Source organism: Hordeum vulgare, chromosome 1H (assembly GCF_904849725.1).
Source record: "Hordeum vulgare subsp. vulgare chromosome 1H, MorexV3_pseudomolecules_assembly, whole genome shotgun sequence".
Lineage (NCBI taxonomy): Eukaryota > Viridiplantae > Streptophyta > Magnoliopsida > Poales > Poaceae > Hordeum > Hordeum vulgare.
The window spans coordinates 140,872,182-141,016,360 of NC_058518.1; positions in this window are offsets into that span (position 1 = coordinate 140,872,182).

The window sequence follows — 144,179 nt, forward strand, 5'->3', positions numbered from 1 at the left end:
ATAATTATAAATTGAAAATAATAATAAAAATAATAAATTGTAGCAAGAAAATAGTAGCATTTGTAAATATATATTTGGAGAAACCCTGGGGCCATAGGTTTCTCTAATGGCATCCCTCACAAAGATAAAGCATACGGTGGGTAAACAAATTAACGTTGGGCAATTAATAGAAAAGCACATAGTTATGCAATATGTGTTCATGTCAATGACCATTTCATATTGGAATCACGTCCGTAAGCAAGTAGACCCTGCCTGCATCTACTATTGTTACTCCACCCATCGACCGCTATCTAGCATGCATCTAGAGTATTAAGTATAACAGAGTGATGCTTGGAGAACATTGACATGTTGTAGACAAAGTAGATTCGGTCAATATGAATAACCCCCCCCCCCCCCCCCCCCCCGTTTTAGCCTTAGTGGCAGAAATACAAAGAAGTGTCTTGTCCCCTACTATGTCACTGGGATATAGAGCACCGCTAGATTGAACCCACTACAACCCAATCCTCCCACTGAAGAATATCAAACTAGTTGGCCAAACTATTTCGATAGATAGGAGAGAATTACAAAGGTATCATATAATTATGCATATGTAAAGAAATGCCAGCAAGGAATTCAATATATTATCATGAACAATCTGAATAGAAACCCACAATTCATTGGATCCCAACAAATGCACCACACAAAGTGATTATATCAAATTGATCAAAGTCAAGATGTGATGATCATTGTATTAAAGAAAAAGAGAGAGAGAGAGAGATATATAGAGAGAGATAACCATGTAGGTACTAACTATGAATCAATAGGTCAGTGGTGAACTACTCACACATCACCATGGGAGCGGCAAGGATGATGTAGAGGCCCTCCATGATCGATACCCCGACAGGGCACCGAAACATGGCTCGATATGGGCACATAGTGGAACAAAAGCTTGCGGCGATGGAAAAAGTGTTTCGGAATCTCCTTAGGGTTTTTGGGATTTATTAGAATTTATAGGCCATAGAGGGACGTCGGGGGACACCCGAGGGGGCTACCACAAATTAGGGCCCCGCCACCCCCTGGGCCTGCCCTATTGTGTGCTCCCTCCCTATTGAAGCATCATATCTCCTCCCAAAGCTTCCAGGTCTTCCTTTGGTCCATAAAAAATCCTCAAAAAGTTTCATGGCAATTGGACTTTGTTTGGTACTGTAAGCCTGAAAATCAAAAAACACGCAGAAAACAACAACTGGTACTTGACACTACGTTAATAGGTTAGTGCTCGAAAATAATATTAATAGGTAGATAAATACCAAAAAAGTATCCTAGAGTGTTAATGTTATAGCATGGAACAATCAAAAATTGTAGATGTGTTGGAGACGTATCACTCTCCCGCCTTTGTGCAGCGGTGTAACGCCTCTTTCCCCTCAATAATCTCTACTTAAACATGGTGCTTAATGCTATATATTATTAACCAATGATGTGTGGATATCCTATGATGTTGGACTAGATTTTTTTTGTCCTATGGGTTGATTGATGATCATGATTGGTTTGAGTTGTATGTTTTATTTTAGTGACATAAACTTCTTCCTATCATAGAAATTGATTCATATGGGATTGAAGGGGGGGGGTCAATATATGCTAATGCTATGGTCGGGTTTTACCTTAATGAACGTTAGTAGTTGTGGATGCTTGTTAATAGTTCCATTCATAAGTGCATAGAATTCCAAGTAAGGAATGACATGCTCACAGTGGCCTCTCCCTCATATAAAACGGCAATAATGATTACCAGCATAGTTATCGATTTCCTAGGGACAAATCTTTCTCTTGTGTTACAAAATGCTTTATACTAAACAACTAACTTAATGAATCTTTATACGGCCACTAACTTTTATTTACTTGTTCCTTATTTTCTTGCAAAACTATCTATTACACCTACTAAGTACTTCTACTTTTCTTCTCACAAAATAGTTTCATACTTGTTCTAGTTAAAGTAATCGTTAGCATTTGTAAAGTTGTATCGGTGGCCGATAGTACTTGAGAGAATATCAATTCTACCTTTAGCTCCTCGTTGTGTTCGACACTATTACTTATCAAAAAAGGCTACAAACGGTCCCCTACACTTGTGAGTTATCAAGACGTTTCTCTGGCGCCGTCGCTGGGGAGCAATAGCGTGGGGTTGACATTCTTGTGTGTCCTTGTTTTCTTTATCACTAAATAATTTTATTTTATTTTGTTCTAAGTTTTTTTATATCTTTAGTTATGGATATGGAACACAAAACACCAAAAACATTAGTTGTACTTGCTGCTTATGGAGATGGGGAACCTCCTAAGACCCTCGATGTTGGTTATGTGAAAAACATTAAATGCTACTTTGATAATCCTGAGAAATATCCATTCAACTTGATAATGGGAGACATCCATTCAACTTGATAATGGGAGACATGTTGGATCAACATGAGTACTTACAGATTATTTCTTGTCACAAAAAGGGAAATACTTATGGGGTCAAATTAAAATGTTGCATTGGTATACTTGTGGATCTAAGACAAAGTCTCCACACGTTCCCATTCAATGTGAATTTAATGATAAAGAAACCTTGGCTTCTTATGCTAACACTATATATGATATGATATGGAACAAATAGAATAATTTGTTGCTTTTAAGATTGCTGATGAAATTGAATGTTTTTTTGAAAAGTGTGATAACTATGATGATGCTCTTTACAAACCTGAAAATTATGTTATAATTAAATATTGCTATGATAATTATGAATACAATGCATGTATTGATAAATTTATTGAGGAAGTATCATCTACTAAGAAGAGATGAATATTTTGCATGAATCTATGGAAGAAGAAATTGTTGAAACTGTTAGCTCATTAGATGAAAAAGATGAGAAGAAGAGGGAAGAACAAAAGGACGATGAGTGGATTGATCACCGTGTCCACCTTCTAATGAGAGTAACTCTTCAAGTCATACATTTTTTAAATTTCCCTTCGTTCTTACCAAAGGATGAATGCTATGATGATTACTATGATCCCTTGGATTCGTTTGAAATATCACTTTTTGATGAACTTTATGAGTGCTATGCTTCTGGCCATGAAGCTAATATGAACTAAGCTTATGGCGATGAACTTGCTATAGTTCCTTATGTTAAATACGAAATTGTTTCTATTGCACCCATGCATGATAGTCCTATTATCCTTTTGAATTGTCCTAACTACGGTATATCGGAGAAGTTCACACTTATTATGGATTATATTGATGGGTTGCATTTTACCGTTCCACATGATGGTTTTGATGAATATAATATGCATGTGCTTGTTTCTCCTACTTGTTATTATTATGAGATAAGAACCAAATCTTCACCTCCCTATGTTTCAAATATGATAAATTTGCAAAAAACTACTTATTCTATTTATTGTTCTTCTATGACATGCCAATGCATAGGATGAGAGTTAGACTTTGTTGTTGCATGATATATGTTGCTTTGTGCTCACTATAAATTACAAACCACTATTAATTAAAATTAGCTTTGATATACCTTGTGATCCGGGTGGATCAAATACTTGAGGACTGTATGCCTAGTTTAATGTCTTTAATGGAAGTGCTGCAAGGGAGACAACCCGGAAATTTTAGAGAGTCAATTTATTTGGTTATGTGAATTTAAAGTAAATAAAAACAAAAAAATAAAGTTAGGAATTCAAAACTTTTTCAAAAAGAAAAGTGGAAGTGAGACACATGAGCAATGTGGAAGTGGGGGCTAGCCTTGAACTTTATTCATTTCCATGGAAACCTTGTGAATCTTGATTACACACATTTTTTATTAAAAATAATTTTCCCCTTGTACAAATACATTGTATTATAATAATAATGTGCTAAGATTTACTGTTAGGTTGTTTAAATTGCTCGTTTGATATGTGTTGTGAAAAAACAAAAAAAAAGGGTGAAGTGTTTTATTTTTTATATTTTACTCGTACGCCAAAAAATTCAGAAAATTTTACACAGTTGTCGATTCAAAATCCGGCATATCTCGTTGTAGGGGTCCTAAGCTAGTCGTCTTGGAGCGATTGTAACACGGACACATGATTTTACCTAGGTTCGGGCTCTCTTGAAGAGATAATACCTTACGTCCTCCTCTTTATTGTATTGATATGGGGATCCAACATAGTACAATTATCAACCACGATATTGTTAATGAATGTGAGATTGTTTATTGACTAGCATGGCCTCGATTTATATAATTTATTAGAGGCGTATGGTTTGGAGGTGTCCTTTTCTTGTGCGGCAAGTCATGTGGAATCTCCCTTGTATGCATCATGGGCTGCCCAAAGTGGCCCATTAGTGAACTGCCATGTGGATCCTCGGCCCGACACACATGGTAGGGAGACGATGTGGTGAGTACCCCCTAGTCCAGGACACTGTCAACAGCCCCTTGAACCGGTCTTCAACTAGGTGACGCTCCTCGGTTCTTCCGAATAATTATTCATCTTCGGTCATCAGTATTGAAAGTTGGTTTAATAAATCTTCTCATATCCGATCTTGAGGATCGCCAGGGTGTATCCGAAGAGGTCACACCTCTGGTATGCGAGGAGTTCACACGTGGGGTGTCTGAGGAGCCCATTTAAGACCTTAGCACTTATCAATGCCTTGTTATTTTTAATACCACACCTCGGGTTTAAAGTGTTCCTCATGCGGCGGTGTACTCTTGCATTCGAGCCGCCGAACTGCATCCAAGTTGTCTATTTTTGCAACCAAGCTCCAACGCTGGTTGGTATCTGAGGTTTCATATATTACCTCGGTCTTTAAAAATTTGTAGGAGTTCAGACAAGTTTAATGTCGGAAAGATCCTCTATGGAACGAGCCACTCTGGTCCGTAATTCTTCCAAGGAGGTGCATCACCTAGGTCTTGGGTTGAGTTTTTGCGAAACTTATTTCTCATTGGTGCAATCCATTTAATGTCGAGATGTACAGCTAGTTGCCCTCGATCCAATGGTGAGGTCGGAACACCACATGAGGGGATTGATGTACCCCTTCAATGACTTTTAATTGAGAAGAGAAAACCCCAATATAAATGTTGGGTACTCTAATGAATCTAAGTATCCAAGTACTTTACGTCATTAATGCTTGGATCTCCATTGTACAAACTTTGTTGACCGACCATCGGCTTCAACCTCCTTGGCTAGTAGTCGGGAAGTGTTTTCCTACTTTACAAAGCATTTGCGAGGGCAAAGCTTTACGGAAAACAAGGCAATCTGGTCATACGGTTTCATAAACAAAGCTACACGAAGAGATATGTCACCTTACTATTTAGCATAAGAAAAATCTTTCGGGAAAAAAATAATTCATTTATAAGTTCTTTTTCCCAGGCTATCATGTTGATCCTGATCATGAAGCATTACCACTGATCATGTGCGAGGAAAATACTGAGGATTTAGTTTGCGAAAGCTCCCAAACTTTGTGGTCTTCAATGAACCTACATTTTCACTTCAGTGATTGTCGACCAATTATATTCCAGTAATAATCACATAGGTGCTCCCTTTACCACCTAGCCGAACAATCGAGGGCGTAGGGGGTAAGCACAGGAGGTAGGCAACCTAGCTTGACCAAAATCGTAAGTAAAATTGATGCATATTTCTCGCTTTATAACTATGATTACGGAATGCAACACTCATATATTGAATAGAAACGATGATGATATATTGGGATCTCCAGGAGTCCCAATGTAACCATGTCGAGATGCCTCAAGGAGCCCATGGTATGGTATATTTTGACTCTGTTACGACTGTTTATAATCTGAAACTGACCCATCATCGGCTTCCACCCCTTTGTAGATGCTATGGAGGGTGTTTCCGTACTGACTAGACAACCCTTAGCCGACATATCGATGCCCAGAGGGGGTGGTGGTAGTGGAAACGACTCAATCAGATATTTAGGCTTTATATATTTCACTTAGTCATAGGAGCTTAATTTTGGGACAACTTAATATCCTCCGACATATGCGACTCCTCGGATCATTCGAGGTGGAAGCATCCACCACTTGGCCTTTTCAATAAAGAGGGGCCCTTCGTTTTACTCAAATAACCTCGATGGGCTATATTTAATTTGGCTTAACACCGCCTATGGTTTGCTGGCATGTTTACACTTGTTGCGACATGCAACTTTTAACTTTCTCCAACTGAGGCACTTACCTAGTTAAATCAAAAGTGACAATCACGGTGGTTCTTCATTTGTCCCTTAGTCGAACAAAGAGGAAACGTAAGGGGTAAGCATAGGATTCGGGCAATCCATCTATTGACCAAAGACACAACTTGAAATCAATGCATATAAGTGCGACATATCGAGGGCGTTTTGCCGAGGACTTCATGGAGTACTTTGGATTTTGGTGGGTTCGGCTCTAGTCGCAGCCTACCATTAATATTGTTGATGCTTTTATGGCATCTAGTGTGGTATTGTGGGTTATGTTCAGAAAAAAAACAAAAAACTTATGTAAAAAATCTATGTCTAAACAGAATCAAGTTTTTGGTGCCTATCGTAAGTTGGTCTTAAAATTAATTATTGCTTCCCTCATTCTTTATCATGACACATCCAATCTCTAGACCTCAAGCGGGTCAGCCTCCGACTTCAACCTCCCTTCCCGAAGGCAAAGCGCTTCTCACGCTAGTTTAGCAAAGTAAAATTATGCGTCTCTAGAGATGAACCAGGCTGTTTGGCTATTTGAACACACGCTCGAGTCGAAAAAGGATTAGCAGAAAAAGACTTTGTAAGGACTATGAAGAAAATACATAAAATGGCACATAAAATTTTATGGGACCTAGTTAACTTGGTAAAAAATAGTGTTTTTAAGAAAACAAAAATAAAAAAGATTTTTGTTGTTTAAGACATATATGACGGTTGATTGAACCAAAAAAAAATTAGGAAACTCAAAAAGTTTGAGCATGAAAGTGACTTAGGTGGTTAATGTGATCGGGTTGTTGATGTTGTTCGGATTTGTTAGAGTACGAAGAAGTAGTCCTCGTCCTAGCCGAGGTTCCAGCCCCCATGTCTGAGCTGACTCGGCGAGGAGCTTGGCTCGACAAAGTGGTGATGCAACACCGTCTATGTGGTGGGGCAGAGCCCATGTTCTAGACGACGTGACGTTGAAGCCCCCACGCCATTCGACGTACCGAAGTATGTCGGCGATGTGGACGTCGTCTTAAAGAAGCGACCGCACGGTGATGCCAACGCAGGGCAGCGCGCCAAGGAGACAACAGAAGTTGATCGGCGGAGGTGACCGCATGATGCGGTCAAAGTCGATTACCTACATACATACAAGAGTGCAAGCAAGAAATAAAAGTAACAATTGAAAAATGCACAATTAATCTATGTGAAGTGAATAATTTGGTAATTATGGCGTTGAGGTTGATTCGATAAAGTTCCAATGCGTAAGTCGAAGTTTTCATGGTGAAGTTCTGGCATGGAGATGTTGACGCAAGTCAGTTGGCCGAGGCGACGACATGACACAATCACCATTGATTTTTTCTGTCCGCCAAGCAATGGACAAGAAGTCAGCCATCGAGAAAACGCCGTGTACAAGCCTGACCAGAATATTTGCGAAAGAATAATGTAGTACAAACCAACAAACAAATTATGTGTGTAATAATATTACATTCTAAATATAGTCGGGAAAATATAACCTATTAGACGATGACAAATGTAGCATACGGAAGAAAAAAAGATGAATTTACTTGTACTGATCTCGTAACAAGAATTAGATCGCTTTGATTTTTGATGAGGAACACCAATACGTGAGTGATACGTCAATGGTGCATCATAATTTCCTATTGTTATGTTTGTTATTCTTGGTCATCATTGCACTTTATGATACAATTCTTATGCCTTTTCTCTTTGAATTTACAAGGTACATCACAAAGAAGGAAATTGCAAGGAACTAGAATTCTGGACCAGAAAACCAACAAAAAGGTTGAAAAATCACTGGACTCAAATGACCAAAAACTTCACGGAGAAGATTTTTGGAATATATAAGTATTATTGGGCCCAAAATACACCACAGGGGGCCACCTGCTGGCCACAAGCCAACAAGGAGCGTCGTGATAGCTTGTGGCGCCCATGCAGGTGCCCTGTCCCCTATTCTTCTGTAAGGTGTGTTTTGACCTAGAAAAAAATCAAGGAGATACTTTCAGGACGAAACGCCGCCATCTCGAGGTGGAAACTTGGGCACAGGCCCTTTTGCTCTCTATAGAGAGATTGTGCCGGGAAAATTTGTCTCTGGGAGGGGGAGATTGAAGCAATTGACATCACCAACGCTTCCTCCTTCATGGGAAGACCAAACTTCATGAAAATAATCACCAGCACCATCTCATCACTAACCCTATTTCATCTCGTGTATTCAATATTTGTCTCAAAACCTCAATTGGTACCTGTGGGTTACTAGTACTGTTGATTACATCTTGTAGTTGACGCTAGTTGGTTGGTTTGGTGGAAGAATTTATGTTAAGATCCTTAATCATCATTATTACACCTCTGATCTTGAACATGTTTATGATGTATGAGTATTTACTTTTGATCCCGAGGACATGGGAGAAGTCTTGTTATAAGTAACCATGTAAAGTTGGTATCCTTTGATATTTTGATGATATGTCTTTTGTTCCTTCACTTAGTGGTGTCATGTGAATGTCGACTACATGGCACTTCACCAAATTATGGGCCTAAGGGGATGTGATGACCCACAAGTATAGGGGATCAATCGTAGTCCTTTCGATAAGTAAGAGTGTCGAACCCAACGAGGAGCAGAAGGCTCTGATAAACGGTTTTCAGCAAGGTAATAACTGCAAGCACTGAAAGTAGCGGTAACAAGTGATGGTGTAGTGAGGTGAATCATAGCAAGCGAAAAGTAACGAGTAACAAGTAGTAGCAATGGTGCAGCAAGTGGCCCAATCCCTTTTGTACAAGGGACAAGCCTGAACAAATTCTTATAGGAGGAAAAATGCTCCCGAGGACAGACGAGAATTTCTATCATGCTTGTTTCATCATGTTCATATGATTCACCTTCGTTACTTTGATAGTTTGATATGTGGGTGGACCGACGCTTGGGTACTGCCCTTACTTGGACAAGCATCCCACTTATGATTAACCCCTCTCGCAAGCATCCGCAACTACGAAAGAAGAATTAAGACAACGTCTAACCATAACATTAAACTAGTGGATCCAAATCAGCCCCTTACGAAGCAACACATAGACTCGGGTTTAAGCTTCTGTCACTCCAGCAACCCATCATCTACTTACTACTCCCCAATGCCTTCCTCTAGGCCCAAATATGGTGCAGTGTTATGTAGTCGATGTTCACATAACACCACTAGAGGAAAAACAACATACAACATATCAAAATACCGAACGGATATCAAATTCACATGACTATTATTAACATGACTTATCCCATGTCCTCAGGAACAAAAGTAACTACTCACAAAGCGTAATCATAATCATGATCAGAGGTGTAATGAATAGCATCAAGGATCTGAACATAAACTCTTCCACCAAGTAATCCAACTAGCATCAACTACAAAGAGTAATCAACACTACTAGTAACCTTACAAGTACCAATCGGAGTCGTGAGAAGGAGATTGGTTACAAGAGATGAACTAGGGATTGGAGAGGAGATGGTGCTGATGAAGATGTTGATGAAGATGCCTCCCCTTCGACGAGAGGAGTGTTGGTGATGACGATGGCGACGATTTCCCCCTTCGAGAGGGAAGTTTCCCCGGCAGGAACGTCTTGCCGGAGCTCTAGATTGGATCTACTCAAGTTTCGCCTCGTGGTGGCAGCGAAACCACGAAAAAGCTCCCGATTGATTTTTTTCTGGATTGAAACCCTTCATATATCAAAAGAGGGGGGCCAATGGGCCGTCAGGGAGCCCACAAGCTTGTAATCCGCCACCAGGGGGTGGCGGTGGCAGGGCTTGTGGCTCCCTGGTAGCCCCCCTCTCGTACTTCTTTAGCCCAGTACTTTTACAAAATCCCAAAAAATTCCACGTAACTATTTAGGGCATTTGGAGATGTGCAGAATAGTGGACTAAGATTTGCTCCTTTTCCAGTCCAGAATTCCAGGTGCCTGAATTCTCCCTCTTCAAATAAACCTTGCAAAATAAGAGAGAAAAGGCATAAATATGGTACCTCAAAGTAATATAACAGCCCATAAAGCAATAAATAACAACATGAAAGCATGATGCAAAATGGACGTATCAACTCCCCCAAGCTTAGACCTTGCTTGTCCTCAAGCGAAAACCAAGTTCCATAAAGATGTCGACATGTTGAGGGACAAAGGTGTCGATAAAACATAATACGGACATGAGGGCATCATGATCACACATAGAACAGCAATACATCATAAAGATTCTTATGGGGAAGTAACAATTCCTTCACAAAGCAAAGCATGAAGCAAAAAATTTACCGAGAAGTAACCAACAACAGTCCAAAGTCATTGAGGCAATTGCAATTTATCATAACATCAGAAAGAGTCAAGTAAGAGCTTGTAAGGCAAATCCACATACTCAATCATCTCTTTTGTTTTCCACAATTGTTACAACTCACGTGGTAATCATGGTGTCAAAGTTTCAGCCAGACACAGAGGAAGATAGGGTCTTATAGTTTTGCCTCCCAACTATTTACCTCAAGGGTAAAGTCAACAATAATAAAGCAAAAGTACTGAACTCCAAGTTGATATATGAATATAGATCTTTCCCAAGCATGTGACAGTAGCCAAGACAAAGGCAAAACTAGGGAATTGGTGAAGATCACCATGACTCTTACAAGGGCAAAAAGTAAAGGTACAAGATAGGCCCTCCGCAGAGCGAAGCAGAGGTTGTCATGCGCTTTTGAGGTTTGAATGTGTGTCCTCTTAGTGCGGAGGAACGTCACTTTATATTGCCTCCTGTGATAAAGAACTTTATTATGCAGTCTGTCGCTTTTATATCCTCCTCATCACAGGTTCGTACAAATCTTATTTTCCACACACTAATAGATCATACATATTAGAGAGCAATTTTTATTGCTTGCACCGATGACAACTTACTTGAAGGATCTTATTCAATCCATAGGTAGGTATTGTGGACTCTCATGGAAAAACTGGGTTGAAGGTTTATGGATGCACAAGTAGTATCTCTACTTGGTGCGGGAGTTTTGGCTAATATGAGGTGGAAGCAATCGTCACATGCTAAGGGATCTCTAATCATATAACATTGTTTGGAACCAAGCAAACACAATTCATTATGTTGTCTTCCTTGTCCAACATCTACTCCTAACCATGTAATAGTTTGGTGAGTGCTCACAATTGTAAAAAGTGTCTAAGATGATATATTTATTTGTGAACCTCTCTTTCCTTATTACTTCTTATTAATTGCAATAATGACTGAGGTCTATGTTGATTTATTCTCAACAAGTTTCAATCATCATACGTGTCATATGTGAAATTATCACTTTCCATAAGATCGTCTCATGATCTTTCATGCTATCGTTCTTTTCATACTTTTGATCATGGCATAAAGCAAAGCCCTTGACTAAGATACTCTTTATTATATGGCTCGTAAGCTCGAATACACCGGGGGAGAGACAAAAGCAAAAGACTCAAACTAAATACTAAAGACTTATTCCTCTAAGAGAAGAAATAAAAACTGAAAAGGAAAGAACTCAAACAAAGGTAAAAGCAAAAGATATAAAGGTGATACGATACCAGGGCAACTCCCCCAAGCTTGGCAGAAGCCAAGGGGATTGCCCATACCAATGCTTAGTTGTCTTCCTTTGGTGGTGACGGTGGTGGAGTTGTTGAAGTAGTCTGATCCTCCGTCTTCCAAGGCATAGGTGCTCCATCATGGCAGGATGAACAAGTCGCTGGAATACTCAAATCTGCAGCCAACCTTATTGATTTAAATCTGTACTCATACTCACAGTTTTGGTTCTGCAGGTCATAGATCTGGCCCTGAAGTTGGTCAACCCTGTCATAGAGCGTGGAGAGGTGTTTCCCAATCTCAATGGCATCCATCTTGTGATTGCTGGTGTACTCCGTGATCATCATGTGGTTGGCGTTGAGTCCATGCTCCACCATCCCTTGGCACTTGAAGACTTGTTGCTCCATTGCTTCGAGCTTCGTATCCATGCTTCCGGTCTTCTTAGGCCCCTCAACATCACGGATGTGCAACATCCCCTCGCTCATCTTGATAGATTGGGGTCGTTTCAGCACTTCCGTGAGGTAGCGATTGATGATCTTCTCGAAGATCTTGTCCTTAGGAGCGACTGGGGAAGTCATGATGATCTAGATCTGCCACAGAAACAGGCTCGAAACGAAAACAGAGGAAAACTGCGCGATACAGAGATCAAAACCCTCGGGCGAATATATATTGATTTTTTCTGGACCAGAAGGAGTGCTCCGCAAGAAAACGGAGTCCGGGAGGCACACGAGGTGCCCACAAGCCCTCCCTCCGCCACCAGGGGGTAGGTGGTGGTTTCCAAGCTTGTGGCCGCCTCGTGTGCTCTCCGGACTGCTTTTCATTTTTCTAATTTTCCAAAAATTCCAAAACTGAGGAAATTTCCTATTGGAAAAGCATCGGAGTCCAATTTCTTACAGAAACAGATACCTCTTCGTTTTCAGGATCTAAAATAGGCTAATAAACATCCCTTATGTACTCCTCTGGAGTTATGACATTGATGATATTGGTCTCAACATTTATGGGAGTACCGGAGATGTAATGCTTGATTCTTTGCCCATTTACCACTCTAGGAAAATTTCCTTCCGTGTTATTGACTTTGATGGCACCGGAACGATATACTTCCTCGATAACGTAAGGACCTTCCCATTTAGAGAGAATCTTGCATGCGAAGAATCTTAAACGAGAATTGCATAGCAGGACATAATCACCTACATTGAACTCTCGTTTCTGTATTCATTTATCGTGCCATCTCTTAACCTTTTCCTTGAAAAACTTGGCATTCTCATATGCCTGGGCCGTCCATTCATCTAAAGAGCTGATATCAAACAACCGCTTCTCACCGACAAGTTTGAAATCAAAATTGAGCTCTATGATTGCCCAATAAGCTTTGTGTTCCAGTTCAAGAGGTAAATGACAGGCCTTACCGTAAACCATTTTATACGGCGACATGCCCATGGGATTCTTATAAGCAGTCCTATAAGCCCATAGTGCATCGTCAAGTTTGCTAGACCAATTCTTTAGAGATCTATTGACGATATTTTGTAGGATCAATTTGATCTCCCTATTACTCAACTCTACTTGACCACTAGACTGAGGATGATAAGGAGATGCAACCCTATGGTTGACATCATACTTAGTGAGCATCTTGCAGAAAACACCATGAATGAAGTGTTAACCGCCATCAGTCATCAAATATCTAGGGACTCCAAAGCTTGGGAAAATGACTTCTTTAAGCATCTTAATAGAGGTGTGGTGATCAACATTTTTAGTGGGAATAGCCTCTACCCACTTAGTGACGTAATCCACAGCAACTAAGATGTGAGTATACCCATTGGAACTCGGGAAGGGTCCCATATAATCAAAGCCCCCGACATCAAATGGTTCAATGACAAGTGAATAATTCATAGGCATTTCCTGACCCTTACTGATGTTCCCTACTCTTTGGCATTCGTCACAAGACAAGACAAACTTACGGACATCCCTGAAGAGAGTGGGCCAATAGAAACCTGATTGCAATACCTTATGGGCAGTTCTATCTCCAGCGTGGTGTCCTCCGCAGGCTTCGGAATGATACTTCTGCAAGATCTGTCCCTGTTCATGTTCAGGCACACAACGTCTAATAACACCATCTACTCCTTCCTTATAAAGGTGAGGATCATCCCAAAAGTGGTGTCTCAAATAAAAGAACATTTTCTTCTTTTGCTGATAGGTGAAACTGGGTGGTATGTATTTGGCTACAATATAATTTGCGTAATCGGCATACCACAGTGCACTATGTGAAGTGCGGATGACATTCAATTGTTCATCAGGAAAGCTGTCATCAAGAGGTAGTGGGTCATCATCGACATTCTCTAGCCTAGACAAGTTATCTGCTACAGGGTTATCAGCACTCTTTCGGTCAACGACATGCAAATCAAATTCCTGTAGCAGGAGAACCAATCTGATCAGCCTAGACTTAGCGTCCTTCTTCTCCATAAGGTACTTAATAGCAGCATGATCAGAGTGAATAGTGACTTTGGTGTCAACTATAGAAGATATGAACTTTTCACATGCAAACACGACTGCTAAAAAATCCTTCTCCGTAGTGGCATAGTTTCTTTGGGGACTGTCTAGAGTTTTACTAGCGTAGTGAATAACATACAACTTCTTGTCAACTCTTTGTGCTAGAACAACACCAACAACTTAATCACTAGCATCGCACATCATTTCAAAGGGCAAGTTCTAGTCAGGTGGTTGAACAATAGTTGCGGTTATCAAAGCCTTCTTGAGTATTTGGAAAGCTTCCTCACAATCCTCATCGAAAACAAAAGGAACATCCTTCTGCAAGAGGTTGGTAAGAGACGTAGAAATCTAAGAAAAGTATTTAATGAACCTTCTATAGAAATCAGCATGACCTAGGAAACTTCGTATACCTATGATATCTGTGGGGCAAGGCATTTTCTCAATGGCATCAACCTTAGCGTTATCAACTTCAATGCCTCTTTCAGAAATTTTGTGTCCTAAGACGATACCTTCGTTAACCATAAAGTGGCACTTCTCCCAATTCAAGACGAGGTTGGTATCTTCGCATCTGTGTAAGACTCGATCAAGGTTGCTGAGGCAATCATCAAAGGAAGACCCATAAACAGAGAAGTCATCCATGAAAACCTCGACAATCTTTTCACAAAAGTCAGAGAATATAGCCATCATACATCTTTGAAAGGTGGAAGGTGCATTGCATAAGCCAAAAGGCATACGTCTAGAAGCAAAGGTACCGAAGGGGTAGGTGAAAGTGGTTTTCTCCTGATCAGATTGTGCAATAGGTATTTGCGAGAAACCTGAATAACCGTCTAGAAAGCAGAAGTGTGTGTGTTTTGATAGCCTTTCTAGCATTTGGTTGATAAACGACAAAGGATAATGATCTTTCCTTGTTGCCTTGTTCAGTTTCCGGAAGTCTATCACCATCCTATAGCCAGTAATAATCCTTTGTGGTATTAGTTCATCCTTATCATTAGGAACGATGGTGATACATCCCTTCTTATGTACGCAATGTACTGGACTTACCCAATCACTATGAGCAACATCATAAATGATTCCTGCTTCCAGAAGCTTTAATATTTCTTTTCTAACGACCTCTTTCATCTTAGGATTTAATCTCCTTTGATGATCAGCAACTGGTTTAGAATCAGGATCGGTTTTAATCTTGTGCTGACATAGAGTGGGACTAATACCCTTAAGATCATCAAGAGTATATCCAATAGCAGCACAGTGCTTCCTCAGAGCTTTTAGTAACTTCTTCTCTTCGTGCTCTGAGAGGAGAGCAGTAATAATAACGGGATATATCTACTTCTCATCAAGATAGGCATACTTAAGAGTATCAGGCAACTGTTTAAGCTCGAACACAGGATCTCCCTTTGGTGGGGGAGGATCCCCAAGCAGTTCAACATGCAGATTATTCTAGAGAATAGGATATTGTTCTAAGACAATTTTATCTATCTCATCTCTCTCCTCCATATGCATATCATTTTCATGCTCAAGCAGATATTGCTCTAAAGGATCCGTAGGAGGTACGGCAATAGAGGCAAGAGCAACGATTTCATCCCTACCAGACGACTCTTTTTCATGGGGTTGTCTTCCAAACTTGGAGAAGTTAAATTCATGAGACACACCCTCGAAACTAACTGTGATAGTCCGCTTAATGCAATCTATGTGAGCATTGGCAGTGTTGAGAAAGGGTCTACCAAATATAATGGGACAAAAGCTATCTTGTGCAGTACCAAGGACGAGGAAATCAGTAGGATACTTCTTCTTACCACACAAGACTTCTACGTCTCTCACAATTCCCAGAGGGCAGATAGTGTCTCTATTAGCTAGCGTAATAGTGACATCAATGGGTTCTAGCTCAGCAGGTGCAATCTCACCTTTGATTTCATCATATAGAGAATGGGGTATTGCACAAACACTAGCTCCCATATCACATAAACCATGGTAACAGTGATCTCCTATCTTGACAGAAACAATGGGCAGGCCAACTACTGGTCCGTGTTTGTCTTTCGATTGAGGTTTAGCAATTCTAGCGGAGTCCTCACAGAATTTGATAACATGCCCGTCTACGTCTTCGGCTAAGAGATCTTTGATAATAGCAACACTAGGTTCAACTCTAATCTCCTCAGGGGGTGCAAGTGGTCTAATGTAACCCCTACGTATCATAGTTGGAGCTTTAGAATAATCCTTTATCCTAGCAGGGTATGGTGGTTTCTCAGTGTAAGCACAATGAACAAGAGGATCACTAAAAGCAACGACTTTCTCCTCAACTAGATTGGTTTTGGCTATGTTGGTTTCTACAGGAGGTTGATATTTAAACCACTTCTCTTTGGGAACATCAACATGAGCAGCAAAAGATTCACATAGAGAAGCTACTATCTCCGAGTCAAGTCCATACTTAGCGCTAATATCTCTAGAAGTGTTTGTCTCAACAAAAGATTTAACGCAATCAAACTGGAAATTCATACCTGACTCCTTACCTTCCTCCAGCTCCAAATCTTCAGAGTTACGTTTGATTCTCTCCAATAAATTCCACTCGTGGTCAATATCCTTCTTCATAAAAGAACCGGTACAAGAAGTGTCAAGCATGGTACGATCTTCATGAGAAAGCCGAGCATAAAAGTTTGAGTGATAATTTCTCTCGAGAGCTCATGATTGGGGCATGAATATAGAATTGATTTAAGCCTCCCCCAAGCTTGAGCTATGCTTTCCCTGTCACGAGGCCAAAAGTTATAAATAAAGTTCCGATCATGATGTACTAAATGCATAGGATAAAACTTTTGATGAAATTCCAATTTCAACCGATTGTAGCCCCATGATCCAGTATCATCACATAGCCTATACCATGTCAATGCCTTGTCCTTTAAAGATAAAGGTAAAACTTTCTTCTTTACCTCATCCTCAGGCAAACCTGCAAGCTTAAATAAACCACAAACTTCAGCTACATAGATCAGATGCAAGTCTGGATGTGAAGATCCATCTCGTGTGAAAGGATTAGCCAGTAGTTTCTCACGCATACCCGAAGGAATTTCATAAAAGATATTTTCAGTAGGTACCTCAGGTCGAGGAAAAACTCCTCGTGCTTCCGTTCGTGGTGAAGATACCCCGAACAAACTCCTCAAAGGAATAGTTTCCATAGTGACAAGTGACAATAAATTTCAGCACAGTATATAAATGTTTCCTTACCAATTTCCACTTACCAAAGGCGCTTCACTCCCCGGCAACGGCGCCAGAAAAGAGTCTTGATGACCCACAAGTATAGGGGTTCAATCGTAGTCCTTTCCATAAGTAAGAGTGTCAAACCCAACGAGGAGTAGAAGGCTCTGATAAACGGTTTTCAGCAAGGTAATAACTGCAAGCACTGAAAGTAGCGGTAACAAGTGATGGTGTAGTGAGGAGCAGAAGGCTCTGAGAAACGGTTTTCAGCAAAGTAATAACTGCAAGCACTAAAAGTAACAAGTAGTAGCAATGGTGCAGCAAGTGGCCCAATCCCTTTTGTAGCAAGGTACAAGCCTGAACAAAGTCTTATAGGAGGAAAAACGCTCCCGAGGACACACGGGAATTTCTGTCATGCTAGTTTCATCATGTTCACATGATTCACGTTCGTTACTTTGATAGTCTGATATGTGAATGGACCGGCGCTTGGGTACTGCCCTTACTTGGAAAAGCATCCCACTTATGATTAACCCCTCTCGCAAGCATCCGCAACTACGAAAGAAGAATTAAGACAACGTCTAACCATAGCATTAAACTAGTGGATCCAAATCAGCCCCTTACGAAGCAACGCATAGACTGGGGTATAAGCTTCTGTCACTCCAGCAACCCATCATCTACTTACTACTCCCCAATGGCTTCCTCTAGGCCCAAATATGGTGAAGTGTTATGTAGTCGACGTTCACATAACACCACTAGAGGAAAAACAACATACAACATATCAAAATACCGAACGGATATCAAATTCACATGACTATTATTAACATGACTTATCCCATGTCCTCAGGAACAAAAGTAACTACTCACAACGCATAATCATAATCATGATCAGAGGTCTAATGAATAGCATCAAGGATCTGAACATAAACTCTTCCACCAAGTAATCCAACTAGCATCAACTACAAAGAGTAATCAACACTACTAGTAACCTTACAAGTACCAATCGGAGTCGTGAGACGGAGATTGGTTATAAGAGATGAACTAGGGATTGGAGAGGAGATGGTGCTGATGAAGATGTTGATGAAGATGCCTCCCCTACGACGAGAGGAGTGTTGGTGATGACGATGGCGACGATTTCCCCCTCCGAGAGGGAAGTTTCCCCGGCAGGATCGTACTGCCGGAGCTCTAGATTCGATCTGCTCAAGTTCCGCCTCATGGCGGCGGCGAAACCACGAAAAAGCTCCCGATTGATTTTTCTGGATCAAAACCCTTCATATAGCAAAAGAGGGGGGCCAGTGGGCCGTCAGGGAGCCCACAAGCTTCCCATCCGCCACCAGGGGGTGGCGGTGGCACGGCTTGTAGCGCCCTGGTAGCCCCCCTCTCGTACTTCTTTAGCCCAGTATTTTTTATAAAATCCCAAAAAATTCCACGTAACTTTTTAGGGCATTTGGAGATGTGCAGAATAGTGGACTAAGATTTGCTCCTTTTCCAGTCCAGAATTCCAGGTGCCCGAATTCTCCCTCTTCAAATAAACCTTGCAAAATAAGAGAGAAAAGGCATAAATATGGTACCTCAAAGTAATATGACAGCCCATAAAGCAATAAATATCAACATGAAAGCATGCTGCAAAATGGACGTATCAACTCCCCCAAGCTTAGACCTCGCTTGTCCTCAAGCGGAAACCAAGTTCCATAAACATGTCCACATGTTGAGGGACGAAGGTGTCGATAAAACATAATACGGACATGAGGGCATCATGATCACACATAGAACAGCAATACATAATAAAGATTCTTATGGGGAAGTAACAATTCCTTCACAAAGCAAAGCATGATACAAAAACCTTACCGAGAAGTAACCAACAACAGTGCAAAGTCATTGAGGCAATTGCAATTTATCACAACATCAGAAAGAGTCGAGTAAGAGCTTGTAAGGCAAATCCACATACTCAGCCATCTCTTTTGTTTTCCACAATTGTTACAACTCACGTGGTACTCATGGTGTCAAAATGTTAGCTAGACACACAGGAAGATAGAGGCTTATAGTTTTGCTTCCCAACTATTTACCTCAAGGGTAAAGTGAACAATAATAAAACATAAGTACTCAACTCCAAGTTGATATATGAATATAGATCTTTACCAAGCATGTGACGGTAGCCATGACAAAGGCAAAAATAGGGAATTGGTGAAGATCACCATGACTCTTACAAGGGCAAAAAGTAAAGGTACAAGATAGGCCCTTCGCAGAGGGAAGCAGAGGTTGTCATCCGATTTTGAGGTTTGAATGTGTGTCCTCTTAGTGCGGAGGAACGTCACTTTATATTGCCTCCTGTGATAAAGAATTTTATTATGCAGTCTGTCGCTTTTATGTCTTCCTCATCACAGGTTCGTACAAAGCTTATTTTCCACACACTAATAGATCATACATATTAGAGAGCAATTTTTATTGCTTGCACCGATGACAACTTACTTGAAGGATCTTATTCAATCCATAGGTAGGTATGGTGGACTATCATGGCAAAACTGGGTTGAAGGTTTATGGATGCACAATTAGTATCTCTACTTGGTGCGGGAGTTTTGGCTAATATGAGGTGGAAGCAATCGTCACATGCTAAGGGATCTCTAATCATATAACATTGTTTGGAACCAAGCAAACACAATTCATTATGTTGTCTTCCTTCTCCAACATCTACTCCTAAGCATGTAATAGTTTGTTGAGTGCTCACAATTGTAAAAAGTGTCTAAGATGATATATTTATATGTGAACCTCTCTTTCCTTATTACTTCTTATTAATTGCAACAATGACTGAGGTCTATGTTGATTTATTCTCAACAAGTTTCAATCATCATACGTGTCATATGTGAAGTGGTTTGCTTGTTCAAGTAAGAACAGTACATTAGCACCGGTCCACCCGCATATCATATTATCAAGGTAACGAACATGAATGAACTCAACATGATGAACATTACCAGATAGAAATTCCCATGTGTCCCCGTGGGCACTTGCTTTATATAACAGTACTTTCAGGCATGTCCTTTCCTATAAAAAGGATTGGGCTATCTTGCTACACATTTTCTACTATTGTTACTTGACACTTTTTATGAATTATCTTGATACAAAAATATGTATCATTCTTACTCACAGCACTTGCCCAGAATACCTTGCTGAAACTGCTTATCGTTTCCTTTTGCTCCTCGTTGGGTTCAACACTCTTACTTATGGAAAGGACTAAGATTGATCCCCTATACTTGTGGGTCATTAAGACTCTTTTATGGCACTGTTTCTGGGGAGTGAAGGGCCTTTCGTAAGTACAATTTCTTAAGGAAATTTTTTTGGTACGTGCTGGAATTTACTCTTGCTTGCTACTATGGATAATCATCCTTCGAACGGAAGTGGCAAAATCCGCTCCTCAACCTACTGAACTTTCTTAAAATATTTATCATGATATCCATTCGGGTGTGTTAGAGAAAATTTTACTCACAACACTTGCTACAAAACTGTCTATCACTCTTACTCACAACACCTGCACACAATACATTACTGAAACTGCTTATCATTTCCTTATGCTCCTCCTGATTACGTAGGAGAAGATAAACTCATCCTGATTACCACTTCATATATGTAGATGAGATTTGTGTATTATTTAAGCATGCATGTTTATCCAAGGACAAGGTCAATAAAACGTTTTACCCTTTATCTTTGGAGGGAAAAAGAATGATGTGGTATAGGCTATTGGATGATATTGGTTCACGGGACTCGAATCGCTTGAAGATGGAATTTCATCACATATTTCATCCTATGCATCTAGTTCATCGTAATCAGAACTATATATATAATTTCTAGTGTCGTGAAGGAGAAATCATCGCTCAAGCTTGGGGGAAGCTTAAATCTATGATGCACACTTGCCCCAACCATGAGCTCTCATGATTATACCAAACTTTTATGCTTGGCTTTCTCATGATGATCAATTAATACTCGATTCTTCTTCTACTGTCTCCTACATGAACAGAACTATTGAATTAAAATGGATTATTCTCGAAGGAATTAATCGCAACTCTAAAGATTGGGAGCTAGACAAAGGTAAAGAGTGAGGTATAAAGCTTGCGTTTGATTGTGCTAAATCTTTTATGGAAACCGATACTTTTCGTAAGTTTAGCAATAAATATGGGCTTGACTCTGAGATAGTAGCTTATTTCTATGTAGCATTTTCTACTCATGTTGATCTCCCTAAGGGGAAGTGGTTTAAATTTCATACACCCATTGAAGAATGATTAGAGGAACCCATTAAGATTAAAGAGGAAATAATTGTTAGCCATGTTGATCCAACTGTTCCTACTGGTTACATTGAGAAACCACATTTTCCCGTTGGAATTAAGAAACATGCTAAAGATTCAATTGTGGTTAATAAAATTAATATTATGACACCTAAACCTTCTAAGAAAATAAAAGTAGAACCTAATATTGATATGGTTAAAGATCCTAGTTCATAATATTGATGGTCATGTCATTTACGTCTTTGATGAAGCTGTTAGAATTGCAAAACCTGTTAGAAAGAAGCAGGATGAGCTAGATAAAAATAAAAAATTTGTTGGCATGCCTATTGTTTTTGTTAAGATTGGAGATCATTGTTATCATGGCTTGTGTGACATGGGTGCTAGTGTTAATCCTATACCTTTTACCTTGAATCAAGAAATTATGAATGACATAGTACCTATAGATGTCAGAACCGACCGATCTCGAGTAGGTGGTCCAAACTGTGGATCTAGGGTCGATGGGTAACAAGAGACAATGGGGACAACATTTTGCCCAGGTTCAGGCCCTCTTGATGAAGGTAAAACCGTATGTCTTGCTATTCCTGTTATTGATGAGAGAGTACAGAGTACAAAGTTGATCTACTGCGAGATCGATGATGTGGCCTAAACCCTAATCGTAATGAGTTTTATGTATCCTACAAGATATGACCACCTAGTTTATATAGATGCCTGGGGTGTCAAGTTTTACACAAGGTTAGTAACAACATAGAAGGAACATGCCGATTACTAGAGCTCCTTGGCTTACATGTCAAGTCTTCGGAAGAGTCCATCTTGAATCCAACACGTTGGTCAATGGTCGGTCGGGCTAGAGAGTCCGGCCCATGAGGGCACATAGGCGGCTAGGACTCCCTAATCGTGCACTCCCTCATTAACCCCGAACTAGCCTCCAATGTCATAGTTTTGGTCCACTGTTTTCTTGTTTCTTTGGTGTTCCGCTTGCGAGGCGAGTTCCGCATTGTATCCGGTTGACCCCCTCTTCCGCATTATTTCTCCATCTGTGATTGACTAAACGGCATAGGGCCCACAAAGACTAGATATTTTCCTTTCAAAAATTTAACCAGAACCTCGCTTCATCTGCGCCAACAGTAAATGGGTGATTCCTTCCCTAAATAAAAGGAATCACATGCCCTATAACAAACACGTACCCCCAGCAGCGCTCCCCATCCCTTCCAACACGCCGAGAAGAATACCAGAGACGCGAAGTCATGGCGACCGCCGCTACCTCCTCCTCGCGCCCTCATGTCTCTCTCCCTGGAGATTGGGACACCTGCTCTGTCACATACCTTTGTCTACACGAGCTCGAGGTGTAGGGGTATTTGCCCGACTCAGATCTAACTCCCTCCCGTCTAGGGTTAACCTCCTCCAATGGCAAGGCTTTTGCGGAGAGGTTACCTACACCCAACACAACACAGAGGGTATGATTTGTTCCCTACCAATTACGAGGCCTAGGTTTCCCTATCCACCCCTTTATGCAAGGACTATTGGAATACTATGAAATCCAGCGTCACCATCTCACCCTTGTATCTATACTCCATATTGCGGGATTCGTCGCTCTTTGTGATATGTTCTTAGGTTGTGAAGCCCATTTTGAACTGTGGAAGAAGTTCTTCCGCCTCGTCCCCCGAACAGAGGGAGGGACTATTTATGAAGTTGGGGGAGCCAAAGAATGGCGCATAGCCGGGGTTGGGTATCAGGTAGGTACCCCAAAGGAAACTCCCGAAGAGTGGACCTCTTAATGGTTTTATATTGAAGACCTACCTTTGTTTGACCCCGTTCGACGGGGTCTGCCCAAATTTTTAACCGCCCCGCCTAGCAAGCGGTTTAATTGGCGCCCAGGAATCTCATATAAAGAAGATGACTCAGAGGTGAGGTAGCTGGTCACCAAGATAAAGTTGCTGACACACTACCAGCTTACCATGATCGATGTTATGGCGGAAGCCATAAGGCGATGTGTCCAACCTCTCCAACACAGATCCCATCCTCTCTGGCAATTCAATGGATCAAGTGACGCCACCTAATACAAGTGGGAGGGCTCAGCAGATCTGGTGTATTAGCTGTCGTGCTAGCTGATCTTTATAAGTGCGAGAAGGAAGGCTTCATCACTCACAACATCAAGGATGGTTATTCGAACCATACTCATCTCGAATGGGTGAGTTCAGTTCAGCTCCCTTAATTCGGATCTCCATGTTCTCTCTAGGTTGGCTATGTTTTTGAAATTTTATTCTTAAAAACAAGACCGGAGGCATGTGGTAGAAAAGATCAGCTGCCCTCCTCCCCAGCCAGAGAACTATGCCAAGGACGACGACCTCGGATTCCATGATGATCCGGACACGCCAATAATTTTCGCACATGGGTTCTTTTATCAAACAAGGAGAAAATAAGAACGCATCTTCGTGAAAAGGTCGTTGAGTTGTCCCAACGACCCCTCCTGTTACAATAGGACGTCACTCCACACGCTGAACACCCATCGTTATAGGGTTCGCTGATTCTACGCTGAATACTAGTCGGTCTTCCAAACACAGAGCTCCAACGGGGACTGCTCCCACCGCTCCCTGCTCCCAAGAGGTATCATTTTAATAATTATTACTATTTTAATAAATGATAGGTATTTACACCTGTCACTATATTTGATAGGACCCGACCACGGCCACCCCCTTCGACGATGGTGGAAAATGCAGAAATCCCTCGTGTAGGTCTAACCGCTAAGGAGTATGACGATATTTCAATTACAAACTCTGAAGTGGAGAGTGTAATGAACCATCATCGAAGGAAATAATCTATATGACATCCTTATTTTACTGAACAAGAGTTTAATACCTTGAGTTCAGTCGATGCGCACCTCGGACCTGCCCGAGCAGGACTCTAAGGAGTAGCCAGCCATATGTCAGCAACCCTTAATGTACGTATTCGGATTTTTGTTGTTTTTGCATATAATTTCCCACCTACCAGCCCCCGGTTCTTGATTGGAAAACATGATCGATCCGAGGATCTAACCGTACCTATCGACACACTTTGTAGGCTACAAGGGACAAAAACAAAGAACTATCCTAGGAGATCGGGTCTTACAGATCAGAACTCGAAGCTGTGAAAGCTGAGGTAGAACTTGTGAAAAGTTTCACCACACAAGCACATGGTAAGAGGTTTTCTCTTGACCGTATATGCATAGTTGTCCTACTATTCGTTCATTTAAAATGAAACGGCCAAACAATTGCAAGGATATGCCGAATCTCAAAACGAGGCCAACTACAAATCCTTTTCTTGAAGTGTAAACGAGAATAAGAAGCTTGAGGCACACAATCAAGAATATATAAACATATTGAAAGTTTAAATGCTCAACCGGCACAAACCACCGACGAAAACAAGAAAATCAAAGGTGGAATGTTCGATAAGTAACATGCCGAATTGTGTGAATATATTCATAGGACTTTTGAAATCTGATCAATAACCCCATTCCTTTCGCACATCACCCTTGACGGGGCGTTCTAAAGAAGAATTTGGCTCGTTTAGCGGCTATCTTTTAAAGGAATTGTCACAGAGCTATGAGTGTTGCCACAAGGCGGTTAGAAGCATGCTAGAGGCCTTATGGACGGCCGAGACACCCCCGGAAAGGATGCCGGAACTGGCCGAGCGCCATAAAGGGGCTCAGAACCAATTTGAGTTCTGAAGACTTCATTCTACCAAGAGGGTGCTCAAAAAGCGTGGGCGATGGTGAAGACAAGGTTAACAACGCTCAATCCCGAAGAACTGGTGCGAGTCAGGCCAGCTAGGCCCAACGATAAAGAGGTGCCACTTCACCTGGTTTATGACCAAGTGATTCCTGCCACATGTTTGTCGCAGCAAGATTGCCATCTAGGTGCAATAATAGATAACTTAGATAAGTAGCATAACACATGATTGGATGCGACTGAGTTTTTGTAATTCTCCATCCGATGTGTAAATACTATCTTAACCGACCATCCGGCTGTGTCTTCCCGGGTAATCATGGCGAAGTGTTCCGTACTGTATAACCTGTAAGAGCAAAAAACAGTTCAAGGAAATGTCACATCCTTAGCTACCATCTGATGATTAGCAAGAATGTGCTCATGTTTTATTCTTGCATTAAAAATGAAAATAGAAATCAAAGATAAACCCTAGCACTTCCATATTCAACCCAGTTCAAAACTTGTGATAAATCAATGAATCCAAAATGGCCTTCATAAAAGTCCATCATTTTTGATAAATATTGGAAACAATAATTTAGGGCTGGATTTCTTTTTAAAAATACATTTCGCACTTTATTTAAACCACAAAAGCCACTGAAATAAACCAAATATGTGATTTCAAATATTTCAGAATTTCATAAAGTGTTGAATCTTTTATTTGGGCTTGGAAATATTCGAAATAACACCCAGAGTTTATTCACTATTTATAGGAATAGTTTGGAGCCAAAATAAAATCAAACAAATGTCAGAAATGATTTAACAGAAATTAGAAGAGAAAGAAAAGGAAAAGTCTTACCTGTCGCTCACCTTGGCCCAACCCAGCTTCTCCCTGTCGTCTTTCCCGCGCCAGTCGGCAGCAGGAGGTGGCCGCCACTTCCTCCGGCGCGGTCACGCACCTGGGTGCCTGCCTGGCCGCTCCATCGTGCTGGCCGCGAGGGGATAACCCTCTTGAGCCCATTCCAGGCGCTTCGCCCTCCCCATTCGCTCTCCTGCTCCCCTCTCTCCCGGCCGCCATTAGAGCCAAGCTCAAGCTCGAGCTAGTCGTCGCCTCCGGCCATCGCAAGCCTCCCCGAGCACAAGATCGTCTCCGCCTGGTCGAGTACGTCGTCCACACCAACGGAATCAAGCTCCCGAGCCTTGCATCGCCCCAATGCCGTCGTCTTCTTCCTCGGATCGCCGATGTTCGCCGTCGTTGTTCTCCCTCTCCAGGCCATCCCTGAGCCTGCTCTCGACGCCTCTACAACCCCCCCTGAGCTCAGGGTGCTTTTCCTCGTCTTTTCCCCCTCAATCCCGAGCTCTAGGCCTCGATTTCACCGGAGCCCGACGAGATCCGCCGCGGGATCTCATCGCCGGTGACGCTCCGATCGGTTGGTCATTTCAAGGCCACCATCGGCTCGAGTTCGTCGAGTAGTGCGCCTTGTTTCGATGACCTCGACGTTGCCCGAGCTCCGGCAGCCATCGAGCTCATCGCCGGCGTCGACTCCAGCCGTTTCAACCCCCAGGACTTGCAAAAATGAGCTCGCGGGCAAAGGTTCGTTCCTCTGGTGCCTTCCGTCGCTTGTTTGGTTGCCGGAGGAGCATTTTCGATGCCCTCCGCTGTCCCTGGAGCCACCGGCGGCTCATCGCCGGTGGGTTTGACCCCGAGCGCCGGTGGGTTGACTCCCCAGAGTCACTGACAAGCGGGGCCAGCCCCTAGTTAACTAAAATTAACCTAATCAGAATTAAAGAAAACATTAAATAGTAATCAGTCACTAACATGTGGGCCAATCACTGCTAATTAGCTATTTAATTTATATTTTTACTAAAAACTAACCAGAGTCACTGACCAGTGGGTCCCACTGGTCAGGTTTGACTTTCAACGGCCAGATTGACCTAGTGATGTCATGCTGATGCAGTAATACTATTTCTATTTTAAAAAAATTCCAAAATAAGTTCAAAACTTTGAAAATGTATAGAAAATTAAATATAACTCCAAACCTGACAAATAATATATGTAAATTGATCAGAAAAATCCAATGAACACAATGGTGCTACTTTCATGCATGACAAACAAAGTTCTGAAACGGCATCAGGTCAAATAAATTAAAGGAATTTAATAAATGTCCCATTTTAAATAGTATTTGAATTTGAATTCAAATCAGATTCATACTAAGGTTTTGATAGCCACACTAGCTCATGCTACATTTCATTTCATGCCATGATCATGCATCATATTGTTGCATATGAATGTTACTGATTGTCGTTATTATTTCGGTAAGCTCTGCCCTTCCGGATACATGTGAATATCCGACTGACGATTTTAATCCTTCAGCTGAGAAACAAGGCAAGCACCCTTTTGATCATCCCGATATAATCCCATGTTTCTGGTCCTGCTCCCACTTATTGCATTAGGACAAAATATTTCAAATGCTTTACTTCGGTAGCTGAACCTATTCCTTTGCATGACCTGTCATTGTCACAGTAAATAGCCAAACCTTGCAACCTAGCATACCTGGTAGTTGCTTGAGCTATGATGTGTCTTATCCTGATGTGCTTGCTATGCCCAGAGTTGTGTCACGTCTGTTTCATCTGGGAGATGAACAAGAATGGATGCATGTGTTCTAGTGACAAGAAATAAGTGTGGAACCTGATTTGGTAAAGGTACCGATGAAAGGCTATGTAGGAGTACATGGCTAGTTGTTTCATCGGAACCGTCCTTAGGAACTGATTTCCGTGTATGTAATCCAAATCTAGATACTACCACACATTGGGATACTTAATTGACCCTCTCACTTATTATTTGCCTAGTACTCGGTCCAGGAGTTGCAAGTAGTTTCTGGTGTTTATAGTCATGATGTAGGCCGTGCGTAGTGCTGACCTTAGAGGTGGTCTATGATGCGGTAGGCAGTGGCATGGTGTACCAACTGGCACCCGGATGGTGGGCTTGGGAACCCTGCGCACATCGTTTGGGGCCGTGGCGGAAACCTCGGCCGGACTTCCGTGCGGGTTCACTCTCAAATAGGCGATAAACCTGGACTAGGTATTAGCGTGGTTAACGGTCGTGGCCGACTCCCTCGCTGGGCTTCCACTTGAAGGTTGCCGAAGTGCATGACGTGCACATGGCGATAAGTGGCGAGAGCGTGTGTGAATAAGTACACCCCTGCAGGGTAATTATAGTTTAGTCTACCCAAGGGTCAAAGCTGGCTTGTTGCATGAAACCCCACAAACCCCTTATTGATACATGTGCATGAATAGATAGATCTGTTCTAAAGTCTTGCTCAGTACTTTTGTACTCATGTTTGTTTAATAAATGTTGTAGAGGATACCCACGAGCCAACAGGTGGGTTCTATCTAGACCTCGATGATGACGAGTAGGTGGTGTCCCAGCTACGACCTGGCCCCTTTCAGAAGTGATCTGTAGATAGTCAGGCTTTATGCCTTTTTCTTTCAACTCTGTGTACTCAGACAGCTTTAATGCTTCCGCATGGTTTGTATGACTCTGCTTGTATGAGTTGAGTGTCGGGTCATGTGACCCCTACCTGTATGAACATATTATGCAAGACTCTTCCGAGTCTTCTAAATAAATGTTGTGTTGTTGTATGGTTATGTTGTGATGCCATTGTTGTATCTATGCATATCGAGTATGTCATGCGTACTTGTGATGCACTGTGATATGTATGGGATTCGACACCTAGTCGTATGCCCTTAGTAGCTCTCCATACATAGAAATGCCCCTTTGTGTTTCCACCGAGCCTTGGTAGTTCGCTACTGCTCCGGACACATTGGTTGACCGGCATGTATCCTTCTTAGTTGTTGTGTCTGTCCCTACGGGGAAATGTCACGCGGTGTAATGGAGTCCTTGTAGCTTGCTACGACTCGTCTACACCGCTGATGACCGACAACTGCTTTGCTGGGTTATGTATGCCTGTCTCTGTACATTTGAGCCACTTGAGTTTATGACTAGTTATGTCAACCCGGGTTCTTTGACTTTGGGATGCTAGCGACACAACTGCATACGTGAGTCAAAAGGCGCAAACGGTCCCGGCTAAGGTAAGGTGGCAGCCGTGGGGTTAACCGTGCGTGAGACCGCAAAGGGATGTGATGTGTTACACGCTGGATTCTTATGTCTTACGATCGGGGTCCCGACAGCGTTGGTATCAAAGCCTGACTGATGATAACCCACAAGTATATGGGATCGCAACAGATTTCGAGGGTAGAGTATTCAACCCAAATTTGTTGATTCGACACAAGGGGGAGCTAAAGAATATTCTTGAGTATTAGCAGTTGAGTTGTCAATTCAACCACACTTGAAAGGCTTAGTATCTGCATCAAAGTTTCAGTAGCAAAGTAGTGTGATAGCAAAGGTGGCAACGGTAACAGTAGTAGTAGTGACAGTAGTAGAGGTAACAGTAGCAGAAGTGACAACAGTAGCGGTAAAGTAGCATAGCCAGGACCAGTAGGAAAAGACTCGTAGGCATTGGATCGATGATGGATAATTATTTGGGATGAGATTCATCATGTAACAGTTATAACATGGGGTGATTAGTAACTAGCTCCAGTTCGTCAATGTAATGTAGGCATGTATTCCGTATATAGTCATACGTGCTTATGGAAAAGAACTTGCATGACATCTATTGTCCATCCCTCCCATGGCAGCGGGGTCCTAATGGAAACTAAGGGATATTAAGGTCTCTTTTTAATAGAGAACTGGAACAAAGCATTAGCACTTAGTGAATACATGAACTCCTCATACTATGGTCATCTCCGGGAGTGGTTCCGGCTATTGTCACTCCGGGGTTGTCGGGTCATAACACATAGTAGGTGACTACAACTTGCAAGATAGGATCAAGAACACACATATATTGATGAAAACATAATAGGTTCAGATCTGAAATCATGGCACTCAGGCCCTAGTGACAAGCATTAAGCATAGCAAACTAGTAGCAACATCACTCTCAGAACATAGTGGATACTAGGGATTAAAACTAACTCGATTACATGATAGATCTCATCCAACCCATCACCGTCCAGCAAGCCTACGATGACATTACTCATGAACGATGAAGAGCATCATGGAATTGGCGATGAGGGAAGGTTGGTGATGACGACGGCAACGATTTCCCCTCTCCGGAGCCCAGAACGGACTCCAGATCTGCCCTCCAGAGGAAGAACAGGTGGTGGCGGCGGCTCCATATCATAAAACGCGATGAACTCTTCTCTCTTAATTTTTTCTGGCCGAGAGAGACTATATAGAGCCGGAGTTGGAGGCGGCGGAGCCACGAGGGCCTCACAAGCCTACCAGGCGCGGCCAGGGGGTGCGCCTCCTAGGCTTGTGGGCTCCTGGCTCCGTCCCTCCAGGTAATTCTTTCGCCAATATTTTTTATATATTCCACAAAAAATCCTCGTAAATTTCCAGGTCATTCCGAGAACTTTTATTTCTGCACAAAAACACCACCATGGCAATTCTGCTGAAAACAGCGTCATTCCGGGTTAGTTCCATTCAAATCATGCAAATTAGAGTACAAAACAAGGGCAAAAGAGTTTGGAAAAGTAGATACGATGGAGACGTATCAACTGACTGTAGGATTACCAAGCCAAACAGGTCGAAGTTGGGTCTAGAAATACTTTAGTTATATATAAGGGCACTGTTTGTGGAAGGGAAGGTAAGGTGATGACCCAAAAGTATAGCGGATCAATCGTAGTCCTTTCGGTAAGTAAGAGTGTCGAACCCAATGAGGAGCAGAAGGCTCTGATAAACGGTTTTCAGCAAGGTAATCACTGCAAGCACTGAAAGTAGCGGTAACAAGTGATGGTGTAGTGAGGTGAAACGTAGCAAGTGAAAAGTAACAAGTAACAATTAGTAGCAACGGTGTAGCAAAGTTGCCCAATCCCTTTTGTAGCAAGGGACACGCGTGAACAAAATCTAATAGGAAGTAAAGCGCTCGCGAGGACACACGGGAATTTCTGTCCTGCTAGTTTCATCATGTTCATATGATTCGCGTTCGTTACTTTGATAGTTTGATATGTGGGTGGACCGGCGCTTGGGTACTGCCATTACTTGGACAAGCATCCCACTTATGATTAACCCCTCTCGCAACCATCCGCAACTACGAAAGAAGAATTAAGACAACGTCTAACCATAGCATTAAAGTAGTGGATCCAAATCAGCCCCTTACGAAGCAACACATAGACTGGGGTTTAAGCTTCTGTCACTCTAGCAACCCATCATCTACTTACTACTCCTCAGTGCCTTCCTCTAGGCCCAAATATGGTGAAGTGTTATGTAGTCGACGTTCACATAACACCACTAGAGGAAAAGACAACATAAAACATATCAGAATACCGAACGAATACCAAATTCACATGACTATTATTAGCATGACTTATCCCATGTCCTCAGGAACAAAAGTAACTACTCACAAAGCATAATCATAATCATGATCATAGGTGTAATGAGTAGCATCAAGGATCTGAACATAAACTCTTCCACCAAGTAATCCAACTAGCATCAACTACAAAGAGTAATCAACACTACTAGCAACCTTACAAGTACCAATCGGAGTCGCGAGACGGAGATTGGTTACAAGAGATGAACTAGGGTTTGGAGAGGAGATGGTGCTGATGAAGATGTTGATGGAGATGACTCCCCTCCGATGAGTGGAGTGTTGGTGATGATGATGGCGATGATTTCCCCCTTCGGGAGGGAAGTTTCACCGGCAGGATCGTCCTGCCGGAGCTCTAGATTGGTTCTGCTCAAGTTCCGCCTCTTGGCGGCGGAGAATCCACGAAAAAGCTCCACCCTGATCTTTTTCTGGACGAAACCCTTCATATAGCAAAAGAGGGGGGCCAGTGGGCCACCAGGGTGCCCACAAGCCCTGTTGTCGCGGCCAGGGGGGTAGGCCGCGACCACCAGGCTTGTGGGCCCCTGGCAGCTCCCCTCTGGCACTTCTTTCGCCCAATTTTTTTATATATTCCCAACAAATTCCACGTTGATTTTCAGGACATTAGGAGTTGCGCATAATAGAGGACTCAGACTTGCTCCTTTTCCAGTCCAAAATTCCAGCTGCCGGTATTCTCCCTCTTCAAATAAACCTTGCAAAATAAGAGAGAAAAGGCATAAGTATGGTACCACAAAGTATAATAACAGTCCATAAAGCGATAAATGTCAACATGAAAGCATGATGCAAAATGGACGTATCAACTCCCCCAAGCTTAGACATCGCTTGTCCTCAAGCGAAAACCAAGATCCATAGACATGTCCACATGTTTAGGGTTGAAGGTGTCGATAAAACATAATACGGACATGAGGACATCTTGATCAGACATAGAACAAAAATACATCATAAAGATTCTTATGGGAAAGTAACAATTCCTTCACAAAGCAAAGCATGAAACAAAAACCTTACCGAGAAGTAGCCAACAACAGTCCATAGTCATTGAAGCAATTGCAATTTATCATATTATTAGAAAGAGTCAAATAAGAGCTTGTAAAGCAAATACACATGCTCAATCATCTCTTTTGTTTTCCACAATTGCTACAACTCACGTGGTACTCATGAGATCAAAGTTTCAGTTGGACATAGAGAAAGATAGGGGCTTATAGTTTTGCCTTCCAACCATTTACCTCAAGGGTAAAGTCAACAATAATAGTTCATGAATACTTACCTCCAAGTTGACATATGAATATAGATCTTTCCCAAGCATATGACGTTAGCCAAGATAAAGGCGAGATAAGGAATTGGTGAAGATCATCATGACTCTTTCAAGGGCAAAAAGTAAAGGTACAAGATTGGCCCTTCGCAGAGGGAAGCAGAGGTTGTCATGCGCTTTTGAGGTTTGGATGCGTGTCCTCTTAGTGCGGAGAACGTCACTTTATATTGCCCCTGTGATAAAGAACTTTATTATGCAGTATGTCGCTTTTATGACTTCCTCATCACAGGTTCGTATAAAGCTTATTTTCCACACACTAATAGATCATACATATTAGAGAGCAATTTTTATTGCTTGCACCGATGGCAACTTACTTGAGGGATCTTATTCAATCCATAGGTAGGTATGGTGGAAACTCATGGCAAAACTGGGTTGAAGGTTTATGGATGCACAAGTAGAATCTCTACTTGGTGCGGGAGTTTTGGCTAATATGAGGTGGAAGCAATCGTCACATGCTAAGGGATCTCTAATCATATAACATTGTTTGGAACCAGGCAACCACAATTCATTATGTTGTCTTCCTTGTCCAACATCTACTTCTAAGCATGTAATAGTTTGGTGAGTGCTCACAATTGTAAAAGGTGTCTAAGATGATATATTTATATGTGAACCTCTCTTTCCTTATTACTTCTTATTAATTGTAACAATGACTAGGGTCTATGTTGGTCTATTCTCGACAAGTTTCAATCATCGTACTTGTTATATGTGAAGCTATCACTTTCCATAAGATCATCTCCTGATCTTTCATGCTATCGTTCTTTTCATACTGTTGATGACGGCACCAAGCAAAGCCTTTGACTAAGATACTCTTTATTATATAGCTCGCAAGCTCGAATACATCGGGGGAGACACAAGGCAAAAGACTCAAACTAAACACTAAAGACTTATTCCACTAAGAGAAGAAATAAGAACTGAAAAGGAAAGAACTAAAACAAAGGTAAAAGCAAAAGATATAAAGGTGATACGATACCAGGGCAACTCCCCCAAGCTTGGCAAAAGCCAAGGGTGTTGCCCATACCAATGCTTAGTTGTCTTCCTTTGGTGGTGATGGTGGTGGCGTTGTTTAAGCAGTCTTGAGCTTGTCTAATTTCCACTTGAGCATAAAGTTCTGCTCCCTCAGATCGTCATTTTCCTCCTCAAGCTTCAACACTCTATGGCAAAGTTCGTGCTTATTCTCCTGCAAAGAAACGAGAAGGGATAAACAAGGTCTTAGGCTTCTTCCTTTGTCAGGGAGGCTTGACTTCTTGAACTCCACATGAGTGCGTCCAGGTTGAGGTAGAGGAGCCTCCTCTCCATCGGAACATGTTTGTTCCTTTCCCTTGGGATCATAGTCCTCTTCCTCGTCAGTGGTCCAGCCATATGGTTCCAAGTCCCCATAGGCCTTGGGGTTAGCAAGGTAATCAGCCACATAGCTCTCCCCCTCTGAATCCTGAGAAGACATCTAACCTAGATCTGCGGCAAAAAACTGGCTTGCAACGAAAACAGAGGAAAACTGCGCGATACGGAGATCAAAACACTCGAGCGTATATATAATGATTTTTTCTGGACCACAAGGAGTGCTCTGCAAGAAAACGGAGTCCGGTAGGCCCACGAGGTGCCCACAAGCCCTGTTGCCGCGGCCAGGGGGGAGGCCGCGGCAACCAAGCTTGTGGCTGCCTCGTGCGCTCTCCGGACTACTTTTTTTTCTATTTTTCCATAAATTCCAAAACGGAGAAAATTTCCTACTAGAAAAGTTTTGGAGTCCAATTACTTACCGAAACACATACCTCTTTGTTTTCAGGGTCTAAAACAGGCTGATAAACATCCCTTATGTATTACTCTGGAGTTATGATATAGATGATATTGGTCTCAACATTTATGGGAGTACCAGAGATATAATGCTTGATTCTTTCCCCATTTACCACTCTACGAAAATTACCTTCCGTGTTATTGATTTTGATGGCACCGGAACGATATACTTCCTCGACAACGTAGGGACCTTCCCATTTAGAGAGAAGCTTGCCTGCGAAGGATCTTAAGCGAGAATTGTATAGCAGGACATAATCACCTACATTGAACTCTCGTTTTTGTATTCTTTTATCGTGACATCTCTTAACCTTTTCCTTGAACAACTTGGCATTCTCATATGCCTGGGCCCTCCATTCATCTAATGAGCTGATATCAAACAACTACTTCTCACCGGCAAGTTTGAAATCGAAGTTGAGCTCTTTGATTGCCCAATAAGCTTTGTGTTCCAGCTCAAGAGGTAAATGACATGCCTTACCGTAAACCATTTTATACGGCGACATGCCCATGGGATTGTTATAAGCAGTCCTATAAGCCCATAGTGCATCGTCAAGTTTGCTAGACCAATTCTTTCGAGATCTATTGACAGTCTTTTGTAAGATCAATTTGATCTCCCTATTACTCAACTCCACTTGACCACTAGACTGAGGATGATAAGGAGATGCAACTCTATGGTTGACATCATACTTAGTGAGCATCTTGCGGAAAACACCATGAATGAAGTGTGAACCGCCATTAGTCATCAGATATCTATGGACTCCAAATCTTGGGAAAATTACTTCTTTAAGCATCTTAATAGAGGTGTCGTGATCAGCATTTCTAGTGGTGATAGCTTCTACCCACTTAGTGATGTAATCCACAACAACTAAGATATGAGTATACCTATTGGAACTCAGAAAAGGTCCCATATAATCAAAGCCCCATACATCAAATGGTTCAATGACAAGTGAATAGTTCATAGGCATTTCCTGACGTTTACTGGTGTTCCCTATTCTTTGGCATTCGTCACAAGATAAGACAAACTTACGGGCATCCTTGAAGAGAGTGGGCCAGTAGAAACCTGATTGCAATACCTTATGAGCAGTTCTATCTCCAGCATGGTGTCCTCCGTAGGCTTCAGAATGACACTTCTGCAGGATCTGTCCCTGTGCATGTTCACGCACACAACGTGTAATAACACCATCTACTCCTTCCTTATAAAGGTGAGGGTCATCCCAAAAGTAGTGTCTCAAATCAAAGAAGAATTTCTTCTTTTGTTGGTAGGTGAAACTAGGTGGTATGTATTTGGCTACGACATAGTTTGCGTAATCAGCATACCACAGTGCACTATGTGAAGTGCGGTTGACATTCAATTGCTCATCAGGAAAGTTGTCATCAATAGGTCGTTGGTCATCAAGGACATTCTCTAGCCTAGACAAGTTATCTGCTACAGGGTTATCAGCACCCTTTCGGTCAACAACGTGCAAATCAAATTCCTGTAGCAGGAGAACCCATCTGATTAGCCTATGCTTAGCGTCCTTATTCTCCATAAGGTACTTAATAGCAGCATGATCAGAGTAAATAGTGACTTTGGAGTCAACTATATAAGATCTGAACTTTTCACATGCAAACACGACTGCTAAAAACTCCTTCTCCATAGTAGCATAGTTTCTCTGGGCACTGTCTATACTTTTACTAGCGTAGTGAATAACATTCAACTTCTTGTCAACTCTTTGTCCTAGAACAACACCAACGGCGTAATCACTAGCGTCGCACATGATTTCATAGGGCAAGTGCCAATCAGGTGGTTGAATAATAGGTGCGGTTATCAAGGCCTTCTTAAGTATTTCAAAAGCTTCCTCACAATCCTCATCAAAAACAAAAGGAACATCCTTCTGCAAGAGGTTGGTAAGAGGCCTAGAAATCTTAGAGAAGTCTTTAATGAACCTTCTGTAGAAACCAACATGACCTAGGAATCTTCGTATACCTCTGATATCTGTGGGGCAAGGCATTTTCTCAATTGCATCAACCTTAGCCTTATCAACTTCACTGCCTTTCTGAGAGATTTTGTGTCCTAAGACGATGCCTTCATTAACCATGAAGTGGCACTTCTCCGAGTTCAAGACGAGGTTTGTATCTTTGCATCTTTGTAAGACTCGATCAAGGTTGCTGAGGCAATCGTCAAAGGAAGAACCGTAATCGGAGAAATCATCCATGAAAACCTCAACAATCTTTTCAAAAAAGTCAAAGAATATTGCCATCATACATCTTTGAAAGGTGGCAGGTGCATTGCATAAGCCAAAAGGCATACGTCTATAAGCAAAGGTACCGAAGGGGCAGGTGAAAGTGGTTTTCTCCTGATCAGATTGTGTAACAGGTATTTGCGAGAAACCTGAATAACCGTCTAGAAAGAAGAAGTGTGTGTGTTTATATAGCCTTTCTAGCATTTGGTCGATAAACGACAAAGGATAATGGTCTTTCCTTGTTGCCTTGTTCAGTTTCCGGAAGTCTATCACCATCCTATAGCCAGTAATAATCCTTTGTGGGATTAGTTCATTCTTATCATTAGGAACGACGGTGATACCTCCCTTCTTAGGTACGCAATGTACTGGACTTAGCCAATCACTATGAGCAACAGGATAAATGATTCCTGCTTCCAGAAGCTTTAATATTTCTTTTCTCACGACCTCTTTCATCCTCGGATTTAATCTCCGTTGATGATCAGCAACTGGCTTAGAATCAGGATCGGTTTTTATCTTGTGCTGACATAGAGTGAGACTAATACCTTTATGATCATCAAGAGTATATCCAATAGCAGCACAGTGCTTCCTCAAAGTTTTTAATAACTTCTTCTCTTCGTGATTCAAGAGGTGAGCACTAATAATAACAGGGTATATCTCCTTCTCATCAAGATAGCCATACTTAAGAGTATCTGGTAACTGTTTTAGCTCGAACACAGGATCACCCTTTGGTGGGGGAGGATCCCCAAGCAGTGCAACACGCAGATTATTCTTGAGAATAGGATATTGTTCTAAAACAATTTTATCTATCTCATCTCCTTCAGCCATATGCATACATTTCCATGCTCAAGAAGATATTGCTCTAAAGGATCCGTAGGAGGTACAACAATAGAGGCAAGAGCAATGATTTCATCCCTACCAGATGACTCTTTTTCATGAGGTTGTCTTCCAAACTTGGAGAAGTTAAATTCATGAGACACACCCTCGAAACAAAAGTGACAGTCTGTTTAACGCAATCAATGTGAGCATTGAAAATGTTGAAAAAGGGTCTACCAAATATGATGGGACAAAAGCTATCTTGTGTAGTAGCAAGGAGAAGGAAATCAGTAGGATACTTCATCTTACCACACAGGAATTCTACGTCTCTCACAATTCCCACAGGGCAGATAGTGTCTCTATTAGCTAGCGTAATAGTGACATCAATGGGTTCTAACTCGGTAGGTGCAATTTCATCTTTGATTTCATCATATAGGGACCGGGATATTGCACTAACACTAGCACCCATATCACATAAACCATGATAACAGTGATCTCCTATCTTGACAGAAACAACGGGCAGGCCAACTACAGGTCCGTATTTGTCTTTCGCGTGAGGTTTAGCAATTCTAGCGGAGTCCTCACAGAATTTGATAACATGCCCGTCTATGTCTTCGGCTAAGAGATCTTTGATAATAGCAAAACTAGGTTCAACTCAAAATTCCTCAGGGGGTGCAAGTGGTCTAATGTAACCCCTACGTATCACAGTTGGAGATTTAGAATAATCCTTTTTCCTAGCAGGGTAAGGTGGTTTCTCAGCGTAGGCACATGGAACAATAGGATCACTAAAGGCAATGACTTTCTCTTCAACTAGATTGGGTTTAACTATGTTGACTTCTACAGGAGGATGATACTTAAACCACTTCTCTTTGGGAAGATCAATATGAGCAGAAGATTCACATAGAGAAGCTACTATCTCAGAGTCAAGTCCATACTTAGCGCTAAAATCTCTAGAAGTGTTTGTTTCAAAAAAAAGATTTAACGCAATCAAACTGAAAATTCATACCTGACTCCTTACCTTCTTCAAGCTCCCAATCTTCAGAGTTACGTGTGATTCTTTCCAATAAATTCCACTTGTGGTCAATATACTTCTTCATAAAAGAACCGGTACAAGAAGTGTCAAGCATGGTACGATCTTCATGAGAAAGCCGAGCATAAAATTTTTGAGTGATAATTTCTCTCGAGGGCTCATGATTGGGGCATGAATATACCATTGATTTAAGCCTCCCCCAAGCTTGAGCCATGCTTTCCCTGTGACGAGGCCAAAATTTATAAATATAAATCCGATCACGATGTACTAAATGCATAGGATAAAACTTTTGATGAAATTCCAATTTCAACCTATTGTAGTCCCATGATCCAGTATCATCACATAGCCTATACCATGTCAACGCCTTATCCCTCAAAGATAAAGGAAAGACTTTCTTCTTTACCTCGTCCTCGGGAAAACCTGCAAGCTTAAATAAACCACAAGCTTAGATGCAAGTCTGGATGTGATGATCCATCTCCTGTAAAAGGATTAGCGAGCAGTTTCTCAAGCATACCCGAAGGAATTTCATAAAAGCTATTTTCAGTAGGTACCTCAGGTTGAGGAGAAACTCCTCGTGCTTCCGTTCATGGTGAAGATACCCCGAACAAATTCCTCAAAGGAACAATTTCCATAGTGACAAGTGACAATAAATTTCAGCACACTATATAAATGTTTCCTTACCAAATTCCACTTACCAAAGGCGCTTCCCTCCCCGGAAACGGCGCCAGAAAAGAGTCTTGATGACCCACAAATATAGGGGATCAATCTTAGTCCTTTTGATAAGTAGGAGTGTCAAACCCAATGAGGAGCGGAAGGCTCTGATAAACGGTTTTCAGCAAGGTAATAACTGCAAGCACTGAAAGTAGTAGTAACAAGTGATGGTGTAGTGAGGTGAAACGTAGCAGGTGAAAAGTAACAAGTAACAAGTAGTAGAAACGGTGCAACAAAGTGGCCCAATCCCTTATGTAGCAAGGGACAAGCCTAAACAAAGTCTTATAGGAAGTAAAGCGCTCCCGAGGACACACGGGAATTTCTGTCATGCTAGTTTCATCATGTTCATATGATTCGAGTTCGTTACTTTGATAGTTTGATATGTGGGTGGACCGGCGCTTGGGTACTGCCCTTACTTGGATAAGCATCCCACTTATGATTAACCCCTCTCACAAGCATCCGCAACTATGAAAGATAAATTAAGACAACGTATAACCATAGAATTAAACTAGTGGACCCAAATCAGCCCGTTACGAAGCAACGCATTGACTGGGGTTTAAGCTTCTGTCACTCTAGCAACCCATCATCTACTTACTACTCCCCAATGCCTTCCTATAGGCCCAAATATGGTGAAGTGTTATGTAGTCGACGTTCACATAACACCACTAGAGGAAAAGACAACATACAACATATCAGAATACCGAACGAACACCAAATTCACATGACTATTATTAGCATGACTTATCCCATGTCCTCAGGAACAAAAGTAACTACTCACAAAACATAATCATAATCATGATCAGAGGTGTAATGAGTAGCATCAAGGATCTGAACATAAACTCTTCCACCAAGTAATATAACTAGCATCAACTACGAAGAGTAATCAACACTACTAGCAACCTTACAAGTACCAATCGGAGTCGCGAGATGGAGATTGGTTACAAGAGATGAACTAGGGTTTGCAGAGGAGATGGTGCTGATGAACATGTTCATGGAGATGACTCCCCTCCGACGAGAGAAGTGTTCGTGATGACGATGGCGAAGATTTCCCCCTCCGGGAGGGAAGTTTCCCCGGCAAGATCGTCCTGCCGGAGCTCTAGATTGGTTCTGCTCAACTTCCGCCTCGTGGCGGCGGAGAATCCATGAAAAAGCTCCACCCTGATTTTTTTTCCAGATGAAACCCATCATAGAGCAAAAGAGGGGGGCCAGTGGGCCACCAGGGTGCCCACAAGCCCTGTTGCCGCGACCAGGGGGGTAGGCCGCAACCACCAGGCTTGTGGGCCCTTGGCAGCTCCCCTCTGGCACTTCTTTCGCCCAATATTTCTTATATATTCCCAAAAAAATTCCACGTTGGTTTTCAGGGCATTTGGAGTTGCGCACCATAGAGGACTCAGAATTGCTCCTTTTCCAGTCCAGAATTCCAGCTGCTTGTATTCTCCATCTTCAAATAAACCTTGCAAAATAAGAGATAAAAGGCATAAGTATGGTACCACAAGGTATAATAACAGTCCATAAAGCGATAAATATCAACATGAAAGCATGATGCAAAATGGACATATCATAAGGCTCTTGCTTCTCTTCTCAAGTCATTCTATTCTGGTCATCCTCATCTTTTCTACGGGGATTAAGAACTACGTTACTTATCTATCTCTCGGGATCGCGTGTTACTATTCGGTAGATTGTAGGGAAACGGTTCGAGAGTTACTCCAAGTTTTATTTTGTTTCAAAGACAAGAAAATAAGTATTTGCTGACCATGGAATTGAACTTGATAGTTGAGTGGTTATGATATCCTATATTTTGTGGGTTGTCCCGAAATTGTTTTTGAGCATTGACAGCCGTTATGCTGCCTAATTTTATCTCTAGAGCTCTAATGCCTTTTGCATTACTCTCTATTTCAGATGCCTGGCCGTCGTTCTAATTGGGTGGTCCATCTCACTAGGTGAATTGATGTGCCGGGTCACACGGCCATGCTGGTCAGGATGATGTCAGTAGCCGGTTACCGCTGGTACCCAGAGTATATAGTGGAGGAGCAGTACCGGGATTTCAACCAGAGTCAGTACCTATGCACTGTTAGGGTATTCCCCGATTACCCTGGAGCCGAGGAGCCGATCCATTGGTATTATGGATTGGGGGTTACTGTTGACATGGCAGTACAAGATGTTGACTATTCAATGTTGATCATCATGAGAGCCAGACATGCACTGCTGCAGAATTCAGAGTTCTGTTATGTACCCGCTTCTTAGCCAGGAGAAGAAGGATATCTTAGTGGGGTCTACTTTGATTCCTCTTTGGAGGATCCGCTGTTGCAGTCTACCACTGAGATGTTAGAGAATAGAGACAGAGATGCTTGTGCCCTTCGTATGGAGCTCTATGTTACTCGTGCCCGTTTGTGGACAGCCTTGACCCAGCTGGCACCTGTAGTTCAGACAGGGTATGAAGATATGGGGATGTTGAACCCCGTTAGGACTCATCTTCTAGCTCATGTTGACTGGCCTGCTATAGGAGGTGTCACCCCTCTTCGGGGACCTCTACTACCACCAGTCAGGGAACCAAGGCCACACCCATGTCCTTACGGTTCCCGGGGGTCTCAGGCTCGAGTATTTACTCATTTGCAGGTTCAGCTCCCAGGCCATGGAGGCAACCTTTATGAGATGTTTTATGCGGATGCTTGAACCGCGAGTGGAAGAGTAGTATGGTAGTAGTTGTACTTCCACGGTCCTCTGTGTCTTGTGGAGTATGACTATGTCGTGAGATGAGTTCCGGATGCATAGATAAATAATATATAGGAAGCTTGGAAAGCCTCTGATGAGTAGTATCATCTTTTTAGTAGTTTGCCCTTCAGTTTGAGGTTGTACCGAACTATGTAATGGTGTGTATGAACCATGGTGTGTATATAGCAGTTTGCTTGTTACCATGTTGTTCGGATGTTCATTTCCGCATTCCATATGTTCAGTGCATTCTTAATCCATAGTTAGTATTGATGTTGATCTAGTCTAAGTTGTGAGTTTGTTTGCGAGGATGGTGTTTACCAGGCAGAACCGTGCCCCTGGCCATGAGCAGGGAGAAGGTAGTCAGGCAGCACAGGAGGAACTGCCCCACCCACCTTCTCTAGCGGAAGTTATGCTCGAGGCGGAAAGAAACAAGCGAGAGACCAACCGTCTGCTAGAACGTATTGAGAAAAATACGGCTTATCAACCACGAAATGATGCAGTGTCCCTCAATGACTCTGTGAAGCTGAATCCCCCGAAGTTCCATCACTCCATCGATCCTCTCGACGCTGATGACTGGTTGTGCAGTATATCGCGCGAGATACGCTCTGCCAATGTTTCTCAGGCTAACAAGGTGACTTTCGCTGCGTATTTTCTGGAAGGCCCCGCCAATCTGTGGTGGGAGAATTTTGAAGCTATGCGTCCTGCCGGACCAGCAACCAGATGGGAAGATTTTAGTGCAGCTTTTCGTCTGCACCACATTCCAAAGAGTGTGATGGACCGTGATACGTCTCCAACGTATCTATAATTTTTGATGGTTCCATGCTATTACCTTGTCATCTTTGGATGTTTTGTATGCATGAATATGCTATTTTATATTTTTTTCGGGACTAACCTATTAACTCAGTGCCAAGTGCCAGTTCCTATTTTTTCCGTTTTTTTGACCTTTTTCACAGGAGAATATTGAACGGAGTCCAAACGGAATAAAACCCGCGGAATGATTTTTTCCATAACAGAAGACACGCAGGAGACTTGAGAACAAAGGCAGGGGACCTTGAAGGAGGTCACAAGCCACCCAGGCCCGGCATAGGGGTGGGCCTAGCAGGCTTGTGGGCCCCCTGTGGCTCCCCTGCCCTGGTTCTTCCGCCTATAAATCCCCTAAAAATCTGAAAACACGGGAGAGAGCCACGAAAATACTTTTCCGCCGCTGCAAGCTTCTGTCTCCGCAAGATCCCATCTAGGGCATGTTCTGGTGCCCTGCCGGAGGGGCGATTCGGACACGGACGGCTTCTCCATCAACACCATTGCCTCTCCGTTGATGCGTGAGTAGTTCACCGTAGACCTTCGGGTCCATAGCTAGTAGCTATATTGCTTCTTCTCTCTCTTGGATCTTTAATACAAAGTTCTCCATGATCTTCATGGAGATCTATCCGATGTAATCTTCTTTTGCAGTGTGTTTGTCGAGAGCCGATGAATTGTGGATTTATGATCAGATTATCTATAAATCTTATTTAAGTCTCCTCTGATCTCTTATATGCATGATTTCATATCCTTGTAATTCTCTCGAGTTGTGGATTTCGTTTGGCCAACTTGATCTATAATTCTTGCAATGGGAGAAGTGCTTGGTTTTGGGTTCATACCGTGCGGTGACCTCACCCAGTGACAGAAGGGGTGGCGAGGCACATATCGTGTTGTTGCCATCAAGGGTAAAAAGATGGGGTTTATATCTATTGCATGAATTTATCCCTCTACATCATGTCATCTTGCTTAATGCGTTACTCCGTTTGTTATGAACTTAATACACTAGATGCATGCTCGATAGCGGTCGATGTGTGGAGTAATAGTAGTAGATGCAGAAAGTATCGGTCTACTTGTCTCGGACGTGATGCCTATATGTATGATCATTGCCTTAGATATCGTCATGACTTGCGCGGTTCTATCAATTGCTCGACAGTAATTCGTTCACCCACCGTAATATTTGCTATCATGAGAGAAGCCTCTAGTGAACACTATGGCCCCCCGGGTCTACTTCACATTATATTTTCAGCCTTACACTTTTACTTTGTTGCACTTTCCGCCTTAAAATCTCACCTTGCAATCAATCGTGAAGGGATTGACAACCCCTTTGTCGAGTTAGTGCAAGTTTGCTGTTTTTGCACAGGTACTTTGGAGACTTGCCTTGATACTCCTACTGGATTGGTACCTTGTTTCTCAAACTGAGGGAAATACTTACTGCTGTTGTGCTGCATCACCCTTTCCTCTTCAAGGTAAAAACCAACGCAAGCTCAAGAGGTAGCAAGAAGAATTTCTGGCGCCGTTCTCGGGGAAGATCAAGTCAAGAATAGTCTCCCGTCAACGTGCCAATTTCGGGCGCCGTTGCCGGGGAGTATCAAGTCAAGAATAGTCTTCCACCAACGTGTCAATTTCTGGCACCGAGGACTATTCTAAGTGAAGCTTATCCAAGTAACTGTCACAAACTCATCTCTTGCATTTACCTTTTTTTGCCTCTCGTTTTCCTCTCCCCCACTTCTGAAAAACAAAAATTACAAAAATATTTGCCTTTTTCATTCGCCCTTTTCTTTCGCTTGCTTTCTGCTTGCTTGTGTGGGATAGTCTACCTGTCCTCATGGCTAGACCTACCGCTTCGAGCGATACTCCCGAGAGAGAAGTTCTCAATTTCAAACAAAATGAGGGAGAAAACTTAAAGGATGCTTGGTATAGGATTTGCAATTCTCGGAGTAGATCTACTCGTAAGCAATCTACTACTGTCCTACTTCGCAACTTTTATGTGGATATTTCCCCTTGGAATAGGTATGTTCTTGACACCATCGTAGGCGGAAATTTCTTGGGTAGCCATACCGTTGATTCCTACGGTGCTTTAATAAATTTTTTAGGCTCACCCCCACTCATGGTTAATGGAACTACCTTAACTTTGGAACATGTGATGCGTAGGCCGGATATCATTGAAAATAAAGTTGCTACGATTGAACTCATTGAAAATTTGGATAAAAATATCCACAATCAAATCACTCAGTACGGATCCAAGGTGGGTATGACTTTGAAAAATTTAAAGGAGAGGTAACCCACCGTTAATGAAAAACTAGGTCATGATTCCGCTAGGATTGGCAAACTAGAGGATGTTATAACCCACTTGGGTTCCGCTTTTGTCGTTGTGCAGAATACTCCAAATTTTCCCACAATAAGGCCACCAAGTCTGTTTTTGTTCCTAAAAATAGTGGTGAATCATCTAGTAAGAGAGATGAAGATCTTAAGATGATGAGTGTTCACCCTACTTATGGTTTGAGCACCAAAGACGACGATACGTGATTCTATCGCCTTATGCCTAGCTAAGGGCGTTAAACAATAGCGCTTGTTGGGAGGCAACCCAATAAATTTATCTTTGCTTTTTGCTTTTTGTTTTGTTGTGTCTACACCATCATAATTCTGTTATGATTGTGTTTTTTGTCTTTCTTTTTGTGTTTGTGCCAAGTAAAACCTTTATGACTAGTTTGGTGATGGTTGATTGATCTTGCTGAAAAAGACATAAACTTTTGCTCACGAAATTATTTTTAGTTTTTATCCAGAAAGAGCTTTTGAGTTTATTATTTCTGTTGATGGTTGATATGCCAATTGCCCAAATTTTCGAAAATTTTCAGAATTTTTGAGATAACAAAAGTATACGAACTATACAGATTGCTACAGACTGGTCTGTTTTTGACAGATTCTTTTTTCGTTGTGTTGATTGCTTATTTTGATGAAACTATGGATAGTATAGGGGGGGGGGTACTAGCCATGGAAAAGTGAGAGTAAAGTAATCTAAAACCAATATAAATAGAAATCAAGTTTGCTACTGTACCTGAAGAGTTGGTAGTTTGTTTTCTTATGCTAATGATATCACGAGTTTCTGTTTAAGTTTTGTGTTGTGAAGTTTTCAAGTTTTGGGTGATGTTCTCATGGACAATGGGATAAAGAGTGGAAAGAGCTCATGATTGGGGATGGCTAAAGCATCCCAATCCAAATTAAAGGACACCAAAAAGCCTAAGCTTGGGGATGCCCCGGGAAGGCATGCCCTCTTTCGTCTTCAATCCATCGGTAACGTTACTTGGAGCTATATTTTTATTCACCACATGATATGTGTTTTTCTTGGAGTGTCATGTATTATAGGAGTCTTTTCATTTTTTGTTGTGCCACAATCATCCTTTCTGCACACCTTTTTGAGAGAGACGTGCACTCATCGTGATTTTGCTAGAATACTCCTTGAGCTTCGCATATATCTTTTGAGTTAGGCAATTTAGCTCGCATGTGATTCACTTATATCTGTTGAGCTAGATAACTTTGCTCTAGTGCTTCACTTAGATATTTTTAGAGCACGGCGGTGTCATATTTTGGAGAAATAAGAACTCTCGATCTTCACTTATATGTTTTTGAGAGTGCTCTCTTTGAGTAGCTTGGTAATTGGCTTGTGCTATGAAAGTAGTCCTAAAGATGATAGGCATCCAAAGAGGATATAATAAAAACTTTCATATTCATGTGCATTGATTAGTGAAGAGATGTTTGATTCATCTCAATTAGTTTTGCGACATGGATATGGTAATATTAGAGTTACGTTAGTAGGGTGTTGTGAATCTAGAAATACTTGTGTTGAAGTTAGCGATTCCCGTAGCATGCACGTCTGGTGAACCGCTATGTTAGGAAGTCTGAGCATAATTGATCTATTGATTGTCATCCTTTGTGTTGTGGTCGGGATCTCGTGATGGTTAACACCTACCAACCCTTCCCCTAGGAGTACGCGTTTAGCCCTTTGTTTCGATTACTAATAAAAACTTTTGCAATAAGTATATGAGTTCTACATGACTAATGTGAGTCCATGGTATAGATGCACTTTCACCTTCCACCATTGCTAGCCTCTCTAGTGCCGCGCAACTTTTGCCGATGCACAAACCAACCATATACCTTCCTCAAAACAGCCACCATACCGACCTATTATGGCATTTTCATAGCCATTCTGAGATATATTGCCATGCAACTCCCACCGTTTCGTCTCATGAGATGTGCCGTCACTTTCATATTGCCATTGCATGATCTTAAGATAGCTAGCGAGATGTTTCAATGTCATACACTAAGCTAGATCGTTGCACATCCCGGTACCCTGCCGGAGGCATTTCCCATGAAGTCATCATTGTTTTAAGTATTGAGTTGTGAGTAAATAAAAGTGTGATGATCATAATTATTAGAGCATTGTCCCATGTGAGGGAAAAAAAGAGGCCAAAGATTCCCACACAAAAAAATATGGAAAGAGGCCAAAGAGCCCAAAGAAAAAAAATGAGAGAAAAAGAGAGAAGGGACAATGCTACTATCTTTTTCCACACTTGTGCTTCGAAATGGCACCATGTTCTTCATGATAGAGAGTCTCTTGATTTGACACTTCCATATACTATTGGGAATCTTCATTATATAACTTGGTTTGTATATTCCAATGATGGGCTTTCTCAAAATTGCCCTAGGTCTTCGCGAGCAAGCAAGATTGGATGCACACTCACTAGTTCTTCTTTTGAGCTTTCACATACTTATAGCTCTTGTGCATCCGTTGCCTAGTAATCCCTACTCATTCACATTGATATCTATTGACAGGCATCTCCATAGCCCTTTGATACGCCGAGTCGATGTGAACATCTCCTCCTTTTTGCCTCACAACCTCCACCACACTCTATTCCACCTACAGTGCTATATCCATGGCTCACGCTTATGTATTGCGTGAGAGTTGAAAAAGTTTGAGAAAGTAAGAGTGCGAAAATAATTACTTGGCCAATACCGGGGTTGTGCATGACTTAAATTCTTTGTGTGGGGATGATGGAGCATAGCCAGACTATATGATTTTGTAGGGACAACTTTCTTTGGCCTTGTTATTTCGAAAGTTCATGATTACCTTGCTAGTCTGCTTGAAGTATTATTGTTTTCATGTCAATAGCAAACTATTGTTTTGAATCTCACGACTCTGAACATTCATGCCACAAGAAAGAAGTTACCAAAGGACAAATAAGCTAGGTGGCATTCCACATCAAAAATTCAGTCTTTATCACTTCCCTACTCGAGGACGAGAAGGGACTAACCTATTAACTCAGTGCCAAGTGCTAGTTCCTGTTTTTTCCGTGTTTTTGAGCTTTTTCAGAGGAGAATATTGAACGGAGTCCAAACGGAATAAAACCTCCGGAATGATTTTTTCCATAACAGAAGACACGCAAGAGACTTGAGAACTAAGGCAGGGGACCTCGGAGGAGGTCACAAGCCACCCAGGCCCGGCCTAGGGGGGCGAGCCTAGCAGGCTTATGGGCCCCCTGTGGCTCCCCTGCCCTAGTTCTTCCACCTATAAATCCTGTAATAATCTGAAACCACGGGAGAGAGCCACGAAAATACTTTTCCGCTGCCGCAAGCTTCTGTCTCCGCAAGATCCCATCTGGGGCACGTTCTCGTGCCCTGCCGGAGGGGGGATTCGAACACGGAGGGCTTCTCCATCAACACCATTGCCTCCCCAATGATGCGTGAGTAGTTCACCATAGACCTTTGGGTCCATAGCTAGTAGCTAGATGGCTTCTTCTCTCTCTTGGATCTTCAATACAAAGTTCTCCATGATCTCCATGGAGATCTATCAGATGTAATCTTCTTTTGCGGTGTGTTTGTCGAGATCCGATGAATTGTGGATTTATGATCAGATTATATATGAATCTTATTTGGGTCTCCTCTGATCTCTTATGTGCATGATTTCATATCCTTGTAATTCTCTTCGAGTTGTGGGTTTCGTTTGGCCAACTTGATATATAATTCTTGCAATGGGAGAAGTGCTTGGTTTTCGGTTCATACCATGCGGTGACCTCACCCAGTGACAGAAGGGGTAGAGAGGCACGTATCATGTTGTTGCCATCAAGGGCAAAAAGGTGCGGTTTATATCTATTGCATGAATTTATCCCTCTACATCATGTCATCTTGCTTAAGGCGTTACTCCATTTGTTATGAACTTAATACATTAGATGCATGCTGGATAGCGGTCGATGTTTGGAGTAATAGTAGTAGATGCAGAAAGTATCGGTCTACTTGTCTCGGACGTGATGCCTATATGTATGATAATTGCCTTAGATATCGTCATGACTTTGCGCGGTTCTATCAATTGCTCGACAGTAATTCGTTCACCCAGCGTAATATTTGCTATCATGAGAGAAGCCTCTAGTGAACACTATGGCCCCCGGGTCTACTTCACATTATATTTTCAGCCTTACACTTTTACTTTGTTGCACTTTCCGCCTTCATATCTCACCTTGCAATCAATCGTGAAGGGATTGACAACCCCTTTGTAGCGTTGGGTGCAAGTTTGCTGTTTTTGCGCAGGTACTTTGGAGACTTGCCTTGATACTCCTACTCGATTGATACCTTGGTTCTCAAACTGAGGGAAATACTTACTGCTGCTGTGTTGCATCACCCTTTCCTCTTCAAGGGAAAAATTAATGCAAGCTCAAGAGGTAGCAGACCGTAAGAGAGAGGAATTATGTGCTTTCAACCAGGGAAAGTTGACCGTGGATGCTTATAGCCACGAGTTCGGTAATCTCGCTTGCTACGCAACTGAAGATGTGTCAACTGATGCCAAGAAGCAAGCAAGATTCCGCAAGGGTCTAAGCCCCGAACTTCGTTGTGACATGCGCCTTCATGAGTGTACAAGGTTTCAAGCTCTTATCAACAAGGCGATCAGTGCTGAGACTAGTCATACCGACTATGAAGCCACGAAGAAGCACTCTAGCGACTCTCGCTCCTCATCGGTCCCGCGTTTCCGAAACGCAGGTTGTAGATCCCGAATAGCTCTCTGTCGCCAAGATATACCCCGAGGCCATCCTATGTGGCGCCTCAGGCGAACCAGACCAACCCTCCAGCAAAGACCTATGGTGGTCCAGCTAGCAATGCTGCACCACGTGCCAATCAGGTGATCTGTTACAAGTGTGGAGAACCAGGGCACTATTCATGAGAGTGTCCTCAGAATATAGCTGCCAAGCAACCTGGGAAGTCCGTTGGGCAAGGCAAGTTGGGCAAGGCCTATTATGTGAAGCCAACTCCTGCGCATGGCCGCGTGAATTATGTTTCAGCACAAGAAGCTGCAGAGGATCCCGGTGTCATTTTGGGTACGCTCCTTGTCAAACATCACCCAGCGTCTATTCTTTTTGACAATCGTTCATCTCATTCCTTCATTTCTGAAAGTTATGCGCAGTTGCATAACATGTCCTTTTGTGATATGCCAATCCCATTAGTTGTCCAAACCCCTGGTAGTAAATGGCAAACTTCTAGGATAACTTATGACAATGAAATCCTAGTAGACAGGCTAGTTTTCCTAGCGTCATTAATAGCTCTTAAATCCTCAGATATCAATATCATCTTGGGTATGGACTGGATGTCAGCTCATTACGCCAAGATTGATACCCATACTAGAAATTTTCAACTTATCCATCCCTCAGGTGAGATAGTTAATGTCTCCACTCGAGTTGCCAAATGCCAACTCTATTCCCTCAATGCTAGTCCTCTCCCAGAATTTGAAGACATTCCGGTAATCTGTGACTTTCCAGATGTTTTTTCAGAAGAACTTCCAGGAATTCCACCTGACAGGGAGGTAGAGTTTGTGACAGATCTTGTTCCAGGAACTGTCCCAATAGCCAGAAGACTCCATAAGATGGCACCCTTGGAGCTAGCCGAACTTAAGAAACAACTAGATGAGGCCTTGAATAAAGGTTTCATTTGTTCTAGCTCTTCCCCTTGGGCTTGTCCCGTCCTCTTCGTCAAGAAGAAAGATGGAACTAGGGATGGGCATAAAAACCGAGAACTGAAGCCGAAAAAAACGAGACCGAAGCCAAAATAACCCAGAACCGAAGCTTCAATTGTTTGTTCGGTTAGCAAATGGCAAAAACCGAAATTAGTTTTGTGAATTCGGTCACTAGAGTTTGCTGACCAAATCTCCCGAATGAACCGAAGTATTTTACTACTCTATATAATATTAATTAAAGCCCATCCAGCTAGGACGATTCGCCCATCAAACAAGTAGTGAACATCAGTTTTTCTTAGCCTTTTATTTTCATCACAACCACAAACATACGTAGGATTTGTTAAAAGAAAAAGAATAAACATGCCTTACACCTTCTCGTGGATATACTCGAGGCGTCCTCGATAGCGACGTCTCCTTGCTCTTTCCCACCACATGTTGTCACCCATCAGCTTTTTTAGTTGCATAGTTACACCTGCTGCCTACCTGCTGCCTCTCTAAACCTATCTTGCACAGTTACACCTCTCTGCAATCAAGTTTAGCGAGCAGCGGACCATTCAAAAAAAATTGGCGAGCGGCCGTGATTCTACACTGAAGTGTATCGGTCCTACTCGGTCAAGCCGAGCACCGGACCGAATATCTGGAGCACCGAATCATCGGTTATCACTTTTTAAGTTAACCGATCGGGTAGCATATTCTCAAAACCGAAATTAAAAATAACACGAAGTATCGAACCAAACTCTTCCGGGTAACCGAATGCCCAGGCCTGGATGGAATGGACCGAATGGTTCTACATTATCGACCAGTTAACCTGGTCACCATAAAGAACAAGTATCCGCTCCCCAAGATCAACGATCTGTATGATCAGCTCACTGGATCCTCAATCTTCCCCAAAATGGATTTGAGGTTGGTCTACCATCAAATCAAGATCAAGAACGGGGACATTCCAAAAACGGCCTTTGTCATTCGTTATGGCCAATACGAGTACACCGTCATGTCCTTCGGTTTAACCAATGCCCCAGCCACCTTCACTCGCTTGATGAATTCAATCTTCATGGAGTATTTGGATAAATTCGTCGTGGTATACCTCGATGATATTCTCATCTACTCGAAGAACGAACAAGAACATGCCGAGCATCTAAGGCTGGTATTGATGAAACTTCGAGAGCATCGCCTTTATGCCAAGTTTTCAAAATGTGAATTTTGGTTACCAGAAGTGACCTATCTAGGCCGCGTAATCTCTGGTAAGGGTATTGCTGTGAATCCCGAGAGAGTTCAAGCTGTCCTTGATTGGACTCAACCTGAATCGGTTAAGCAAGTTAGGAGTTTTCTTGGTCTAGCGAGCTATTGTCGTCGCTTTGTCGAGAACTTCTCCAAGGTTGCAAAGCCTCTAACTGAACTCCTCAAGAAGGATAAAAAGTTCGAGTGGACACCATAGTCTAAGCATAGCTTTCAGGAACTGAAAAGACGCCTTACTTCCGCACCTGTGTTGCTGCCACCAGATTTCTCTGAGGACTTTGTTATCTATTGCGACGCCTCGTGACAACGATTAGGTTGCATTCTCGTACAGGATAGTCATGTGATTGCATACGCATCTTGATAGTTTCGTCCACATGAGGATAATTATCCCACACATGATCTTAAGCTTGCAGCTGTAGTCCATGCACTAAAAACCTGGCGACATTACCTTCTTGGTAATCATTGTGAAATATTCACTAATCACCAAAGTCTGAAATATATATTCACCCAGCCGGATTTGAATCTCACGCAAAGACGGTGGGTTGAGTTGATCACAAATTACGACTTAGGGATAACTTACACCCCGGGGAAGGCCAATGTTATGGCTGATGCACTAAGTCGTAAGTCTTGTTGTAACAATTTGATGTTACAACAAGGTCAACCACGTATCTATGAGGAATTTTGGAAGTTAAACCTCCACATTGTTCCTCAAGGATTCCTTTCTACCCTGGTGACGAAACCTACTATTGGGGATCAAATCATAGTTGTGCAGAAATATGATAAGGGTATATCCCGGATCAAGGAGAATATTGCTAGCAGAAACACTAGGGATTTCTCTACTAATGAGGAAGGTGTCGTGTTCTTTCAGAACCGCTTAGTAGTTCCTAAGAGAAAACATCTGCAGACAGTTGATCCTTAAGGAGGCTCATGATTCTCCTCTCACCATTCATATTGGTAGTACTAAGATGTATCAGGACCTATGCCAGAGGTTCTGGTGGACTAGGACGAAGAGAGAAATTGCTGAGTTCATTGCTAACTGCAACATTTGTCGATGACTTAAAGTAGAACATCAAAGGCCTGCTGGCACCATTCAACCTTTAGCTATTCCTGAATGGAAATGGGATAAGGTTAGTATGGATTTCATCACTGGATTTCCCAGGACCAAGAAAGGAAATATTGCTATCTTTGTGGTCATTGACCGTCTTTCCAAAGTAGGTCATTTTCTTCCAGTTCGTGAGAGTATAATAGCTAGCCAACTAGCAGAGTTATATATATATATATATTGAATAGTGTCTTTTCATGGTGTCCCTCTGGAGATTAAATCAGATCGTGGAAGTATTTTTACTTCTCGTTTCTGGGAAAGTTTTCAGAATGCCATGGGGACTCACCTATCTTTTAGCACTGCTTTCCATCCTCAATCAAGTGGTCAAGTAGAAAGAGTGAATCAAATCCTAGAGGATATGCTTCGAGATTGTGTTATATCATTCGGTATGAATTGGGAGAAGTGCCTTCCATTCCCTGAATTTGCTTACAACAATAGTTATCAATCAAGCTTGGGCAAAGCCCCTTTTGAAATTCTTATGGAGGAAGGATGTCGAACACCTCTTAATTCGTCAGAAACAGGAGAGAGACAACTCTTTGGTCAGGATATGATCTAGGAAGCACAAGAGCAAGTTCGCATTATTTGTGAAAATTTAAAAACATCCCAATCTCATCAAAAGAGCCAATATGATCGTCATCATAAGGCTATGACCTTTGAAGTTGACGAGAAGGCTTACCTTCGGGTGAGACCTTTGAAGGGTACCCATCTCTTCGGTATCAAAGGCAAATTGGCTCCTCGTTACATTGGTCCTTTTCTCATTCTTGCCAAACGAGGAGAAGTTGCCTACCAGTTGGAACTTCCTCCGCATCTTTCCAAGGTTCATGATGTTTTCCACGTCTCGCAATTCAGGAGTTGCTTCTCGGATCTTGTCCGTGGAGTGGACCACGAAACGCTTGATCTCCAAGATAACCTTTCATGCCGAGAATACCCTATTCGTATTCTTGATCAAGCTGAGCGTACCACTTGACGTCGAAACCTCAAGTTTCTTAAAGTTCAATGGTCAAATCATTCTGAAAAAGAGGCAACATGGGAAAGAGAGGATCGTCTCCGATTTGAGTATCCCGCGCTATTCTCGACGACTTCCAAATCTTGGGACAAGATTCTTTTGAGTGGGGGTGAGTTGTCACATCCCTAGCTACCATTTGATGATTAGCAAGAATGTGCTCATGTTTTATTCTTGCATTAAAAATGAAAATAGAAATCAAAGATAAACCATAGCACTTCCATATTGAACCCAATTCAAAACTTGTGATAAATCAATGAACCCAAAATGGGGTTCATAAAAGTCCACCATTTTTGATAAATATTGAAAACAATAATTCAGGGCTGGATTTCTTTTTAAAAATACATTTGGCATTTTATTTAAACCACAAAAGCGAGTGAAATCAACCAAATATGTGATTTCAAATATTTCAGAATTTCATAAACCGTTGAATCTTTTATTTGGGCTTGGAAATATTCCAAATAACACCCTAGAGTTTATTCACTATTTATAGGAATAGTTTGGAGCCAAAACAAAATGAAACAAATGTTAGAAATGAGTTAACAGAAATCAGAAAAGAAAGAAAAGGAAAAAAGACTTACTTGCTGCTCACCTTGGCCCAGCCCAGCTTCTCCATGTCGTCTTCCCCGCGCCAGTCGGTAGCAGGAGGTGGCCGCCTCGTCCGGCGCGGCCACGCACCTGGGTGCCTGCATGTCACATCCCTGACACCTTAAGCAAGTTAGCTTTGTGTTCATGTTTTCTTTGCATTGCATCTAGGAAATTTTCAACAAAAATAAAGTAAGTGGTGAAGGAAAACTCAAAACCCTAGCCACTTCTCAAATTAAAGGAAAATTCCAAACTAGTTAAAATCAATGAACCCAAAATGGCCTCAAGAAAAGTTCAATCTTTCTGATAATTCATGGAAGTAAATAAGCAATGAAGAAAACCAGTTTCTTGATACTTTAAGCATTTTAAATAAATGCAAAAAGCTACTAGTTTCAAGTTTAAAATTTGAAATCAGAAACTTTAAGCTTTCAAAAATGTTGAAAACTTTAGGAATGGTTGGAAATATTCCAACAAATATTCTGGGGTGTTCAACATAGTTTTTACAAACTATTTGGGAGCTGAAATAAATAGTAAATCAATGAAATAGCAAAACAGAAACAAAACAGAAAAAAAAGAGAGAAAAGAACTACCTGACGCTCACCTTAGCCCGGCCCAGTAGTGCTGCCGTCTTCCTCCTCGCCAGTAGGAGCAGGAGGTGGCCGCCGCGCCGCCGCGCGCCTCCACGCAGCTCCCTGCGTGCCTGGCCGCCGCTTCGCGCTGGCAAGCACGGGGATAACCTCCCCGAGCTCGTAGCTGTCCATTCCAGTGCTCATTCTTCCCCCTCTCCTCTCGGTTCTCCCGATCCCCTCTACCGCCATTGACAGGAGCTCGAGCTCGAGTTGCCCGTGCCCCTAGCCATAGGATCATCATTCTGAGTGCGCCGTTAGCTCCGCCTCGACGAACTGGTCCTCCCTGCAGAAGCCGAAACCTCCCCGATCCCTGCAACGCCCACGGCATCGTCGTCTTCAACCTTCGGCGCCGGCGAGCTCTGCTCGATTCGTCGCCCTCAGTGCTTCCCCGAGCCGTCTAAGCCCTCCTCTGCACTCCTCGTGAACTTGCGCATCTTTCCCCTAAGATCTCCCCGTCGATCCCCTCCTCTAGGCCTAGTTCCATCGGAGCCCGACGAGGACCGCCGCTGCAGCTCGTCGCTGGTAGCCCTCCGGTGAAGGGTTGGTCCGTCTAAGGCCCCCAGCAGCCTCAGGACATCACATAGATGCTTTAGGAGCCCAGCCCCGCGCGTTTTGACCCTATTATCGATGGCTTCGACGATGGCCGAACTTGGTCACCGCCAAGCTTGTTGCCGGCGTTGATTCCGGCCACCCCAGCCCCTGGGGTTTGTCCCATCGAGCGCGCCGTCGAGTGGCCGTTCTCCCCGTGGTCTCTGCCGTGAGTTTGGTCGTCGGAGGCGGATTTCCGATGCCCTCCACCATACTGGTGGTCGCCGGCGGCTCCCCGCCGGCGAGGGCGACCTCGCCGTCGGTGGATCTCAGCTGGCCTGAGCCACTGACGTGTGGGGCCAGCCTTTGGATAATCTGGAATAATAAAAATAAAATCAAATGATCTAATAAGTCACTAACATGTGGGTCCAGTGAGATTAATTAGCTAATTAAGATTAATTCTAATCTAAAACTGACCAGAGTCACTGACTAGTGGGTCCCACTGGTCAGGTTTGACTTTCAACGGCCAGTTGGACCTGCTGATGTCATGCTGATGCAATAAAGAGTTTTCTGATTTAAAAGAATTCCAGAAAAATGTTAAAACTTCTAAAATTCATAGAAATTAATCTGTAACTCCAATGAAAATAATTTATATATGAAAAAGTATCAAAAAAATTCGAAGAATCTGAATATGTCATTTTCAAACATGTTTGATAATGTTACAAAACCCAAACATGTAGATTAATGAATAAGTTAACACTTATAAATACTTTGTAGATGGAATTTGGAAAATATTTAAATTTCACTATAAATGACATGATCAAACACTGTCCTAATTACAAACCAGCAACCTAACATGTCATTCCATGCATGTTAACATCAAGTTGATCTGAGCATCAGGTCGAATCAATTAAAATGGTATCCGAGAATACCTCGTTCGAAGTGGTATTTGAATTTGATTCAAATCAACTTCAAACCTAATACATGTTAGCTATAATAGTTTACCATCTTGCATTCTCATACCATGCTCATGCATCATCTTGATTGCATATGTTTGATATTGGTGGTTGTCATTCCTTTCGGTAGGCTCCGCTCCCCCGGATTCCACCGAATATCCGTCTGACGGATATTGTCACTCCTCTGAGCAACAAGGCAAGCAACCATTTTGATCATCCCGATAAATCCCATGTTCTTGCTCCTGCACTTACTTATTGCATTAGGATCAAATGCTTCAAATGCTTTTGCCACGTTAGTTGAACCCACTTCCTTTGCATGACCTATCCTTGTCACAGTAAATAGGTGAACCTTGCAACCTAGCATACCTGGTAGTTGCTTGATCCATGATGTGCCTTATCCTACTATGCATGCTATGCTTAGAGTTGTGTATGGTTTGTCATCTGGGAGATGAACAGAATTGTGAGAATGTGTTCGGTAAGCAAAGGTTGTGTGTTGAACCTGAATTGGTAAAGGTACCGGTGAAAGGCTGTGTAGGAGTACATGGCGGGTTGTTTCATTGGAACCGTCCTTAGGAACTGAGTTCCGTGTATGTAATCCAAGACTAGATACTACCACACGTTGGGATACTTAATTGACCCTCTCGACTTATTAATCGCTTAGTATTCGGTCCAGGAGTTGCAAGTAGTTTCTTGTGTTTATTGTCATGCTGGAGGCCGTGCATGGTGCTGACCTGAAAGGTGGGCTGTGATGCGGTAGGCAGTGGCACAGTGTACCAAGTGGCACCCGGATGGTGTGGTTGGTAACCTTGCGCACATCGTTTGGGGCCGTGGCGGAAACCTCGGCCGGACTTCCGTACGGGTTACTCTCAGATAGGCGATAAACCTGGACTAGGTACTAGTGTGGTTAACGGTCGTGGCCGACTCCCTCGCTGGGCTTCTGCTTGAAGGTTGCCGAGGTGCATGACGTGCACATGGCGATAAGTGGCGAGAGCGTGTGTGACGAAGTACACCCCTCCAGGGTTATGATCTATTCGAATAGCCGCGTCCGCGGATATGGACTACTTGGAGACATACGTTGTTCATAGATAACTTCAATGGCTACTCATAAAATTGTCAAGATAAGCGTGAGTGTCGTGGACGGCATTTCCGTATGGAGACGGAATGATTCCACGATGGTGTATTGTTGTGGTGTTAGTGGACTCGTGTGCGAGAAATCAAGTTGTCAAAATTATTTAAAAATGCAAGTTGTCTAGCCACGAGTCAAATGCTGGCTTTCCACATGAAACCCCACCATACCTTATTGATACATTGCATGAGTAGTTAGTTATCCTGAAGTCTTGCTGAGTACCTCCGTACTCATGTTTGCTTAATAAATGTTGCAGAGGTTGCTAATGACCCTAATGGAGGGTTATTCACAGACATCGACGACGACGAGTAGCTGGTGTCCCAGCTACGATCTAGCCCTAGGTTGGGTCTGTAGTATAGTCAGGCCTTGTGCCGTCTAGTTGCACCTGTCTGTACTCAGACAGTTTTAAACTCTTCGGCTGGCTTGTAACTGAATGACTGCTATTATGGGTCGTGAGACCCTTACTGTGTAATATTATGTGTGTGGCTCTTCCGAGCCTCTTAAATAAAGCTTGTATGTTTATGGTTATGTTGTGATGCCATCGATGTATCTATACATATCGGTATGCCATGCGTACGTGTGTCGTACTTGATATGTATGGTGTTCGATTACCTAGTCGTGAATTTTAGTAGCACTCCTTACAGGGAAATGCCCCTTTGTGATCCAACGAGCCATGCTAGCTAGCTACTGCTCCGGACACATTGGTTGACCGGCATGTGTCCTTCTTACCTGTTGTGTCTGTCCCCTTTGGGGAAATGTCACACGATGTAATGGAGTCCTTGTAGCTTGCTACGACTCGTCTACACTCGCTGGTGACCGACACCTGCTTTGTTGGGTCATGTTTGCCTCTCCTTGTGTGGTACTGCCACTTTGCTTTATGACTAGACTTGTCGATCCGGGTTCTTTGACATTGGAATGCTAGCGACACTATTGCATACGTGAGTCAAAAGACGCAAACGGTCCCGGCTAAGGTAAAGCTGCAGCCGTGGAGTTCACCGTGCGTGAGACCGCAAAGGGATGCGATGTGTTACAGGCTGGATTCCTATGGCTTAGGATTGGGGTCCCGACAGCGTTGCTATCAGAGCCTGACTGACTGTAGGATTACTAAGCTAAACTGGTTGAAGTTGAGTCTAGAATTGCTTTAGTTTTATATAAGGGAATTGTTTGTGGAAGGGAACGTAAGACTCTTGTTCTCTTCTCAAGTTATTCTATTCTGGTCATCCTCGTCTTTTCTGCGGGAATTAAGGACTAGGTTACTCATCTTCTTCTCGGCTCATGTTCCTGATCGGTAGATTATAGGACTACGGGTCAAGAGATATTTGGGTTTCTTTCATTCCTAGGAAAAAGGAAGTAAGTTTGATGATCAGAGAGTTGAACTTGATAGTTGAGTGGTTACGCTATTCCATTTTTGGGTTGTCTCAAAATTTGTTCTTGAGCATTTACAGCCGTTATGCTGCCCAATTTTGCATTCAGAGCTCTAATGCTTTTGCATTACTCTCTATTTACAGATGCCTGGCCGTCCTTCTCGTCAGGTGGTACGTCTGACTAGGTGCATTGCTGTGCCGGGTCATACGGCCGTGCTGGTCAGGGTGATGTCGGTGTGCGGTTACCGCTGGTACCCCTAGTACACAGTGGAGGAACAGTACCGAGACTTCAACCAGAGCCAGTATATCTGCACTGTTAGGGTATTTCTAGACTACCCTGGAGCTGAGGAACCAATCCATTGGTCCTATGGGTTGGGAGTCACTGTTGCCATGGCAGTACAAGATGTTGCCTATTCAATGCTGACCATTATAAGGGCGAGACATGCACTACTGCAGAATTCAGAGTTCTGCTATGTTCCGGCCTCTCAGCCTCGTGAAGAGGGATACCTCAGCGGAGTCTATTTTGATTCTTCTATGGAGGATCCACTACTGCAGTTCACTGTTGAGATGCTAGAGAACAGAGACACGGATGCTCGTGCTCTCCGCATGGATCTTTATGCTACCCGTGCCCGTCTGTGGACCGCTTTGACGCAGCTGGCACCGGTAGTCCAGACAGGGTACGGGGATATGGAGATGCTGAACCCTGTTAGGACCCATCATCCGGCCCACGTTGACTGGCCAGCTATAGGAGGAGTCACCCCTCTTCAGGGACCCCTCTTACCACCAGTCAGGGGACCAAGGCCATATCCGTGTCCTTATGGATCCCAGGGATCTCAGGCTAGAGTGTTTCCTGATCCGCAGGTTGAGCTTCCAGGTCATGGAGGTAATCTCTATGAGATGTTCTATGCGGATGCCTGAGCTGTGAGCGGAAGGATAGTATGGTAGTAGCCGTACGTTCATAGTCCTGCGTGACTTGTGAAGTATGCCTGTGATGTGAAATGAATTCCGGAGGCCTAGATAAATAATGTATAGGAAGCTTGTAAGCCTCTGATGAGTAGTTTCATAATTTCAGTAGTTTGCTCTTCGAGTAAGTTTGTACTGAACTATGTAAGGGTGTGTATGAACCATGGTGTATATATAGCAGTTGCTTGTTACCATGCTGTTCGGATATTCATTTCCGCATTCCGTGTGTTCAGTACATTCTTAATCCATAGCTAGTATTGATATGATATTGGTCTAAGCTGTGAGTTTGTTTGTTAGGATGGTGTTCACCAGGTTGAACCGTGCCCCTGCTCATGAGCAAGGCGAGGGTAGTCAAGCATCGCAGGAAGACCTGCCTCACCCGCCCTCTCTGGCGGAAGTTATGCTTGAGGCGGAGAGAAACAAAAGGGAGACCAACCGACTGTTAGAGCGTATTGAGCAGAATATGGCTCGTCAGCCTAGGAATGCTGTAGTGTCCTTCAACGACTTCGTGAAGCTGAATCCTCCAAAGTTTCATCATTCCGTCGATCCCCTCGACGCTGATGACTCGCTGTGCAACATCTCACGCAAGATTCGCTCTGCGAATGTGTCTGAGGCCGACAAGTTGACCTTTGCAGCGTATTTCCTGGAAGGACCCGCCAATCTGTGGTGGGAGAACTTTGAAGCTATGCGTCCTGCTGAACCAGCAGCCACATGGGCAGACTTCAGTGCAGCCTTTCGTCTGCACCATATTCCAGAGGGCCTGATAGACAGAAAGAGAGAGGAGTTCTGTGCTTTCACTCAGGGCAAGTTGACCGTGGATGCCTATAGCCGCGAGTTCGGTAACCTCGCCCGCTATGCAACAGAGGAGGTGTCTACTGACGCCAAGAAGCAAGCAAGATTCCGTAAGGGTCTGAGCCCTGAGCTTCGTCGTGATCTGTGCCTCCACGAGTGTGCAAGTTTTCAAGCCGTGGTCAATAAGGCGATCAGTGCCGAGACTGGTCACACTGACTTTGAAGCCACAAGGAAGCACTCCCGTGACTTTGGCTCGTCTTCTGGTTCCGTGTTCCCAAAACGCAGGCTGTGGGTTCCGAACAGTTCTCTACCGCCAAGATACACTCCGAGGCCATCCTACGTGGAGCCTCAGACGAATCAGGCCAACCCTCCAGCAAAAACTTATGGTGGTCCAGCTAGCAATGCTGCACCACATGCCAACCAAGTGATATGCTCCAAGTGTGGAGAACCAGGGCACTATTCCCGTGAGTGTCCTCAAAATGTGGGTGCCAAGCAACCCAGAAAGTCCGTCGGGCAAGGCAAGTCGGGCAAAGATTACTATGTGAAGCCAACTCCTGCACGTGGCCGTGTGAACTATGTCTCAACAGAAGAAGCTGCAGAGGATCCCGACGTCATACTAGGTATGCTTCTTGTTAATCATCACCCAGCGTCTGTTCTCTTTGACACTGGGTCTTCTTATTCCTTCATTTCCGAAAGTTATGCACAATTGCATAACTTGTCTTTTTGTGATATGCCAATTCCATTGGTTGTCCAAACTCCTGGTAGTAAATGGCAAACCTCTAGGATAACCTATGACAATGAAATTCTAGTAGACAGGCTAGTTTTTCTAGCCTCATTGATAGCATTGAAATCTTCGGATATTAATATCATCTTGGGTATGGACTGGATGTCAGCTCACTATGCCAAGATTGATACTCATTCTAGAAATGTCCTGCTTACCCATCCCTCAGGTGAGATAGTAAATGTCTCTACTCGAGTTGCCAAATGCCAACTCTATTCCCTAAATGCCAACCCTCTTCCGGAACTTGAAGACATTCCGGTAGTCCGTGACTTCCCGGATGTTTTTCCAGAGGAACTGCCAGGAATTCCACCTGACAGAGATGTAGAGTTTGTGATAGATCTTGTTCCGGGAACTGTCCCAATAGCCAGAAGACCATATAAGATGGCACCCCTGGAGCTAGCCAAACTTAAGAAGCAACTAGATGAGGCCTTGAATAAAGGTTTCATTCGTACTAGCTCTTCTCCTTGGGCTTGCCCCGTCCTCTTCGTCAAGAAGAAAGACGGAACGGATCGGATGGTTGTAGATTACCGACCAGTTAATCTGGTCACCATAAAGAACAAGTATCCGCTCCCCAGGATCAACGACCTGTACGATCAGCTCGCTGGGTCCTCTATCTTCTCCAAAATGGATTTGAGGTTGGGATACCATCAAATCAAGATCAAGAACGGGGACATTCCAAAAACGGCTTTTGTTACTCGATATGGCCAATACGAGTACACCGTCATGTCGTTCGGTTTAACCAATGCCCCAGCCACCTTCTCTCGTTTGATGAATTCAATCTTCATGGAGTCTTTGGATAAATTCGTCGTGGTATACCTCGATGATATTCTCATCAACTCGAAGAACGAACAAGAACATGCCGAGCTTCTAAGGCTGGTATTGATGAAACTTTGAGAGCATCGCCTTTATGCCAAGTTTTCAAAATGTGAATTTTGGTTACCAGAAGTGACCTATCTAGGTCACGTAATCTCTCGCAAGGGTATTGCTATCAATCCAGAGAGAGTTCAAGCTGTCCTTGATTGGACTCAACCTGAATCGGTTAAGCAAGTTAGGAGTTTTCTTTGTCTAGCGAGCTATTGTCGCCGCTTTGTCGAGAATTTCTCCAAGGTTGCAAAGCCTCTAACTGAACTCCTCAATAAGGATAAAAAGTTCGAGTGGACACCACAGTGTGAGCATAGTTTTCAGGAACTGAAAAGACGCCTGACTTCCGCACCTGTGTTGCTACCACCAGATTTTTCTAAGGACTTTGCTATCTATTGCGACGCCTCGCGACAAGGATTAGGTTGCATTCTCATGCAAGATCGTCATGTGATCGCATACGCATCTCGACAGTTGCGTCCACATAAGGATAATTATCCCACACATGACCTTGAGCTTGCAGTTGTGGTCCATGCACTAAAAACCTGGCGACATTACCTTCTGGGTAATCGTTGCGAAATATTCACTGATCACCAAAGTCTGAAATATATCTTCACCCAGCCGGATTTGAATCTCAGGCAAAGACGGTGGGTTGAGTTGATCTCGGATTACGACTTAGGGATAACTTACACCCCGGGGAATGCCAATGTTATGGCCGATGCACTAAGTCGTAAATCTTATTGTAACAATTTGATGCTACAACAAGGTCAACCACATCTCTATGAGGAATTTCGGAAGTTGAATCTTCATATTCTTCCTCAAGGATTCCTTTCTACCCTGGTGGCGAAGCCTACTCTTAGGGACCAAATCATAGCCGTGCAGGCTTATGATAAGGGTATATCCCGGATCAAGGAGAATATTGCTAGCGGTAACGCTGGGGATTTGTCCATCAATGAGAAAGGTGGTGTGTTCTTTCAGAACCGTTTAGTGGTTCCTAAGAGCAAACGTCTGCGGCAATTGATCCTTAAGGAGGCTCATGACTCTCCTCTCACCATTCATCCCGGTAGTACTAAGATGTATCAGGACCTACGCCAGAGGTTCTCGTGGACTAGGATGAAGAGAGAAATTGCTGAGTTCGTTGCTAACTGCGACATTTGTCGTCGAGTTAAGGTAGAACATCAAAGGCCTGCTGGCACCCTTCAACCTCTAGCTATTCCTGAATGGAAATGGGATAAAGTTAGCATGGATTTCATTACCGGATTTCCCAAGACCAAGAAAGGAAATAATGCTATCTTTGTGGTCATTGACCGTCTTTCCAATGTGGCTCATTTTTTTCCCGTTCGTGAGAGTATAACAGCTAGCCAGCTAGCAGAGTTATATATCTCTCGAATAGTGTCTCTTCATGGTGTTCCCCTGGAGATTAACTCGGACCGTGGGAGTATCTTTACTTCTCGCTTCTGGGAAAGCTTTCAGAATGCCATGGGGACTCACTTATCTTTTAGCACTGCTTTCCATCCTCAATCAAGGGGTCAAGTAAAAAGAGTGAATCAAATCCTAGAAGATATGCTCCGAGCTTGTGTTATATCGTTCGGTATGAATTGGGAGAAGTGCCTTCCATTCGCCGAATTCGCTTATAACAATAGTTATGAATCAAGCTTGGGCAAAGCTCCTTTTGAAGTTCTCTATGGACGAAGATGTCGAACACCTCTTAATTGGTCAGAAACCGGAGAGAGGCAACTCTTTGGCCCGGATATGATCCAGGATGCAGAAGAGCAGGTTCGCATTATTCGTGAAAAGTTCAAAAAATCTCAGTCTCGTCAAAAGAGCCAATATGATCGTCATCATAAGGTTGTGACCTTTGAAGTTGACGAGAAGGCTTACCTTCGGGTTACACCTTTGAAGGGTACCCATCGATTCGGTATCAAGGGCAAGTTCGCTCCTCGTTACATTGGTCCTTTTCGCATTCTTGCCAAACGAGGAGAAGTTGCCTACCAGTTGGAACTTCCTCCGCATATTTCCAAGGTTCATGATGTCTTCCACGTCTCGCAACTCAGGCGTTGCTTTTCGGATCCTATCCGTGAAGTGGACCACGAAACGCTTGATCTCCAAGATAACCTTTCATACCGAGAATACCCCGTGCGTATTCTTCATCAAGCTGAGCGTACCACTCGACATCGAAACCTTAAGTTTCTTAAAGTTCAATGGTCAAATCATTCTGAAAAGGGGGCAACTTGGGAAAGAGAGGATCGTCTCCGACTTGAGTATCCTGCGTTATTCCCGACGACTTCTAAATCTCGGGACGAGATTCTTTTGAGTGGGGGTGAGTTGTCACATCCCTGACACCTTAAGCAAGTTAGCTTTGTGCTCATGTTTTCTTTGCATTGCATCTAGGAAATTTTCAACAAAAATAAAGTAAGTGGTGAAGGAAAACTCAAAACCCTAGCCACTTCTCAAATTAAAGGAAAATTCCAAAGTAGTTAAAATCAATGAACCCAAAATGGCCTCAAGAAAAGTTCAATCTTTCTGATAATTCATGGAAGTAAATAAGCAATGAAGAAAACCATTTTCTTGATACTTTAAGAATTTTAAATAAATGCAAAAAGCTACTTGTTTCAAGTTTAAAATTTGAAATCAGAAACTTTAAGCTTTCAAAAATGTTGAAAACTTTAGGAATGGTTGGAAATATTCCAACAAATATTCTGGGGTGTTCAACATAGTTTTTACAAACTATTTGGGAGCGGAAATAAATAGTAAATCAATGAAATAGAAAAAGAGAAAAAAAAAGAGAGAAAAGAACTACCTGACGCTCACCTCAGCCCGGCCCAGTAGCGCTGCCGTCTTCCTCCTCGCTAGTAGGAGCAGGAGGTGGCCGCCGCGACGCCGCGTGCCTCCACGCACCTCCCTGCCTGCCTGGCCGCCGCTTCGCGCTGGCAAGCACGGGGATAACCTCCCCGAGCTCGTAGCTATCCATTCCCGTGCTCATTCTTCCCCCTCTCCTCTCGGTTCTCCCGATCCCCTCTGCCGCCATTGACAGGACCTCGAGCTCGAGCTGCCCGTGCCCCTAGCCATAGGATCTTCATTCTGAGTGTGCCGTTAACTCCGCCTCGACGAACTGGTCCTCCCTGCAGAAGCCAAAGCCTCCCCGATCCCTGCAACGCCCACGGCATCGTCGTCTTCAACCTTCAGCCGTCGGCGAGCTCTGCTCGATTCGTCGCCCTCAGTGCTTCCCCGAGCCGTCTAAGCCCTCCTCTGCACTCCTCGTGAGCTTGCGCATCTTTCCCCTAAGATCTCCCCGTCGATCCCCTCTTCTAGGCCTAGTTCCATCTGAGCCCGACGAGGACCGCCGCTGTAGCTCGTCGCCGGTAGCCCTCCCGTGAAGGGTTGGTCCGTCTGAGGCCACCAGCAGCCTCAGGACATCACGTAGATGCTTTAGGAGCCCAGCCCCGCGCGTTTTGACCCTGTAATCGATGGCTTCGACGATGGCCGAACTTGGTCGCCGCCAAGCTCGTCGCCGGCGTTGATTCCGGCCACCCCAGCCCCTGGGGTTTGTCCCATCTTGCGCGCCGTCGAGTGGTCGATCTCCCCGTGGTATGTGCCGTGAGTTTGGTCGTCGGAGGCGAGTTTCCGATGCCCTCCACCGTACTAGTGGTTGCCGGAGGCTCCCCACCGGCGAGGACGACCTGGCCGCCGGTGGATCTCAGCTGGCCTGAGCCACTGACGTGTGGGGCCAGCCTCTGGATAATCTGGAATAATAAAAATAAAATCTAATAATCTAATAAGTCACTAACATGTGTGTCCAGTGAGACTAATTAGCTAATTAGGATTAATTCTAATCTAAAACTGACCAGAGTCACTGACCAGTGGGTCCCACTGGTCAGGTTTGACTTTCAACAGCCAGTTGGACCTGCTGATGTCATGCTGATGCAATAAAGAGTTTTCTGATTTAAAAGAATTCCAGAAAAATGTTAAAACTTCTAAAATTCATAGAAATTAATCTGTAACTCCAATGAAAATAATTTATATATGAAAAAGTATCAGAAAAATTCAAAGAATCTGAATATGTCATTTTCAAACATGTTTGAAAATGTTACAGAACCCAAACATGTAGATTAATGAATAAGTTCACGCTTATAAATACTTTGTAGATGGAATTTGGAAAATATTTAAATTTCACTATAAATGACATGATCAAACACTGTCCTAATTACAAACCAGGAACCTAACATGTCATCCCATGCATGTTAACATCAAGTTGATCTGAGCATCAGGTCGAATCAATTAAAATGGTATCCGAGAATACCTCGTTCGAAGTGGTATTTGAATTTGATTCAAATCAACTTCAAACCTAATACATGTTAACTATAATAGTTTACCATCTTGCATTCTCATACCATGCTCATGCATCATCTTGATTGCATATGTTCAATATTGGTGGTTGTCATTCCTTTCGGTAGGCTCCGCTCCCGCGGATTCCACCGAATATCCGTCTGACGGATATTGTCACTCCTCTGAGCAACAAGGCAAGCAACCATTTTGATCATCCCGATAAATCCCATGTTCTTGATCCTGCACTTACTTATTTCATTAGGACCAAATGCTTCAAATGCTTTTGCCACGTTAGTTGAACCCACTTCCTTTGCATGACCTATCCTTGTCACAGTAAATAGTTGAACCTTGCAACCTAGCATACATGGTAGTTGCTTGAGCCATGATGTGCCTTATCCTGCTATGCATGCTATCCTTAGAGTTGTGTATGGTCTGTCATCTCGGAGATGAACAGAATTGTGAGAATGTGTTCGATAAGCAAAGGTTGTGTGTTGAACCTGAATTGGTAAAGGTACCGGTGAAAGGCTATCTAGGAGTACATGGCGGGTTGTTTCATTGGAACCGTCCTTAGGAACTGAGTTCCGTGTATGTAATCCAAGACTAGATACTACCACATGTTCGGATACTTAATTGACCCTCTTGACTTATTAATCGCTTAGTATTCGGTCCAGGAGTTGCAAGTAGTTTCTGGTGTTTATAGTCATGCTGGAGGTCGTGCATGGTGCTGACCTGAGAGGTTGGCTGTGATGCGGTAGGCAGTGGCACGGTGTACCAAGTGGCACCCGGATGGTGGGCTTGGTAACCCTGCGCACATCGTTTGGGGCCGTGGCGGAAACCTCGGCCGGACTTCCGTACGGGTTACTCTCAGATAGGCGATAAACCTGGACTAGGTACTAGTGTGGTTAACGGTCGTGGCCGACTCCCTCGCTGGGCTTCTGCTTGAAGGTTGCCGAGGTGCATGACGTGCACATGGCGATAAGTGGCGAGAGCGTGTGTGACGAAGTACACCCCTCCAGGGTTATGATCTATTCGAATAGCCGCGTCCGCGGATATGGACTACTTGGAGACATATGTTGTTCATAAAATTGGCTACTCATAAAATTGTCAAGATAAGCGTGAGTGTCGTGGACGGCATTTCCGTATGGAGACGGAATGATTCCACGATGGTGTATTGTTGTGGTGTTAGTGGACTCGTGTGCGAGAAATCAAGTTGTCAAAATTATTTAAAAATGCAAGTTGTCTAGCCACGAGTCAAATGCTGGCTTTCCGCATGAAACCCCACCATACCTTATTGATACATTGCATGAGTAGTTAGTTATCCTAAAGTCTTGCTGAGTACCTCCGTACTCATGTTTTCTTAGTAAATGTTGCAGAGGTTGGTAATGACCCTAATGGAGGGTTCTTCATAGACATCGACGACGATGAGTAGCTGGTGTCCCAGCTACGATCTGGCCCTAGGTTGGGTCTGTAGTATAGTCAGGCCTTGTGCCATCTAGTTGCACCTGTCTGTACTCAGACAGTTTTAAACTCTTCCGCTGGCTTGTAACTGAATGACTGCTATTATGGGTCGTGAGACCCTTACTGTGTAATATTATGTGTGTGGCTCTTCCGAGCCTCTTAAATAAAGCTTGTATGTTTATGGTTATGTTGTGATGCTATCGATGTATCTATACATATCGGTATGCCATGCGTACGTGTGTAGTACTTGATATGTATGGGGTTCGATTACCTAGTCGTGAATTTTAGTAGTACTCCTTACAGGGAAATGCCCCTTTGTGATCCAACGAGCCATGGTAGCTCGCTACTGCTCCGGACACATTGCTTGACCGGGATGTGTCCTTCTTAGCTGTTGTGTCTATCCCCTTTGGGGAAATGTCACGCGATGTAATGGAGTCCTTGTAGCTTGCTACGACTCGTCTACACTCGCTGGTGACCGACACCTGCTTTGTTGGGTCATGTTTGCATGTCCTTGTGCGGTACTGCCACTTTGGTTTATGACTAGACTTGTCGATCCGAGTTCTTTGACATTGGAATGCTAGCGACACTATTGCATACGTGAGTCAAAAGACGCAAACGGTCCCGGCTAAGGTAAGGCTATAGCCGTGGAGTTAACCGTGCGTGAGACCGCAAAAGGATGCGATGCGTTACAGGCTGGATTCCTATGGCTTAGGATCGGGGTCCCATGTGGATTGTGGATTTGTCATCAGATTATCTATGATATATATTTGAGTCTTTACGGATTTCTTATATGCATGATTTGATATCCTTGTAAGTCTCTCCGAGTCTTGGGTTTGTGCCAACTAGATCTATGATTCTTGCAATGGGAGAAGTGCTTGGTTTTGGGTTCTACCATGTGGTGACCTTTCCCAGTGAGAGTAGGGGCAGCAAGGCACACATTAAGTATTTGCCATCAAGGGTAACAAGATGGGCTCTGGCGTTGATATGAGATTGTCCATCTACATCATGTCATCTTGCTTAAGGCGTTACTATGTTCTTTTGGACTTAATACACTAGATGCATGCTCGATAGAGATCGATGTGTGGAGTAATCGTAGTAGATGCAGAAAGTATCGGTCTACTTGTTTTGGACGTGATACCTATAGATATAATCATTGCCATAGATATGGTCACGACTTTGCGCGGTTCTATCAATTGCTCGACAGTAATTTGTTCACCCACCGTCTACTTGCTTTCATGAGAGAAGCCACTAGTAAACACTACGGCCCCCGGGTCTATTCACATCCATCGTTTACACCTCCACTTTTACTTTGCTTTGTTACTTTGTTGCTTTCATTTCTCACTTGGCGAACAATCTATAAGGGATTGACAACCCCTTCATAGCATTGGGATCAATCTTTTGTGTTTGTGCAGGATCTTGTGATACTCCTCCACTGGAATGATACCTTGGTTCTCAAACTGAGGGAAATACTTACCACCGCTGTGCTACATCACCCTTTCCGCTTCGAGGGAACACCAACGCAAGGCTCTAAGGCCACGGGGGAAATCCTTTGGATATTTGCCTAGGAAGTCCCTTAAGGCGTAGCCGCAGCAGAAGGATTCCTGGTGCCGTCAACACGGCTATTCTTGGCGTCGTTGCAAGGGAAGCTCAGCAGACATCAGTTGTTCATTCCAAGGCCACCATCGGCTCCAGCTCATCGAGTAAAATGCATAGATGCATAGCAGCAGCCGTAGTGCACCCTGTTTTGATGACCTCGACGTTGCCCGAGCTCCGGCAGCCGCCGAGCTCGTCACCGGCGTCAACTCCGGCCATTTCAACTCCCAGGACTTGCAAAAATGAGCTCGCGGGCGAAGGGTCGTTCCTCTGGTACCTTCCGTCGCTTGTTTGGTCACCGGAGGAGCATTTCAGATGCCCTCCACCGTCCGTGGAGCCACCGGCGGCTCATCACCGTTGGGTTTGACCCCGAGCGTCAGTGGGTTGACTCCCCAAAGTCACTGACAAGTGGGGTCAGCCCTGGTTAATTAAAATTAACCTAATCGGAATTAAAGAAAACATTAAATACTAATCAGTCACTGACATGTGGGCCAACCACTGCTAATTATCTATTTAATATAAAGTTTAACTAAAAACTAACCAGAGTCACTAACTAGTGGTTCCCACTGGTCAGGTTTGACTTTCAACGGCCAGATTGACCTGTTGATGTCATGCTGATGCAGTAATACTATTTCTGTTTTAAAACAATCCAGAATAAGTTCAAAACTTTGAAAAATCATAGAAAATTGAATATAACTCCAAATCTGACAAATAATATATGTAAATTGATCAGAAAAATCGAGTGAACACAATGGTGCTACTTTCATGCATGACAAACAAAGTTATGAAACAGCATCAGGTCAAATCAATTAAATGAATTTAATAAATGTCCCATTTTAAATAGTATTTGAATTTGAATTCAAATCAGATTCATACTAAGGTTTTGATAGCCACACTAGCTCATGCTACATTTCATTTCATGCCATGATCATGCATCATATTGTTGCATATGAATATTATTCACTATCGTTATTATTTGGGTAGGTGATACGTCTCCAACGTATCAATAATTTTTTATGGTTCCATGCTATTATCATGTAAACTTTGGATGTTTTCTATGCATGAATATGTTATTTTATATCTTTTTTGGGACTAACCTATTAACTCAGTGCCAAGTGCCAGTTCCTGTTTTTTCCGTGTTTTTGACCCTTTTCACATGAGAATATTAAACGGAGTCCAAACGGAATAAAATCTTCGAAATAATTTTTTCCGTAATAGAAGATACGCGGGGAACTTGAGAACCAAGGCAAAGGACCCCGGGGGAGGTCACAAGCCCCCTAGGCGTGGCCTGGGGGGGACGCGCCTAGCAGGCTTGTGGGACCCTCGTGGCTCCTTTGCCCTACTTCTTCCGCCTATAAATTTCCCAAAAATCTGAAACCACCAGAGAGAGCCACGAAAATACTTTTTCGCCGCCGCAAGCTTCTGTCTCCGCAAGATCCCATCCGGGAACCGTTCTGGTGTCCTGTCGGAGGGGGGATTCGGACACGGAGGGCTTCTTTATCAACACCATTGCCTCTCCGATGATGCGTGAGTAGTTCACCACAGACCTTCGGGTCCATAGCTAGTAGCTAGATGGCTTCTTCTCTCTCTTGGATATTCAATACAAAGTTCTCCATGATCTTCATGGAGATCTATTCGATGTAATCCTCTTTTGCGGTGTGTTTGTCGAGATCCGATGAATTGGGGATTTATGATGAGATTATCTATGAATATTATTTGAGTCTCCTCTGGTCTCTTATATGCATGATTTCGTATCCTTGTAATTCTCTTCGAGTTATGGGTTTCGTTTTGCCAACTTGATTTATAATTCTTGCAATAGGAGAAGTGCTTGGTTTTGGGTTCATACCATGCGGTGTCCTCACCCAGTGACAGAAGGGGTAGCGAGGCACGCAACGTGTTGTTTCCATCAAGGGTAAAAAGATGGGGTTTATATCTATTGCATGAATTTATCCCTCTACATCAGGTCATCTTGGTTAAGGCGTTACTCAGTTTGTTATGAACTCAATACACTAGATGCATGCTGGATAGCGGTCGATGTGTGGAGTAATAGTAGTAGATGCAGAAAGTATCGCTCTACTTGTCTCGGACGTGATGCCTATATGTATGATCATTTCCTTAGATATCATCATGACTTTGCGCGGTTCTATCAATTGCTAGACAGTAATTCGTTCACCCACCGTAATATTTGCTATCATGAGAGAAGCCTCTATTGAACACGATGGCCCCCGGGCCTACTTCACATCATATTTTCAGCTCGACACTTTTACTTTGTTGCAATTTCCACCTTCAGATCTCACCTTGCATTTAATCGTGAAGGGATTGACAACCCCTTTATAGTGTTGGGTGCAAGTTTGTTTTTTTTTGCGCAGGTACATTGGTGACTTGCCTTGATACTCCTACTGGATTGATACCTTGGTTCTCAAACTGAGGTAAATACTTACTGCTACTGTGTTGCATCACCCTTTCCTCTTCAAGGGAAAAACCAACACAAGCTCAAGAGGTAGCAATAGGCTCTGCACTTCCGGATATGTCCGAATATCCGACTGACGGTTTTAATCCTTCAGGTGAGCAACAAGGCAAGCACCCTTTTGATCATCCTGATATAATCCCATGTTTCTGCTCCTGCTCCCACTTACTGCATTAGGACAAAATATTTCAAATGCTTCGGTAGCTGAATCTATTCCTTTGCATGACCTGTCATTGTCACAGTAAATAGCCAAACCTTGCAACCTATCATACCTGGTAGTTGCTTGAGCCATGATGTGTCTTATCCTGCTAGGCTTGCTATACCTAGAGTTGTGTCAGGTCTGTTTCATCTGGGTGATGAACAGGAATGGATGAATGTGTTCTAGTGACAAGGAATAAGTGTGGAACCTGATTTGGTAAAGGTACCGATGAAAAGCTATGTAGGAGTACATGGCGGGTTGTTTCATGGGAACCGTCCTTAGGAACTGACTTCCGTGTATGTAATCCAAGACTAGATACTACCACACGTTGGGATACTTAATTGACCCTCTCGGCTTATTATTCGCCTAATACTCGGTCCAGGAGTTGCAAGTAGTTTGTGGTGTTTATAGTCATGCTGGAGGCCTTGCATAGTGCTGATGGTAGGCAGTGGCACTGTGTACCAAGTGGCACCCGGATGGTGGGCTTGGGAACCCTACGCACATCGTTTGGGGTCGTGGCAGAAACCTTGTCCGGCTACTGAATGCTTTGCTTGATCACCCTCTTGAGAAAAATGAAATACTTGATTTCTTCTATAATGGACTAACCGATGATTCTAAGGACCACCTAGATAGTTGTGCTGGTTGTGTTTTCAGGGAACGAACTTGGGAACAAGCTGAGATTCTATTGAATAATATCTTGTGCAATGAGAATGCTTGGACTATTCCCGAACTACCTCCGAAGCCAACTCCAAAGAAAAGAGGTATTCTATTCCTCAGTCCTGAAGATATGCAAGAAGCTAAGAAATCTATGAAAGAGAAAGGCATTAAATCTGAAGATGTCAAAAATCTACCACCTATCGAAGAGATCCATGGTCTTGATAACCCGACACAGGTAGTAGAGGTAAATTATCTTCGTAGATTCAATGAGAGTGATATTCCTTTTGATAAACCAGCTAGCTTATGCTTAGATGAATTTGATAACTTCGTTGCCAAACAACAAAGTTTCAATGATTATGTTAGCAGACAATTGGAACAGAATGCTCGTATGCTTAGTCATTTAAGTGCTTGTGTGGATATAAATGTCAATGATCTTAAGCTTTTGAGTAAAAATGCCTCTATGGTCACTACTCAAGTAGAACAAGTACTTAAGGCTCAAAATGACTTGCTCAATGAGTTTAATGACAATTCCGTTAGAGTCGTCACAAGAGGTGGTAGAATGACCCAGGAACCTTTCTATCCTGAGGGTCATCAAAAGAGAATTGAACAAGATTCTCAAGGAGTTAGCACCGAGGCACCTAGTCATTCTAGGAAGAAAAAGAAAGATGATAGGAACTTGCATGCTAGCCAACCTGCTGCTGTTACACCCGAGAATCCCAACGATGTCTCTATTTCTGATCCTGAAACACAATCTGGTGATGAACATGAGCCTAGTGATAATATCGATAGTGGTGTTCATGATGATGCTCAACCTAGCAATGATAAGGATGTGGAAATTGAACCTGTTGATCTTGATAACCCACAACCTAAGAATATGAGATATGATAAGAAAGATTTCATTGCTAGGAAGCACGGTAAAGAAAGGGAACCATGGGTTCAGAAACCCATGCCCTTTCCTCCCAAACCATCCAAGAAAAAGGATGATGAGGATTTTGAGCGATTTGTTGAAATGATTATACTTGTCTTTCTGCAAATGCGTCGGACAGATATGCTCAAAATGTCTCTGTATGCTAAGTACATGAAAGATATTGTGACCAACAAAAGGAAGATACATGAGGTTGAGATTTCCACCATGCTTGCCAAATACTACTTCAAGGGTGGAACTCCTAAGAAACTAGGTGATCCCGGAGTGCCCACTATACCTTGCTCCATTAAAGGAAACTACATTAGAACTGCTTCATGCGATCTTGGAGCCGGTGTTAGTATTATGCCTCTCTCTCTCTTTATCGTAGACTTGAATTGGATAAGTTGACACCCACTGAAATCTCCTTGCAAGTGGCCAACAAATCATCTGCTTCCCCTATCGGCATTTGCGAGGACGTGCCTGTTGTGGTTGCTAACGTTACTATCTTAACGGACTTTGTTATTTTGGATATTCCCGAGGATGATGCCATGTCGGTCATCCTTGGAAGACCCTTTTTAAACACTTCAGGGGCTGTTATTGATTGCAACAAAGGCAATGTCACTTTTCGTGTTAACGGTAATGAGAATATGGTGCACTTTACGAAGAAACAATATCGAGTACATTGCATCAATGCTATTGAAAAAACTTCATCGATTCTTATTTGGAGCTTTGAATGCCCTATACCTACTGTTAAGATGAAGTATGATTTGCTTGTTGGGGATATGCACATCCCCATTGACGTAACCTACTGACTATTCGAAAAATCTCCGGTTCAATGCGATTCTAAAAAAGTTTGTCAAGGAGACTTGATCAACCTCATTGAGGGATTTCTTTTGATGACCATGAGATGGATGAATCTAGGAGTAACAACCCTCTGTTCCAAACCTTTACCTGCGGTTGCTTAGAAGAAAAATGATAAATTTAGCTTTAGATTTTCCCGTTTTCTGCTTTCTCCGTCCCTTACAAAAGCGTCCCGGAAATAAAAGTTCTTCAAATGTCGTGAAAATCAAGTATGATTTTTTCTGGAATTTTTGTATTTTTTTGAGACAGAGCTAGTCAGGGGAATTCGCCAGTGGGTCGCAAGCCCACCAGGCCCGGCCAGCCCCTTGGTCGGGCCTGGCAAGCTTGTGGGGCCCACGTGGCCCCCTCCACTTATTCCAGCTCCCATCTCCTTCTCCTACCTCCAGAAAAATTCATTCCACAGCTCAAACCCGTGTTCTTGCTCCTCTTGCTGCATTTTTCGATCTCCTTGTGCAACGCCCCATTCACCAAACTGTTCTGGGGAAATTGTTCCTTGGTATGTGACTCCTCCATTGGTCCAATTAGTTTTTTCTCTAGTGCTTTATTCGTTGTGTATTTTTGCTGCCTTGGTGACCCTGTTCTTGAGCTTTGCATGTTCATTTTAGTTGGTCCCAAGTAGTTTTGATGCGTGATATTGCCTCTAGGAACTTGCAGGAGTAGTTGCTATGAGTTTCATTGAGCCTCGTTCACTTTTCTCTTGAGTCACTAAAAATTTCATAAAAAAAGAAGATGTTCAGGAGAAACTATCATGGTGGTTCCTCAAGCAAAAGGGGTCCCTGTCTCTCGATTCGGGAGCCCGACTCTTATCAGCCGAGGAACGATAGGTACAACCATGTGAATGGCCTTCAGATGAATTCATGATTGATGCAGGTTTCAAAGACGAGTCTGATACATTTGTTCACAACGCCGGGCTCAAAGAATTCATCTCCAACAAATGCGAACAATATACTATGCTCACTGCCTCTTTTGTTCGTAGATTCAGATTTCCAGTTGGCCGTGACTCATCCATACTATTTGATCTTTATGAAAAATCGTATACCATGGATTTAGAGGATTTTATTAGGATTTGCAAGATACCTGATTGGGGTAGTCCCAATGATCCTCCTAAGTCTTCGGTTGGAGATTTCTTTCTAGTATAACTGTTGGAGAAACTAGAGATATTACGACGGCTACCTTGGGGAGCATTCAATTCCCTGTCTTACATTATTTTGCCCTCTTCATAGGTAGATGCATTAACGGTAAGATTGATCATTGTCACCTCTGCGCACCTGACCTTAGTATCCTTAAGAGCGCAGTAACAGGTGATAGAAGTTTCAACATGGGAACTATAATCGCGAGGAGGCAAAATAATAATGCTAATGAAGGGGATTTCTTTGGTGGGATCTATGCCACTCGCATAACAAGTTTTCTTGGAGTACCCATCCGCGAAGGAGATCCCCCGCTCCATACAGCTTTCCTTGATCGCGACGCTATGACACGTTATCAGTTCCTTGAGAGGGATAATGAATCCCTCCTATACCGGTTAATATTTAACCGACAGCGTGTTTTCCATATTACCCTTCCTACTCCTGCCTTCTTTGACTTTCAGGTAAAACGGAGATATTACATAACCAGAGGAGAGGCAGAGGAGTATGAGAGGGAGGCGAAGGTTGCTCGCCTCCGTGAGGCAGCCATTTAGGCGGTAGCTACCGCGATCCCGTACAACCCCCTTCATGATTTTGGATATCGCTCGGACCAGCCATGGGAGTAGACCAACTTAGGCCAAAAGCCTAAGCTTGGGGGAGTACGTGTTTCTCACCGACTTTATATTCTTCCTCACGCTTTCACCTTGTTAGTCGGTGTTAACACCTTGCCATTGTATCATCCATGTTAGTTTATTTCTGTTTCTCACTTTCTTCTCGTGTATTTGTTTAGATTGAGAAAAACAAACAAATTAGTTGTAAGTTTGCGTTTTTGCTTGCTTAGTAGTGTTTTAAAAAGAAAACCCAAAAAGATTTTCCTTTCCTCTTTTGCTTGTTGGGAGCTTTCCCGTGTAAATAGTTTTCTCTTTCTTTGGGTCAAGGTAGAAGACCATGGTTAAAATGTTTAGTGGCTCTCGCATGCATATCTGTTTATCCGTCAAAGAGCCATATTACTTTGTCTTCTCCTCTGTGTTTGCATGCAGATTCTAGCTTAGTCCAATGCACGAACACTCTCACTATGATTCACATCATTCGGTCGTGCAAGTGAAAGGCCATAATGACGATATATGATGAAGTGACTGAGCCTGGAAAAGCTGGTACGAGATCGATCTAATTTGTTTTTGTAAATATGACTACCTCATCGTTCTTAATTCAGCTTTGTTATGAGAGAAACATGTTTGCAATGACAACTTAGAGATCATAGTTTCTGATGCCATGATTAATTAGCTAGGAGCTTATAATGGTTTGTCTTTGATGCCAACATGAATTTCAGTATGACTATGATGTAGTATGATAATATGGTATCCTCCTTTGAATGATTCAAGTGGATGGACTTGGCACATGTTCACGCATGTAGTTGAAACAAAATCAACATAGCCTCTATGATATTCATGTTCATGGTGATTTATATCCTACTCATGCTTGCACTCAATCTTGGTTAATTTCAATGCATATTGATGACTGTTGTCGCTCTCTAGTTGGTCGCTTCCCAGTATTTTGCTAGCCTTCACTTGTACTAAGCGGGAATACTGCTTGTGCATCCACTTCCATAAACCCAAAGTTGTTCCATATGAGTCCACCATACCTACCTATATGCGGTATCTACCTGCCGTTCCAAGTAAATTTGCATGTGCCACTCTCTAAATCTTCAAGCAATAATCTGTTTTGTATGCCCGAACTGCTCATGTGGTGACAAGGGGCGATCAATATCTTCCACGCTAGGCGTGTTATCCTCGATATGTGTTTATTCACTATCACTCACGAGAAAAGGGCCGGTAATTGGAATGCCCAGTTCCATGCTCAAATCGAAAAGATAATTGCAAACAAAACTCCCCCTGGATTGTTGTTGGTATGGACGGCACCTGAGTATTCAGCTAGTCATGGAGTGTGATTGATTGGTGGTGGGGGAGTCAAAACTTTACTTTTATGTTTGGGAACTGCCTATAGTATGTGTAGCATGTAAGATGGTGAAAACTCTTGGTCATCGCGTTGACAATGAAAGCATGCCAATTTATCTCTGTCTTAAAAGCTTGAGCTCTGGCACCTCTGCAAATCAATACTTCCCTCTGTGAAGGGTCTATCTATTTACGTTTCTGTTGAGTCATCCTCTTCTTATAAAAGGCACCAATTAGAGAGCACCTCTGTCATTTTCATGTTTTGCTATTAATTGATATTGAGTATGACTGTGGGTGGATCTTCTTTGCCATGAATTACAAAGTTCAGTCAGCCCTTGGTCTTTGAAGGTGCTCTGCATTTATGTTTTGCGGTCTCACAAAGAGCTAGCGAGATACCACCTTCTCATATTGCTTCATGATTGTTTTGATTGAAGTCTTGACGTTTGAAACTTATTATTATTGCTTGCTAGTTGATTGTGCCATTGATATGAGTACTTCATGAGACCTATATGTCATTGCTTATGTGGTTGGCTTATGATCTTGCTGAAAATCTGAATATGAGTTAGACATAATTACAACAAAAAGATCAAACAGAGTTCGTAAAAGTTTTTCTTTTCTCTCTTTCAGCTTGTCAACTGAATTTCTTGAGGACAAGTTAAGCTTGGGGCAGTTGATACGTTTGCATCGTATGTACTTTTCCAAACTCTTTTGCCCTTGTTTTGGTCTCTAACTTGCATGAATAGAATGGAACTAACCCGGACTGACACTGTTTTTAGAAGAATTGCCATGGTGTTGTTTTTGCGTAGAAATAAAAGTTCTCGGAATGACCTGGAAATCTACGAGGATTTTTTATGGAATATATAAAAAATACTGGCGCAAGAATCAACTGGAGGGACGGAGCCAGGAGCTCACAAGCCCACCAGGCCCACCCCCCCTGGCCGGGCCTGGCAGGCTTGTGAGCCCCTCGGGGCTCCGCCGCCTCCAATTACACCTCTACATATTCTCCTTCGACCGGAAAAAAATAAAGAAGAAGAGTTCATCGCGTATTACGATACGGAGGCGCCGCCACCACCTGTTCTTCCTCTCGAGGGCGGATCTGGAGTCCGTTCTAGGCTCCGAAGAGGGGAGATCGTCGCCATCGTCATTGCCAACCATCCTTCATCACCAATTCCATGATGCTCTTCACCGTTCGTGAGTAATCTCATCATAGGCTTGTTGGACGGTGATGGGTTGGATGAGATCTATCATGTAATTGAGTTAGTTTTGATGGGGATTGATCCCTAGTATCCACTATGTTCTGAGATTGATGTTGCTACTATTTTGCTATGCTTAATGCTTGTCACTAGGGCCCGAGTGCCATGATTTCAGATCTAAACCTATTATGTTTTCATCAATATATGTGTGTTCTTGATCCTATCTTGCAAGTTGTAGTCACCTACTATGTGTTATGACCCGGCAACCCCAGAGTGACAATAGCCGGAACCACTCGGAGATGACCATAGTATGAGGAGTTCATGTATTCACATTATGCTAATGCTTTGTTCCGGTTCTCTATTAAAAGGAGAACCTTAATATCCCTTAGTTTCCATTAGGACCACGCCGCCGCAGGAGGGATGGACAATAGATGGCATGCAAGTTCTTTTCATAAGCACGTATGACTATATACGGAATGCATGCCTACATTACATTGACGAACTGGAGCTAGTTACATATCTCCCCATGTTATAATTGCTGCATGATGAATGTCATCTGGCATAATTATCCATCACCGATCCAATGCCTACGAGCTTTATCCTACTGGTCCTTGCTACGTTACTTTGCCGCTACTGCTGTCACTGCTGCTACTGTTACCGCTACTGCTGTCACTGCTACTCTTACCGTTACTACTGTTGTTGTCACACTTACTTTGCTACTGAAACTTTGCTGCAGATACTAAGTCTTTCAGGTGTGGTTGAATTGACAACTCAACTGCTAATACTCGAGAATATTGTTTGGCTTCCCCTTGTGTCTAATCAACAAATTTGGGTTGAATACTCTACCCTCAAGAACTGTTGTGATCCCCTATACTTGTGGGTTATCAAGATCCATGGCACCCAATACAAGCCCACCACCCACACCAACCATGACTATTGGGTGTTCAAACAGGCCGACAAGCTAGCCACCGAGGAAGACGGGAGGGGCCCAGAAAGTGTAGACAACATGGAGCCCCACGGCCCAAACACTGTGGCCAAAAATAGTTCCCTCCTAAGGTCAAAACCGTGAACATGATTTATGTCACTCACATACCGAAAAAGGAGAGGAAGTGAGCCCTTCGGGAGGTATATGCCGTAGAGCACGTAGCCCCAAATTATAATCCATGGTCGGCGTGCCCGATCACCTTTGACCACAAGGATCATCCGACCAGTATCCGTCATGGAGGGTCGGCTGCCCTCGTCCTAGATCCCATTGTAGATTGGTACCACCTCACTAGAGTCCTTATGGATGGAGGAAGTAGCCTTAATCTGATTTACTCAGGTATGGTGAAAAAGATGGGAATAGACCCATCAAGAATCAAGCCAAGTAGCACTACTTTAAAGGAGTGATTCCATGTGTCAAAGCCCACTGCTCCGGTATAGTAACACTGGAGGTTGTGTTCGGCTCAACCGATAACTTCTGCAGCGAAGAGTTGATCATCGACATCGTCTGTTTTCCCAGCGGATACCATGCACTGTTCGGCCAAAAAGCTTTCGCCCGCTTCAATATTGTGCCCCAGTATGCCTATATGAAGCTCAAAATGCCCGGACCCAAGGGAGTTATAACCGTCAATGGCAATATAGAGCACTATCTCCGAACCGAGGAACACACAGCCGCCCTGGTAGCTGAGTGCCAACATGACAGCGAAGCATAAAGCCACAGGTTGTAACCAAGGCGCAACAAGCACGCAACAAGCCCGAGCTCACTCAGATCTGACAGAGACTTATTCAGCTCGGAGTCAATAGGGATACGCCTCCCACAGCACGACCCGGACACCTCCAAGGTATGTCCCGTGTAGACACAATTTCATTCCCAAAATACCATGGGCAGCCATGGGAGCCAACCAGCAAGGATCATGTGTTTGGCTTGACCGAGCTATGGTCCAAACATCTCTATGGACAAAAGTGGGGCATCATGAAGAATTCCCCAAGCGTCAAGCTTCTTTGCGTGATCAACAACTTCTCAAGACCCTCTATTCAAGGTCCACCTACTAACAGCAACTTCCTCTAAAGGATACTACCCCCACCTCTAAAAAGTGTAACAGAAATAGTGCAGCCGAAAAAGGGCGGATGTCAAGCCACCCAGGGAAGGCCACAGGGAAAAATATTGGTTTAAAAATATGTATCTCAAGAAACAATAGTTACTTGTAACAATTGCCTTTGTGCCACGAGTTATAAAAATTCCTTGCACATATTATCTATGGACTCTTTTACAGTATCTTTGTATGCACATGTTCTATACTCATCGGTGCTGATAGGTCAAATTTATTTTATACATACTAAGTGCGATCGGCCAATAGACCGGGGCTTGCTGATAATACCGCCCTGAGCACTACCCCGTCACTAGTTTTTAAGTGTCCGGTTTCTTGAATTTTTCTTTATATGCATAGTTTCTGAATTATGTCTTGGGTCTATAGTTGGGTTGCCCTAATCCTGTGCTTACCACCTTACATTCCACTAGTTCAGCTAATGGGGTAAAGGGAGAACCACTGCAATTGTATTACGAGCTAGTCTGGCTAAAAATACCTGAGTGGAGAAAGCCAACAGCTAACCGTCATAATAGGCGAGAAATGAACTGCAACCCGATCTCAAATACAAAAACCGCTGGAGGTTATTACGTGTAATACGGGGGGTTCACAGCTACGCGGACCCTGTGGTAGCTATCTCGAAATTCAGTTTATCCGATTAACACAAAAAGTCCGGGGCTTACGACCAGCCCCCGAATTAAACTTCCTAAGGCTAAGTGAAAGTGATAAAGCCGCATAGTGTGATTGCCTCATTTCCTTCACACACTACCACCTTCGGGCACCGACACATCACCTAAGGGTAATAGTACGGATATTGAAACACCCCAGGTAGTCCCTACATGGGGGCTGAAGCCAACGACTCATAACTTTCAGATTAAACGGCCAAAGTCAGGAGTCAAAACAATACAAAGTGCATCTCACTCAAGACTAGCATTACAATAATAAATTGTTCGGAGGCAAATGAGAATACATTCACTCAAAGAGTACATCTTTTTAGCATTGAGCCTCTATAACCCGAGCACCCTCTATTGCAGAGGGAAAATACAGCTCGAGATGTCTATGCTCCTACCCGGCACGCGAGGGGGGTGCAGTATGAAACCTTCGAAGTGAAAAGTGTTGGAAATATGCCCTAGAGGCAATAATAAATTGGTTATTATTATATTTCTCTTATCATGATAACCGTTTATTATCCATGCTAGAATTGTATTGATTGGAAACTCAAATACATGTGTGGATACATAGACACTATCCCTAGTGAGCCTCTAGTTGACTAGCTCGTTGATCAAAGATGGTCAAGGTTTCCTAGCCATGGACAAGTGTTGTCACTTTATAACGGGATCACATCATTAGGAGAATTATGTGATGGACAAGACCCAAACTATAAACGTGGCGTATGATCGTGTCAATTTATTGCTACTGTATTCTGCATGTCAATGTATATGTTCCTATGACCATGAGATCATGCAACTCCAGGACACCGAAGGAATACCTTGTGTGTATCAAATGTCGCAACGTAACTAGGTGACTATAAAGGTGCTCTACATGTATCTCCGAACGTGTCTGTTGGGTTAACATGGATCAAGACTGAGATTTGTCACCCCGTGTGACAGAGAGGTATCTCGGGCCCACTTGGTAATACAACATTCCAATAAGGCTTGCAAGAAATGTGACTAAGGAGTTAGTTATGGGATCTTGTATTACGGAACGAGTAAAGAGACTTGCCGGTAACGATATTGAACTAGGTATGAAGATACCGACGATCGAATCTCGAGCAAGTAACATACCGATGGACAAAGGGAACTACATACGAGATTGATTGAATCCTTGAGATCGTGGTTCGACTAATAAATATCTTCGTAGAATATGTAGGAAACAATATGGGCATCCAGGTCCCGCTGTTGGTTATTGACCATAGAGGTGTCTCGGTCATGTCTGCATAGTTCTCGAACCCGTAGGGTCTGCACACTTAACGTTCGGTGACGCTAGAGTAGTATTGGGATATGTACGTTGGTGACTGAATGTTATTGCGAGTCCCGGATGAGATTCTGGACGTTACAAGGAGCTCTGTAATGGTCCAGAGGTAAAGATTTATATATGGGAAGTCCTGTTTTGGCTACCAGAAAAGTTTTGGGTTTTATCGGTATTGTACCATGAAGCTTTTGGAAGGTTCCACAAGGTTCGAGAGGGTTCTGGAGCAGTTCGGAAGGGTCCCTCCAGCCCCTATTACGTGCATGGGCTGTAAGGTGGTGTCCAAGCCTTGTTGGGCCAGCACCCAAGGGACCATGCAGTTGGGAGGGAAGAGTCCCTAAAGGGGAAGGCACCTCCTAGGTGCCTTGAGGAGGGAGGAAGCCTCCCTAGGCCCACGCCACCTCCTTGGAGGAGGGGCTAGGGATGCGACCCAACCCTCCTCCTAGCCTCCTATATATAATGGGGGAGAGGGAGGGGCTGAACACATCAACACCCACGCCCCGGTGGTAGCCCTATTTCTCCCATAACTCAGTTTTCTCGTCAGATCGGTTCCAGCAGTGCTTGGCGAAGCCCTGCTGGCAGTGCTCCACCATCATCTCCACCATGTCGTCGTGTTGGTAGAGATCCCATCTACTTCTCCTTCCTCTCTTGCTGGATTAATAAAGAGGAGACGTCATCGAGCCGTACGTGTGCTGAACACGGAGGTGTCGTCCGTTCGGCGCTAGATCGGGACGGATCGTGATGACATCGCGGGACGGGCTGCGATTTGGATTGCAAAGATGTTCCACTACATCAACCGCATATATACGCTTCCGCTTAGCAGTCTACAAGGGTATGTAGATTCACTATCCCTCTCGTAGATGATCATCACCATGCATAGGTATTGCTTGTGCGTAGGGATGTTTTTCCCATGCAACATTCACCAAAAGTGGCATCATGAGCTAGGTTCATGCGTAGATGATATCTTGAGTAGAACACAAAAGAGTTTGTGTGTGTTGATGTTCAATTTTCTGCCCTCCTTAGTCTTTTCTTGATTCGGCGGTATTGTTGGATTGAAGCGGCCCGGACCAACTTTACTGCTACGCTTACGAGAGATTGGTTTCATCGACTGACATGCAACTTGTTGCATAAAGATGAGTGGCGGGTGTCTGTTTTTTCATCTTTAGTTGAATCGGATTTGACCGAGGCGGTCCTTGGAGAAGGTTAAATAGCAATTTGCATATCACCGTTATGGCTTTGCGTAAGTAAGATGCGATCATACTAGATACCCATAGCAGCCACGTAAAACATGTAACAACTAATTAGAGGATGTCTAACTTGTTTTTGCAGGGTATGCAATGTGATGTGATATGGCCAAAGACATGATATGATATATTGGATGTATGAGATGATCATGTTATAGTAGTTACATATCGACTTGCACGTCAATGCTACGGCAACCGACAGGAGCCATAGGGTTGTCTTTAATTATTTTGCGCTTGGTGATGCTTTGCTTTATCGCTAGTAGTAGCTTTAGTAGTAACAACATAGTTAGAGCGACAATCTCGATGGCAGCACAATGATGGAGATCATGGTGTGGCGCTGGTGACATGGAGATAATGCCGGTGCTTTGATGATGGAGATTAAGAAGCACGAGTTCTTATGATTTTCATGTGATGTTAATCCTTTTATGCACCTTGTTTTGCTTAGGACAACGGTAGCATTATAAGGTGGTCTTTCACTAAAATTTCAAGATAAAATTGTGTCATCCCCGACTGTGCACCGTTGCGACAGTTCATTGTTTTGAGACACCACGTGATGATCGGGTGTGATAGACTCAACGTTCACATATAACGGGTGCAAAACAGTTGCACAGGCGGAACACTCGGGTTAAACTTGATGAGCCTAGCATGTACAAACATGGCCTCGGAACACAAGAGACCGAAAGGTCGAGCATGAATCGTTTAGTTGATATGATCAACATGGAGATGTTCACCATTGAAGCTAAACTCAACTGAGGTGATGATCGGACTTGAGTTACTGAATTTGGATCATGCGACTCTCGAATGACTAGAGGGATGTCAATTTGAGTGGGAGTTCTTAAGTAATATGATTAATGGAACTCATTATCATGAACATAGTCAAAAGGTCTTTGCAAATTATGTTGTAGCTTGCGTTGTAGCTCTAGTATTTTCAATATGTTCCTAGAGAAAATTTAGTTGAAAGATGATGGTAGCAATTATGCGGATTGGCTCCGAAAACTGAGGATTGTCCTCATTGCTGCAAAGAAGTCTTACGTTCTTAGTGCACCGCTCGGTGTGCTGAACCCCGAACGTCGTCCGTGGATGTTGCGAACATCTGACATACACGTTTTTCATGACTACGTGATAGTTCAGTGTGTAATGCTTAACGGCTTGGAATTGAGGCACCGAAGACGTTTTGAACGTCACGGAACATATGAGATGTTCCAAGATCTGAAATTTGGATTTCAGGCTTGTGCCCGTGTTGAGAGGTATGAGACCTCCGACAAGATTGTTTTCCTACGAAGTAAGGGAAAAAATCTCAATCGTTGAGCATGTGCTCAGATGGTGTGACTACTACAATCGCTTGAATCGAGTGGGAGTTGATCTTCCAGATAAGATAATGATTGACAAAGTTCTCCAAAGTCACTGCCACCAAGCTACAGAGCTTCTTGATGAACTATAACATATCAGGGATAGATATGATGATCCTTGAGATATTCGCGATGTTTGACACCGCGAAAGTAGAAATCAAGTAGGAGCATCAATAGTTGATGGTTAGTAAAACCACTAGTTTTAAGAAGGGCAAGGGCAAGAAGGGATCCTTCATGAAACGGAAAACCAGTTGCTGCTCTAGTGAAGAAACCCGAGGTTGAACCCAAACCCGAGACAAACGCTTCTATTATGAGGGGAACGGTCACTGAAGCAGAACTACCCTAGTTACTTGGTAGATGAGAAGGCTGGCAAAGTCGACAAAAGTATATTGGATATACAAGATTTTGATGTGTAATTTACTAGTACTCCTAGTAGCACAGGGGTATTAGATACTGGTTCGGTTGCTAAGTGTTAGTAACTCGAAATAAAAGCTACGGAATAAATGGAGACTAGCTAAGGGCGAGGTGACGATGTGTGTTGGAAGTGTTTCCAAGGTTGATGTGATGAAACATCGCACGCTCCCTCTACCATCGGGATTAGTGTTGAACCTAAATAAATGTTATTTGGTGTTTGCGTTGAGCATGAACATGATTGGATCTTCTTTATTGCAATACGGTTATTCATTTTAGTTAGAGAATATAAGTTATTTTGTTTCCATGAATAATACCTTCAATGGTCATGCACCCAAAATTAATGGTTTATTGAATCTCGATTGTAGTGATACACATGCCCATAGTATTGTTGCCAAAAGATACAAAGTAGTAATGATAGTACCACTTACTTGTGGCAGTGCCGCTTGAGTCATATTGGTGCAAAACGCATGAAGAAGCTCCATACGGATGGATCTTTGGGCTCACTCGTGTTTGAAAAGTTTGAGACATGCGAACCATGTCTATTGGTATAAACGCATGAAGAAACTCCAAGCAGATGGATCGTTTGGACTCACTTGATTTTGAATCACTTGAGACATGCAAATCATATCACATGGGCAAGATGACTGAAGACCTCGTTTTCCATTGAGATGGAACAAGAAAGTAACTTGTTGGAAGTAATACATTTTTTATGTGTGCAGTCCAATGAGTACCGAGGCATGCAGTGGATATCATTATGTTCTTACTTCACAGATGGTTTGAGTAGATACTAGTATATTTACTTGATTCTGCATTATCGAAAGGTTGAAGTAATTTCAGAGTGAAGTTGAGGATCCTCGTGACAAGAGAATAATATGTCTACGATGTGATCGTGGAGGTAAACATATATATCTGAGTTGCGAGTTTGGTAAACATTTAAGACAAATGTGAATATTGTTTCACGTGAAAATTGTTTCACAACTCATGCCACCTGGAAAACCATAGTCTGATGGTGTGTCTGTATGTCATAGTCGTGCCCTATTAGATATGGTTCATGCTATGATGTCTCTTATCAAATTACCACTATCGTTTATGGGTTTAGACATTAGAGACAACCGCATTCACTTTAAATAGGGCACCACGTAATTCCGTTGGGATGACACCATATGAATTCTGGTTTAGACAAACCTAAGCTATCGTTTCTTAAAAGTTTGGGGTTGCGATGCTTATGTGAAAGAGTTTCAGCCTGATAAGCTCGAACCCAAAGCGGATAAATGTGTCTTCATAGGACACCCAAAACAGTTGGGTATACCTCCTATCTCAGATCCGGAAGCAAAATTGTTTGTTTCTAGAAATGTGTCCTTTCTCGAGGAAAAGTTTCTCTCGGAAGAGTTGAGTGGGAGTATGGTGGAGACTTGATGCGGTTACTGAACCATCACTTCAACCAGTGTGTAGCACAGCGCAGAAAGTTGTTCCTGTGGCACCTACACCAATTCAAGTGGAAGCTGATGATAGTGATCGCAAAAGCTTCGGATCAAGTCACTACCAAACCTCGTAGGTCGACAAGGACGCGTACTACTCCAGAGTGGTACCGTAATCCTATCTTGGAGGTCATGTTGCTAGACAACAATGAACCTACGATCTATGGAGAAGCGATGGTGGGCCTGGATTCCGACAAATGGCTGGAGGCCATGAAATACGAGAGGAGGATCCATGTAAGAAAACAAAGTGTAGACTTTGGAAGAAATACTTGATGGTCGTAAAACTATTAACTACATATGGATCGTTAAAAGGAAGACAAACGATGATGGTGAAAAGTTACCATTAAGAAATCTCGACTTGTCGCAAAGATGTTTCTGACAAAGTTCAAAGAGTTGACTACGATGAGACTTCCTCACTCGTAGCGATGCAGAAAGTCTGTTGGAATTATGTTAGCAGTTGTTGCATCATTTATGAAATCTTGCAAATAGGATGTAAAAATATTGTTTCCTCAACAGTTTCCTTGAGGAAAGGTTGTATGTGATACAACCAGAAGGTTTTGTCAATCCTAAGGATGCTAACTAATATGCAAGCTCCAGCGATCCTTCTAAGGGCTGGAGTAAGCATCTCGGAGTTGGAATATGCGCTTTGATGAGGTGATCAAAGCTTTTGGGTTTATACAAAGTTTATGAGAAACTTGTATTTCCAAGTAAGTGAGTGGGAGCACTATAGAATTTATGATAAATATATGTGGTTGACATATTTTGATCGGAAATAATGTAGAATTTCTGGAAAGCATAAAGGGTTGTTTGAAAGGAGTTTTTCAAAGGAAAAACTGGATTAAGCTACTTGAACATTGAGCATCAAGATCCATGGAGATATATCAAAGCGCTTAATAGAACTTTCAACGAAATGTATGCCTTGACAAGTTTTTGAAGGAGTTCAAAATAGATCGGCAAAGAAGGAGTTCTTGGTTGTGTTGTAAGGTGTGAATTTGAGTAAAACTCAAAACCCGACCATGATAGAAGAAAGAGAGAATGAAGGTTCTCCCCTATGCCTTAGCCGTAGGCTATAAAGTATGCCATGCTGTATACCGCACCTGATGTGTGCCTTGCCATGAGTGTGTCAAGGGGTACAAAGGGTGATCCAAAGATTAAATCGCTGAATAGCGGTCAAAGTTATACTTAGTAATTAGTGCACTAAGGAATTTTTCTCAATTATGGGGATGATTAAAGAGTTCATCGTAAAGAGTTACGTCGATGCAAGCTTTGACACTAATCGGAATAACTCTGAGTAGTAAACCGGATTCGTATAGTGGAGCAGTCATTTGGAATTGTTCCAAATGGCGCGTGGTAGCCGCATCTATAGGATGATATAGAGATTTGTAAAGCACACAAGGATCTGAAAGGTTTAGACCCGTTGACTCCAAACCTCTCTCACAGGCAAGACATGATCGAACCCCAGAACTGTATGGGTGTTAGATTCATTACAATCACATAGTGATGTGAACTATATTATTGACTCTAGTGCAAGTGGGATACTGTTGGAAATATGCCCTAGAGGCAATAATAAATTGGTTATTATTATACTTCCTTTTTCATGATAATCGTTTATTATCCATGCTAGAATTGTATTGATTGGAAACTCAAATACATGTGTGGATACATACACAACACACTGTCCCTAGTGAGCCTCTAGTTGACTAGCTCCTTGATCAAAGATGGTCAAGGTTTCCTGGGCATGGGCAAGTGTTGTCACTTGATAACGGGATCACATCATTAGTCGAATGATATGATGGACGAGACCCAAACTATAAACGTAGCATATGATCGTGTTAGTTTATTGCTACTGTTTTCTGCATGTCAATGTATCTGTTCCTATGACCATGGGATCATGCAACTCCCAAACATCGGAGGAATACCTTGTGTGTATCAAACGTCGCAACGTAACTGGGTGACTATAAAGGTGTTCTACAGGTATCTCCGAAGGTGTTTGTTTGGTTAACATGGATCAAGACTAGGATTTGTCACTCCGTGTGACGGAGAGGTACCTCGGGGCCCACTCGGTAATACAACATCACAATAAGCCTTGCAAGCAGTGTTACTAAGGAGTTAGTCATGGGATCTTGTATTACGGAACGAGTAAAGAGACTTGCCGCTAACAATACTGAACTAGGTATGGAGATACCGACGATTAAATATCAGGCAAGTAACATACCGATGGACAAAGGGAAGTGCATACGGGATTGATTTAATCCTTGACATCGTGGTTCGACCGACGAAGATATTCATAGAATATGTAGGAACCAATATGGGCATCCAGGTCCAGCTATTGGTTATTGACCATAGAGGTGTCTCGGTCAGGTCTGCAAAGTTCTCTAACCTGCAGGGTGTGCACACTTAATGTTCGGTGACGCTAGAGTAGTATTGGGATATATATGTTGGTGAACGAATGTTGTTCGAAGTACCGGATGAGATCCCGGACATCACGAGGAGCTTAGGAATGGTCCGGAGGTAAAGATTTATATATGGGAAGTCCTATTTTGGATACCGGAAAAGTTTTGGGTTTTATCGGTATTGTACTGCGAAGCTTGTGGAAGATTCCAGAAGCTTCAAGAGGGTTCTGGAGGAGTCTGGAAGGGTCCCTCCAGCCCCTAGGACGTGCATGGTCTTTAAGGTGGCGTCCAAGCCTTGTTGGGCCAGCCCCCAAGGGCCCATGCGGTAGGGAGGGAAGAGTCCATAAAGGGGAAGGTACCTCCTATGTGCCTTCGGGGGGGAGGAAGCCTCCATAGGCCCACGCCCCCTCCTTGGAGGAGGGGCTAGGGATGCGACCCAACCCTCCTCCTAGCCTCCTATATATAGTGGGGAGAGGAAGGGGCTGAACACATCAATTCCCACGCCCCGGTGGGAGCCCTACCTCTCCCATAACTTTGTTTTCTCCTCAGATCGGTTCCAGCCGCGCTTGGCGAAGCCCTGCTGGCACTATTCCACCATCATCTCCACCATGTCTTCGTGCTGGTTGAGATCTCATCTACTTATCCTTCCTCTCTTGCTGGATCAAGAAGGAGGACACATCATCGAGCCGTACGTGTGCTGAACGCGGAGGTGTCGTCCGTTTGGCGCTAGATCGGGACGGATCGTGATCAGATCGCGGGACGGATCGTGATGATATCGCAGGACGGGATACGATTTGGATCACGAAGATGTTCCACTACATCAACCGCATTATATACGCTTCCGCTTAGCGATCTACAAGGGTATGTAAATTCACTATCCCTCTCGTAGATGATCATCACCATGGATAGGTATTGCGTGTGCGTAGGATTTTTTTCCCATGCAACGTTCCCCAACAAAAAGAAGGTATATTTTCGGATTCATACCTTTGCGCCTGCGGCTTGACTCTAAGTGTCCATCAAGGAACCCTTCCAAAGTCCTCGGACTCCTGTCGGTGTCCGAAACATCATCAAACAGGGTCAGTTTGTCCGTGCATTGCCTTTTTGGGGTAGTGGGAGCTAGATCTTCCTCGTCGTCTTTGGCCGCAACCTTCTTCTTTGTGTGGGACGAGTCACTCTCATCGTTGTCTTCTTCCTGCTCTCCTTCAGGAGTAGAAGGAGCATATGTATCCTCGAAATCGGTGTCCGGAGGTCCTTTTGAACGAAGACCTCAAATCTTGTTCTTCTCTTCATTCTTCTTCGACACCGTGTACATATTTTTTACTAGCATGGGCATTAATAAGGCCGTCCTACGGCCTTTAGGCAACAGTGTCGGGTTGTTGATCCGCTTGCATTTCTCCAACCAGATCTGCAAATATGGAAGAAAGAGGGGTAAGAACCTTATCAAACAAAAAAAATCCGAACACAAGTAATAAAATCTTACCGTACAGGAGGGTTCGAGGCTTTGATGCCTATGTCTTCATCCTTGGCTGGCCAATTCTTCTGCGGCTTGACCAACACCTTCCACAGCTTGTCATGTTCGACGCGGAAGAAGTGTTGCAAAGTGATCGGGTCATCCGGGTTGTAGGCCCAGATAGGGGAGGCCCGATCTTGACAAGGAAGGAGGCGGCGGTGTAGCATGACGTGAACTACGTTGATCAGGCCAGTCTTCTTCGTCAATAGGATGGAGATGCACTTTCGCACCGCCTTCTCTTTCGCGTCTTCCCCCCAATCGAGCCCCTTTTTTATCCAGGACACCATCCTACTGGGGGTCCAGATCTGAATCCGGGGGAAGCTATCCACCCTCTGTCACGTGGTTCGGTGATATAGAACCACTCCTTGTGCCGACCTTGACGGTATCTATGAAAGAATCGCCTGGAAATTGTACCACGGGAAGTTTGTTAATCATCACTCCCCCGCAATCTGCTTGCTTGCTGCTAACTACCTTCGTCTTGACTTTGAACACTTCCAACCACAAGCCGAAGTGGGGTTGGACCCGTAGAAAGGCGTCGTAGATAGTGACGAGAGCAGAAATGTACGCAAAATAATTCGAGGGGAGTCATGGAAGTCCAACCCATAATAAAAATCAAACCCCTCATGAAGGGGTGGAGGGGGAAGCCGAGGCCCTAGAGGAAGTGAGGGATGAACACCACCCTCTGGCCTTATTTTGTCATGAGGATGATCTGGCCTTTCTCCGGAGCGAGATGAGCTATGTCCGCCGACAGTTAGCCGACGAGCTTCAACTCCAAAATGGCCTTGTTGGTGACACTAGAGGCCTCCCACTCGCCCTTAGAACTCACGCCGGTCATAGTCGAAGAAAGGGAATGGTTTGAAGAGATTGGGGGAAGATTGGACTTGGGAGCTTGGAGCTCAGAAGGTAAGGGAGGGCACTTACAATATGAGATGTAGAATGTATATGGAGGCTATGGTGGTAGCTTCCTTCATATAAGCCATAGTAATACCAAAAGCCCCTCTCTTGCGCCGCAGACCTAGCCACTTCCACATAAATTGTGAAGATATGCGCGCATGGGACAGCCCAAATCATTAACTATATCCCTTCAAAAGCGGGGCACCATCTCCATATTGAGGGGACATCTTGAGGTTTCCTTGAGGCACGGATCAAGTTTTTTGCAAACCAGTCGGTAGTTATGACCGATCACGACCTTTCCTTAGAAAGTTGTCATGAAGGAATACTATTTACGCTGAAACGGTTGGCCTTCGAGGTTAGGTCACATATGTGGCTCGGAAATGAAGAAGACTTCGGAGGCCGGACTATTATCGGCTAATTGTGAACAAAGAGAGGAACTCGCCCCGCAAGCCGAAGTCCATGGATGATAGGAGCTACTTGGAATCAAGACTACGGCGTTGGAGGCCAGTTCGGGGGATACTGAGGAAGTCGTGCACTAAGGGGTCCTCGAGCCGCCGACATGTTTAATGGGTCAGGCAATGGTCTGATCTATGACCATCCTTAAAGAACCGAAGATTATGGTACTTTCATATCCAGGATGGAAACTTCCTGAGCCGTGGCGTGTGCTCCATGGACAAGATGAAAGATTCGGGATGATCCTTCTCTGATGTAACTGACATTATGTATCCCTAGACACCCCTTGTATCTATATAAACCAGAGGGTTTTAGTCCATAGGAGGTAATTACGATCATCACACTTAGGGTTTATACCACAACTATGATCTCGAGGTAGATCAACTCTATAATCGATAATTCACCATCAATACAAACAAAGCAGGACATAGGGTATTACCTCCATCAAGAGGGCCCGAACCTGGGTAAACCATTGTCTCCCTTGTCTCATGTAAGCCATCGATCCAAGATCCACAGCTGAGGACCCTCTACCCGAGATCTGCCAGTTTTGACACCGATAATGGGTTGCAAGAGTGATAAAAACATAAACCCTCTTTACGTGTTATTCCATAAGAGGCTGATTTGGATCCATATGTTGCATGCTATGGTTCGATTTATCTTAATTCTTCTTTCATAGTTACGGATGCTTGCGAGCGGGGTTAATCATAAGAGGTTTGTTTGTTCAAGTAAGAACAACATCCTAGCAACGGACCATCCACATATCAAATTATCAAAGTACTGAACGTGAATCAACTAAACATGATAAACATGACTAGATGGCAATTCTCATTTGTCCTCGAGGGTGCTTTACTTTATATAAGAGAAAAATCTTGTTTGTCCTTTGCTATAAAAAGGATTGGGCCACCTTATTGCATCGTTTTTATCATTGTTACTTGTTACGGATTTCTTTACTACAAAACTATTTGTTACCCCTACTCTTGGTGCATGCAGGAATTACCTTGTTGAAAACCACTTGTCATTTTCTCATGCTGCTCATTGGGAATGACACTCTTACTTATCAAAAGGACTACGATTGATCCCCTATAGTTGTGTGTCATCACTAGCCAATCCCCATGCTCAAAACTACTCAGCACCGTTGATACTTACATGCTATTAGTTCCTCACCACGACGCTCTGGCCTAGTAAGGTGAGCTTTAAAGTAATAAGTATGTCATTTGTTACGTTTACTTGGTTTTTTAGCCTTGCAAGGACCCTGAAACTTCCAAGTGACCTCCCCACGGAAGGGCACTTGGAATTCAAAGGCTGCTTACAAGGAAATGAGGAATGAGTATCGTTGCGCTCTCCCAGGGACCGAGAACCGTACGACAAACCAGGGCAAGCCTTGGAGCCTGAGTGGGATTATAGAGCAAAGGTCGGCTTCCCAAGAAATGTCAAAATGGTGGCCCACCCATCTCGGGTCTCTTCAATGTAACATCTTGACTCAACATATTTAAACTATAAAGTGAGCCAAGTCGACCATAAGGGAGACAAACTTGAAAAGAAACTCTAGAGTTAGGTTTTCCCCATCGACCACCATCTCCAAGCTCTATGCCTCTAGGCTAAGAGTTTGTAGCCGAAGTAACACCACTCTCTTGTGATCTCTCCTCTCTCGTAAGAACTAAAACAATACAAATGCTATAGGAAGGAGTAAGGCATTACCTTCTCTAAGAGGACCCGAACCGCCATATCTTCACCTTACCATTTCGATCCCCCTCACACTCTTCCCATTATTTAAATCGGTCATCACTCAAAGACAATGTGAGTATAAAACAACGCCTTAATATTAGTGGGTATAATTCAGACTAGTATGTCCTGATTTTCTAATATTATAATTTATCTTAAAAAATATTTGGAATTTCAAAATATGTTCTTATTTTTAAAAAATATTTTAAAACTATTCGTGGATTTCAAAAAATGTGTCTAACATTCTAATGTATTCGTAAGTGGTTAGAAATTTGAAAAACAATCTTAATTTTTACAAATATTGAAAAAAAATTAAAAAATATATAAAAAATTCAGTAAAGTGTTCCCTATTATTTTGATTTCCCTTGGATATTTACAATTTTTAGTTCCTGACATTTCTTAAATTCCGTTATTTTTTAAAAAAAATAGTGACTATGTTGAACTCGTAAAAAAACAATTACTAAAGTGTTTTCCTAATTTCCAAAACAAATTATGATTTTTTAGTTCATGAGCAATTTTTAATTCGTCATCATTTTTTAAATGCAAGGATATTTTTTACATTTGCGCACAATTTCTAGCTGATTTTTGAAAAATATTGCATTTTCCATTGATTTTGAAAAATATTGCGTCATTTGAAAAAAAATCAAAAAATTAATCTTGTCGTCCTAGTCAAGTCCAATTAGTCCATGACGGCTATGGCTAGGCCGACAGGCCTGTCGGCTTTGCATGGGGGCACCTATCAGCATTGGCTAGGCCGGTTAGTACTAATCGGCCTAGCCATGACCAATTAGTACTAATTAGCCTAGCCGTGACCAATTAGTATTAATTGGCGTTGGCAAAGTCAATAAATGCATGAAATTATTGTTTTTCCATGCAATGCATAATTTTTTATGTCCACCATATGAAAATTGCCCCTCTATAATTTTTCCCGCCCTTTCTTTCCGAGCACGCTTTCGCGCCATTTCTTCCTCACCTCGTTTCCCGCAAATTTCTATGTATCAATACACTTTCTTTGCAGGGAAACAAAACATTTTATCTGAATATGTGAACATTTATAAATGATTTTATTTTCAAATTCAAGTGTATTCCTGAAATTTAACAAGGCTTCTTAAAATTCGTGTACATATTTTTACTTTCAAATAAAATTGCCTCAACATCTTTTATATTTTTGTAGATGCTACAACTCCGGAATATCATTCCCAATTCTCAAACACTAGTTAAATTGTGGAACAATTAATATATAGGTAATATGTTCTAAATTCCAAAACATTTTAAAAATGTACTATGTTTTATTTAAGAATATTATTTTAATTTCATAAATTAAAAAATAGAATGCAAGGATAATTATTGAATTCATGAAGATGTCTTAAAGTTCGGGTATTTATTTTAAATTCCCAGTTATTTTTTTAATTCTTGAACTTTCTATAAATATCTTTTATATCTTCAATAATTCAAAATACTTTATGTTTTCATGATTATTTTATATATTATTAATAATTATTAAATAATTGGTTAATTGCTTTCATAATTTTAAGAGTTTTGTAAGAATCCCCTTAAAACTTAAATAGATAGTGGGAAAAAGAGACCAAAAAATTGAACAAAAAGGAAAAGGACCGCATACATTGCATATCGAATGCTAACTGTTCTTAAAAAATGCTCACCCTCGAAATTATGAGCTTCAAAGAACAAAGTACACTAGATTCCCCTAAAAAATTTGTAACCCGCACACACCGTGATACAACACAACTAGCTCGACTATGCATGTTGTAGGTCGCAAACCAACATGTGATTTGATTTTTAGAGGGACAGTGACATCTCCAGCCCATGAGGGTTAAGTCATGGTGCTCGCATTATTTTGGGATTTATTTCAGAAATTTTGGTGATGCGTATTTCATGGGAGAAGATGTCCCGTCGATGATGAGGCGCCTATGATGATTTCATAAATCTCAAGATGATATGATAGCTCGATCTCTTGAATATGCGTATGTGCATTCATAGAGATGAATGTATGTGTATTTATATGATCGCTTGCATCTGTACTGTGTTTAAAAAAGGGATAATTAGATTTATGCCCCTCGTTGTGTCCCACCCGGCTGTTTTACCCCTAATTTCCAAAATTCACCGGTTCTATCCAAGTCACTTCGATCCTCTTATGCTTTTTCCCTTTGATCGTTTGACCGTGAGTGTGAAAACTTCATAACTCATTCATATTAAATCATAAAAATGCTAATAATATACCTAAATGTTCGAAAAACCTCACCTATATGTCAATGTCATTTACATTCATGACAAAGGTGTTGAAAAGTGCCCATCAGAGTTTTAGCTCTTACGATACCATCATGAATAGTAAAATATAAAAAATCAAAAAACTATATAAACTATTTGGTGGCAAAGAATGAAAAAAGTTTTAAGTGCTTGCCAAGTTTCATCAAGGAACGACATTCTTGGAAATCATGGCAAAAAACAATCTATTTTGAAGTGTTGATTGTTTCTTTTGCCACGACTTCCACGAATGCCATTCGCTGATGAAACTTCGCAATCACTTAAAAAAATTGTCATTTTTTTGCCACCACTTTTTTTAGAATTTTTTAATTTTTTTTATATTTTACTATTTATGATGGTATCATAAGAGCTAAAACTCGGATGGGCACTTTCCAACACCTTTGCATTAATGCAAATGACCCTGACATATAGGTGATGTTTTCCCGAACATTTTGATATCTTATTTACATTTTTCTTATTTAGTATGAATTAGTTATGAAGTTTTCAAACTGGCGGTCAAACGGGCAAAGAGCAAAAGCATAAAAGGAGCGAAGTGACTTGGACAGAACCGGTAACTTTGGGAAATTAGGGATAAAACAGCCGAGTGGGACACAACTAGGGGCATAAATCTAATTATCCCTTAAAAAATATAGGTTGTATGTGGGGTTTTTTGATTGGGATGCTTGTAGAAATTTCCCCCATTTTTCTTGTTGTTTTCTTCCATCATTTATTTCCTAGTTATCACCCTGTTTCGTTTGTTTTCTTATTTTCCTTGAAATTTATTTTTCGTTCGAAATTTTAAAATATACATATGGTATGTCGGGACCCCGATCCTAAGCCATAGGAATCTAGCCTGTAACACATCGCATCTCTTTGCAGTCTCACGCACGGTTAACTCCTCGGCTGCAGCCTTACCTTAGCCGGGACCGTTTGCGTCTTTTGACTCACGTATGCAATAGTGTCGCTAGCATTCCAATATCGAAGAACCCGGATCGGCATGTCTAGTAATGAACCAAAGTGGCGGTACCACACAAGGACATGCATACATGACCCAACAAAGCAGGTGTCGGTCATCAGCGAGTGTAGACGAGTCGTAGCAAGCAACAAGGACTCCATTACATCGCGTGACATTTCCGCAAAGAGGACAGACACAGCAGCTAAGAAGGACACATGCCGGTCAACCAATGTGTCCGGAGCAGTAGCGAGCTACGAAGGCTCGTTGGATCACAAAGGGGCATTTCCTTGTCAGGAAGGCTACTAAAGTTCACGACTAGGTAATTGAACCCCATACATATCAAGTACGACACACGTACGCATGGCATACCGATATGTATAGATACATCGATGGCATCAAAACATAACCATAAACATACAAGCTTTATTTAAGAGGCTTGGAAGAGCGACACACACAATATTACACATTAAGGGTCTCACGACCCATAAAAGAAGTCATTCAGTTACAAGCCAGCTGAAGAGTTTAAACTGTCTGAGTACAGACAGGGCAACTAGAAGGCACATGGCCTGACTATACTACATATCCAACGTAGGGCCAGATCGTAGCTGGGACACCAGCTACTCGTCGTCGTCGATGTCTACGAAGAACCCTCCATTAGGGTCATTAGCAACCTCTGCAACATTATTAAACAAACATGAGTACGAAGGTACTCAGCAAGACTTTAGGATAACTAACTACTCATGCAAGGTATCAAAAGGGTATTGTGGGGTTTCATGCGGAAAGCCAGCATTTGACTCGTGGCTAGACAACTTGCATTTTTAAAAAAAATTGACAACTTGATTTCTCGCACACGAGTCCACTAACACCACAACAATACACCATCGTGGAATCATTCCATCACCATTCGGAATTGCCGTCCACGACACTCACGCTTATCTTGACAATTTTATGAGTAGCCATTGAAGTTATCTATGAACAACATATGTCTCCAAGTAGTCCATATCCGCAGACGCGGCTATTCAAATAGATCATAACCCTGCAGGGGTGTACTTCGTCACACACGCTCTCGCCACTTATCGCCATGTGCACGTCATGCACCTCGGCAACCTTCAAGCGGAAGCCCAGCGAGGGAGTCGGCCACGACAGTTAACCACACTAGTACCTAGTCCAGGTTTATCGCCTATCTGAGAGTAACCCGTACGGAAGTCCGGCCGGGGTTTCCGCCACGGCCTCAAACGATGTGCGCTGGGTTCCCAAGCCCACCATCCGGGTGCCACTTGGTACACCGTGCCACTGCCTACCGCATCATAGCCCACCTCTTAGGTCAGCACTATGCACGGCCTCCAGCATGACTATAAACACCAGAAACTACTTGCAACTCCTGGACCGTTCCTAAGGACGGTTCCAATGAAACAACCCGCCATGTACTCCTACACGGCCTTTCACCGGTACCTTTACCAAATCAAGTTCAACACACGACCTTTGCTCACCGAACACATTCTCACAATTCTGTTCATCTCCGAGATGACAGACCATACACAACTCTAAGCATAGCATGCATAGCAGGATAAGACACATCAAGGCTCAAGCAACTACCAAGTATGCTAGGTTGCAAGGTTCGGCTATTTACTGTGACAAGGTTAGGTCATGCAAAGGAAGTGGGTTCAACTAATCGTGGCAAAAGCAGTTGAAGCATTTGATCCTAATGCAATAAATAAGTGCAGGAGCAAGAACATGGGATTTATCGGGATGATCAAAAATGGTTGCTTGCCTTGTTGCTCAGAGGAGGGACAATATCCGACAGACGGATATTCGGTGGAATCCGGGGGTGCGGAGCCTACCGAAATGAATGGCAACAATCAATAATAATCATATGCAAGCAAGATGATGCATGAGCATGGCATGAGAATGCAAGGTGATAAACTAATATAATCAACATGTATTAGGTTTAGAGTTGATTTGAATCACACTCAAATATCAATTCAAACGAGGTATTCTCGGATACCGATTTAATTGATTCGACCTGATGCTCAGATCAACTTGATGTTAACATGCACGAGATGTCATGTTAAGGTACTGATTTGTAATTAGGACAGTGTGTGATCATGTCATTCATAATGAAATTTGAATACTTTCCAAATTTCATTTATAAAGTAATTATAAGAATTGACTTATTCATTAATCTACATGTTTGGGTTCTGTAACTTTTTCAAACATGCATTAAAATGCCATAATCAGATTCCTTGGATTTTTCTGATACTTTTTCATATATAAATTATTTTCATCCGAGTTATATTTTAATTTCTATGATTTTTACAAGTTTTAGCAATTTCCTGGATTTATTTTATAAACAGAAATACTAATATTGCATCACTACTGACGTCAGCAGGTCAACTGCGCCTGGGCCAGGTCAAACCTGACCAGTGGGGTCCACTGGTCAGTGACCCAGGGGCTAACCCCGCGCTGACCAGCCCCTAATTGGGGTTTGACCAGGCGTGGGGCCCTCTGGCACTGACCGAGGGAAGGTTAATTACGCCCTAATGGTCGGCCACGTCGACGTCCACCGGAGGGTGGTCGCCGGCGACCAAGCCCGCGGCGGAGGGATCGCTGGAGACGACCTAAACGGCGCTACACGGCACCAAATCGAGCGCGGTTTGTAGCTACGGGACGCTGGCGAAGCAGCCGATCTGGCAGGGGCATCAGGAGAAGCTAGGGTCGCCGGAAGAGGCGCCGGCGACGAGCCAAAGCGGCGGCCGAAGCTCGGCCTTCCATGGGTGATGGCTCCAGGGCACGGGGAGGACGGCTGATGGGCTCATCACATTCCTGGCGGCTCCAGGAGCTCGATCCCTAGCTCGAGCGCGTGGAAGAGACACCACATCGACGGCGACGACATGACCGGCAGCGAGGAGCTCTCGGCCTTGGTGGGGAACGGGGCTACGGTGCGCGGAAGAGCGTGGGGTGAGAGGGGAAATGATGACGAGCTCACGGCGGTTCCGATGGTGTTGTTGTAGGGCTCGGGGGTGCACCGGAGGGAGCGAATCGACGGAAGAGGTCCGGCGGCCGGAGGTGGAGAAGATGGCGGCGAGGCGATGACAGGGGGCCTCCGGGCTTGATTCCTTCTTCCAGGGAACGAGGAGGAGCACGGCGGGGCTTTGGGGCACAGCAGCTGGGCTGGAGGGGGCTCGTGGCCACGGCTACGACGATCGGCGGCGACAAGCAGGCTCGGCCATGGTGGGAGAGGGCGAGAGAGAGATGGAGGGGAGCCAGAGATGGGTGGAGAAGGGAGAGACGTGCACGGGGTACTCATCCCCGCCGTCTGCGTGGCTCGGGCAAGCAGGAGGTGGCCAGGGGACGTGGCCGCGCTCGCCGGCGCGTCGGCACGCAGCTGCTTCTCCTCGTGGCAGGAGGAAGAAGACAGCCGTGCCCCTGGTGGGCTGGGCCTGCATGGGCGACAAATAGAGTAAGTCATTTCTTTCTCTTATTTCTTTTCTATTTTGTTTCTGTTTTGCTAACTATTGTTTTGCTATTTATTTCAGCTCCAAAATGGGTTGTAAAACTATTTTAAACAGACCTGAATATTTGTTGTAATATTCCCAACCATTTCCAAAGTTTTCAATATTTTTGAAAATTTAAAGTTTCTGATTTCAAATTTAAATTTTGAAACCAGTGCCTTTTTGCATTAATTTAAAAGCTTGATGTGTCAAGAAAAATGTTTTCTTCATTGCTCATTTACTTTCATGATTTATCAGAAAGTTTGAACTTTTCTTGAGGTCATTTTGGATTCATTGATTTTAACTAGTTTGAGATTTCCTTTATTTAAAGTAGTGGCTAGGGTTTTGAGTTTTTCCTTTGCCACTTTCTTGTTCTTGTTGGAGAATTTCCTAGATACAATGCAAAGAGGACATGAGCACAAGACTAACTTGCTTAAGGTGTCACGGATGTGACATGGTATATATTTAATATGTTTTTATTCTTGATTTTATTACTTTTCTCATTTTTAAAATTAGTTTATATTTTTAAAATTGGCAGAAATATCTTAAATTTGTGAACATTTTTGGTGTTCATAACCATTGTTTCAAAAATATTATAGTCTTTTTGAAATTTTAAGATTTAGAAATTTTTGGTAACTATTGTAAATTTCACTCTTCATAAAATTGGTGAATATATTTGAATTCAGGAAAATAAAATATAAAGGCCTTTTGAATGCAATTTTTATTGAAATACCTGCCCCAAATAAAACCAAATCAACGGAAACTATGAAAAGAAAATTGACAGAAGATCCACCAGTTTGATGCCTTAAGCACCAAATAGATGCTTCTAACGTGTGGCATATCATCGGCTTGAGGAGAAGCAAGCCCGACTGTTGATGCTCAAAAGTGGCACAATCGTAAAAATTGCTTAAAGCTATGTAAAGATTAATTTAAACTTATGATTGTAAGTCACCATGAGATGGCTTTCTTCGAGAAGATCAATATGGATATGAAGATGGTCTAAAACGGAGCTCAGATGCAAAAGTTTTGACAAGCTTAGAGATGCTCATATTGACACCACATTAAATAATGACTTGAAACTCGATTAAGATGGCCTCTAATGGAAAATGTTTCGACATGAAAGTTGTGCGCCTCGTCGAAACGGTTCATTTTGATATAAAGATTGTCTCAACCAAAGGTCATATGCAACCTATGGAGAAAAACAAAATAAACAACACAAGCTAGAGAGTCATTTCGGATTCACCGAGTTTTTTGACTCGGTGTCACCAAGTTGACTCTGTAATTCCGAGAAAAATCACTCGGAAATTCCGAGTGAGATGCACAAGATTACACAAATTTGGCCACGTTAACTCGGTGGGACCGAGAGAAATCACTTGGTGGCTCCGAGTTGGTCCGGAAAATTGCTATTGTTTCTTGTACGAGTTAGGTTAGGGTTTTTGATGTTTTGGACGGGATTTTTAGTCCTTTTCTTGTACGGCAAATCCAGCCGCCTCATATATATATTGGAGGTGATGGCCGATTGAAACAACACACAATCGAACAAATCAATCTACTACTTTTACCCTAGTTTTTACATCTCTCCCTTGTTCTTTCTCTCTTGTTCTTCGCTTGTTCTTTGTGTTGGAGAGCAGCGATCCTCGAGGCTCTAGGGGCGGGCGAACCGACCTAGGGCAGCCCATAGCCGTCGTGCGTCCAAACGGGGTCCCTCCCGGGCGCCTCGGGTTTTGGGTCTTCAAAAGCACCAGCCGATTGTTGTTGGGACCCCGATCCTAACTCATAGGAATCCAACCTGTAACACATCGCATCACTTTGCGGTCTCACGCACGGTTAACCCCTCGGCTACCACCTTACCTTAGTCGGGACCGTTTGCATCTTTTGACTCACGTATGCAATTGTGTCGCTAGCATTCCAATGTCAAAGAACCCGGGTCGACATAACTAGTCATAAACCCAAGTGGAACAACTGTACAGAGACAGGCATACATAACCCAGCAAAGCAGGTGTCGGTCATCAGCATGTGTAGACGATTCATAGCAAGCTACAAGGACTCCATTACACCGCGTGACATTTCCCCGTAGGGACAGAAACAACAGCTAAGAAGGATACATGTCGGTCAACCAACGTGTCCGGAGCACTAGCGAGCTACCAAGGCTCAGTAGAATCACAAAGGGGCATTTCTCTGTAAAGAGTACTACTAGAGGCATACAACTAGGTGTCGAACCCCATACATATCGCAGTACATCACACGTACGCATGACATACCCAATATGCATAGATACAACAATGGCATCACAACATAACCATACAACATCACAAAATTTATTTAGAAGACTCGGAAGAGGCTTGCATAATAAGTTCATACAGGTAGGGGTCACATGACCCGACACTCAAGTCCTACAAACAAAGTCATACAAGCCATGCGGAAGCATTAAAGTTGTCTGAGTACAGACAGATGAAAGGGAAAGGCATAAAGCCTGACTATCTACAGATCCCTTCTCAAAGGGGCCAGGTCGTAGCTGGGACACGAGCTACTCGTCATCATCGACGTCTAGGTAGAACCCACCTGGTGGCTCGTGGGTGTCTTCTGCAACATTTATTAAGCAAACATGAGTATGAAGATACTCAGCAAGACTTTAAATCAGATCTATCTACTCATGCACAAGTATCAACAAAGGGGGTTGTGGGGTTTCTTGAAGTAAGCTAGCTTTGACTCTTGGCTAGCCTATACTACAACTATAATTATTTTTGAACAAACTTTGATAAGTCGTACACGAATCCACTACCACCACAACAATACACCATAATGGATTATTTCTCGTCTCCCTACGGAAATGCCATACATGATACTCACACTTATCTTGATACTTTTATGACTAGCCATTAAAGTTATCTATGAACAACATATGTCTCCAAGTAGTCCATATCCACGGACGCGGCTATTCGAATAGATCATAACCCTGCAGGGGTGTACTTCTTCACACACGCTCTCGCCACTTATCGCCATGTGCACTTTACGCACCTCGGCAACCTTCAAGCGGAAGCCCAGTGAGGGAGTCGGCCACGACCGTTAACCACGCTAATACCTAGCCCATGTTTATCGTCTATTTGAGAGTGAACCCACACGAAAGTCCAGCCGAGGTTTCCGCTACGGCCTCAAACGATGTGCGTAGGGTTCCCAGGCCCACCATCCGGGTGCCACTTGGTACACTGTGCCACTACCTACCGCGTCATAGCCCACCTCTAAGGTCAGCACTATGCATGGCCTCCAGCATATGCTATAAACACCAGAAACCACTTGCAACTCCTCGACCGAGTACTAGGCGATTAATAAGTCGAGAGGGTCCATTGGTTTCGGGACCAATGTATGGTAGCAGCTAATCTTGGATTACATACACGAAACTCAGTTCCTAAGAACGGTTCCAATGAAACAACCCGCCATGTACTCCTACATAGCCTTTCATCGGTACCTTTACCAAAACAGGTTCAACACTTAACCTTTTGTTACTGGAATACATTCAATCAATAATGTTCATCACCAAGATCAAACAGACCTGACACAACTCTAAGCATAGCAAGCATAGCAGAATAAAGCACATCATGGCTCAAGCAACTACCAAGTACGCTAGGTTGCAAGGTTTAGATATTTAATGTGACAATGACAGACCATGCAAAGGAATGGGTTCAACTACTGAAGTAAAAGCATTTGAGACATTTTGTCCTAATGCAATAAGTGAGAGAAGGAGCAAGAACATCGGTTTATCGGGATGATCAATAATGGTGCTTGCCTACTGGATGAGCGGAAGGATACACTCCTTTAGTCGGATACTCGTGAGTATCCTGTGGAGCGGAGCCTACCGAATCAAACAATCACAATCAATAGAGCAAGTGCAGCAATATGATGCATGATCATGGCATGACATTAATATGGTGGATGAGCTAATGCATCTATAAAGGTTTGGTTTGAAGCTGGTTTGAAACATAGTTTCAAATGCCACTTCAAATAGTTATTTCCATATACTCCTTCTAATTGATTTGACCTGATGCCTAGCATAACTTGATCTATCATGCATGAAAATAGCAGCATTGGATTCTTTGGATTTTTCTGATCAATTTTCATATATAAATTATTTTAATCTGTGTTACAGATTAATTTCTATGAATTTTTCAAGTTTTAAACTAATTCTTGAATTGCTTTAAAACCAGAATTGTAATTACTGCATCATCATGACATCAGTAGGTCAATAGTGGATGTTGCTAGTCAAACCTGACCAGTGGGACCCACTAGTCAGTGTCTCTGGTTAAAAATCATTTAAGATTTAAGTTAATTAGTTAATTAACACACCTGGACCCACATGTTAGTGTCTGTTTAGAATTTAAATAATTAATTGTTTTTATTTAACTTAAACTAATTATTCAGGGGCTGGCCCCACTTGTCATAGACTCAGGGGGTTCGTACCCACTGGCGACGAGGTCGAACTCGCGGGCGGCGAGCCTCCGGTGGCTCCACAGACGGCGGAGGCCGTCGGAATCCCTTCTCCGATGACCAAATGGATGGTGGAGTGGCTCATTCGAACGCCACTCGCCTGCGAGCACAATGGAGCAAGCCCAGGGGCTGGGGTGGTCGGAATCGACGCCGGCGACGAGCTCGGCGGCTGCCGGAGCTCGGGCCTCGTCGGGATCATCAATTCAGGGCTCAAAACGCGTGGGGCTTGGCTCCTAGAGAATCTACATGATGGTCCGGTGATGTTGGTGGCCTTAGAAGGACCAACCGATCACCGGAGCCTCACCGGCGACGAGCTCCCACGGCGGATCTCGTCGGGCTTTGGTGGAATCGAGGGCTATGGCTCGGAATCGAGGGGGAAAAGGGCAGGGATGGATCCTAGAGCTCACGGGGGGTGCGGGGCGTTGAAAGCGAACTCGGGGATGGCCTGGAGATGGAGAACGACGACGGCGATCGTGAGCATCCCGAGGAGGAAGAAGACGGCGTGACGTGGATTCGAGGGCTCTTGGCGGCTTCTCTTCGCTCGTACAGCAGCAGGACGACACGACGGAGCTTTTGTGCGGCCCAGAAGCGACGATGGATGGATGGACCGGCCTGGCGACGGTGAGCTCAAGCTCCGGCCATGGCAACAAAGAGAGGAAGAGGAGAGAGGGGGCGAATGGCGAGATGGGGAGCGCGGGAATGGCTTCTGGGGGTGCTTATCCCCTGCGCCAGCATGACGGGGTGGCCAGGCAGGCACGCAGCTGCGTGCTGCCATCGGAGAAGGCGGCGACCACCTCCTGCTTGCCCACCAGCAAGGAGTAAGACGACAGGAAGGAGGAGTGGGCTGGGCCTGGGCGACAGATAGGGTTTTCCACTTTTTTCCTTTATTCTTTATGTTTTGCAATTCCAGCATTTGTTTTATTTATTTTTGGCTGTAAACTATTTCCTAAAATATGGAATATATTTGTGGGGGTTTAGATGGGATATTTCCAAACTCCACAAAATGATTGAACATTTTATAATAACTTGAATAGTTATAGATATATATTTTGGCTATTTTCGGTGATTTTCATGAATTGTTTTAAATGCCAAAACTTTTGGAAAATATTAACCACCCCTTAAATATTGTTTCCAATATTTATCAAAGGGGATGGGCTTTTATGAAGGCCATTTTGGGTTCATTCAAAAATCACATCATATGAATTGGTTTGGTTAGGGTGAGGTGCTAGGGTTTATTCCATCCCTATTTCATTTTTAATGCAAAATAAAACATGGTGCACAATCTTGCTAAACACCAAGTAGTAATTCTAGGGATGTGACAATTGTCTTGCGTACCGCGGTGTCGGTCGGGTCTCCTTTGACGTGAGCTACGGTGCATCACCCACGACATCAAGGATACACGTGGCGTGTTCATGTGCGAACACTGACAAAAGAAAAAACATAATATGCATTGTCTACACCAAACCACGGGGCCTATATCTCGCCTATTGCGAGAGTGTGGCTATTTTGCCAAATGTGGGAGCTGTTTTGGCAAGCATTTGGGAGCGTTTTGGCAAGCGTTTATAGATTGGTTCATATCGGTTTTGGAAGGTTGCACTTTTCTCTTTTTCTTCATTTTTTTAATACGTGCGGACTTTTTAAAAATATGCGTTGAACATTTTTGGTGTATAGGTTGAAAAAGATTCAGATACATGTCGACAATTTTTCAAACCCATGTTGACCATTTGTGAAATGCATATTAAACATAGTTTTAATACACGGTGACCATTTTCTTAACACACATTGAACTTATTTCATTAATACCACGAAAAATTATTTTAAATCGTGCACACATTTGTGAACTGCTATAACAATTGCTTCTTAGTGTCACCATTTTTTCAAAGGTATCTAATACTTTCTTAAAATAAGTGAACCTCTTTTACGTTGTATAATTATGTTTGAGAAATCTCCCAAATATATTCTGGAATGCGTGAATATATTTTGTGTGCCATTATCATTTTGAAAATACCATGAGCATCTTTTAAAAGTGTGATTTTTTTAAATGTCACGATTTATTTTTGAATTGTATGAACATTTATCTAAAACCGCGATAACAAAGTATTAATGCTCCCAAACGTTTTTATAATACGTGTGGGAACTTTTTAAAAATGAACAATTTTTTTCATAATAAATCTACAATTTAATAGTATTTTTTATTTTCAATATAAGTAGGAAAAATGGAACAAAAAAGCTCATGTTAGGAAAAGGGAAAAAAGCGTGTACCAGGCCGGTCCACTAGAGGCTTCCATTAAGGTGAGCGGTGATACGTCTCCAACGTATCTATAATTTTTTATGGTTTCATGCTATTATCTTGTCGAACTTTGGATGTTTTGCATGCATTTTATATATTTTTGGGGACTAACTTATTAACTCAGTGCCAAGTGCCAGTTCATGTTTTTTCCATGTTTTTGACCCCTTTCTGAGAAGGATTTTGAACGGAGTCCAAACGAAATAAAACTGTCAAAAAGATTTTTTTTTCCGGAACAGAAAAAGATCGGGGAGCTGGAGAATCAGGACAGGGAACCACCAGGGACCCCACCAGCCCTCATGCGCGGTTAGGGTGGACCGCGCCCCCCTGGCTTGTGGGCTCCCTAAGGCTCCGTTGCCCTAGGTTTTGCGCCTATATATTCCCTAAAATTCCATAAAAATCAGGAGATCATCGAAAGTACTTTTCCGCCGCCGCAAGCTTCTGTCTCCGCAAGATCCCATCTGGGGCACGTTCTGGTGCCCTGTCGGAGGGGGGATTCGGACACGGAGGGCTTCTTCATCAAACCATGACCTCTCCGATGATGTGTGAGTAGTTCACCATAGAACTACGGGTCCATAGCTAGTAACTAGATGGCTTCTTCTCTCTCTTGGATCTTCAATACAAAGTTCTCCATGATCTTCACGGAGATCTATCCGATGTAATCTTCTTTTGCGGTGTGTTTGTCGAGATTCGATGAATTGTGGATTTATGATCAGATTATCTATGAATCATATTTGAGTTTCTTCTGATCTCTCTTATGCATGATTTCATATCCTTGTAATTCTCTTCGAGTTGTGGGTTTTGTTTGGCCAACTAGATCTATGATTCTTGCAATGGGAGAAGTGCTTGGTTTTGGGTTCATACCGTGCGGTGACCTCACCAAGTGACAGAAGGGGTAGCGAGGCACGCATCGTGTTGTTGCCATCAAGGGTAAAAATATTGGGTTTTCATCATTGATTTGAGATTAATCCTCTACATCATGTCATCTTGCTTAAGGCGTTACTTTGTTCGTCATGAACTCAATACACTAGATGCATGCTGGATAGCGGTCGATGTGTGGAGTAATAGTACTAGATGAAGAAAGTATCGGTCTACTTGTCTCGGACGTGATGCCTATATGTATGATCATTGCCTTAGATATCGTCATGACTTTGCGCGGTTCTATCAATTGCTCGACAGTAATTTGTTCACCCACCGTAATATTTACTATTTTAAGAGAAGTCTCTAGTGAACACTATGGCCCCCGGGTCTACTCCACACCATATTTTCAGCCTTACAATTTTTACTTTGTGGAACTTTCCGCCTTCAGATCTCACTTTGCAAACAATCTTGAAGGGATTGACAACCCCTTTAAAGCGTTGGGTGCAAGCTCTTTTGTGTTTGCGCAGGTACTCTGGACTTGACGAGGTTCTCCTACTGGATTGTTACCTTGGTTCTCAAACTGAGGGAAATACTTACTTCTCCTGTGCTGCATCACCCTTTCCTCTTCAAGGGAAAAACCAACACAAGCTCAAGAGACGATAGAAGGATCTTTGGCACCATTGCCGGGGAAGGACTTTTGTTGCCGTAGCAAGCGGTTCATCCATTTCTCATGAGGAGAGATGTAGATATGCTCGCACCAAACAAACAAAGTGTTTCCTTTAATTTCGTGACACAAAGGACAACTCGTCTCATGAATCATGACATTGAGTTGGATAATTCACATGTACCCCGCAAATCACTCATGTGTCTCACGTTTGTTTGTGCATGCATCCATTTTTTTACCGTAAACATAGCTTTAGAATCAAGAATGGTCTATGACTCCTTGTGTCTCTTCTCCATCTTTTGCTCTCCATGTCTTATCGTTGTCTCACCTTACATAGGTAGTAGTCTAGCCCAGTTGTGAGTGATGAGTCTATGCCGCTATGCCGGCCAAACCCAATCTTCCAAGCCATAGAGTCACGAGTTCAATTGTGCATTTCACGTCAAACCTTCTTTTTGGATCTCATGGTTCTCGCTAGCTACATCATCTCATAGCTAGGGAACACTGTCCTCCAAATGGTGAGATCCTTTAATGGGATTCCATTATAGCGCCAAAGAGGAACATATCATTGAGGTCGTTGTTGGTGACAGAGTGGCTACTAGTTTTGCAAAGAGGTTAGGTTGGTTATCGACACATATGTAGATTTTTTTGTCAAAGTGGAGCCCTTTAGGGAGGGCTAGCACCTTCTATTAACATCCTAAACAATGTACATATAACAACCTCCCCTTAGGGAGGCTCGTGGCTTCAAAAGCCTTTTGGTAGTTACATCTTTCTCCTTTGTTGCAATGATAAACACAATTCCTAACCAATCTATTTTTGAAAGTCCTTTTACGAAGAGAGTGAGAAATATGATAAATAGTTGTAGGGATATGGATAACTTTGGAGCGTAATAAATTTGAAGAAGCGAGAATAAAATCTGCTAGAGTGGTGTTATGCTCCAATGCCGAGGTTCAGAAAGAATGTTCTTGGCCTCAGCTACAACCAGGAGTGTTTTGAAGTCTATAAAGAAAATGATGCCACCAAATGAGGTCCTAAAGCTTCAGCTTGCAAAATAGAATTGTACCCAAAGAAATCACCTCGATAAAGATAGAATCATCAAAGATAAGATTTTAAAAACATTCCGATTGTTGCCATATTCCTTGCCATGGAAGAGGTTGCATCAAATAAAGGAGATTAAAGGGACGATAAGATTTAGATGAGACTAAAGTGAGCTCATTGGATACTCTGTCCAAGGAACATCAAGTCTTACATTAAGCAAAACCTACGTAGTAGTGAGAACTTGCAAAGGGAACCATCGCTTACTTTTGAATAGTAAACCATTTTGAGCTTTCCACATGTTCCAGATAAGAGTGAAAATAAAATTCATTTTTAAATCTAGATGTTTCAAATCACTTAAGACCTTGACTATTGAACAAGGGTGTAGAGCATTATAAAGCAATCAGTTATCATACCCAACATAAACGAAACGATTGCGCTAAATTAGGAGTGAAATGGAAATATGAGAATCAAAATGTTGCATTTTTAAATTTGAATATAATTTCTAAAGGAGGGAAACCTGACTGAAGCAAGTGCACGTTGAAGTAGCCTCCAAGCAAATGTTTTCAATCTCGGAACAATGGTTTTGTGTCCCCAAACCTTACACATAATGGATATTTTTTGGAATAGTAATAGGTCGCCCCCTCTTTCTAGCGTAGAAGCATTTGCGTGCATCAAGATTCCGTAAACATTTTTTGAAGAGCATAAAGCATTAGGAGTATGAATCCAGTAGAGATCATCATGAAAATCTAAATTGATAACAGTAATCTGCAAAAATTGATCTCTAAGAAAAATTTCAAATTACAAGATATTTTTTCATCCTAAGAGTTTGAATTATTACGCAATGGATCAACACCATTAACTTTCAAGGGATCATAACCGGAGTCAAAACCGGCTGATCTCGAGTAGGGGTCTGAACTATGGATATTGGATCGATGGGTAACAAGGGACGAAAGAGACGATGTTTTACCCAGGTTCGGGCCCTCTTGATGAAGGTAAAACCCTACGCCGTGATCTTGTTGTATTGATGAAGTAATATAGAGTACATAGTTGACGTATCTCGAGATTGGATGTTCTGGTCTAAAACCCTAATCGTAATGAGCGTAATGCGTCGCAATGAGATAGTCTATTGACTAGAATGACCTTGGCTTATATAAAACACCACAGGCCTAGGATAACAAGAGCCCTAGTCGGCTACATCGGTGTAGATGAGTCCTTGTCTTGATCACGAAGTCTTGTGGAATATTTCTCGTATATGTCATCGGCTATCGGGAGTGGCCCATGAGTCCGGCCTGTAGAGATAAAACGGTGGCCCGAGGACCCCTTAGTCTCGGACTCCTTGAGTAGCCCTTGTACTGGCCACCAATGACGCAGTCTTGATCCTTAGCATCTTCACGCGTCCAAAGTTTTCGGCTTGCGGGGTGAGTTCTTCTCCCATTTATATTTAGCCAACACCAGTTCGGCCATCGATGACTTCCCATCACCGATCTTCGGTTCTTCCTAATTGTTCGTCATCTTCGGTCGTTGGTCTTGAAAATTGGTTCAACAAATCTTCCCATCACTAATTTTGAGGATCGCCGAGGTGAATCCGAAGAGTTCACGAGTTGGGCATCCGAGGAGCCCCATTAAATTATCGACCTTTATTAATGCCTCATTATTTTTACGCCACACGTCAGGTTTAAAGTATTTCCCATGCGGTGGTGTCCTCTTGCATTCGAGCTCCAATGCTGAACTGCATTCAAGGTATCTTTTTGTGCAGCTGAGCTCCGATGATGGTCGGTATCCGAGGTGTCATATATTACCTTGGTCTCTGAAAATTGGAAGGAGTTCAGCCGAACTCAATGCCGGAAATGCACTCTATGGAGCCAGCCACTTGCACCCGAGCTTTATGCCAGACTGGTTCTGAGGTGATGCACCACCTCGGCTCTGGACTGATTTCAATCAGTGCAATTCAATTACTGTCAAGATATATAGCCAATAGCCCTCGGGGTGCATGTCGGTCTAAAACCTGAGATGCACCTCGAGGAAAAAATAAAACCGCTAATCCAAGTAGCCCGTTAGACTGATGTTGATTCATGAAATCAGCTTGAGAAACAATTCCTTGCTCAGCAACACACTTTAGGAACTAAAACGCGGTGTGTAGTAGCCCCCGAGACTCAGGTTGGGTGCGGTCGACCAACCCAAGCATCATAATCCCCTCGAAAACAGTTTTGCACTTGTCATGTACGTTTTGATAATGCCAAGGTGTAGATCGACGGGAAAGATGCGGAACTGCGGGTCAAAAGATTTTCCGGTTGGTGTAATTTATTCTCTAACGAGCTGTATAACCAGTAGCCCCCGAGACTTGGGTCGGCTACATGTCCGACCCTAGGATCATATCTCGTGAGGAACTATTTCATTCATTGAATATATTTTGACAACACCGAGGTGGAGCTCGGCAAGGAAGATGTCGAACTGTTGGTCAGAAAAAATTCTCCGAGCAAAACCACCACGTAGAACACCTCGAACAATAGGATTTCTCCCTCCTGAAATGAAAAACATATAAATAGATTAAAGGTGACATAAGCTCCGCAATACTAAAAAACTTTTAGCAAAAACATTATGTTCCGAACTAAACAAAGTTTTTTTCAGGTGTGCAGTAGCCTCCGAGACTCAGGTTGGGTGCGGCCGACCGACTCGACGATCAAATCTCCTTGGAAATCGTATTCGACTTTGAATTTGATACATTGAATAAGCAATGCAATAGCCCCCAAGCCTAAATTTGGGCATGGGTGGTTGAGTTAAGGATCAATATTTGTTTGACACAAACTTTGTTACGTATAACACAATTCATGTTTAATGATTCTATGTACCCAAGTACTTTAGATCATTAATGCTCGGATCTGCATTGTACAAGACTTTGTTGACCGACCTTCGGCTTCAACCTCCTCGGTTAGTAGCCGAGGATTGTTTGTCCTACTTTACAAAGCATTTATAAGGGCAAAATTTTACGGCAAACAAGGAAATTCGTCCGTACGGTTTTATAAACAAAGGTACGCGGAGAGATATGTTATATTACTACTTAACGTAAGAAACATCTTCTTGAAAAATGGTTCATTTATGAATTCCTTTTCCCAGGATATCATGTTGACCATGATCGTGAAACCTCAACTTGGATCAATGTGGGAGAAAAATATTGAGCATTTAGTTTGGGGAATGTTCCTGAACTCTCTGGTCTTATAATGAACCAAAATTTTCAATTATGTCGTTGTCGACCAATTATATTCTTAAGATGGCTAGCTTTTGGCTTCACATAGTCCGAGGTACTAACATGGATGACCCGACAGTAACAATCAGAGAGGTGCTCCCTTTACCCCCCTAGCCTAACAGTCGGGAACGTAGGGGGTAAGCACAGGAGCGAGGCAACCCAGCTTGGCTAAAGTCTTAAGTCAAACTGATGCATATTTATGGCTTTATAACGATGATCATGGAAGGCAGTACTCACATATTGAATACAAATGCTTTTATGCTATATGATATTTTGGCTCCATTGCGATAGTTTATAATCTGAAAGTGGTCCATCGTTGGATTCCACCCTTTTGTAGATACTACGAGTGTGTTTCCGCACTAACAAAACAACCCCTAGCGAATGTCTTGGTACCCGCACGCAGTTGTGTTAGTGGAAACGAGGCAATCACATATTTAGGCTTTATAACTTTCACTTAGTCATAGAAGCTTAAAGTTTGGGAGGCTAGTGACTAGCCCTCGGTTAGTGTTCGACGTCGATCGGGGTCAAGCCATTAACACTTCGGCCATTTTTACGAAAGGCCTACTAGGTAACCTCTATCGGTCTATAGTTTGACAGAGTCATCGGGTCGCTGACCAGTCTACACTCATTGTGACAGTAATATTTCGGCTTTTCTCCACTAAGGTACTTGACCAATTAAATCGGAAGTACAATCGCAGTGGTTCTCCCTTTGCACACCTAGCCGAACAAAGCGCAATGTAGGAGGCAATCACAGGATCCGGGCAACCCAACTATTTACCAAAGACACAAGACGAAACTGATGCATACAAATCAATATTTTAGAACATTGTGCCGAGGACTCCTTGAGGTACCTTGGCTTTTGGTGGGTTTGGCTCTAGTTACACTCCCCCGTTGATACTGCCGATACTTTAAAGGCATCCGCCGATGTACTAGAGAGTTATGCTGCACACACAAACAATGTATCACCCGAGACTCAGGTTAGGTGCGACCGACCAACTTGAGGATCAAATCTCCTCGGGAACTAGTCCACATGTCGTGTGTGTTTTGCCGATGCCGAAGTGTAGGTAGGCAGGAAAGATGTCGAGCTGCGGGTTGAAAAAGATCTCCCGAGCTGAATTATTACGTAGGACACCTCGGTCATGAGGATGTCCCGCCTCTTAAAATAAAAACATAAAAGTAGATTAATGGTGTCTAAAGTACGAAAAACCAAAAAACTTTAGCGAAAACTTTATGTCTGAACTGAATCAAGTTTCTTGGTGCCAATTCGAAGACTGGTCTTAAAGTTAGTATGTGCTTAGGTCATGCTTTAACATGACATCTCCGATCTAAAGACTTCAAGCAGATCAGCCTTCGGCTTCAACCTCCATATCTCGAAGGTGAAGTGCTTCTTAGGCGAGTTCAGCAAACTAAACTCAAGCGCCTTTAGAGAGAATCTAGGCTATCCGGCAATTGACCAAACACTAATGTCGAGAAAGGAACGTTAGAAAAATACTTTGCAACGACCAAGAAGAAAACACATTTATTGTAAAACGACTCATATAAATTCAAGAGCCCCCAGTTAATGTGGGTAACATAAGTGTTTTTAACAAACAAACCTTTTTGTTTAACACAAATATAATGCATGGTTAAACCACACAAAACTTGAAAATTGAAAAAAAAGTTGAACATGAAAGCGACTTAGCTAGTTATTGCGTTCCGTGTGACGTGACCCGAGCTTGGAGCAGTCCGATGCCCCAGCCTCCAAGCTTGTCACGAGGTAGCCGATGAAGATCTCGGCTTGATGAATTTGCGATGCAACACGGTCAATGTGGCGAGGTGAAGCCACTGGTGTAGCTAACATGACGAAGCTAGTCAGCTAGTGACGTCGAAGTCCCAAGAGCAAGTTGTTGAAGAGATGACGAAGCCCCCAGTCTAGCCAAGGTGACTGAGCAGGTCGGTATGGTGACTTTGGAGCCCCTATGCCAGCTGACATCTCAAAGCTCGGCGTGTTAAACGTCGGTCTAAAGAAAGCGATGGCGTTGCAATGCCGACGCAGGTCGGATTTTGTGATGCAGTCAATGTTGGCTCGATGAAGCAACAACGCGCCAGACCCGCGCAACCCATGAGTGATGAGGTTCTCTTAATGATTATTTGGCCCTTGTGATGGCGAACTCTTGGTCAGCTGACCAAGATGATGATCCAAGATAGTTTTCATTGACTCGATAGAGCGGCGGCACAGTCAATGTCGGCACAACTCGGAAGCCATGGAGTAATGTTGTTGCGTCGGTTTGATACCAGCGCGGTCATGACGATTGCCTTGGAAAAGGCTTAAATTTATGGGCATGTGTTTTAGGACAACACATAATACCTTAAAAAGATTCCTTCGAAAAGGATGTCCAAAACCCTATTCATGAAGAAAGATGAACTTGGGTTGGATTCGTTTTCGTGAAGAAAACAGTTTCGAAAAATTGATGCACTCATAGGACGTTTCCCGGAGTTTGAACGGTCGGATCGAGCTGAAATTTTGAGAGATGATCGATATAAGAATTCTGCAGCCAATGAATGGTTTGATTTTCCAAAGGATATCTGAGTTAGATACTGGACACCTCACCCTAAACTGATCCACATTCACGTTTAGATTCGTCACGGCTTTGGTATATCAAAGATCGTTGGAGATTCCTCAATTGGAACGCGACAAAATTTTGCAGGGTTGTTGTAGATTCAATCCCGCACAATTCCTCTCAAACAATTATCAACATGATGCTCGGGGAGACGGGGACGACGAATACAAGTTCGCTGTCCAAAATTAACTGCTGCCAATAAGGAGACAAGCCATCAATTCTTTGGCGATATCACGGCGGAACACTCAATGAAAGCACCAATGTCGGTGTTAAAACCGGCTGATCTCGAGTAAAGGATCCGAACTATGGATCTTGGATCGATGGGTAACAAGGGATGAAAGAGACGATGTTTTACCTAGGTTCAGGCCCTCTTGATTGAAGTAAAAACCCTACGTCATGCTCTTCTTGTATTGATGAAGTAGTACAGAGTACATAGTTGATCTATCTCAAGATGGAATGTTGTAGTCAAAAACCCTAATCGTAATGAGAGTAATGTGTCTCAATATGAAATTTTCTAACGACTAGCCTCGCTTCGGCTTATATAACACACCACAGGCCTAGGATAACAAGAGTCCTAGTCGGCTACATCGGTGTAGAGAAGTCCTTGTCTTAATCACCAAGTCTTTTGGAATCTCCCTCGTATATGTCGTCGGTTGACCGGAGTGGCCCATGAGTCCAACCCGTAGAGATAGACTGGCGGCCCGAGGACCCCTTAGTCCCGGACTCCCTCACCAAGGATTAGCCGATATACTAGAGTTTTCATTAACAATTTGTAAGGCGCAAAACTGAGAGAAATACGGAATAACTTTTAAAACCGAAGTCTAACAAGAAGATTTAGGAGAATTTAGAGGGGCTTTCCAAATAGACGTGTTATAAAAATATTTAGGTTTAAGAACCAAAGCCACAAAAAAGAGGGATCATTTATAAAACGCCATGTTTCCATAGCCACCATAGACACACATGCATATGAACAACATGCATGGATGTGTGCACTCGCCAACAAAAGTTCTTGACCGCATGCCATTGCCCAATGGTACCAAGCATATGGTTTTCCTTCTTGCTTCGATGTGCATATGTTTTATCTCATAATGTTTGCAATATACCATGTTTTTATCCAACTCAAAAGAAAAAAACACAGTGTTTTTTAACATTAAATTTTATTCTCAATGCAAGGTAGATTCACGGTAGTGCATATGCTTCCTAGGACGACATTTGAAACTTTTTTCATGCTATGAATAATTGTGCTCTCTCAACTTCAAATCATTTTTGTTATAATTTGCGTTTAACATCATAAATTAAAGCTATATGTTTATATGGATCGTATTATTGGGCCAATCTTGTTTGAAGAAACCTAGATTATTTGCATGATATCTCATTGTCCGTTGATTTTAGAAATTGTAATAATACATGGATCTATTTTCGCATTGATTTTCTTCTCGTGCACGGAACCACCTATGCCAATTTAAAGACATCTACAACGAAGTTCCACGAACCCTCCCTTATATGGCTAGGATGATGTCCTGTTAACTACCGGTACAAAGATGACTCATAAAGGCTCCTCATTTCGGCCCTATACATCCGGGTTGTGTGACACCGCTCATATCCAACCCAAATCAGGTGCATGTATGGGGAGGCACATGCGCTCCTAGATGTGTTCTCCATGTCGGACTAGCCATAGGGACCCACATAGAAACACACATGAACCCTTCAGTCCAACAAGTGTCTTCTTCGATTAGCGATGAGGGCTGTCAGGATGCATTCATGCCGTCGAGTGGCGTCACACCGGCACGCTGTCCAATGGCCTAGTATGGTTATTTAAGGAAGAAGATGATACCCAAACCCTATCACGTCCCCACTTCTGCCCTCTCCCTCCCTTCGATGTCGCCACCTTCTGATCCTCTCCTTATCAACCGCTTCCCCTTCCATGGCTCGAGAGAGGATCATGATGTATTTCATGCTCACACGGAAGCGGTGTCTAGACCTCCTTGAGCAGATCTCAGATAGGCGCAAAGTATGAATCACATCCGGCCTACCTCTGGACTCGCTAGGCTCGTAGGAGGGGGAGGAGAAGGAGCAAAAGGTCCTTCTTGAAATCGGTGTAGGTTTTTACACCCGTATTTATTACACACGTGTAACTTACCGACGGCCTCTTGTTTCCTACGTAAAATAAAAATGATGGGCGAAGGTCCGTAATCTAAACCGTCCACAAATGAATTTAAACGCTGATCTAAACGCGACCTAAGTAGTAGCAGGACAAGGCCATGAATGACACGGAAACAGGAGGAAGAGGAGGCAAATGAGGCCTATTTGGCGCCTCCGGCTGCACGCCTTGCCATAGGCGACACACTGGTTGTGTTCGAGGTGGCGCGACAAAAGGAGGCAGTGGAGCCTCCGGCTGCACGCCTTGCCATAGGCGACACACTGGTTGTGGTCGAGGTGGCGCGAGAAAAGGAGGCAGTGGAGTAGCAGGATATCATCGATTCCCTATTTCTCAAAAAGACATTGCAGCCGTTCTCGGCGAACATGTGAACATCACCACTTTGATTGTTTTATCAGATTTAAAGGCTCAAGTCTCTCCTTGTCCCCACCAAATAAAAAAAAGCCTCGTAACACTGATGCAAAAATTGTCACTATAAAGCAGCATATTAATATCACACATGGTCCAAATGCGATCGATTTGACGGACTTGATTGTGGGTGATCCGGCGCGAATAGCACAGCCAGGTGAACTGATACTCAAGCCTGCTTCGAAGAAAATCACTGCTCCTCCTTTAGAGCGAGTTGATCCTTTTGTCTTATGTTGTGAAGGAACATGTTGCGAAATTTGCTCTCGCCCTGACTATGCCTCTAGCTTTTAAGCCTCCTCATACTTGTGATCTGCGTTTGGTTTTTCCTCGAAGAAAAGGGAATGATGCGGCACAATATAGATAAGTATTCCCCTCAGCAACAACCAAGGTTATCAAACTGATAGGAGTATCACACAACCCCTGTCATCAGTGCCTACACACAAAAGAGCAAACACTTGCAGCTGACTTGGGCAAGAGGATTGTCAATCCCCTTAGACTTGTTACTTGCAAGAAAATACGCAATTTAGATGATAGTTGGATAAATATAAAGTGGAAAATAAATAAAAAGTAAATAATGGCAACAAGGAAATAGTAGCCTTTGTAAATATATATGTGAATAGACTCGGGGGCCATAGTGTTCTCTTGTGGCTTCTCTATCGAAGAAGGCATACAGTGGGTAAACAAATTACTTTTCGATATTTGATAGAAAAGCGTATAGTTATGCAATATTTATTTACGGTAATGATCATGTGTATATAGGCATCACGTCCATAAGTAAGTAAACCGACTCCTGCCTACATCTAATACTATTACTCCACCCAGCGAGTGCTATCCACCATGCATCTAGAGTATTAAGTAAAACAACGTAATACTTGGAGAAGAATGACATGATGTACACAAAGTAAACTCAAGTAATATGAATGAACCCCGTCATTTTATCCTTAATAGCAGCAATACAAATACGTGTCATGTCCCTTTCTGTCATTTGATTGAGCACCACAAGATTGAGCCCGCTACAACTCATACCTCTCACTGAAGATAGATTAATCTAGTTGGCGAAACCAAATCAACAGATCGGGGAGATCTATGAAGCTATAATAATCATGCAAATAAGAATCATATAACAACTCAGGGAAGAGTCAGATATTTATCATGAATAATCTAAACATAAACCCACAGTTCATCGGATCCCAAAAAACACACCGCACAAAGTGATTACCTCGAATAGATCAACGCGAAGATGCGGTGAACTTTCTATTGAAGAACATAGAGAGAGAGACATCTATATACTAGCTACTGACATGTAGGTCTGTGATAAAGTACTCACACACATCATAGGAGCAGCAAGGGTGATGTAGAGGCCCTCCATGATCGATCCCCCTCCGGCAGGGCACCAGCAAAGGGCTCCAGATGGGCACACGACGGAACAGAAGTTTGTGATGGTGAAAAAGTGTTTCGGGAGCTCCCCTATGGTTTTCTAATATATGAGGATTTAAAAACGGGAGAATGAGGTCAGGGGACGAGAGGGTGGCCCACAAACTATTAGGGCACGACCACCCCCTCGGCGCGCCTTGGTGGCTTGTGGGGCCCTCATTTGGCGCCCGACCTTCAATGGTAGCTTCCATGTCTTCTTTTGGTCCAGAAAAAATCGTCAAAAAGTTTCATGGTATTTGGAGTCCGTTTGGTACTGTAAACTTGAAAAGCCCAAAACATGCTGAAAACATCAACTGACACTTTGCGCTGGGTTAATAGGTTACTGCTAAAAAATAATATGAAATGGCAAATAAATTCCCAAATAGTATCCTAGAGTGATAAATTCCCAAATAATTATTGATACGTTGGAGACGTATGAGGATTCCCAAGATTAATTCATGCTCGTCCTTGAGTAGGTAAATGATAAAAATAGAAATTTAGTGTGACATGCTACCCAACATGTAATCTTGTGCACGTATGATCATTGAGAAATGATGCATTAACAAACATCAACATAGTAATATCCATGAACATAAGTAACATGATCATCGAGTTTCAAAATATACGATACTTAAAGAATGTTTACCCCCCATTCATTCTCTCATATTAGCATGGCATGGCTCCATTTTCACCACATAAATACAAATGTCAAGCACCACGGTGTTAATCCAGGCAATTGGATCATACTTTTTAACATGCTTCAACTTTCTACTACTCACTCAATACATGAGCGTGAACCATGGACATAACATATAGGTGGAATAGAATATGGGGGTAGGTTTCAAAGGGGTAAAAGTAAATAAGAAAGTCTCGCATCAACTCGGCATATCAACGGGCTATGGAGATGCTCATCAATAGATATCAATGCGAGGAGTAGGGATTGCCATTCAACGGATGCACTAGAGCTATAAGTGTATGAAAGCTTGACTAAAGCTAAGTGGGTGTGCATCCAACTTGCTTGCTCATTAAGACCTCAGGCATTCGAGGAAGCCCATCATTGTAATATATAAGACAAGTTCTATAATTATAAATTCCCACTATCATATGAAAGTGACAAAACAAGAGACTCTCTATATGAAAAACATGGTGCCACTTTGAGGCACAAGTGTGGAAAATTAGGTAGTAGCATTGTCCCTTCTTACTTTTCTCTCATTTTTTCTCACTCTCTTTTTTCTCTCTTTTTCATTTTCCTTTTCTTCATTTCCTTCTTTTTATTTCGTTCTTTTCTCTCTCTTTTTTTTCTTTTTTCTTTTCTTTTTTGTCCACAGTCTCATTCCGACTTGTAGAGGAATCATTGTCTCCATCATCCTTTCCTCACCGAGACAGTGCCCTAAATAACGAATAGCATCACACTTCTATTTACTGACAACTCAATACGAAAAACTACTAAACAATATGACTCTTTATGAATGTCTCTCGCAGTGTACCAGGATGTGCAATCATCTAGTGTTACATGTATGATAACGATGAATAGTGGCCTCGCCACAAATACTATGTCACCTACATGATCATGCAAAGCAATATGACAATAAATGTACTAGTCATATGATGTGACGGTGGAAGTTGCATGGCAATATATCTTGGAATGGCTATGAAAATGTCACGATATGTATTTATGGTGGCAGTTTTGAGGAAGATATAAGGTGGCTTATGTACAAAAGAGCGTATCATGTCGTGGGGTTTGAATGCAACGCAGATGTTCGCACTCATCCTTGAAGTGAGAATGGGAAATACAAAGTACTGAAGAGGCAAGAAAATCTGAACTGGTGAGAGTGCGTACATCCATGGATTCACATTAGTCATAAATAACTCAAATACATATACCAAGGTTTTATTAGCTCTCTGGAAGCAAAGTAATACTCGCATGCCCCTAGGGAGAGGTTGGTAGGAGTAACCATCGTGCGCCCCCACCTAAGCAACATAGGATTTCAATGAGGAATAAGAATGCTCACACATCATCACCATGCCATAACCGATATTTAGATGAACAAAAAATTAACATCATTTAACTATCTATATTTTTACTAACCAACAACCACGCACTCACATCACTTCATATTACTGATACGTCTCCGTCGTATCTGTATTTTTTTATTGTTTCATGCCAATATTCTATAAGTTTCATATACTTTTGGAAACTTTTTATATTATTTTTGGGACTAACATATTGATCCAATTCCCAGTGTCAGTTCCTCTTTGTTGCATGTTTTTTGTTTCGCAGAAAATCCATATCAAACAAAGTCCAACCGGGATAAAAACTTAGAGAGATTTTCTTTGGAATATATGTGAATTTTGGAAAGTGGAATCAACAAAAGACAGCGCCCGAGGGGCCCACAAGACAAAGGGGCGCGGCCTAGGGGTAGGGTGCGCCAGGCTGTCTTGTCGCCACCCCATAAGGCAGTTGGTACCCTTCTTTCGCCGCAAGAAAGCCAATATCCGGATAAAAATTGTGTTAAAATATCATCCCAATCGGAGTTATGGATATCCGGGAATATAAGAAACGATAAAAGCGAGAATATTCAGAAGAAGGCAGAAACAGGAAGAAACAGAGAGGGAGTGATCCAATCTCGAAGGGGCTCTCGCCCCTCCACCGCCATGGAGACCAAGGACCAGAGGGGAAACCCTCCTCCCATCTAGGGGGAGGCCAAGGAAGAAGAAGAAGGAGGGGTCTCTCTCCCCTCTCTCCCGGTGGCATCGGAACACCGTCGGGGCCATCATCGTGACGGCGGTCTACACCAACAACTTCGCCGCTGTCATCACCAACTCTCTCCCCCTCTATGCAGCGGTTCAACACCTCTTATCACCGCTGTAATCTCTACTTAACATGGTGCTCAACGCTATATATTATTTCACAATGATGTATGGCTATCCTATGATGTTTGAGTAGATCTGTTCTGTCCTGTGGGTTGATTGATGATCATGATTGGTTTGAGTTGCATGTTTTATTATTGGTGTTGTTCTATGGTGCTCTCCGTGTCGTGCAAGCATGAGGGATCCACGTTGTAGGGTGTTGCAATGTGTTCATGATTTGCCTATGGTGGGTTGCTTGAGTGATAGAAGCATAAACCCGAGTAGGTGGGTTGTTGCATATGGGAGTAAAGAGGACTTGATACCTTATAATGCTATGGTTGGGTTTTACCTTAATGATCTTTAGTAGTTGCGGATGCTTGCTAGAGTTCCAATCATAAGTGCATATGATCCAAGTAGAGAAAGCATGTTAGCTTATGCCTATCCCTCATATAAAATTGCAATAATGATTAGCGGTCTAGTTATCGATTGCCTAGGGACAAATAACCTTCTTGTGACAAAAATATCTCTACTAAGACTAACTTAGTTGTTTCTTTATTTTAGTTGCCCCTAGTTTTTATTTGCGTGTTCTTTATTTTCTTGCAAACATATCCTATCACGCCTACAAAGTACTTCTAGTTTCATACTTGTTCTAGATAAAGCTGACGTTAAGCGTGCGTAGAGTTGTATCGGTGGTCGATAGAACTTGAGGGAATATTTGTTCTACCTTTAGCTCCTCGTTGAGTTCGACACTCTTACTTATCGAGAAAGGCTACAATTGATCCCCTATACTTGTGGGTTATCAAGACCTTTTTCCGGCGCCGTTACCGGGGAGTGCTAGCAGTCCCCGTCAATGACACTAGAGAAATGTTGTTGACGAGTTCCTGACTTGATGCCTCCACGACAACAGAGCCAGAACTGCTCCCAGTTGCTCAACAATTAGCAATTGTCTTGCATTGTCCCACCAGCGCGTGGGTTCGCGACAGTTTTCAAGGGTAGAGTATTCAACCCAAATTTGTTGGTTCGACCGTCAGGAAGTGAAAGGATACTCTCAAGTATTAGCAGCTGAATTGTCATATTCAACCACACCTGAAAGATTAGTATCTTCAAGCAAAGTATCAGTAGCAAAGTAGTATGATCGCAATGGTGCCAGAAACGATCTGGTGGCAAGGCACACTATTCCTAACTGTTGTATTAATGGCGCCAGAAGTTGACCGTGGACGGAAAATATTCTTTCCAATCAACGGCACGAGAAAAACGTATTGTAGCAGGTAGCAGCAGTGTAACGACTAAGAACAGTGGCAAGGAACAGCAGTAGTGACAGCAGTAGCAAGTAGCAATAGTAGCAAGTAAGAGCAGTAGAAAGTAGCAGCAGAGGAAAGCAAGTAACAGCAGCAACAACAGTAGTAACAGCAGCAGAGCAAAACAAGTAACAGCAGCAGAGCAAGACAAGTAACGGCAGTAGCAACAGTAGTAACAGCAGCAATGGGACAAACTCGTAGGCAATGGGTCGGTGATTTGTTTGGATGACATTCATCATGAAACAGTTATAACACGGAGAGATATGTGGCTAGCTCCCGTTCGTCAATGTGATGTAGGCATGCATTCCGTGTGTAGTCATACGTGCTTAGTGAATTTAAAGAGCTGGAGTTGGGGGCGGCAGACCCACGTGGGCCCCACAAGCTTGGTTGCCGCGGCCAGGGGGCGCGACAACAGGGCTTGTGGCCCACTGGCCCATCCCCTCCGGTGGATCTTTGCGTAGGTATTTTTCATATTTTCCAGAAATATTCTCCGTAAATTTTCAGGACGTTCCGAGAACTTTCATTTCTGCACAAAAACAACACCATGGCAATTCTGCTGAAAAGAGCGTAAGTCCGGGTTAGTTTCATTCAAATTATGCAAATTAGAGTCCAAAACAAGGGCAAAAGAGTTTGGAAATGTAGATACGATGGAGACGTATCAACTCCCCCAAGCTTAAAACCTTGCTTGTCCTCAAGCAACTCAGTTGACAAACTGAAAGAGAAAGAAAAACTTTGACAAACTCTGTTTGATCTTGTTGTTGCAACTATGTCTAACTCATAACCAGAATTTCAGCAAGATCACAAGTTAACCACATAAGCAAGTGACACGAAGGTGTCACGATAAATTAATATCAATGGCATAATCAGCTAGCGAGCAAATAATAATGAGTTTCAGATACCAACAATTCAATCTAAACAAGCATGAAGCAATATGAATAGGTGGTATCTCGCTAGCTCTTTCTGAGATCGCAAAACATAAATGCAGAGCACTTTCAAAGATTAAGGGCTGACTAAACATTGTAATTCATAGCAACGAAGATCCATTCATAGTCATACTCAATATCAATCAAAAGCAGAGCATAAAAATGACAGAGGTGCTCTCTAATTGGTGCTTAAATAAGAAGAGGATGACTCAACAGGAAAATAAATAGACAGTCCCTTCACAGAGGGAAACATTGATTTGCAGAGGTGCGAGAGCTCAATCTTTGAAAACAGAGATAATAATTTTGGGTGGCGTGCTTTCATTGTCAACACAATGACCAAGAGTTCTCAATATCTTCCACGCTATTCATGCTATAGGCGGTTCACAAACAGAAAAGTAAAGTTTTAACTCCCCCACCACCAATCAATCACGCTCCACGGCTAGCCGAATCCTCTGGTACCGTCCATACTAACATCAATTTCGGGGGAGTCTTGTTTTACAATTATGTTTTCGATTTAAGCGTGGAACTGGGCATTCCAATTACCGGCCCCTTTCTCGTGAATGACAGTGAATAAACACATGTCGAGGATAACACGCCTAACATGGAAGATACCAATAGCCCCCTGTCACCACATGAGCGGTTCGGGCATGTAAAACATATTATTTCTGGAAGGTTTGGAGAATGGCACATGCAAATTTACTTGGAACGGCAGGTAAATACCGCAAATAGGTAGGTGTGATGGACTCTCATGGAAAAACTTTTGGGTTTATGGAAGTGGATGCACAAGCAGTATTCCGCTTAGTACAAGTCAAGGCTAGCAAAAGACTAGGAAGCGACCAATTAGAGAGTGACAACAGTCATCAGGATGCAATGAGTTTGACTAACATGGAGTGCAAGCATGAACAGGATATAAATCACCATGAACATGAACATCATAGAGGCTATGTTGATTTTGTTTCAACTACATGCATGAACATGCGCCAAGTCAAGCCACTCGAATCATTCAAAGGAGAATACCATCCTATCATATTACATCATAGTCATCTCAAAATCTATGTTGGCATTCAAGACAAACCATTATAAGCTCCTAGCTAAATAAGCATGGCATCAGAAACTATGATCTCTAAGTTGTCACTGCAAACATGGTTCTCTCACAATAAAGCTGAATCTGGGACGACAAGCTAGTCATATTTACAAAAACAAAATAGATAGAGTTCATACCAGCGTTACCAGTCTCGGTCACTTCATCATATATCATCATTATTGCCTTTCACTTGCACGATCGAACGATGTGAACAATAATAAGAGTGCTCGTGCATTGGACTAAAGCTAGAATCTGCAGGCAAACACAAAGGAGAAGAGAAAGTAATATGCTCTTTGAAAGCTAAACAGGTACGCATGCAAGAGCCACTAAACATTGTAACCAATATCTTCTACCTTGACCCAAAGAAAAAGAGAACTATTTACACGAGAAAGCTCCCAACAAGCAAAAAGAAGAAAGGTAAATCTTTTTGGGTTTTCTTAAAAGGACACAAAACAAGAAAACAAGAAAACGAAAATAAACTAGCATGGATAATACAGTGGCAAAGTGTAAACACCGGCTAACAAGGTGAAAGCATAAGCATGAATGTAAAGTCGGTGAGAACACGTACTCCCCCAAGCTTAGGATTTTGGCCTAGCTTGGTCTACTCCCAAGGCGGGAAATAGCCAGCTCCGGGATACTCCGGAGCGGACTCTGGATGCCACTGTTGTGTGAGATCCTCTGGCTCCCACTGATAAACCGGCGTCTGGTACTCGACTGGCGGCTCGGGCACGGGCACCTGTGGTTGGGCCAAGCCCCAATACGCGTAGATGTCCGAGGGCATAATAATGTACCTGCCTGCATAAAGGTTGAACAAAGAAGGAGCAGACAAAGTAATAGTCTCTCGAGTACCCTGACTAAATACCAAGTTATAAATCATCCGTCTACTAGCATCTCTATCCAGAAAATCATGGCAAACCATGCTGTCATAATCCATATATTTCTCAGGAAGAAGCATCTCTTCTTCCTCGCGAAGTCTAATAGGTATCTCAAAGTGTCTAGCAAGACGAGTAGCATAGATACCTCCATAGACGACACCTTTGGAACGGTTTGTGTTCAACTGCTGAGCTACTATAGCACCCAGGCTATACGTCTTATCGTTATAAAGGACTTCGTGCAAAACCGCAAGGTCTGGAGAGCTAAGCGATCCAGCCTCCCCACGGCGAATCGAACATTTTCCCACAAATATTGCGAAGTACCGAAGCACAGGAAAATGTATGCTGGCAATTCTAGCGCGAGACACTCCTCTCTCCTCTCCAACTACAATAGTGCCTATGAAATCTTCCAAATCCCGTGGACGAGGATCATGAATATCCCCAACATAAGGTAATTTGCATGCATTGCGAAAATCCTGTAGTGTCATGCACTGGGGGATATCATATAACATGAACTCAACCATGGGAGGATTCTTCCTCAGATAAAAGTTGAAGCTTTGAACGAAAATATTGGTGAGAAGGAGGTATTGTGGGCACTTATCTTCAACGAACGCGGTAAGACCTGCGTTCTCCACCAAGTAATAAAAGTCTTCATAAAGCCCAACGGCGCGCAAAAATTCATCACTTGGCCACTCGCACGCTTGAACTTCCGTGACTCGAGGAACCACGTACTTGGGGAGGTTCTTCTCATCCTCCTTGGGGTTACGGCTTGAAGAGCCTCTCAAGAACCTCCTCATCTTTTTCCTTTTCTAGCTCTGAAAAATTCTGAAATTTTTAGAGACTTCAAAAGAAAAGTGAATAGAGATTAACCAAACTCATAGCAACTACTCCTACTAGCGCCTAGATACTGTATCACGCGCTAAAACTACTTGGGACAAGCTAAAATCAACATTTCAAGATCAAGAACAGGGTCACCAAGGTAGGAAGAATACGCGAAGGATAAAGCACTAGAGCAAAAACTAATTGGACCAATGGAGGAGTCACTTACCAAGGAGTAATTTCCCCAAAACAGTTCGGAGAATGGTGCTTTGAGCAAGGAGATCGAAAATCACAGCCAAATGAGCAAGAACACAGGTTTGAGCTGCGAAACGATTTTTTCTGGAGGTAGAGGAAGAGGATGGGAGCTGGAATGAGTGGAGGGGGTCCCTATGGGCCCCACAAGCTCTCAGTCCCAGTATTTTTCAAATATTCCAGAAAAAATCATACTAGATTTTCAGGACCATCGGAGAACTTTTATTTTCGGGGTACATTTCTCCGGGACACTAAAACAAAAACCAGGAAAAACTAAACTAAATCTATCATTTTTCTTCTAAGCAACAGAAAGTGAAAGCTTAAAACAGAGGTATGTGACTCTTTGATTCATCCATTTCATGTTCATCGAAGGAAATCCGTCAATGGGGTTGATCAAATCCTCATGACAAAACTTTTTCGAATCGCAAAAGGAAACGGAGAATTTTTTAATAGCCACTAAGTCACCTCAATGGGGATATGTATCTCCCCAACAAGAAAATCATACTTCATCTTGACACGAGGAATAGGGCATTCAAAGCTCCCAATAAGAATCGATGAAGTTTTTTCGATAGCATTGATGCAATGTACTTGATATCGTTTCTTCAGAAAGTGCACTGTATGCTCATTACCGTTGACATGGAAAGTGACATTGCCTTTGTTGCAATCTGTAAGAGCCCCTGCAGTGTTTAAAAAGGGTCTTCCGAGGATGACAGCCGTGGCATCGTCCTCGGGAATATCCAAGATAACAAAGTCTGTTAAGATAGTGGTGTTAGCAACAACAACAGGCACGTCCTCGCAAATGCCGACAGGGAAATGAGTTGATTTCTCGGCCATTTGTAGAGAGGTTTTAGTGGGTGTCAACTTATCCAGATCAAGTCTACGATAAAGAGAGAGAGGCATAACACTAACACCGGCTCCAAGGTCACATAAGGCAGTTCTTACATAGTTTCCTTTAATGGAGCAAGGTATAGTAAGCACTCCGGGATCACCAAGTTTCTTAGGAGTTCCACCTTTGAAAGTGTAATTGGCAAGCATGGTGGAGATCTCAAGATCTGGTATCTTCTGTTTATTGGTCATGATATCTTTCATGTACTTGGCATATGGGGACATTTTGAGCATATCAACTAACCGCATCTGCAGAAAGATGGGTCTTATCATTTCAATAAAGCGCTCAAAATCCTCGTCATCCTTTTTCTTGGATGGCTTAGGAGGAAAGGGCATAGGTCTCTGAACCCATGGCTCTCTTTCTTTACCATGCTTCCTAGCAGTGAAGTCATCCTTATCGTATCTCTTAGGTTGTGGGTTATCAGGATTAACCGTAGGTTCAATCTCCACATCCTTATCATTACTAGGTTGAGCATTATTATGAACATCGCTGTCCATATTGTCACCAGGTTCAAGTTCATCGCCAGATTGTGTTTCTGCATCAGACGCAGAAATATCATTTGGTTCTTCAGGTGTGGCAGTATTTGGTGAATTGACATGTAGGTTTCTATCATCCTTCTTCTTCTCCTTAGGATGACTCGGGGTATCAGCATTAATTCCTTGAGAATCTTGATCAATTCTCTTAGGATGGCCTTCAGGATACAAAGGTTCCTGAGTCATTTTGGTTCCTCTAGTAATGGCTCTGACAGAGTTGTCATTTAATTCATTGAGCAGGTCATTCTGAGCTTTAAGTACTTGTTCTACCTAAGTAGTAATCATAGAGGCATGTTTACTCCGAAGCTTTAGATCATTGACATTTCTGTCTACACAAGCACTTAAATGACTAAGCATACGAGTGCTTTGTTCCAAATGTCCGCTAACATAATCATTGAAACTCTGTTGTTTGGCAACAAAGTTGTCAAATTCATCAAAGCATAGGCTAGCAGGTTTATCAAAAAGGATATCACTCTCATCAAAGCTACGTAGAGAATTTACTTCTACTACCTGTATCGGGTTATCGAGACCATGGATCTCTTCGATAGGTGGTAGATTTTTGACATCTTCAGATTTCTCTTCGGGACCGAGGAATAGAATACCTCTTTTCTTAGGAGTTGGCTTAGGATGTGGTTCGGGAATAATCCAATCATTATTGTTGATCAAGATGTTATTCAGTAGGATCTCAGCTTGTTCTACAGTTCGTTCCCTAAAAACACAACCGACACAACTATCTAGGTGGTCTCTAGAAGCATCGTTAAGTCCGTTATAGAAGATATCAAGTATCTCGTTCTTCTTAAGAGGGTGATCAGTCAAAGCACTCTGTAGCTGGATGAGCCTCCCCCAAACTTGTGGGAGACTCTCTTCTTTGAGTTGAGCAAAGTTGTATATTTCCTGCAAGGCAGCTTGCTTCTTATGGGCAGGGAAATATTTCTCGCACAAGTAATAGACCATATCCTGGGGACTACTCACACATCCAGGAGCAAGAGGAGTGAACCAGGCTTTAGCGTCATCCTTTAGAGAGAAAGGAAACAGCTTAAGGATATAGTAGTGGCGGATCTTCTCCTCACTAGTGAAAAGTGTGGCTATATCGTGCAGTTTGGTAAGCTGGGCTACGACCGTCTCAGACTCATAACCGTGGAAAGGATCAGATTCAACTAGAGAGATTATCTCGGGGTCGACAGAGAATTCATAATCCTTATCGGTGATAAAGATAGGTGAAGTGGCAAACTTCGGGTCGTATTTCATCCTAGATTTCAGAGATTTTTCCTTCCACTTGAGAAGTAATTTCGCAGCGTCATAGGCATCCTTACACGCAAGAAAATCCTCAGTTATCTCTCCCTCCATAACATAACCCTCAGGTATATCAGACAATTCATATCTAGGAGAGCTAGATCTAGCAGGAGCAAAAGCAGGTTCTATCTCAATAGTAACGGTAGTTTCAGAAGCATCACGAGCATTGGCTGTAACTCTAGCAATATGAGCATCAAGGAATACCCCTAGTGGCACATCAAGCAAAGTAGTATCTCTAGTAGTATCAAGCATAGCATCATCAGGGAAAATAGCATCTCTAGCATCATCAAGCAAAGCAGTGTCAAGCATAGCATCTCTAGCAGTATCAGGCATATCATCTCTAGCAGTATCAGGCATAGCATCTCTAGCAGTATCAGGCATAGCATCTCTAGCAGTATCAGGCATAGTAGCATCAAAAGCATGATCAAGCACAGGCGAAATATAAAAATTTCTAGCAGGAGGTGGTGTCGCAAACTTACTCATAACTGAAGGTGAATCAAGTGCAGAGCTAGATGGCAGTTCCTTACCTCCCCTCGTAGTTGAGGGCAAGATTTTGGTTTTTGGATCTTTCAGATTCTTCATAGTGATCAGCAGATATAAATCCCAAGTGACTCAGAGAATATAGCAATACCTCCCCGGCAACGGCGCCAGAAAAAATGCTGCTAGCAGTCCCCGGCAACGACACTAGAGAAATGCTGTTGACGAGTTCCTGACTTGATGCCTCCACGGCAACAGAGCCAGAACTGCTCCCAGTTGCTCAACAATTAGCAATTGTCTTGCAATGGCCCATCAGTGCGTGGGTTCGCTACAGTTTTCGAGGGTAGAGTATTCAACCCAAATTTGTTGGTTCGGTAGTGAGGAAGTGAAAGGATACTCTCAAGTATTAGCAGCTGAATGTGTCAGATTCAACCACACCTGAAAGATTAGTATCTGCAAGCAAAGTATCAGTAGCAAAGTAGTATGATAGCAACGGTGCCAGAAACGATCTGGTGACAAGGCAGACTATTCCTAACTGTTGTATCAATGGAGCCAGAAGTTGACCGTGGACGGAAAATATTCTTTCTAGTCAGCGGCGCGAGAAAAAGTATTGTAGTAGGTAGCAGCAGTGTAACGAGTAACAACAGTGGCAAGTAACAACAGTAGTGACAGCAGTAGCAAGTAGCAACAGTAGCAATTAACATCAGTAGCAAGTAGCAGCAGAGCAAAGCAAGTAACAGCAGCAGCAACAGTAGTAACAGCAGCAGAGCAAAACAAGTAACAGCAGTAGCAACAGTAGTAACAGCAGCAGTGGGACAAACTCGTAGGCAATGGGTCGGTGATTTGTTTGGATGACATTCATCATGCAACAGTTATAACGCGGAGAGATATGTGGCTAGCTCCCATTCGTCAATGTGATGTAGGCATGCATTCTGTGTGTAGTCATACGTGCTTAGGGAAAAGAACTTGCATTACATCTATTGTCCATCCCTCCCGTGGCAGCGGGGTCCAAAAGGATACTACGGGATATTAAGGTTCTCCTTTTAATAAAGAACCGGAACAACACATTAGCACTTGGTGAACACATGAACTCCTCAAACTATGGTCATCACCGGGAGTGCTTCCGGTTATTGTCACTCCGGGGTTGCCGGGTCATAACACATAGTAGGTAACTACAACTTGCAAGATCGGATCTAAAACACACATATATTGGTGACAACATAATAATTTTAGATCTGAAATCGTGGCACTCGGGCCCTAGTGACAAGCATTAAGCATGGCAAAGTAGTAGCAACATCAATCTCAGAACATAGTGGATACTAGGGATCAATCCCCGTCAATTCTAACTCGATTACATGATAGATCTCATCCTACTCATCACCGCCCAGCGAGCCTACGAATAGGTTCTCACGAACGATGAAGAGCTTCATGGAATTGGAGAGGGAAGAAGGTTGATGATGACGATAGCGACGATTTCCCCTCTCCGGAGCCCAAAACGGACTCCAGATCTACCCTCCAGATGAAGAACGGGATGTGGTGGCGCCTCCGTATCGCAAACGCAATGAAATCTTCTCTTCTAATTTTTTTCGGGACAAAAGTGAATTTAAAGAGCTGGAGTTGGGGGCGGCAGACCCACGTGGGCCCCACAAGCTTGGTTGCCGCGGCCAGGGGGGCGCGACAACAGGGCTTGTGCCCCACTGGCCCATCCCCTCCGGTGGATCTTTGCGGAGGTATTTTTCATATTTTTCAGAAATATTCTCCGTAAATTTTCAGGACGTTCCGAGAACTTTTACTTCTGCACAAAAACAACACCATGGCAATTCTGCTGAAAACAACGTCGATCCGGGTTAGTTCCATTCAAATTATGCAAATTAGAGTCCAAAACAAGGGCAAAAGAGTTTGGAAAAGTAGATACGATGGAGACGTATCAGGGAGCAATAGCGTGGGGTGAATATTCTCGTGTGTGTGCTTGTTTGCTTTATCACTAAGTTGATTGTATTTGATGTTTAAGTTGTTCTCTATCTTTAGTTATGGATATGGAACATGAAATACCAAAAAAATAGGTGTACTTACTACTCATGGAGATGGGGAACCTCCTAAATCCCTCGATGCTCATTATGTGGAAGATATTATGCACTACTTTAATAATCCTGAGAAAACCCCATTCAATTGTAGCTCCAAATTTTCACCCGCTGTATGTGAAAGTTGAGTCTATTACACTCGATCATCACGTGGTGTCTCGAAACGACAAACTGTAGAAACAGTGCACAGTCGGGGAGAGCACAATTTTATCTTGATATTTTAGTGAGAGATCACCTCATAATGCTACTGTCGTTCTAAGCAAAATAAGGTGCATAAAAGGATTAACATCACATGCAATTCATAAGTGACATGATATGGCCATCATCATGTGCTTCTTGATCTCCATCACCAAAACACCGGCACGATCTTCTTGTCACTGGCGCCACACCATGATCTCCATCATCATGATCTCAATCAACGTGTCGCCATCGGGGTTGTCGTGCTACTTATGCTATTACTACTAAAGCTACGTCCTAGCAATATAGTAAACGCATCTGCAAACACAAACGTTAGTTTAAAGACAACCCTATGGCTCCTGCTGGTTGCCGTACCATCGACGTGCAAGTCGATATTAACTATTACAACATGATCATCTCCTACATCCAATATATCACATCACGTCACTGGCCATATCATATCACAAGCATACCCTGCAAAAACAAGTTAGGCGTCTTCTAATTTGTTGTTGCATGTTTTACGTGGCAGTTATGGGTATCTAGTAGATCGCATCTTACTTACGCAAAAACCGCAACGGAGATGTGCAAATTGCTATTTAACCTCTCCAAGGACCGCCTCGGTCAAAACCAATTCAACTAAAGTTGAAGAAACCGACACCCGCTAGTCATCTTTATGCAAAGAGGTTGCATATCAATCGATGAAACCAGTCTTCCGTAAGCATACGAATAATGTCGGTCTGGGTTGCTTCAGTCCAACAATACCGCCGAATCAAGAAAAGACTAAGGAGGGCAGCAAATCGAACATCACTGTCCACAAAACCCTTTGTATTCTACTCAAGATAACATCTACGCATGAACCTAGCTCTGATGCCACTATTGGGGAACGTTGCATGGAAACAAAAAAATTCCTACGCACACGAAGACCTATCATGGTGATGTCCATCTACGAGAGGAGATTTGGATCTACGTACCCTTGTAGATCGCACAGCAGGAAGCGTTAAGAAATGCGGTTGATGTATTGGAACGTCTTCACGTCCCTCGATCCGCCCCGCGAACCGACCCACGAACCGTCACGCGATCCATCCCACGATCGGTTCCGATCTAGTGCCAAACGGACGACACCTCCGCGTTCAGCACATGTACAGCTCGATGATGATCTCGGCCTTCTTGATCCAGCAAGCAAGAAGGAGAAGTAGATGAGTTATCCGTCAGCGTGACGGTGCTCCGGTGGTGGTGAAGGATCTACTCCTGCAAGGCTCCGCCCGAGCTCCGCAGAAATACGATCTAGAGGTAAAACTATGGTGTCTAGATCTGAGTTGCACGTGGCAAAAGTTGTCTCAAATCAGCCCTAAATCACCACTATATAGGAGGGAGGGGAGGAGGCTTGCCTTGAGGGCCAAGCCCTCAAGGGAGCCCCGGCCAAGGGAGAGGAGGAGTCCTACTCCAATCCTAGTCCTACTAGGATTGGAAAGTGGAGTCCTTCTCTTCCTTCCCACCTCTCCTTTTTTTCTTTGGTTTTTCTTTTTGGCGCATAGGCCCCCTTGGGCTGTCCCACCAGCCCACTAAGGGCTGGTGCGCCACACCTAGGGCCATTGGGCTTCCCCCGGGTGGGTTGCCACCCTCCCGGTGAACTTCCACAACCCATTCGTCACTCCCGGTACAATCCCGGTAATGCCCAAAAACCTTCTGGTAACCAAATGAAGTCATCCTATATATCAATCTTCGTTTCCCGACCATTTCAAAAACCCTCGTGACGTCTGTGATCTCATCCGAGACTCCAAACAACGTATGGTAACCACACATATAACTAAACTATACTAAAACATCACCGAACCTTAAGTGTGCGCACCGTGCGGGTTCGAGAACTATGTAGACATGCCCCGAGGTAGTCCTCGGTCAATATCCAATAGCGGGACCTGGATGCCCATATTGGGTCCTACATATTCTCTGAAGATCTTATCAGTTGAACCTCAGTGTCAAGGATTCATATAATCCGGTATGTCATTCCCTTTGTCCTTCGGTATGTTACTTACCCAAGATTCGATCGTCGGTATCCGCATACCTATTTCAATCTCGTTACCGGCAAGTCTCTTTACTCGTTCCGTAATACAAGATCCCGTGACTTACACTTAGTCACATTGATTGCAAGGCTTGTGTGTGATGTTGTATTACCGAGTGGGCCCCGAGATACCCCTCCATCACACGGAGTGACAAATACAGTCTTGATCCATACTAACTCAACGGACACCTTCGGAGATACCTGTAGAGCACCTTTATAGTCACCGAGTTACGTTTTGACGTTTGATGCACACAAGGTATTCCTCTGGTGCCAGTGAGTTATATGATCTCATGGTCATAGGAACAAATACATGACACGCAGAAAACAATAGCAATAAAACGACACGATCAATATGCTACGTTCATAGTTTGGGTCTAGTCCATCACATGATTCTCCTAACGATGTGATCCAGTTATCAAGTGACAACACTTGCACATAGTTAGAAAACCTTGACTATCATTGATCAACTCGGTAGCCAACTAGAGGCCAGCTAGGGACATTGTTGTGTCTATGTATCCACACATGTATCTATGTTTTCATTCAATACAATTACAACATGGATAATAAACGATTATCTTTAAACAAGAAATATAATACTAACTATTTATTATTGCCTCTAGGGCATATTCCCAACACCTTTATAGTCACCTAGTTACGTTGTGACGTTTGATGCACACAAGGTATACGAGCCTCTCGTAGATGAACGTAACTGGCACCGGAGGAATACCTTGTTGGGGAACGTTGCATGGGAAACAAAAAAAATTCCTACGCACACGAAGACCTAAAATGGGAGACACATTGGATCAACGTGAATATTTTAGGGATTATTGCTTGACTCAAAAAGGGAAATTGTTATGGGATCAAATTCATATGTTGAAATGGTATGCTTGGAATCTGTCCTTGAGATATGATATTACTTGTTGCTCTAGGATGAAGGCTAAACACCTTCCATTTTCATGTAAATTTAATGATAATGCAACCTTGGCTTCTTATGCTAATGGTATATATGATTCCTATGATGTGGAACAAATAGAAGAGTTTGTTGCTTTTAAGGGAGATTATGAAATTGAAGCTTTGTTTGAAAAGTATGAAGATTATGATGGGTTGTTTAGTGGTCTCAAAATTTGGCTATGCTTCGTTATTGTTATGCCAATTATGAACATAATGCCCATATTGATCGATTCATTGAGAAAGTCTTCGCTTTCCAAGAAGAGATGAATATTTTGCAGGAATCTATGGAAGAAGAAATTGATGACACTGTGAGCTCAGTGGATGAAAAAGATGAGGAGAAGAACGAAGAACAAAAGGAGGAAGAGCGGATTAGCTACCCGTGCCCATCTTCCAATGAGAGTAACTCTTCAAGTCATACATTGTTTAATTTCCCTTCGTGCTTGCCGAAGGATGAATGTTATGATAATTGCTATGATCCCTTAGATTCATTTGAAATATCCCTTTTGATGAACTTGATGTTTGTTATGCTTGTGGCCCTGATGCCAATATGAATGATTATTAAGGAGATGAACTTTGTATAGTTCCTTATGTTAAGAATGAAACATATGATAGTCCTATTATCTTTTTGAATTCTCAGAACTACACTATATTGGAGAAGTTTGCACTTATTAAGGATTATATAGATGGGTTGCCTTTTACTATTACACATGATGATTTTGATAGATATAATATGCATGTGCTTGCTGCTCCTACTTGCAATTATTACGAGAGAGGAACTACATCTCTGCCTCTCTATGTTTCCAATACGACAAAATTACAAGAAATTGTTTATACTATGCATTGCCCTTTACATTGTGTGCATGAATTGTTCTTTTATGACATGCCGATGCTTAGGAAGAGATTTAGATTTATTTGTTGTGTGATATATGTTACTTTGTGCTCACTACTAAATTACAAATCATTATTAATTAAAACTGGCTTTGATATACCTTGGGATCCCGATGGATCAATTACTTGAGCACTTTATGCCTAGCTTAATGGCTTTAAAGAAAGCGCTGCCAGGGAGACAACCCGGAAGTTTTAGAGAGTCCTTTTATTCTGTTTTGTGCTTTTATATAGTTTAAAAAAAAGAGGGGAACCTAAAATTTTTCAAAAAGAAAAGTAAAAGTGAGAGAGACGAACATTGTTAAAATGGGAGCATGCCTTGAACTTTGTTCATGCCCATGGAAACCTTGTGAATCTTCATTACAGAAAATTTTCAAACAAAATAGTTATCCCCATGTATAAATCCATTGTATTATAAAAATAATGTGCAAAGATTTGCCTTTAGGATGATTAGATTGCTTGTTTGGTGTGTGCAGTGCAAAAACACAAACTTTGGTTGTAGTGCGTGAATTTACATTTTTACTGGAATGTCAAAAGTTTATGAATTTTTTGCAAAGTACTGCTATGAAAATTGTTTATTTCGTACTAATTTTTCATAATTTTAAGAGTTACATAAGTATTGTGAATGTAAAGGTTACTACATATTGACCTGTTTTTTACAGATTCTGTTTTTGATGCATTGTTTTGCTTGTTTTTATGAAACTATCGATTGTACCGGTGGTATAATCCATGGAAAAGTTATATTATAGTAGATACAATGCAAAAAAAATGAATTTGTTGGTAAAAATACTAAAAGTTGTAATTTGCTTTATTATTACTAACGGATCTGATGAGGGTTTTGTTAAGTTTTGTGTGAATGAACTTTTCAAGTTTTGGGCGAGATCACGATGGATGAAGGAATAAGGAGTGGAAAGAGACTAAGCTTGGGGATGCGTGTGGCGCCCCATGGTAATATTAAAGGAGTCCCAAGCAACTAAGCTTGGGTATGCCCCGGAAGGCATCCCCTCTTTCTTCTAACAACCATCGCTAATTTCACTCGGAGCTATATTTTTATTCATCACATGATATGCGTAAATCTTGGAGCGTCGTGTGCTTTTTTTTTCTTTTAGTAATGCACCATGCTGGCATGAGAAAGCCCTTGGTTGATTTATATAAAGCTCTTTGAACCTCACTTATATCTTTTGAGTATGGCTTTATAGAATGCTTCATGTGCTTCACTTATATCATTTGAAGTTTGAATTGCCTGTTTCTCTACACATAGAAAACCGCCATTTGTGGAATGATCTTTTGCTTCACTTATATTTTTAGAGCGTGGGCATATATTTTGTATAAAGAATTAAACTCTCATGCTTCACTTATATCTATTAGAGAATTAACAGGAGTTTGTCATTCACATGGTTAGTCATAAAATCCTACATAAAACTTGTAGCTCACTAAATATGATATGTTTGATTCCTTGCAATAGTTTTGCGATATAAATATCATGATATTAGAGTCATGCTAGTGAGTAATTATTGATTGGTAGAAATAGTTGTGTTAAAGTTTGTGATTCTTGTAGCATGCACGTATGATGAACTGTTATGTGAAGACGTGAGAGCATGATTTATTTATTGATTATCATCCTTTGCGTGGAGGTCGGGATCGCGCGATGGTTAACTCCTACCAACCCTTCCCCTAGGAGCATGCGTGTAGTACCTTGTTTCGATGACTAATAATTTTTTGCAATAAGTATGTGAGTTCTTTATGACTAATGTTGAGTCCATGGATTATACGCACTCTCACCCTTCCAAATTTGCTAGCCTCTCTAGTACCACACAACTCTCGTCAGTGCATTAAACCCATCTTCCTCAAAACAGCCACCATACCTACCTATTATGGCATTTCCATAGCCATTCCGAGATATATTGCCATTCAACTTCCACGGTTTCGTTTATTATGACACGTACCATCATTGCATATTGCTTTGCATGATCGTAAGATAGCTAGCATGATGTTTTCATGTTTTTGATGACATTGCTACGCTAGATCATTGCATATCCCGGTACACTGCCACAGGCATTCATATAGAGTCATATTTTGTTCTAGTATTGAGTTGTAAGTAAATAGAAGTGTGATGCTCATCATTATTAGAGCATTGTCCCATGTGAGGAAAGGATGATGGAAGCTATGATTCCCTCACAAGTTGGGATGAGTCTCTGCACTTTATGAAAAATAAAAGAGGCCAAAGAAGCCCAAATAAAAAAAGAGGCCAAAGAAGCCCACCAAAAAAGGGAGAAAATAAAATATATAAAAAAATGGGAGAAAAGAGAGAAGGGGCAATGCTACTATTCCTTTTTCCACACTTTTGCTTCAAAGTAGCACCATGATGGGCTTCCTCAAATTATCCTAGTGGGAATTTTTCATTATAGAACTTGAGCTTGTATATTCCAATGATGGGCTTCCTCAAATTATCCTACATCTTCGTGAGCAAGCGAGTTGGATGCACACCCACTTAGTTTCTTTTTGAGCTTTCATACACTTATAGCTCTAGTGCATTCATTGCATGGCAATCCCTACTCACTCACATTGATATCTATTGATGGGCATCTCCATAGACAGTTGATACGCCTAGTTGATGTGAGACTATCTCTTTCTTTTTGTCTTCTCCACAACCTCCAACATATTCTATTCCACCTATAGTGCTATACACATGGCTCACGCTCAGGTATTGCGTGAAAGTTGGAAAAGTTTGAGAACAATAAAGTATGAAACAATTTCTTGGCTAAAACCAAGGTAGTGCATGATTTAATACTTTGTGTGATGAAGATGGAGCATAGCCAGACTATATGATTTTGTAGGGATAACTTTCTTTTAGCCATGATATTTTGAGAAGACATGATTGCTTTATTAGTATGCTTGACGTATTATTGTCTTAATGTCAAATTATACACTATGGCTTTGAATCACTCATGTCTTAATATTCATGCAATGATTAAATTATATCATCAAGATTATGCTAGGTAGCATTCCACATCAAAAATTATCTTTTTTATCATTTACCTACTCGAGGACGAGCAGGAATTAAGCTTGGGGATGCTGATACATCTCCATCGTATCTATAATTTTTGATTATTTCATGTCAATATTCTATAACTCTCATATACTTGTGGCAACTTTTTATACTATTGTTGGGACTAACATATTGATCCAGTGCCCAGTGCTAGTTCTTGTTTGTTGTATGTTTTTTGTTTCGCAGAAAATCCATATCAAACGAAGGCCCAGCAGGATAAAAACTTACGGAGATTTTCTTTGGAATATATGTGAATTTTGGAATGTGGAATCAACAAAAGACGATGCCCGAGTGGCCCACAAGCCAGAGGGGCACGGCGTGGGGGTTAGAGCACGCCAGGCTATCTTGTGGCCACCCCGTAAGGCGGTTGGTACCCTTCTTTCCCCATAAGAAAGCTAATATCCGGATAAAAATCATGTTAAAATTTCAGCCCAATCGGAGCTACGGATCTCCAGGAATATAAGAAACGGTGAAACGCTAGAATCTGAAAGGCACAAGAAGGCACAAATAGAAAGAAACAGAGAGAGAGATCCAATCTCGGAGGGGCTCTCGCAACTCTGCCACCATGGACGCCAAGTACCAAAGGGGAAACCCTCCTTCATCTAGGGGGAGGCCAAGGAAGAAGAAGGAGGGGTCTCTCTCTCCCCCTCTCTCCCGGTGGCACCGGAACGCCGCCGGGGCCATCATCGTGACAGCGATCTACACCAACAACTTCGTTGCCATCATCACCAACTCTCACCCCCTCTATGCAGCGGTTCAACACCTCTTCTCACCGCTATAATATCTACTTAAACATGCTGCTCAACGCTATATTATTTCCCAATGATGTATGGCTATCCTATGATGTTTGAGTAGATCTGTTTTATCCTGTGGGTTGATTGATGATCATGATTGGTTTGAGTTGCATGTTTACATATTGGTGTTGTTCTATGGTGCTCTCCGTGTCGCGTTGAGACGCTTCCAATGTATCTACTTCTCCAAACTCTTTTGTCCTTGTTTTGGACTCTAATTTGCATGATTTGAATGGAACTAACCCGGACTGGCGTTGTTTTCAGCATAGTTGCCTTGGTGATATTTTTGTGCAGAAATAAAAATTATCGGATTGACCTGAAAATTTACGGAGAATATTTCTGGATTTAATAAAAAATACTGGTTAAAGAAAATTACCGGAGGGGGCACCCCCAGGCCACAAGCCTGTAGGGCGCCCCCCTAGGCTTTTGGGGCTCCTGAAGCTCCACCGACCTCGTTTCCACTCCTATATATTCCCATTTGCGGAGAAAAAATCAAGGAGAAGAATTCACCGCGTTTAACAATACGGAGTTGTTGCCACCTCCCGTTCTTCCTTGGGAGGGCAGATATGGAGTCTGATTTGGGCTTCAGAGAGGGGAAATCGACGCCGTCGTCATCACCAACCATCCTTCATCACCAATTTCATGATGCTCTCCATCGTTCGTGAGTAATTCCATCATAGGCTTGTTGGACAGGTGATGGGTTGGATGAGATCTATCATGTAATCGAGTTAGTTTTGTTAGGGTTTGATCCCTAGTATCCACTATGTTCTGAGATTGATGTTGTTATGACTTTGCCATGCTTAATCCTTGTCACAAAGGCCCAAGTGCCATGATTTCAGATCTGAACCTACTATGTTTTCATGAATATATATGTGTTATTGATCCTATCTTGCAAGTTATAGACACCTATTACGAGTTATGATCCGCATCCCCCAGGGTGACAATAACAGGGACTCTGTCCGGTGATTACCGTAGTTAGAGGAGTTCATGTATTCACTAAGTGCTAATGCTTTGGTCCGGTTCTCTATTAAAAGGAGGCCTTAATATCCCTTAGTTTCCATTAGGACCCCGCTACCACAAGAGGGTAGGACAAAAGATGTCATGCAAGTTACTTTTCCATAAGCACGTATGACTATATATGGAATACATGCCTACATTACATTGATGAATTGGAGCTAGTTCTATATCACCCTAGGTTATGACCGTTGCATGATGAATGCCATCCAAAATAATTATCCATCACTGATCCATCGCCTACGAGATTTCCACATATTGGTCTTTGATAAGTTACTTTTTCGTTGCTACTGTTACAATCACTACAAAACTTCTACCCTCACGTTTGCCACTATTACCGTTACTTCCATACTACTTTGCTACTAAATACTTTGCTGCTGATATTAAGTTTTGCAGGTGTGGTTGAATTGACAACTCAGCTGCTAATACTCGAGAATATTATTTGGCTCCCCTTCTGTCGAATCAATAAATTTGGGTTGAGTACTCTACCCTCGAAAATTGTTGCGATCCCCTATATTTGTGGGTGATCAAGACCTTTTTCTGGCTCCCTCACCGGAGAGCATAGCTTTATTCTCTCTGTTAATTGGAATTTATATCTGTTAATCACTATGAAGAATCTGAAAGACGCTAAAACCAAGATCTACCCCTCAACTACGAGGGCACGTAAGGAACTGCCATCTAGCTCTGCACTTGATTCACCGTTTGTTATGAGTAAACTTATGACTCCACCACCTGTTACTGAATTTGATATGTCACA